The 144,179-nt window shown below is 39.4% G+C and overlaps 4 protein-coding genes and 2 long non-coding RNA genes across 16 annotated transcripts; 5 read left to right on the top strand and 1 right to left on the bottom strand.

Annotated features, from left to right (window-relative positions):
* The first annotated feature begins 11,465 nt into the window (after nt 1-11,465).
* Nucleotides 11,466-16,960, top strand: LOC109149986. 9 transcript variants are annotated; one of them, XM_019297973.1, is made up of 9 exons: nt 11,466-11,578; nt 12,206-12,974; nt 13,182-14,377; nt 14,785-15,070; nt 15,221-15,433; nt 15,555-15,728; nt 15,880-16,101; nt 16,179-16,292; nt 16,396-16,960. In XM_019297973.1, the coding sequence occupies exons 2-9, from the start codon at nt 12,258-12,260 to the stop codon at nt 16,717-16,719; spliced, it is 3,246 nt and encodes a 1,081-aa protein (XP_019153518.1). In that variant the 5' UTR covers nt 11,466-11,578; nt 12,206-12,257; the 3' UTR covers nt 16,720-16,960. The 9 variants fall into 9 exon arrangements, with proteins under 9 accessions (XP_019153518.1, XP_019153512.1, XP_019153516.1 ...); XM_019297967.1 differs by having other exon boundaries at nt 11,489-11,608; XM_019297971.1 differs by having other exon boundaries at nt 11,503-11,608; nt 12,215-12,974.
* An 11,949-nt stretch (nt 16,961-28,909) lies between these two features.
* LOC109149941 (putative calcium-binding protein CML19) lies at nt 28,910-29,414 on the top strand. Its single transcript, XM_019297935.1, has one exon. The coding sequence runs from the start codon at nt 28,941-28,943 to the stop codon at nt 29,346-29,348; it is 408 nt and encodes a 135-aa protein (XP_019153480.1). The 5' UTR covers nt 28,910-28,940; the 3' UTR covers nt 29,349-29,414.
* Nucleotides 29,415-74,427: 45,013 nt separating this feature from the next.
* Nucleotides 74,428-91,180, top strand: LOC109149991 (uncharacterized protein At3g27210-like). Of its 3 annotated transcripts, XM_019297982.1 has the most exons (5): nt 74,429-74,893; nt 76,284-76,364; nt 76,517-76,922; nt 84,683-84,687; nt 91,168-91,180. In XM_019297982.1, exons 1-3 carry the CDS (start codon nt 74,683-74,685, stop codon nt 76,903-76,905), a joined length of 681 nt encoding a protein of 226 aa, XP_019153527.1. In that variant the 5' UTR covers nt 74,429-74,682; the 3' UTR covers nt 76,906-76,922; nt 84,683-84,687; nt 91,168-91,180. The 3 variants fall into 3 exon arrangements, with proteins under 3 accessions (XP_019153528.1, XP_019153527.1, XP_019153526.1); XM_019297983.1 differs by lacking the exons at nt 84,683-84,687; nt 91,168-91,180 and having other exon boundaries at nt 74,428-74,893; nt 76,517-76,560; nt 76,621-77,115; XM_019297981.1 differs by lacking the exons at nt 84,683-84,687; nt 91,168-91,180 and having other exon boundaries at nt 76,517-77,115.
* On the bottom strand, nt 75,760-91,029 carry LOC109149992. The gene is made up of 3 exons (XR_002049066.1): nt 91,019-91,029; nt 89,918-89,920; nt 75,760-75,902 (listed from the first exon to the last, which is right to left on the bottom strand). It is a non-coding gene; the product is annotated as an uncharacterized LOC109149992 (long non-coding RNA).
* A 9,705-nt stretch (nt 91,181-100,885) lies between the features above and the next one.
* LOC109149915 lies at nt 100,886-106,210 on the top strand. Its single transcript, XM_019297906.1, has 6 exons — nt 100,886-101,243; nt 101,558-102,235; nt 102,312-102,614; nt 102,822-102,827; nt 103,518-105,083; nt 105,588-106,210. The coding sequence occupies exons 1-6, from the start codon at nt 100,886-100,888 to the stop codon at nt 106,208-106,210; spliced, it is 3,534 nt and encodes a 1,177-aa protein (XP_019153451.1).
* A 6,358-nt stretch (nt 106,211-112,568) lies between these two features.
* LOC109149951 lies at nt 112,569-113,901 on the top strand. Its single transcript, XR_002049049.1, has 2 exons — nt 112,569-112,729; nt 113,842-113,901. It is a non-coding gene; the product is annotated as an uncharacterized LOC109149951 (long non-coding RNA).
* The last annotated feature ends 30,278 nt before the right edge of the window (nt 113,902-144,179 follow it).

Raw genomic sequence — 144,179 nt, 5'->3', positions numbered from 1 at the left:
CAATTCATAGTACACGAGGTTACCGATCACACACACGGCAACACATGCCTCCCAAGAAATACGTGAACCCGACACACAGGTCACAAACTCCATAATCACGTCATGGCCACCACGAGGACCACTGCCGTACCTTGGTGACTAGTGTCCCATACCACTAATCGTGCAATCCAGGTACAGCCACACACACCATACCACAACAGGAATCAATCAACGGATCACAACGAAGATATGAAACCATACTCAATCAAGGAATGGATCACAGTCCAACAACAACGATGAATAACACAAGTCATCATCAACATTAGGAAGGTACAAACAACACACACGCTAGCATTTAAACACCGGACTAGCATGCTCACCAAACGGGTAAACCAAACGTAGTTCCGAAGAACACACAAGACTCATCACGGTTCAACGAATCACAATGTTGAACACTTAGCACGATTCAAGAAACCAAAACCTACATGGAATCCTACCATATGGTTCTAGACATACGAAACATCAAGAAGACACTCAAATAGTTCCACAAAAGAACATCGGGAAGTCAAAAGACCAAATACCGAGTCAAAAGAATCAAGGGGAACAAATCCCTCAACAACCACATATTGTTCCTCGCGGGTGGGCCCACGGGTAGACCCCCACCCGTGGTTCAGCCCGCGGGTACCACACCCACCGGCCATGTACCCCGCGGGTGGGGCGGCGGGTGGAGCTCCGCCCGCCGTTCCGCCCGCGGGTACATTACCCTGAACCAAAACATCCCTTCGGGGATTTTCACCACCAAGCTAAAATTCAAGTCCAAAACATGCCAAATCTCACCAAATACAACAAAATGACTTGAATCAAAGGAATAGCCAAGCAATGGCATACAAGAACCCTAAACACAAGCTCTAGATATGCATTTACACAAGACAATGCATAAACACTCACATTTCATAGCAAAATCACATGTATAATCCAAGAATCATCAAATAGGTAAGCAAAATAGATTTTGTAGAGCATGGGTTACCTCTTGTAGACAAAAACCTTCACTTAACACTTCACCAAGCTCCTAATAAGGCTCACCTTCCAAACCCACTTCAAGAACACACCAAAAGATCATAAAGATTTCACCTTTAAGAAAAGACACCTTAGAAAACACTAAAAACACAAAAAGAGCTTAGATCTTACCCTCCTAGATGCTCAAAAGTAGGAAAGGTGGAATCTTGAAGACAAACTTGAAAGATCTTGATAACCCTAGATTTAGCCTGGAGAGAAAGCTAACTAGCTATTTAGAGAGAAAGAGGATCTTATGATTTTGGAGAGTGTTTGTGAGAAATGAAATGTGTCTCTTAGGTTAGCTTGAAAGACTATTGCAAGGGAAATGTCTTATTTACCCTTACTAAGATGAAATGTGTAAGGGAACAAGGGAACTTTTCACAAAGCTTTAGGTACAACTCTTGACTTTGGGTTAACTAGTCAATTACTAGTGCCCGACTATTGAGTTTTCAGGAATTTAAGGAATTAAATTATCAATTGGATTAGGATTAATTACTCAATTAATCCCTTAATTGAATTTGGATTACGGGGTGTCACATCCTCTCCCCCTTCAAAGAAGCTTCGTCCCCGAAGCTTGGGTACGACGAATTAGAACAAACGGTGAAATGGAACAATAATGTGACAAGAACGTCAAGAACATCCTTTTTTGGTCAAAACTCAAAGGATTCAAAAGGTATCGAAAGCAAGCAAGAAGTCATATCATTGCAAAGATTGAAAGAATTTAATCAACGAAGATATTGAGCATATCAAACTCTAGACCAACACAACCACCAACTTCTAACCAAAACCAAAGATCTAAACTACTAGCTACTAGCACAAGCCACAAAGCTAACCACTCAACTCAAAAAGCAAGAAAAACGGACACAAGGCAAACAACGAGCAACAAGCAAACGGTAACAACAACTAAAAGATAACAGCAAGCTAAGGAAAGGTGAACGGGATTGCCACAACTCCACCCTAGAAGGACTTGCTCTCCGACTCCTCGGTGTCTTCATCAGACTCTTCGTCAGCTCTTCCTCGGCTAGAACTGGCCTCAAGCTGGTCCAACCTTTGGTTAACTTCGACGGACGACATCTTCATAAAAGCGAAACAACTAAACCAACTACTCAAACTACAAGCTAACAACCACGGCAAACAAAAGAGAACGACTAAAAGCACAACTGAGCAAACAACTACCAACGAACCTACTAACAAAACAAGCAAGGGACGCAACAAGGTTCCACAACGAAAACGGTCGGCTTGCGAAACAGATGACAAAGCTTAAGAGATGGGTTGCAAACGAGGTTTTAAGCAACAAAGGTGTTCGCTGCCAACCAAAGTTAGAGAACCAAAGGTTCAAATTAAGGTGGTGAGATAGATAGGTTTGGTCACAACGAAGTTCAACACCAAAACCGTCGGTTAACAAACGAGAGACAAGACTTAGAGATAGGTTGAGGGTTCACAAAGATAAGACAAGAAAGAAAGATAAGATGATAGATAAAAGATTTACCGGAAAGGAAAGCTAACTTCACACCGAGCCTAACTCCTGCTCAAAACTAGCCAACGATCTACTCAAAATGAGACGGCTCAGCTAAGGAACAAGCCTCAAACAGAAACTGACACCACAGGAACCCTAAACTAGATTACTCGGGATCACAGAACCAGGGTTGCATCTTTAACTGATCTCTGCTGACTTCTTCAACCAAAGGAAGCAAGGTACTCCCACTACTCAACTTGAGCTCGGCATCTGCGTGAACTTGATCCGTCACTTCCAGACAAAGGCTGCAACTGCAAGCTCCAAAACACGAGCAGGATGTCCTTCTCTCTGGCTCTTGGGCTAACTTGATGCAGGCTGCCAACTTAACACTTGCATTAGCACACCACTTCCAACTCTCTACAAAGCAACGCTTGAAACTTCAAAACTTTGGTCCGGATGAAAGGTTCAAAACAGGAACGGTAACAGAGGAGAAAGGTAACTCAGGGGAAAGAAGGCTCACAAGAAGAGATGCGGTTCAATGGTAAGGATTAGAGTGAAGGGTTTAAGGTTTGAAAACTCGAAGATCACATTGGTTAAGAAGAGAAAAAAGTTAAACAGGGTTACAACTCAAGAAGTAAGGAATCAAAATGGGGTTTTAGGGAGTTGAAAAGGATTTCCCCACGGAGGGTATTCGATTTGAGCTCAAGGATAGCGATAATTAGGAAGGGAATCAAGATTTTCAAAGTCATAACTTAGGAAAGATGAGGTCGTAACCTTGAACAGAGTCAAATCAAGAGAGGAACAAGAACAAGGTTTGAAAAGGTAGAAAGGATTTCTCGAGAGGAGGCAAGGAATTCGACGAGAGAAAGAGAAAAAGATCGGCTTCAAGAGGTAAAAGGGTTCACGACTTCTGGCGAAGCTTCGGCTTGACGATGATCACTACGCTTGTTGAACTGAAGGCTCTCTACCTCAACTCAAACACGGCTTAACTCTTAGACCTTGCCAGATTCCTTCATAAGCAGAAGTCACTGCCGCCTTGCACAAGATGGTTCGGAAAGAAAACAAGAACAAGGTTTGGAAGAAAAAGGATCACTTGGCAAAAGGGTGATTGGGTTGACTAGGGAAAGAAAAGATTAACGGGGATCAAGGGTAACACTCAAACAAGCTAACGCCCGAAGCTAATACGCAGGATAGGCACAAAGACGAAGGAAGGTGCAACAAAAGGGTACATGAGCTTACTTCAACGATTCCCACTTGTATATGTCGCACGATTGTGCACTTGCCTTGCCGAGGTTGTTGTTGAGTCCGTTGAAGTCTTCTTCTTAGCCCTGCACTCAAAGGACCGGTGACCTTTCTTGCCACAAGCAAAGCACTCTATCGGTTTCCCATGACAGTCAACGCCGGGGTGGTCACTTCCACACTTCTTGCAAACGGAGCGCCGTCCCTTAGCCTTGATCTTTCGGATTGGTTTGAGAGCCTTACCTCTTTTAGAGTCGTCTCTTTGCAGGCTTCTTGTTGATCCAACACTAGTAGCCATCAAACTCCTAACCACAGGTGAAACACTTTCGTCAAGCTTCTTCTTACGGTTTTCCCGGATTCCTTTTTGAACTTGCTGAACTCGGTAGGGGTCGGCTGCACAAAGGTAAGCTTCCTTGACACGAGCAGGATAGAACCGTTCATGTAACTTAACCTTCAGGTCCTCCCAACTGAACTCCGGATCTTGTCTACAAGTTGGCCCTTCAAGCATCCTCCACGAGTCCGCTTCTTGCCGAAGGTAGAACGTAGCCAACTTCACCTTGCGATCCTCCGGGCAAACCACCGCTTCGAAGATCTTGTCAAACATCCGGATCCACTCGTCCAGCACTGCAGGATCTTTTCCACCAGCGAAGATCGGGGGACGGAGACTTGTGACTCGGCGTACTACGTCACGGTTCCCATTCTGAAGAGGGTGGTTGTTGAGGAGGGTGTTGCTTAGCGTCTGAGTGATCTGCGTCAGTTGATGAAGGCATTGAGCTAACTGTTCACTGGTGACTGCTTCTGAAGACCTTGCACGACGACTCGATGGTGCCATCCTCAACTTCTACAGCCACAGCACGACAATGGGAGGAAACTTAGGACCCACACCTTTACCTGGTGCCTTAACTAAAGAGAACCAAAGCTAAAAGGAGAACAAGCACAGAAAGCACAACAGAAAACGGTAAAAAGAACTCACAACCTCACCGCGCGTCCTAAGAGTCCTAAGCCTAAACACTTAGATTCTTACGGTCATCTTAGGGTCTCAAATCACACTTAGCCACTTAGAAGTCTAGACTCTATCATCCTAGGCTCAAACCTAGGTTTTGATACCAACTGTAACAACCCCTTTTTCCATGCTGAATTGAGCCTTAAACACGCAGATAACTAACAAAAATATCAAACAAAGCGGAAGACTGAACAAGGATTATATAACCGGAAATGAAAAGGGTGCTATGCCACGCTCACCCAGAGGTGAATGCACAGGCTAAACATCTGCATAATCCACAATCAAAGATCCATACATAACAAAAGTACTAATGTCTATCCTTGGCACACAGGCCATACAACTCAAACATAGGGATCTACACTAACAGGTTCTAGACCGCGCTCTCATCTACACATCACCTGAAAGAAACACATAAAAGATGGGACGACTTCCGGTCAACGAATAATACTGGTAACCCACCAATACCTGTTAAGTATCATACATAGATAGGGTATATATATATATATATATATATATATATATATATATATATATATATATATATATATATATATATATATATATATATATATATATATATAAGTTCAAAACCAAGAGCAGAAGTCAACACAAGACTCAAAGCACTCACAACAAAAGCACGGGATCACATCCCAAGACTACAAGAAGTACAACGACTCACAAGAACGTCTCAAGGCATAATCTACCATCACACAGTAGATTAACACCCGGCATGCATAACAAGAGAGAATAAGGACACAACCAATGACAACACATGCCTTTGTGACTACACACGTCACAAATAGAGAAATACACAAAAACGGCTACACAAGCCTTCGTGACATCACCCATCACGAATTGATATGTCTTCCTTATGCCTGGTTCCAACCTTATGGCTACCCCCAACCTTATATCTAGTTCCAACCGTTACCTCCAGGACCCCTGTACAACCAAGTCCAACCTTTTCCCTCCTGGGACCGTCGTCCCCCACCAACGACCACCAACAAGACCACCAATTCATAGTACACGAGGGTACCGATCACACACACGGCAACACATGCCTCCCAAGAAATAACTGAACCCGACACACATGTCACAAACTCCATAATCACGTCATGGCCACCACGAGGACCACTGCCGTACCTTGGTGACTAGTGTCCCATACCACTAATCGTGCAATCCAGGTACAACCACACACACCATACCACAACAGGAATCAATCAACGGATCACAACGAAGATATGAAACCATACTCAATCAAGGAATGGACACAGTCCAACAACAACGATGAATAACACAAGTCATCATCAACATTAGGAAGGTACAAACAACACACACGCTAGCATTTAAACACCGAACTAGCATGCTCACCAAACGGGTAAACCAAACGTAGTTCCGAAGAACACACAAGACTCATCACGGTTCAACGAATCACAATGTTGAACACTTAGCACGATTCAAGACACCAAAACCTACATGGAATCCTTCCATATAGTTCTAGACATACGAAACATCAAGAAGACACTCAAATAATTCCACAAAAGAACATCGGGAAGTCAAAAGACCAAATACCGAGTCAAAAGAATCACGGGGAACAAATCCCTCAACAACCACATATTGTTCCCCGCGGGTGGGCCCACGGGTAGACCCCCACCCGTGGTTCCGCCCGCGGGTACCACACCTACCGGCCATGTACCCCGCGGGTGGGGCGGCGGGTGGAGCTCCGCCCGCGGGTACACTACCCTAAACCAAAACATCCATTCGGGGATTTTCAACACCAAGCTCAAATTCAAGTCCAAAACATGCCAAATCTCACCAAATACAACAAAATGACTTGAATCAAAGGAATAGCCAAGCAATGGCATACAAGAACCCTAAACACAAGCTCTAGATATGCATTTTCACATGACAATTCATAAACATTCACATTTCATTGCAAAATCACACGTAGAATCCAAGAATCATCAAATAGGTAAGCAAAATAGATTTTGTAGAGCATGGGTTACCTCTTGTAGACAAAAACCTTCACTTAACACTTCACCAAGCTCCTAATAAGGCTCACCTTCCAAACCCACTTCAAGAACACACCAAAAGATCATAAAGATTTCACCTTTAAGAAAAGACACCTTAGAAAACACTAAAAACACAAAAAGAGCTTAGATCTTACCCTCCTAGATGCTCAAAAGTAGGAAAGGTGGAATCTTGAAGACAAACTTGAAAGATCTTGATAACCCTAGATTTAGCTTGGAGAGAAAGCTAACTAGCTATTTAGAGAGAAGGAGGATCTTATGATTTTGGAGAGTGTTTGTGAGAAATGAAATGTGTCTCTTAGGTTAGCTTGAAAGACTATTGCAAGGGAAATGTCTTATTTACCCTTACTAAGATGAAATGTGTAAGGGAACAAAGGAACTTTTCACAAAGCTTTAGGTACAACTCTTGACTTTGGGTTGACTAGTCAATTACTAGTCCCCGACTATTGAGTTTTCAGGAATTTAGGGAATTAAATTATCAATTGGATTAGGATTAATTACTCAATTAATCCCTTAATTGAATTTGGATTACGGGGTGTCACACTAAGATCACAATCATATATACAGCAAGGCAAATCTAAAACTTCCTACACCATAATCTCATTCCATGATGCTGCCTTCTATGCTACCACTAGTAACCCAATTGCACATGACACATTATCAATAAAAAAGAAGAGGACAAGTACTGAATATGAAGACAATGACAATGCTATCCAAAAGATAATTAAGAAGATTTAGAGAAATTTAAACCAAACGTAGTATTTATTTAGACTATCGTTTTGAGACTAAGTATTTTGACTAACGTTATTACAAAGTTGCAAACATTTGTTTTAGTTACAATTATAATCAATCTCTCATATATTATCTTGTATTTATATACTTTGAATTACTGATTTAAATAAACAAATTCAACATTCAATTACCTATGCATGAACATCTCCTATAAAATCTTGCATCATTTATATACTTTGAAGTACTTATTTAAAAATAATCATATATTTATCATAATATTTATTCTATATGTTTATAATCTTAAACCTAGCTTAATGCACACAAATATTAAACTACAAGTACGTCATATTTATTGTCATTAATCATGTAATAAATTAATATGTTCATAATGTTTAATTTATTCTTATGTTTATAAATTTAAAGTTGAATATAATATACATAAACATTATACTACATGTGCATACTGCATGTCTAATAACGTTTATCATGTACTATGTTCGTAATATTTGTTTTATAGGATCATAAATCTAAACTTTAATTGATATATTAACACTAAACTACAAATACATCATAATTATTTTTATTCACCATGTAATATGTTTATAATGTTTCTTCTATGGCCCTGTTTGGTAAAAAATTGGCCTATAGGCCAATTTTGGCTTATTTGACCACTATTAATTGTTTGATTTAGTTAAAATATCAATATAAATGTTTGGTTAATTAGTTTTTTGCAACTCCAAAAGGCTAAAATTCAAAAAGCTACTCCAAACAACTTTTTTAATTAGCTTTTTGAGAAAAGAAATTATACCAAACAGCTATCAGCTAACAGCTAATTTACCAAACACTTTTCTACAATCAGCTAATGTTATCATCTATTTATACCTTCTAATTAACACAATCAGCTAACAACCATTTTACCAAACAGGGCCTATATATTCTTGATGGTTTTGGGTCCACCATAAACTGGGTATATAGGTACAGAACGTACGGTAGGAAAATAGTAACTTTATTACCCGGGGCGCTAGGCCCAAAATAGTACGTACAAAGCCCGAGATATTGGCCCAAAATGGCGGCCCAAAGAATACATAAATGCGTATCGATAGGAGAGAGAAGACTCAAACCACTCAGCCAGAAGGGAGGTTGTGAACCAAGAGATGGTTTTTAAGGGAAGGGAAGTACCCTATTTATATTGTTGAATGACTCACGGATGGTTGAAAAATGGACGACATCGGACAACCTTCATTCTTAGCCACACACGTGTCTCCCCACTACTTTGCTTTCGGCGCACTCCCATGCATTCTTGGAACTCATGTTGTTATACTTGAGGTTGTGGGTTTGAGCCTCATCATGTCTAAAATGAACTCCTTAGAGTTCCATGTCCTCATCTTTATTCTTATAGAATAAAGTTTAATGCACATAAACATTACACTGTATACATAATATTTGATTTGTGTGATATACAGAAAAGCTTTGTGTGACATTATATTTATTTATTTATTTATTTTATTATTATTATTATTATTATTATTATTATTATTATTATTATTATTATTTGTTTTAAAGGGATGTGTTACTAATCATACCGAGAAGTTTTGCGAAGAATGTTGGGTAATATGGTTTAAAATCCCAAAAATAATAATAATCCTACGGAAAGATTAATATTATATGGGAAAACAGAAAATTGGGAAGGAAAAGGTTGAGTGTTTGGGTATAGGTTTAGCACGAGTTCGAACACGAAGTTCTTTTCCTTAAAACCTTATTTGCTACCTCCCACAAGTGCTAGGAGCGTTGTAGCCTAGGTTTCCCAGGATAAAACGTGCTACGATTCCTTGTTTAAGCACCTAAACAAGGAACCCGGCAAACAAAGCAAAGTAGAGAACACTAGTTGGTAAAGAAGAGAGTAGAAGCAGAGTTTTGGGAAGCTGAAAGCTACTGGAATTCCTTTCGTTTTTGTACTGTGTAAAATGCTACTGCTTCTACCTCTCTTTATATAGGGATGTTGGAGTGATAGCATTCAACATGGCCATTAAATTGGTGTTAAAACCAATTGTGTAACACCTGTAACGGTCACCACTAAGTAGGATTAAACTCAGAATTTAAAAATTGAAATTAAAACAGTATTAATTCCGTAACAGTTTAAAAATTGGAATTAAAACAGTATTAATTCCGTAACAGATAACGAGAGTTCACACTCTCGTGCTGTGGTGCACCACGAGAGTACACCTCTCGTGTTCACCGTTACCGAAGTTAGGCATAACTCTCGTGCTGTGGTGCACCACGAGAGTACACCTCTCGTGTTCACCGTTACCGAAGTTAGGCATAACTTAGCCCGCAAGGCCAGCCCATTTCCGGACGACATCCGTGCCCGCAGGTGCCGGCGCACGCGAGCTCGGGCTTGATTTCAAGCCTTTTTGATGTCCTCTAGTTGGATTTTGATTTGCACCCCCCCCCCCCCACCCGCGCGCGCGAGAGAGCCTCTATGCTATACAATTCTACAAGCTTGAAAAGAGCTCATGTATATAAGGGGGGCAAATCTTGTTTCCAAACCAATGTGGGACAAAGTCCTACATTTTCCCTTCATTTCCCAACTTAAATGGGTCTACTTTGAGAATCAATATCTCATTCACCCATTATCCGTTTTGAGCGTACAATATATCAATCTCTTCGTCTTACTACGAAGAATCCGAATCCACTTTGACCCGACCCAAATCGGAAGTGGACCCCACTGATAATTGTACCACAAAATAGCCACTTAATATGCCATTTTATGCCATTTTAAGCTAATTTTTCCAACAAAGAATACGAATGAGAAAAAGGTAGCATTTTAGACAAAAGTTTATAATATAAATATTTAAAGAAAACTATAAGAGAAATATGTAACATTATTTTATAAGTTGCATTCCTTCAAATAAGAATTTCATAGTGATAGAGATAACATTGCTCAAGCAAGTATTACATTTTTAAAAATCAAATGACATTTTAATACCTATGCTACTAGAGTTATATAATATAACCCGTATAGAATAAAAAATCTCTTTAGAATTTTAGCACAAATTTTCCTCATATACGACACTGACATGTCATAAAGTGACAACTACCGCACCAACATGAATATTTTTAGTATGCAAACATTAAATTAAATAAAAAAGTATTTTAAAAAAATTTGATTGATAAGGAAACACGCAATTATCCTCAATAACTCTTCTTGCATAATGAATCGTAAACTACACATAAAAGGTAAATCGCACTAGGAAGACCCTATTCAATATAATTGATCAAAAAAGTATTGATAAAAATTGAACTCATGACATTTTAGTAAAATAATCATGCTTTATCTACTGGGTCAGCATTTTCGAGACAAATAAAAAGAATTATTCTCAAATTTCAAGTACTACTGTATAATTTTTGTTTTTAAATATTAGGACATTTATTAAAGAAAAAAAAAACAAGAAAATGAGTCAAGTGTATGGATAAGATGATATGAGTTCAAATTTTAAGAATACAAATAAAATTAACCTTAATATATAGTCCTAGTTGATTGATTGAAAAAAATTGTAAAAGAAAAAGAAAAATAACAAAAACTATTCATATTCCATAATAATGCTTATGTCACTTGTTGGCTCTTAGTGTTGGGCAAATTATTTTGTGGACTCAGGGTCACCTTGCAAGGTGGATTTGGATTTAAAGATACACAATTTACATATTAAATATTCACAATTTATAATGACTATATGTATTCAAATTGTCAAAACTTAAAAACACAATTTATATTCTATAAATTTATAATTCTAATACTAAAAATACACAGTGGACCTTTATCCATGGTGTATAACTGTTTGTGTTGTTGTTTTTGTTTTTTTTTTTGGTTGGGTGGGGTGGGGTGGAGGTGGGACTGTGGTCTGTGGGAGGAATAAATTAGAGTAAAAAAAAATGAGAATCTAAAATGTGTGTTTTGAAATAATTAAAGAAACCATAATTTCCCCTTAGTTACAGATTTGCAGAGTGAACTGAAAAGGACATTATGAACGCACTCACAGAGTCACAGCCTCAGAAAGGAGACAATACCATCTCATATTTCACTAAAAAGCAAGTCTCCTGAAACTATACCTTCCTTTTGTAAGTATTTTGAGTACGAAGTTGTATGTTTTTTTCTCTGTTTTTGAGTTCAATGTTCCATTTTTCCCACGTTTGGTGAGTGTGTGTTTGCAATAATTATTGCTGCATTGTGATGTACTTTGTTAATCGCAACATCCTGCCTGCCGCTTTCTGAATCTCTACTCTGTTGTTGTTTTTTTTAGTTTCTTGTTTTCTTAACTGCTAAAGCTCAGTTTTTTTTTTTTTTTTTTTTTTTTTTTTTTTTTTGGTCTAGAGTGAGGCCCTGTGGGCTTCTTTCTTGTCAAGTTCTTAATGTCTTGAAACAGATTGCTTTTGTGGTTATTTCTTCAGTTTAACAAGTATTGGATTATGTATTGCTCAACAGTGGGTACTGAAAGTGTAATAATTTTGGCAGAAGAAGAAATAGGGGGTTGGGGCATGTGTAACAATGATTATTGGGAAATGACTTCACTTTCTCTGCAAATCAGACCAATCTTACATAATTTACTTGCAAAAATAGTTAAACCCTTGCAATAAAGATGTGATCTCTGTGTGTATCAGTGTGTGTTTGTATATATACAAAGAGAACTGTTTTAATTGTTTTTTTTTGCATATCAGTTTGCTCAGATTTGTGCATTAAAGTGAAGATTATTGTGGAGTACTTGCAGCAATGGTTTTGGGACCAAGTGGCAAGACTAGGGGAGTCCCCTCGGTTCAGGGTGAATATCTAATTAACATTGTGGAGATAAAGCCTTGGCCTCCTTCTCAATCACTGAAGACGCTTAAAGCTGTTGTTATTCAATGGGAACACGGAGACAAGAATTCGGGTTCCACTACTCAAGTTGCCCCAATGCTCGAGACCGAGTCTGGTGTTGGTAATGGAAGAATTGAATTCAACGAGTCTTTTAGGGTTCCAATTACACTATTGAGGGAAATTTCCAGTAAAAGTGTGAATGGGGATACTTTCCAAAAGAATTGCATTGAGTTCAACTTGTATGAGCCACGGAGAGACACGACTGTGAAGGGTCAACTGTTAGGAACTGCGGTTATAGATTTCGCCAATTATGGGGTTGTTAAAGAGGGTTTAAATGTGAGTGTTCCTATTAACTGCAAGCGGAGTTATAGGAACACTGTGCAGCCTCTTCTCTGCTTGAAAATTCAGACAGTAGGAAAGGGTCGAATGAAGTCCTTGGTGAGGAACAACGTGAGGAGAGAGTCATCAATGGACAGCAGCGCTGGTGAGTCTGTTTCTGCATTGATGAATGAAGAATACACCGAGGAAGCTGAGACTGCTTCGTACACTGATGACGATGTTTCCTCACACTCATCGTTGGTTAACTCTTCTTCAGCTGTTGAGTCAAACTGCAGTTCACCACACCAAAAAGAGGTATATTGCTTGCATGATTTATGCTCCTCTATTTATTTTTGCCCGTGGGACTTCTTAGCTCTTTAAAATTTTTCCTTTAATAGTGTGTTTGGATGGGTAGGAAGAAAATCGGGTGAAATTTTTTTATTCATGTTTCAATCATCTTGGTTCTCCAACATCTTTAAATAGTTGTTGATAATGTGATAGCAATATGGAAAATTCTTGCAGAATGGATCTGAAGGAGGGAAAAATAGGCGTGCAGAAGCTGAAAACAATCATGTATTAGGTTCAGAGCAAAAGATTAAAAATTTAGACAAAAAGCTTGTAAGTGAACCAGTTTTGAGTTTGAATGCGAGTTCTTCTTCCTCCCCATCCACAGCTTTGTCATCGGATCTTGATTGGATCTCGAAGAAAATTGGTGCCCGTAACAATATTAAATCCTCAACTTCGTTTGAGAAGGATAGCAGAATGGAGTGCACCCCGAACACTAATGTCAAAACCAACACTGGAGAACAAGCAGAAGGTGTTGACAGTGTAGTGATAAATTGTGAAAATGGCAGCCAAAATCATAGCCAACAAAGAACCGAGGAAAGTATATGTGATGGTTCACTTGTAAACATTGATGATAATAGGAACTCTAATAACTCTGTTGGTCATATAATTAAGGCAGATATTGACGAGAGCTTTTCAACCCTCTCAAATGGTATTCAAGAGGATGCAAGAACTGGTGTGAGTGATAATGGTTTAGCTGAGGGTGAAAATACGGAGGGCCATCAAGGAAACACTCAAGAACTAGTCACAGAAAGAGACAAGCACCAAGAAACTGGAGAAGGGAAAGAATTGATTATAGAGAAAGGGCAGTGCTCAGAAGGTGAGCCTGTGAATAGTTGTCTGCAAGACAATACTACTAAACAACACTTGGAAGGTAATAGTGCAATTATCGCTGGCAGAGAAAGCGTTGGAGCAAAGACTACCTGCGATGAGAGATTAAACCATGTGAGTTCTGTTCACACCTTGGGGGAATCAAATAGGGCTAATGGATCTGTCAGAAGTAATCAGTTTGTCTTGAGAGACAAACGGAATAGCATCGAAGGTATCACAAGCAATGACTGGAAGGACACTAAGGTGCGCTCCAAAGAAACTTCAAATGTGGTTCTGGAAAGAAAATGCCAAGAGTTGGAGCAAAAGATACAAATGCTTGAAGGAGAATTGAGAGAAGCTGCTGCCGTTGAGATTGGTCTTTTCTCTGTGGTTGCTGAACATGGAAGTTCTACAAATAAGGTCCATGCTCCTGCTCGACGCCTCTCTAGGCTTTATTTTCATGCCTGTAAAGAAAATTCTGTATTAAGGAGACTAAGTGCAGCTAGAAGTGTGGTCTCTGGATTGATTTTGGTTGCAAAAGCATGTGGAAATGATGTCCCCAGGTCTGTTCTGATTATACCACTTCCTTTTCATTCTCTGCCCAGCTCTAGTCTCTTGTCAATGAACATAGCATATTAACAACTTGTAGACAATATAGTGATTGATTCATTGATTGCCTACTAATTATGGGAAATAATACTGAATGAGTAAGAAATATGCTTATAAGGAAACCATATGATGATTTTCTTTTTAAATGAATGGGTTTATCTGGGTGCCATTGCACATTCAATATGCAAGGGGGGAGTGTGTGTGTGGGTGCGGGGATCGCGTTCTTGATCTATTAAAATTGAACTACTACTTTTCATTCTGAAGCCTTGTGAATATGAAATTATTCAAACTGATGCACAGGAAAGATGGTTTTCTCATATTGATCCCTAATGATCTCCTTTTTCTCCTTCCCTAATGGCAGATTGACTTTCTGGTTGTCAAATTGTGTTTTGCTGAGAGCAGCTATTTGCAAATTCAGTGAAAAGCAACAATTACCGCTTTCTTCTGAATATAGTAAAAATGCGGTGGTCAAGAATGAAAGGAAGGCATCTCCGCTCAAGTGGCAGTCCTTTCCCCACAAGAAGAGTGTTGGAAATGATCTTCCTGGGACATTTGAAGATTGGGAAAACCCTCTTGGATTTACAAAAGCACTTGAGAAGGTTGAAGCTTGGATCTTCTCTCGAATCATAGAATCTATTTGGTGGCAGGTCTCTCTCTCTCTCTCTCACTCTATAATAAGTATTGCGTAGATCTTTGTTAATGTAAAAATGCTTTAAGGTATGGTAAACATGTTTTTTGTTTGAACTGTAAGTAATACTATTCGAGTATTAAAATTAATGGCCATTGCATTCTTCCAGACTTTCACTCCGCATATGCAGTCTGGTGCTGCCACAAGCTTGGATTCCGAAATAAACAAAATCTATCAAAGAACTTCTAGTTCATGTAGTGAAGAGCCCGAAAATTTTTCTTTGGAACTTTGGAAGAAGGCCTTCAGGGATGCATATGAAAGGATTTGCCCTGTTCGAGCTGGAGGACATGAGTGTGGATGTCTACACCTGCTCTCTAAACTGGTAATATGTGACATTTGGTAGATGGTTGATAATATTTTTCATATTTAAACGGTGTTTCCTTAACTTATTTCAATCATGAACCTAGTTGACGCTTGGATGATGAATTCCCTTTAATGACCAGATCATGCAGCAATGCGTGGCTAGGTTGGATGTTGCTATGTTCAATGCAATCCTTCGAGAGTCTGCTGATGATATTCCAACAGATCCGGTATCTGACCCCATCAGCAATCCCGAGGTTCTTCCTATTCCAGCCGGAAAAGCGAGCTTTGCAGCTGGTGCACAACTGAAAAATGCGGTGAGAATCATTAATGCTGAAGTGGGTGGAAGTTAGAATTGTCCATATAAACAACTCATACTCTAAGCTAAGCTCTCCGTTATTGACACTAAGTTCTTGAATAAATTAAAATTGGTCTTAGACAAAAAATGTTGTTTCATTTGGATCCCAGATTGGAAATTGGTCGAGATGGCTGGCTGATCTCTTTGGTATTGATGATGACGACGAAGACGACGACTTGGTTGAGGATGATGAAAATAAGGCAGATAATAGTAATGGGCATGAGAGAAAAGCACAAGATGCGTGCTCAAAGCCTTTCTATCTTCTTAATGCAATGAGTGACCTTATGATGCTTCCAAAGGATATGCTACTAAGTAGGACAGTAAGAAAAGAGGTTTGATTCAGAATCTTGAAACTCTTTAAAGTAGATAATATTAGTCTATCAGCTCTAACTCCTCGATTTCTCTTCAGGTATGCCCCACGTTTGGACTCTCACTGATAACAAGGGTTCTTAATGTCTTCATCCCAGACGAATTCTGCCCCGACCCAATTCCTAATGTCGTACTTGAAGCCCTTAATTCAGAGGTGACTTTGCTTCGCGTTTTTTGGTTCTCATGGAACGGGACAATAATAACTCACATATTAACAAGAAAGAAATTAAGTTTTGTTGTGCTTGTGTGCGTTACAGGACCACATGGAAGTGGAGGAAGAAAGCGTGGTAAATTTCCCGTGCTCAGCAGCTCCCATTGTGTACGCACCACCCTCAGCAGCTGCACTAGACGGGATCTTAGGTGACATCAGTAGCAGCAGTTCTCAGCTGACGAGGAGCAGATCTTCAGTGCTCAAGAAATCATACACGAGCGACGATGAGCTGGATGAATTGGATTCGCCGCTAAATTTGATCAAAATGGAGAACAGTGAGGTGACAAAACCTGGGGGTGGGAGTGGGAATGGGAATGGGAATGGTGTCAGATATCAACTCCTGAGGGAGGTGTGGATGAGCAGTGAGTAATGCTCTACTTTGTTTGGAAGGTGAATAGTGTTACTGTATATGTACATATATATAATGTGACTATTATTAATTATTATGGGCGGGAACAATGTTGACCCATCAAACTTGAGTTGAGGTTTAGCACTTTAGTCACATTTTCGAGAGGTATGGTGCTTTATTTTCAGTTGTACAAAAGGTTATGGTTAAGCTTTGAACTGAACGGACTATGGTTATGGTTAAGGCTCTTTATTTTGGTGAACCATGAATAGCTGGTTACAGTTTGAATTGGATGGTTCACGGTTATGAACCATTAGTTAAACAAAAATGTTCAACTATATGTGAAAATGTAATTGGATCATCCATTTCAAGAAATTACAATTGGATCTCTAAACAATTTAAACTTATGTAATTAAATCAAAATTGACATGTTCATTTAGTTATAGTAGCGTGGTGGTCATTCAATTAAAATTTCACCCTTCTCTCGATTTTCGTCTCTTTCGGAGAGGAAGAAATGGCCTTTGTCTCTAGCCTAGAGACAAAAAGGTTTCTTCGTCTCTGGTCGGAGACAAAGAAATGACATTCGTCTCTGGCTTGGAGAGAAGATGTGGAGGGGTGAATTTTTTGTTTTTGCTTTTTTTTTTTTTTGTTGTTTTTTTTTAAAAAAAAATTTTTGCAAGGTAATTTAATTTTATTTAAAATTATTAAAATAAATTTAAAAATAATTTTTTAATAAGGTGATCGGAAGAACATGTCAATTTTGATCTAATTGCATAATTTAAGATCATTTAGGGACTCAATTATTATTATTTTTTTTTGAGTTAAGACTGATAAGTGCCAATGATGCATTTTTATGAGGGTCATTTTGATGTTGTCTTGTGCTTAATTGGAGTCCTTTTGTGCTTGATTTGTGAAGAAATGCTTTTATTGTGTTACAAGGACTTATGACATGTGTGCTTTAGTGTTTTGAAGGATTTTGGACCAAAGTGATAGCATATGGGTATGATTTGAGCATTTTTGGAGGAGCGTTGCAGCAGCTAGGCACCAAGGAGGCTACATGATCGTGGAAGAGCTCGTAGTTTAACTTCTATAACTTGCACGATCACTGCACGATTGTGGCAGCATTCCTAGGAGCGTCACGAAAGGCTGCACTATGGTGCACGACTTCGTGATCGTGGCGGAGGGCGCGACTTCTATTTAAAGCCCGAAGTGTTGACTTTTTGAGGGAGCTGAGTTAGTTAGTTAGATGATATTTTTCCAAGTTTAGTCATCTAAAAAACTCTCCCAATCTAGAGAGAGAAAGTAATCCTAGGTCTAGTAACTTGATAACCTACTTTGATCTTGGAGCAAATATCTTGATTGATTGAAGAATTTGTTGATTGATTGTTATAATTGAGTTGAAGCTAGGTAATCTCTACATTTTTTCCATTTCAATTTCATCTACATCTCCTCTCATCTACTTCAATTCAATGTGCCTTCAATTTGAGAACATGAGTGACTAGAACTCACTAGGGATTGGATTAGCATTTACTTGTATGGTGCTAGTGTGGATATGAATTGTTGAATTGGATTTGTATTTGTGTTTATTGCTTGAATTGGATAGGTATAACATTGTCACTTGGATGCTCTATTACACCATGATAGGCCTAAAGACCTAAAATGGCTATGACAATAGTACACGCCTCTCTTGAAGTCCAATAAACACAAGCATGCAAATCCTACTTTTGGCACTAGACCACTACAAGGAAAAGCTCATCCATACCCCATTCATTCTCTATTGTTTAGTTTATTTGCTTGAACACTTGTTTACTTTTGTTATTTGCACACTTTGCTCTTGAAAATCTCCACAATGTTCACACGTACTCCGGATCTTGCTTTTGAAGGGCTTTAGTTTGTCTTTTGCATTACTACATATCATCACTTCCAAATTTGTCATCCGTTGAGAATGACATGCGGGGAAATCTTCATTCTCTACCCTACTTTCAATCCACTGCTAAACTCACAAACTTTGTCATAGCCTAACTATATTTTTGTGTGTAATTTAGTGACCTATTTGAGCATTATTCTAAAAACAAAAAGTGATAACAAGCTAAAATTATGAGTTGACAATTCAGTTCAGTATTTCAAAATTTCAATTAGTTTTGGTAAAACTAATTACAAACCCTTCAACTTTAAAAAAAAAAAAAAAAAAAAAAAATTGCAACACTTTAAAAATTAAAACTTAAAATACAAAAATTTAAAATATGAAGATTGTACAATGCTTGAGATAACTATCCAAATAATAAATCTATTGTCCAAGTAATGGACTAGAAATAATAATGTTGCTGTTAAGAATTAAACTCCGGTGCTCCTTTTGGAGAAAGGACCATAAGCCACTGGATTAGGATGAGTATAGTAAACTAAGAGATCATGCCTAAAGGGAGACATGAGACCCCTTATATAGTGCAAAGGACCCTCCATATGCTTGACAAGTGTGCGACTTTGGTTATCCTCCATTATTGGCCATACATGTGTTCCCCCAATACTTGCCACATCGCCCTTCATATGAATATTTGTAAATCGTCGTACCTTTTTATTTAAGGATTGAGTAGCTTGATTGGTAGGGACTTGTATTGGTATTTAATGGGTCATAGGTTTGAACCTTGGGACAAAATTCCATTCCTCATCTATGTATTGGAAATGGCTTTCCTCCCATTGAGCGGTTGGTTGATCTTTCTCGTAGCTTCTTAGTTTTTGTTCCTTTATCAGTATCTTTGTAGCTTTGGTTTACTTGGTTTATGCATCGAATGTTAGATATACAATAGTCTAACTATAATAAATCATAGTATACGAGAAACCTGACCTCGTATGATAGCGGAAGCGTAGCCATGTAGATCTCCAGCCATAGTTGATGTTCCTGTTGTGTTGCCTCTCAACGGTAGACCGTTAGCCATGTTTTGCCTCAAACCTGACTCAGAACCCTAGATGGTATATTGGTATCTACTGAGCAGTCTGAGTACCGTAACTGAATGTGCTAACATCCAACATCCTGTATCCCATCAATCCAGGATTATATTAGGCACAGAGTTTGGTTGACTAACAACTACTAGTTATTAAGTCCAACCAGACCACTTAATAAGCCTAGTCAACTTGCACCACTTAATTAAGGCCCTAATATATAATATATATAATATATATTATTAGGGAAAATCTTACATTCTCCCACTTGGTGCAAGTACTAGCACAACCATCATCAAAGAACAAAACACACGAATCGTAGTGATATGTCCTCTATTTAATCAGAGTAGTATCCATTATGGTCACATGCATTTTAATTCTCCAACTTAGGTCCTTAATGAACAAACCCTATGTTTATTCTCGGTACCTTAAGGGATGTTTATCAAAATATATTATGTGCACAACTGAAGGAGAAAACGCATCCAAATTGTACAAAAGAGTACACTGTATGATCTCTAAAACTTTATAAGCATGCCTTAAGTAGAGATCTCTTAATGTTAGCATAATGCTAATTATATTCCATGACTTCTTTATAAGTTAACTTTAAGTACTATTTCTAATGGCTAAGAGCTTGGAGTTGACACGTCTGTCACTCCCACTCATCAAAAATAGCCAAAAGATAGTCAAGTCACAGAAGCATTCCAATAACTTAGACAATAAACCAAATGTCCAAGTCCATAAATTTGGAATCTTAAACATACACCATAACTTCCCAAATAACTTCAATGTTCACTTTAAATGAACTGAACATAATGAGTCTTACTTTTATGTCCCACAAAATTGTTTTGAGCCTTACAAACCAAAATGGCCCAGGATCAATTTTGAAGAAACTAAAGACTTTATTAATCACTGAAGAATTTACTAAATTACAGTGCACCACAAGTTAAATGCTTGTGTTCTAATAAATTCCTTAATATTGTTGCAACATTTTCATAAATATGTTGTACAACAAAATGTTCAATAATTTGAACTTATGAATTTATATGAACAAATACAAAATTGATATTTGTGGAATCTTTTGGACTTATTGTTTGACATACAACCCAATTTGGAATGTATGAATACAATAATTAAGTCTAAAATCTTTAGTGGAGTAACTTAATGATCTTTTTCTAAATGATCACTCCCACTGATTAAAATATTCTTCAGCGAAATTAATAAAGTGAACTTAATAATATACATACTGATAATTGATTTATTGACCAACTAACAAATGAAGACATAATTCCCCACCATTAGTTGGACATACTAAATAATCAATTTTTGGTTCCAATTAAAGTCCAACGAAATAATGAAGATATATTTCCCCACCATAGTTGGACATACTAAAAAAAACAAAATACATCTTTCAAAACCAAGTTAGAATTTGGCTCAGAAGATACATTTTAACATTATTGGAATCCAAGAGGTATGTCAAATCACGTAACTTACTACAGTTAGTCCGAAGAACCGAGCAAGATCCGTGGATCAATTAATAAAAGTTGCTAAATTTTGAGAAGTGACTGAATACATGTTTTGCCAATGCAAACCATGAAACTTAGAATTATAATTGAACTGAATTTATAACTCTAAGAAATTGTGATAAAATCATTATCTAATGGGTGGTGGGATTTATTGACATAAAACTTGCCTGTGGGCTAAAGTTTAATTCTATTAAATCCAATTAAGAAACCCTTATGATAATATTGTTCACAATTGCTAAAGAGCCAGAAGAATCTAGTGACAAAAAACTTGCCTGTGGGCTAAAGTTTTACTCAATTAGATCCAACTGAAAATTTTATTTATGATGAAACCATTATCAAATGAGTTGAAGAATCAAATGACATAAAACTTGCCTGTAGGCTAAAGTTTTAGTCAATAAGATTCATTGCTATCATTATGATAAAAAACTTAAGAAATCGTGTTCCCTTTCTTAATCCCTGTGGGCAAATTAAGAAATATGATCTAAAGTTACATCATAAACCTAAACTTCATGATAGAATTGGAAATTATTTACAAATAACCATAAAGTAAATGAATTGATTTATTTTTATCGTCACTGATAAAACTACTAAATTACATTCTGATACATAATTGCCTGTGGGCTAAATTATGACCGTAGTCCAGTACTTCATCCTGATTAATTATACAAATATAACAAAATTGCCTGTGGGCTAAATTTCATCATATTACATACAATTAATCACAAATGATATGTCTAAAACTTTATGTGATCAAAATAAACCGCTTAATATATAATTTTAACAGATTAAGGATGTTGTGGCTACTCCCAAACCAAATTAAAATTATAAGATCACTAGACAATTATCAAATTCTTGCCTAAACTTTATGTGATAAAACTTAATAATCTTAGGTAGCTGAATATGCTGTAGCTATTCCTTAATTAACCAAGATTGAAAACTTAAGAGACTTCAGTAAATTAAAGATGTTTTGGCTATTCTTTAATGAACCGAAACCAAATCACACTGGCAAGGAATACTTAAAATTTTGACAAACAGATTATATCAGATTGTGATGGGAAAATCTAAATATACTCCAAGGAAAGGTGGTTAGAGACTAAGTCTCACTGAAAACCAATTCCTTAAATAGAGTATCAATTTAAGGAGACTAGTGGCACAAGATGTTCTTAAGTCGTGGCCATTAAAACCAATATGTCTCCCCGATTCATATATACTTAATGTATAACTGTTTGGGGTATAAACCAGTAAACTGTATGGTTCACCTACGATTAAAGCTTAAATGGTGAACTAAATTAACGGACTAAATGTGCTTAAATTCAGGCACTACCGCAACTAAAGTTTATGCATAAGTCCAACTTAATAAGGAACTACTATAATTCCATCCCAAACTATGCATTGCTAAAGGCATAATAAAATTGCATAATTTAAAAACATAATATTATGCGGTGGACAAATATGCATAAAATTAAACATTAAACTCATATACTCCAAAGAAATTGCATAACTTAAAGCAATTTATAATATGAGATTTTAAAGTATAAACTTAATATTCAAACACCGATGAGTCCAAACCAAAAGAGACCCAACATTTTGAATAATAATGTACTGAATATATACTTTTAAAAAATTGTTTAAACTGTAAGCCCATGGGAAAATGTTTTAATGCATAAAGATCAAATTTATAAGAAATAACTGAATTTACAAATTCAAACAATATCAAACCAAAAAGATATCCTATAATTTGTAAATCAAAATCTCACAAACCTAATTGCATAATTAAACTTAATATTATGCACTTAATGTGATCGAATGCGTAAAACAATCTAAAGAATATGAACCAACTAAAGGATATGAATTTAAACAAAATATTCATTTATTCATACTTAATCAAACATGGGCAATCAGAACTAAAATCATAATTCCAAGAAATAAATGAATTATGGAATTAATGGCAAAAGTCAATTGCCTAGAAAATATGTTTTTCCAAGATTACTAAATTGATTCAAAATCACTCTCCATAACCCAGTTGATAATATTATTATTATTAATGGCAAAATTGCAAATAACCAAAAATAGCAATAAATAGCCATAATAATATTATCACATTAAGTAGGAGACTAAATATGAAAAAACAATGGTCAAAACCACTAACACTTATAAATGTTTTCGGATAAAATTTTGAAAACTTAATAAAATTTGAAGTCCGAAAAATATTAATGTCCAGAAAATTATTTTCTGAACTTGAGTATTGTCACATAAATTTATTTGGAAATAGTTCAAGGTGCATAACTGAATACCATAACAATATTAATGTCATCATTAATTAATTAATTATTAATAGCAATAAGTAACATTATAATCACTATTAACATTAATAATAACGACAAACTAAAGTATGGTAATGCACTTTTTAATGTTTCCATTTTTCTAAAAAAATAAAATATGTGACTAGTCCAAAATAGCGGTTAAGTGTAACTATAGCACTAATTATCAATAATAATCATAAAAGATAATTAATGGCTAACCTTAATGATGCAAACCGCATCTACCCATTGCGCTAACAACGATGATGATCCACGAGAGAAGAAAAACTCTAGAATTCTCCCATCTTCACTGTCGGTGCCAGTAGCCTCGATGCAGCGTCCAATGGTACATTTAAAAAATTTATTGGTAGGACTTAATTACCAACATTAATAGTCATGTAAAATGAAGTGGTAATCATGCCAATGTACCAAATATAGCAGATTACCATTAAATGATAATTATTATGAAAAGTAATAAAATGAGATTAGCCCCTAAACTTAATAACAATAATTAATAATGCCGAATTTAGCTTAATAAGTAGCAAAACTGTAATTAAGGAATGCCAAATACTAATCTCAATTCCACCACATAATAATTAATCATGACTATTATGATACTTAGGGAGACTGAAGTTAAGGTAATAACCAAATTACCATTATATAGACAATATACCAACTATATTGCTTTTGCCATAAAATTAAAGACTTAATATTATTATTAAGGCCCTGAAAAACTATTGATAGATTAAAAAGTTAATTAACTTAAACAATAGTTATAGTTCTTAATGGCCAAAATAACAATTAAATCCTTAATGTCTCTAAACAGGCCAAAGCAATAATTATAGCACTTAATCACTCAAATTAGGCACATAAACCTCAATGACCCAAGTGAATTATAACATGAATAAAAAAATGGTCTAATACTGAAGTAGACCCAAAACTTAATATTATTACCAACGATGAATACCAAAATATGGTAGTTAGTAATAATTAAAACTTAATAAACATGTTATAATAAAAAAGAGCTATAATTATCATTAAAATATCAATCAAAATGGTGAGATCCATAATGACCCAAGTTAGGTCCCAAATAGCTTATTCAAAATAGGTTCTAAAGTTCCTGAGACACATAAAACTAAAATGTACTCAAAATTAAGGGGAAACCAAACAAGCTACTTAACAGGCCACAATGCTTAAAATTGGCCAAAGGATCTAAAATTGAATGATATTTAATAATGAATTTATGAGTTACTAATATGTTAAATCCAACCTTAATGCATGCTATTATGAATGTATAATTATAACAATAATTTATGAATATACGTAGCATGCTTGAATTTGCATATTAATATATTATTAACCCATATATCTTAAATAAATTGCAATACTACTTTAGGCAATTAAATGTAAACCTCAATATTAAATTAAAATTCAAATAGCAAATTAAAACTTAATATTTGCCCAAATTGAATGATAGTTTAATAATGAATTCAATGCCAAAATTAAGAGGAAACTAAAGGGCATCATCCAAGAACAAGCAATTACCATACATTTATTATTAACCAAAATAATATAAAATATTAAATTAGGTAATATAAATATGGTAATAATAAACTAAATAATTACCATTTACCATAATTAATATGTTATATTAACTAAAGCAAATATTATATGGTAAATAAATATAAATGATATTGGTAATTGGTAATAATTACTTAATGACACAAACATATCTTAATGCACCTTTCCTCTTTTCTGAAATAAGGAGTGCAGATTACCAGTCTGCCAGATTGCCCTCATTGATTAGTGCGGCGCCGAGAAATTAGAAGCAGCATCGGTTGAGCACCACCGCCGTCCGTCCTCTATAGTCGCAATGCGAACGCCTGACTTAATGGCGTGACAACAACGGCTTCGGAGAGGAAATCGGAAAGCGACGGAAACGAACCGGTAAAACTTAAGCGCATCTCGTTCCATGGAAACCGACGAACAACAGGCTGAAGATTCCCACCGGATGAACATAGCGGCAGTAGGTATGCAATGCTTGAAAGTTGTAATTAGCCATCCAAATAAATAACAAAAAATCCACCGAACTTGCCGACAAACGATGAACATAATATTTCGAAATCCAAATGAAATATGAAAAACTGTGCTTCATGTTGAAATTGAATATTTAAAAAAAACAACCACAGTTAATTCATTCTCTAAACATACAAGCATAATTACGTAATTATGCTTGTATAATGATTTCGAAATATTAATATAAAACATATATGAAAACTATGATGTATATGAAAGAAATTGATGTTGATCGTAGGTAACCCAATCAACCAGGCAGAGATTATAAAGGCTCTGAAACCAAATGATAGTATACGAGAAACCTGATCTCGTATGATAGCAGAAGCGTAGCCATGTAGATCTCCAGCCATAGTTGATGTTCCTGTTGTGTTGCCTCTCAACGGTAGACCGTTAGCCATGTACGGTAGACCGTTAGCCATGTTTTGCCTCAGAACCCTAGATGGTGTATTGGTATCTACTGAGCAGTCGTAACTGAATGTGCTAACATCCAACATCATGTATCCCATCAATCCAGGATTATATTAGGCACAGAGTTTGGTTGACTAACAACTACTAGTTATTAAGTCCAACCAGACTACTTAATAAGCCTAGTCAACTTGCACCACTTAATTAAGGCCCTAATATATAATATATAATATATAATATATATTATTAGGAAAAATCTTACATCGATTGTATACTTCTTGTATTTCCCATTGTGGACCGGGGTATGCTCCGTGAATTTGTACATTCCTTTGGATATATATATATATATATATATATATGTGTGTGTGTGTGTGTGTGTGTGTGTGTGTGTGTGTGTGTGTGTGTGTGTGTGTGTGTGCGCGCGTATTTACCCTAGGGAAGGAGCAAACAAGGTGGCTGAAGAAACGAGATGAAGTGATCATATATGATCAGTTTTCCCACCCTTTATATTTTCAAAAAAATAAATAAAAGAAGACTTTGGGTATGGAGCAGCTTTAAATCTCCTGTTAAGTCAATTGTCGTATCTATTGGAGATGCTTACAATTCAACGATGAAATAATCATTATATTCTACGATAAAAAGTTGGGAAACATCCAAAAAAAAAAAATGCTCAGCTCTCTCCCCATGGAAAAAGTATGAGGCTATGAGCATTGCTCCTTTCAAAAAAAAAAAAAAATTTGTATGAGCATTGCTATTTTTCCTTCTAAGTGAGATCTTGACGGGCTTGGAAAATTAAATGCACATTAAATACATATTTGACATTGGGGGAGAAAACGTAATTACAAAAAAAAAAAACGTATGGAGTAAAGTTGTGGGTTTTTGACAAAAATGGACTGATTTAAACTTGAAAGAAAAAGGTAAAATTGTTTCTCTAAGAGCTCGTTTGGTTCGCTGGAAAATATTTGAAGGGAAATGGAATTGAAATTCCATGGAAAATAAATTTCAAGAAAACAGATTCCATTGTTTGGTTGGTGGAAAAGAAATTACTGGGAATATGAATTCCATTGTTTGGTTGAGTTTGGAAGGGTAAGGAATAATGAGTATAATGACAAATATAACCCTACACAATAATAATAATATAATAATAATAAGAGTAATTAATAAAGAATGGTGAGGGTAAAATTGTCATATTAGTTTTCCATGGAAAACAAAATACTTAGCATAAGCTAGGAATTTGTTTTCCTTGTTCTTAAGGAAAACTTTTTCCAATGGAAAAAGTTTTCCATCCAACCAAACAACATAAAACATCATTTTCCTTCACTTTTAGGAAAACATTTTTCATGGAAAATGTTTTCCATCCAACCAAACACCCCCTAAATACATTTCAAACAATTATATCTCTAAAAAGTAAAAAAATACATTTCAAGGGAAAATGAGATTTTTTTCCATGAGTTATATACTTATAGCACTTTTTCTTTCTGAATTATTCAAGTGGCTGTTTTTGTCACTGAAATATTAAATGGACATATTTACCCTTAAAATAAATATTTAATTTATTTTTTTTTTCTCCAACAAATTATGACCACAATTTGGTTCAAATCAAACAGACACTATAGCAACCAAACCGAAATATTCTAATTACAATTTAGAATCGAAACCTAATATTTAGACTTTATTAAAATCGCGAATCGGAACGGCCGGTTCATGTTCCGAACTGGAAAAAAAATACATTTATTGTTGAATTTAGACTATTTTAAAATAAAAAATAAAATTTGAAAATAATAACGGTTCAAAATTGCGAACCGGATCCGGAACCGCCGGTTCACGGTTCAAGATCCATTTTTTCGATTCATAATTTTAATAAACTGAAATCCAAATATTGGGTTCTGGATTTGAATCATAACTGGAAACTTTTAATTCGATTGCTATAGTGTCCGGTTCAATTCGAATCGAACCGTGGTCATCCCTACGTATACGCAATAATTTATTGGAGAAGAAAAATAAATAAAATGTTTACTTTAAGGGTAGAAATGTCAATTTAATATATCAAGGGGAAAAATGCTATAAGTATATAACTCAGGGGAAAATGTGGCGTTTTGCTTTCTTTTTTTTTTTAATCAAAATAAATTCTATATTTTGTCAATTTTTGTTTGGACCACCTAGAAAATACTTATTTCTGTCCAAACCTCATAAAATTTCAAGTTCGTGTACTTTTTAGTTTTGATCCCATGACCTGATGACCATTAAAACACTTCTAATTGTTTAACCATCTTACAAGGGTATTTTTGCATTTCTAAATATATTTTTTTAAAAAAACGACTTTGATTATATTTGGACCGAAGTATCACCAAAAGGATCCATTTTATAATAATAATAATAATAATAATAATAATAATAATAATATAAAGATTAGTTAACAAGGGCAAAGTTGGAATAATTCAAGGTAATCTAAGATTACCTAAAAAAAATGGGGGTAATCACATTACCTTGAAACATTACCGCCACATCAACTTTCAGGTAATATAACATTACCTGGTAATCTCATAACTTGAACCAAACAATGTAATATAACATTACCCGACTCAGATGACCTAGGTAATCTAAGATGACCTGAACCAAACGCCCCCTTAAAGTTGTATCTAATCTCCATTTGTACCGGGTCATTCCAATTAAGAGGTAAAGTGTGGTCAGATTGATTTTTTCATACCAGAGGAGATGTATATTGGATTTAGTGCGCATGCGTTGTTTCCATGTAAATTAAAAGCAGTATCTGTTACCCTTCTCAGGGGAATTCAAACTTCCCTTTTCCAGTCTGACGCGCAAAATTAATTAAAAATTGAAAATTATATTCCTTTCCGTATATCTTTTCTTTTTCGTAACGTCTCCCTTCAATATTCCGTTTCCCGATTGCATTCCTATTTCCTATAAATCCGCTGAACAACAATTCATACTTTCTTCATAATCTCTTCTATCTGTGTGTCGTCGTATAATTTTTACTATATACATGATGATGATGGATGATAAGTACCGGCAGTACCAACGTGTGTTCGAGTACTTTGACGAGAACGGCGACGGGAAGGTGTCGGCGGCGGAGGTCCAGCAGCGAATGGGCGGCGCTGTGTGGTTAGAGGAAGAGGAAGCGGAAGAGGGGTTGAGCTTTGAGGAGTTTGTGAGGATTGTGGAGGAAGAAGGGAGCGAGGAAGAGAAGGATAAGGAGTTGAAGGAGGCGTTTAGGATGTACGAGATGGAGGGGTGCGGCGCCATAACGGCGGAGAGTTTGCAGAGAATGCTGGGGAAATTGGGGGAGGAGAGGTCCATTCATGAATGCAAGAAGATGATTGCTTGCTACGATCTCAATGGGGATGGGCTCCTCTGTTTCGATGAGTTTAAGGTTATGATGATCACCACTTGATTCTACCTACTTTAATTAGTTTGTGTAGTCTTTCTTGGCCATGTTAATTGGATTCTATACCCTTTATTTATTCAGTTGTTAATTATTATTTTTTTAAATGATATTCTTATTATTTTTGTGCAATTAAATTACTAATGTTTAACTCTTTTTTTTTTTTCTCACCATATTTCCCTCATGATTGGCATTAGTAAATAGGAGGAGAAATTCGGGAAGGGTAATTAAGAAGCATTTTCTAAACTTAAAAGTGTGCAATTGAATCATCAAATAAGTAAAATATATGTAATTTGGACTTCTTCTTCTTCTTTTTTTTTTTTTTTTTTTTTTTTTTTTTTAAAAAAAATTTTTTTAATAAGTAAAATATATGTAGAATGTGATTATATTGATTACATTTTTATATGCTAGTCATTTCCTCCCTCATACTAGCTGTTATGAAAGATTAAAACATTCTCAACTCAAATTGCATTAAAAGAAATTAGAATAATGTTTCAATTACACATATTTTACTTAATGGTTTGATATCACATATTTAGTAACTCAGTTGCACAAAAGCGATTTAGTGACTCAATTGTACAAAAACTTTAAGTTTAGTGACTTATTTATAAGTGTCAAATAGGTCATTGAACTTGTACCTTTTGTCAAAGTAAGTCATTGAACTTTAAAAAAAAAAAGTGTGCAATTGGATCATCAAAATATATGCACTTAGGACATTTTTATAATTTATTTTAATGCAATTTAAGTTGAAACATTTCAATCTTTCATCACTACTAGTATGACTAAGAAATTGCAATTCTTAATATATACGATGTAATTAATATGATCGGATTCTACCGAGAAAGAATAGAAAAATGTCCAAATTACATATATTTTACTTGTTTAATGATTTAATTGCACACTTTTAAAGTTTAATAACTCAATTACACAAAAGTGATAATTTAGTAATTTATTTGACACTTTTTCCGCCTAAATATTATACCCATGCCTTTTGTAGGACCATATTAAGATGAGATTTGAAACTTCTACTTAGACGAAAGTACGAACTCGATTTGTTTTTATGTTTCAATACTCCACATTTATATATGGTAGGGAATATCCCGACCGACATAGCTTCACCACGACCGAGATGCCTTTGTCCTTTTCTCTTTGTCTTTGCAGGTAGCAGGTCGGGCTCCTTGTGAAGAACCCGGTCGGGGTCCGACCGGGAGTTGCCCGAACGATGATGTCGACCACCGAGCGGTAGCCCTTTGGCGAGAGAGCTGACGAAGGACAGGTGGCGGTTCTCTACATCGACAGGCAGGGCACCCGGGAGGATGACACGTGGTGGCTACGTGGAGGACATGCCGAACGGCTGGAATCCTGTCCCCGGCATAGCGGCTATAAATACCCACAGTAGCTACAGTGTGAGGGACTTTTGGACGATCGATAGGTTGTTGTTAGAGAATCCCGACCGCAGTCAATCGGTACTCAGAGCAACCAAGTAGATTGTACTTAGGGCCTTTACCGTGATCAATAAAGACATTTACTTGCTTTGCTTGGTCTCGAGTTATTTCATATTGCTTACGTATAATTAGCAGTATCATTTTGGCGCCGTCCGTGGGGAGCCGTGCAAGAAACCAACGTCTTGACGAGCACCCGGTCTCTATATCAACATGTATCCGTGGGCACACAACAACTTTGCCGACGACCAGGCGGATGCGGCGAGCTCCTCCGACCACTATGCTACCCAACAGCAGGGTCAGACGATGGACCTCAACCTCAACCTCTCACCACCGCATCCATCAACTGCATACCCGGCCGTCCAACAGCCGGTGAATTACATACAACCGGGATACCCAACACCCGGTTTGCCATATCAGCAGCAGCCGATGATGTATCCCGCCCAGTATCCGTACCCGGTCCCACCTCCGTCGTATGGGTATTGGCCAGGCCAACCGATGTGCTACACTCCCCCAGTTGGTTATCCACCATATACGCCTGCTTATACAGCTCCAGCCGCCGCCCCTCCAGTACAACCGACCGCACAGGTAGAGCCGCAGCGTCAGTCCGCATCCCGGGCTCGACGCTCGGCTCATTCGCGGTTGGGGTCGGGGGGTGCTGATGCGATGGAGGCACCAGCTCAGGCCGTCCAAGCGGAGGACCCTGAAGAAGTTGCCCGAGCGGTAGCTTTTGATCGTCTTCGACCGGAGATGCGCCAGCGTTTGGGACCCCAAGACCCGAACCGCGGGCAAGAAGACGTACAGATGCAGGAGGCTAGTCAGGAGGCCTCATCTGGGTATAGCGGGTCGAGATCTCACCGACGGCGACGCGCTCGGGATACAGCCCAAGCCGCTCAAGCCGCCGAGCTCAACGAAACCCGAGGATTACTATATAACCTCCAGGAGGAAGTTGCGCAGCTCAGGAGTGCGTACCCTGCAACACCCCCGGTCAACCAATCGACCCTGCACCAGACGCCTTTCACGGCAGCGGTAATGGCCCAGCCTTACCCGCTTGACTTGAAGGTCTCTGGAGAGAAGAGTTATGACGGACGGGCAGATCCTGAGGCCCACGTGAATGATTTTTTCAGCAACATGATGTTGAAGGGCGTTTCGGACGCCGTGATGTGCAGGGCCTTCTACTCGACCCTCACCGGTCGGGCGGCAGAGTGGTTCCGTACCCTGCAACCGGGGTCGATCGATAAATTTGAGACCCTGGCGATCAAATTTGTGAGGAAGTTCATCACTTCCAAAGTGGTGAGGAAGTCCTACATGTATCTCGAGAAGGCCAAGCAATTAGAAGGGGAAAGTTTGACCGATTTCCTCATCAAGTGGAAGGCAGCAGTCGGGGAGGTCGAGCCTATGGATGATGCGACCGCCACCCATATGCTTCACATATCTCTCCGGGCGGGACATTTGTATCAAGACTTCATCCTACACCCCCCGACCAGTTACGAGGAGGCCCTTCGGAGGGTCACAGACTATGCCAACGCCGGCGAGGCGAACGCCGTAAAGCGCTTGCAGGAGGTCGGCTCTTCGTCCCGTAAACCGGCCGGCCGGGCGGAACATCGATCGGGAGATGACAATCCCCGATCCCGCACCAGGCCTGGCGAGTTTACGGCCTTGAACCGATCCGCAGCGGAGGCCATGCAGTACGCCCAGTCCTGCAATCTCATCAAACTCCCTCATCCCGATCGAGACGGCCCTGACAAGAGTAAGCACTGTGCTTACCATCGATGCGCCGGGCATGACACCGAGGAGTGTACCCACTTACGCCAATTGTTGGAAGATCTGCTCAACCTGGGAAAATTGGACAAGTGTGTGGGAAAGAGAGAGGACAACAAGAAGAATACCGATCGGAGGGATCACAGGCGTTCTCGTCACCGCTCCGATCGGTCAGGTCAGGACCGAAGAGACGATCGAAGAGACGATCGTCATGATGACCGACGGGACCCTGACCCTCCGTCTGGTAGCCGCCCATCCGGAAAGCCTACCATCCACGTCATTTTTGGTGGACTGGAAGATGCTTCCCGACCGCGTACTAATTGCCCGGTCGCTATAGTGGATTCCCGAGAGACCGGGAAGAGGCAGAAGATGGAACCCATAACCTTCACCCTCGAGGACCAACCTACCAGCAGTGACCACGGCATGGAGGCGCTCGTGGTCACGATTGATGTTAAGGGGACGGACGTCCAAAGGGTTATGGTGGATACGGGCAGCAGCGTGAACGTCCTTTACTTGGACGTCTTCGAGAAGCTTGGCCTCGACAGGAAGGAGCTGACTCCGGTCGGTGTACCACTGTCAGGATTTACCGGGGCTCTCATTTACCCCGAGGGAAAGATAACGCTCCCGGTCGAGATCGGCACCCCTCCAAAGTCGATCAAAACGGAGCTGGAATTTGTTGTGGTCAACCTCCATTGCGTCCACAACATTATCTTGGGCCGACCCGCCATCATGAAGATCGGTGGGATAATTTCTATGCCCCACTTGTGCATGAAATTCCCCACCCCTAATGGGGTCGGCGTGGTCCGCGGCGATGTCCAATCTGCCCGAAAGTGTTACACCCGAGCGGTCAACAGACGTGACTCCGGTCCATCTTCCCGGGTGAACACCATAGCCAAAGAGGAGGCTAAGGAACGGAAGGAGCAGCCTGAGCCTTCCGAAGAAATAGAAGAAGTTCCCCTCTCCGAGGACCGCCCGGATAGGAAGATCAAGATTGGCCGAGCCCTCACCCCCGAGCTTCGAGCGGAAGTTTTGGCCATACTCCGGGAGTATGCTGATATCTTTGCGTGGGGGCCTGAAGACATGCCCGGGATCGATCGATCGGTCATCTGTCACAAATTGGCCGTCGATCCCTCAGCCAAGCCGATCGTGCAGAAGACACGACACCTTTCCTCCGATCGCCGCGAATTTGTCAGAGAAGAAGTCAAAAAGATGGCGGCGATCGAGCACATCCGTCCGGTGGTCTATCCCGAGTGGGTGGCAAATATCGTTCTTGTTCCTAAGCCCCCAGCATGGAGGATGTGCATCGATTTTACGGACCTCAACAAGGCCTGTCCGCTCGACCCGTATCCTCTACCGAGCATTCACCAGATGGTCGACGAGACGGCCGGGGCCGAATTAATGAGCTTCATGGATGCCTTCAAGGGGTACCATGAGATCATGATGCACCATGAAGACGAGAGCAAGACAGCCTTCGTGACCCCGGACGGGCTGTATTGTTACCGAGTGATGCCCTTCGGCCTCCGGAACGCAGGAGCGACCTACCAGAGGATGGTCAACATGCTCTTTGCCGATCTATTGGGCCGAACGATGGAAGCTTACATCGATGACATGCTGGTCAAGAGTCGGGACCGGTCCGACCACACTCGGGACCTCCGGGAGTGCTTCCAGATCATGAGGAAGTACCAGTTGCGGTTGAACCCGACCAAGTGCACATTCGCGGTTCAGACCGGCAAGTTCCTCGGCTATATGATGACCAAGAGAGGAATCGAGCCTAACCCGGCCAAAGTAAAAGCGATTCTGGACATGCAACCACCTTCCACCGTTCGGGAAGTCCAGCAATTGACCGGTCGGTTGGCAGCCCTCAGCCGGTTCCTCTCCAAGCTAGCCGAGCGCGCTTTACCTTTCTTCAAGGTATTGCGGAAGGTTAATGGATTCGTCTGGGACGAAGAGTGCCGAGCGGCTTTTGATGAGCTGAAGGAATATCTCATGTCACCAATCGTGCTCTCAAAGCCTGAGCTCGGAGAAGAGCTAGACGTGTACCTCGCCGTGTCCGATCGCGCAGTAAGCGCAGTGTTGTGCCGAACCGATCCGGAAGGGGTCCAGCGACCGGTGTACTATGTAAGCCACGCGCTACATGGTCCCGAGCTCCGGTACTCCCGGCTAGAGAAGGTCGTCTATGCCTTATACATTGCCGCGAAGAAGTTGGCTCCTTACTTCCAAGGTCGAGCAATTCGCGTGTTGACCGATCAGCCGATCGGGCCAGTCCTCCGAACCGCTTCATCATCCTGCCGCCTAGTCAAGTGGGCGTTAATGTTGACCCAGTACGCGATCGAATACCGACCGAGACCGGCTATTAAAGGTCAAGCTCTTGCGGACTTCTTGGTCGAGTGCACCGCCCGAGATACCCGGCCTCCTGAGGTTGCGGATCCCGAGGCTGAGTGGTGGTCGATGGCTACTGATGGGTCAAGTAGCAAGAAAGGGGCAGGAGGAGGAGTGGTGGTCACAAGCCCGGAAGGATTCAAGGTCTATTTTGCTCTCATGTACCAGTTCCACCCGACCAACAACGAAGCCGAGTACGAAGCGTTCATTAACGGCTTACAGTGCGCTCGGGACTTGGGGGCTGAATACATCCGAGCTCAGACAGATTCCGCGCTCGTGGTCGGGCAAGTTCTCGGAGATTATGAAGTCAATGGTGAGCGTTTGCAATTATACCGAGACCTTGCCATGGAGAAGCTTGCTCAGTTCCGGGGGTATACCGTCCGACACATACCCCGATTGGATAATGCCGACGCAGATATTTTATCTAAACTGGCTCAAGATGCCCCGGAACACATGTCGAAGATAGCTCGGATTTTGGTGATCCTGAGACACAGCATTCACCGTCTACCGGTCAATCCCATCCAACCGGTAGAAGACAATTGGATCGCCGATCTGAAGGAGTATCTCGAGCACGGTCGCCTCCCAAACGACCCACAGCGTGCTCGGAAGGCCAAGCTTAGAGCCCCAAGGTTCCAAGTTTTGGACGGTCGTCTCTACAGGCGATCGTATGGTGGCCCTCTGATGCGTTGCTTGACCGCATTTGAGGCCGATATAGTCATGAAGGAACTGCACTCGGGAATTTGCTCTTCACATCAAGGAGGCCGATCCCTGGCCCGTCGTATCATGCTGATCGGGTACTATTGGCCGTCCCTCCAGCTGGACTGTGAAAAGTTAGCTCGGGAATGTGAGACGTGCCAACTGTTCGCCCGGATGCCTGGACGACCGGCAACCTTCTATCAGCCAGTCACGACCGCAATTCCTTTCGCTAGGTGGGGGGTAGACATATTGGGCCCCTTCCCTCAGCTTTCCGGTCGGAGAAAATTTGTGATCGTCGCCATCGATTACTTCTCCAAGTGGATAGAAGCCGAGCCTTTAGCCACGATCACCTCTCAGCAATGTGCTCGTTTCCTTTGGCGAAATGTAATTTCCCGCTTTGGTGTGCCCGTGCATCTCATCAGCGACAATGGCCGCCAATTCGTAAGCCAATATTTCCAGAACTTCTTGGCCACGATCGGGACGACTCACGTCCGGTCGTCGGTGGCTTACCCGCAGGGAAACGGTCAAGTGGAGAACGCGAACCGGACGATTTTGGAAGGTCTGAAAAAGAAGTTACACTCGGCTGGTCGTAGTTGGGCCGATGAGTTGCCATATGTCTTATGGACTTATCGGACGACCCCGAGGGAAGCTACTTTGGAGACCCCTTTCGCCCTGGTTTATGGAGCTGAAGCCCGACTCCCGATCGAGGCTTGGATCCCGACCGATCGAGAGAGAACCTACAATGCGGAGGAAAACGAACATGCGATGGCTGTGGATCTCGATGCGGTCGAGGAAAAACGAGAGCTAGCCGCTCGGCGCATGGCCGAATACCAGAAGCGTGTGAAGAGTTCGAAGGACGTTCGGGTCAACCCTCGTTATTTTCAGGTTGGAGATTACGTTCTACGACGGAGGGAGGCTAGTCAACCTTTAGAGGGCGGAAAGCTAGCTCAGAACTGGGAAGGGCCGTATATCGTTAGCGCGGTCATACGGCCGGGTACGTACCGGCTGGAGACGACAACCGGTCGGGTAGTCGAGGGGACTTGGAATTCCGAGCACCTCGTTATGTTTAGGCATTAAGCCTATTTTTTGTAATCTTTTGACGAAGTGGGGGCTTGACCTGCGAGTAGGTCCCGGTTGTCGTTTGTAATTAAGCTTTATGGTTGTAAATATTTGTTAAACCGCCTGCGAGCGGGAAGGTTTTAATGTATATACGATCGGTGATTGTTCGACCGCTTGCATGCGGCGGCCCGGTCGGTTATTTTCTTTACCTTCAGTGCACGCAGATCAATTTATCAAGCTACACCGACCGGGCGAATTTATCGACCGGTCAGATGCGCTCCACATCGGCGGACATTCGAGTCACGCCACCGGTCGGGGAAGCCAGGAGCACACAGCATAATTCCCCGATCTGATCACTTCTTGTCCACTATTGCACTCACTCGTGCCATGAGAGCACAATAGTGTGGGGGCTGGGATGAAGGAAGTGTTTACAGGCCCGTCGTTCGGAAGTATCCCGACCGTAGAGGCTTACTTATTTTCTAGAATTTTGACAAGGCCTGGAGACCGGGTAAACCCGATCAGGTTGGCCAGTTTGATGTCGAAATCTCGGATGCACGATCGGGCCATAAGGCCATAAGGTCGGGCGTCGAACGGATCGAGTAGTGCAGGGCCGGGCCAAAAGGCCATGAGGTCGGGCATTAAGGGTCGGCATGTGCATGACTAAAAGGAGAAAAGCAGAAAGAAAAACGAATGATGCAACTTCGCAAAAAAGGAAATTTATTAATCACAAAAAGAGTGCCCGGTACAATTTCGGGACCGGGCTCCCGATCAGTGTCTTTTACAAAAATAGAAGAAGCCTATTTCTACTTCTTCAATTCCCGAGCTCCGGCAGCTGCCTCCTTCCCGCTCGAAGTGGCCGCCGACGATGCCCCAGGCTCGGCCACCTTTTCCTTGGGAGCGAAGGGGGAGGGGCCGGGGTCGGCTAGGTCCGGGGGTAAAGCCGACAGGACCAGCTGAAGATCCTCTCCGTCGAGAGCTTGCTCCAACCGGGTACGGGCCCGTTCCAGCATTTTGTGTTGCCCGGACTTGAACGCCCATCGGCCGAAGGAGACGATCAGGTCCTCTCCGACCTTAGTTCCCCGGGCCGCCGTGAGAAACGCTGAGCCCGACTCGCTGTCCTTGAAGACAATCTGCACCAGCTCGCTCGGGTTATCGAGCCGGGCCTTCAGCTCTTTCGCCTCCCCGATCGCCCGTTGGGCGACTTTCTCTGCGAGGGCCCGGTCTTCCTCGCTCTTCTTCAAGGCCTTCTGGACTTTCTCCAGCTCGGCCTGAACGTCCTTCACCTCCTGAAGACGCCGGGCAGCCATCTTCTTGTGCCGGTCGGCTTCCTCGGCCAGCATTGCCCGGCCTTGGAGAAGCTAGGCCGCACGGGAAATCTGCAAAGGAAGGATGTCAGTCAGTTCGGTTAAAAGCACTTGGAAAATGTTTCAGAAAGGAAAAGTGCTTACCTCGGCCAGGTCGTGGCCGATCCGCTCAGCCACTTGTGTGGGGGTCATCTTCCCCAGATCTTCTTTGGCCCGCCCCGCATTGCCGATCCGGGCCAGTATGGACGAAGCGTCCCTTTCTCGCCCGACCGAAGGGCTCGGGCTGCGTTGTTCGCGGCGGCGTTTCATGCCGCCCACCTCGGTCACGCCTCGGTCGGGGACCTTCTCCTTGCCCTGGGCGACTTCCACCCGGGTGATCAGGACGTCGGAGGGCTCGATGATAAAGCCCTCGCCCGTCGTCACGGTCGAGGTACTTAGTGGTCGGGTCGAGGGGATCTCCTTTTCCCCGGCGGGCTTCGCCTTCGCCTTCTTCTTGCCGCCAAGGGAGATCTTGGCGGGCGGGGGAAGGGGGGCATCTTCGTCACCGAACTCCGCCATAGCTGCAAACAAAGAAACCAAGTTAGTGTGATCGAGGCATAAAGTTAAGTCGGGAGGATTAGCTCGAGTTAAAACCTTTCGTCCTTCGCCTCGACGGTTTGGCGACCGTCACGCCCATCGGCACGGGCAGATATTTCTCCCGTAGTTCGTATGTAGGGGGCGGGAGCTTAGCCGCCTCAAGACTCTCGGCCGTTCGGAAGATTGTATACTCGTGCATTTCGCTCGAGATCCGACTGACCGTCTCCTTGAGCGCTTGCGTCTCGTCCGGCACCACTTGTTTCCGAAAGTGGGTGCTCCAAGCGCGGTCAACCGGGAGAATCCAGGGGTCGTATTTGATGGAGAAAATCCTATTCTTCCACCCCTTGTTGTTCCCGGGCAGGCCTCTGATTGCACACATGTCGGCTCGGGACTGTAACATCAAGAACCCGCCCCCGTAGCTGCCCGGGAGAACTTTGACCTGGTAGATGTAGTTGAACAACTCCATCGTACTGGCGGCCTCATGCCGAGCGCATATCTGCGGAAAGCAGGCGATGATCCGGTGCGAGTTGGGGCAAATCTGGGCCGGGACGACCCGGTAGTAGGCCAAGAAGGCGTTCAGGAGGGGGGTAAAGGGAATGGCGATCGGAGCCATCAGGGAGTCGTAATGCATCCCGATCCATTTGCCCCGATGCCGATCGATGACGTTCCCTAACTTCCGGCTCGTGTGGAATTCCACCCGACCTCTGAGCCTTTCAGCAATCCTAGCCGCTTCGCCTTTGGTCAATCGGCTCATTTGTTGTTCGACATTCTCGCTGTTCAAGAATTCGAACTCCGTTGCTGCTGGTGCGCTTGGCCCAGCTGTGTCTTCCTTGGCCGGCTCGGGAGTATTTTCCCGGTCACCTCGTCGAGGAGCAGTAGTTTCCGGGTGGTCCCCAACCACCCGAGTAGGCGTTTCCCTAACGCCTTCGGGCGGGGAGCCCTGTCTGCCTGATGAGGCTCCTTCTTCTTCCTCTTCGCCGGAACTCCCCGATCCGCTTGAGCTGGAGCTCGATGACCCAGAGGAGCTTGACGCGTTGTCTTGTTCGGAAGCCCGCTCGGGGGCTGGCGCCGGTCGGTGAGTGACCTCGGGAGAGTAGGACATGATGTCCACCTCCTCGTCGCTGAGGTACTCGACCTATTCGTCATAGTCCGCAATTGAGGCGTTCTGGCTGTCAGAATCCGTCATTTCGATCTACCTAAAGGTCGGTCGGGGTTAGTAAGGGACTTGAGACGTCCGGGACAGTTAGTTGGCCTATCAGTTCTACTTATAAATGAAAGCGCAGAGTAAAGGGAGGGGTTGAGAACTTACCGAATGGAGGAACTTTGCGGTTGAAAGCTTGAAGGTTTCCTTGCTCGACTGCCTTGTTAAGGTGCTCTGCTCGGGATTCTCTGAGGGTACCGACTGAAGCAAAAGAGTGAGGAAAGTTCAAATGGAGGCCTCAAGGGCCTATTTATAGGAGAGCATTTAGGCGGGAAACCAATCCACTTGCATGACACGACCCGCACTGATTCCGAGGCCGGCCGTGGCCGACACGTGGCGAGGAGGGGAATGACAGCTGGCCGGTCGGTTTAGTGGCCGACGGTTGGGCTTCTTCATCCCGTCCCGTTTTTTCCCGGACGATCAAAAAGGCCCGGGCTGGGGGGCTCTTGGTAGGGAATATCCCGACCGACATAGCTTCACCACGACCGAGATGCCTTTGTCCTTTTCTCTTTGTCTTTGCAGGTAGCAGGTCGGGCTCCTTGTGAAGAACCCGGTCGGGGTCCGACCGGGAGTTGCCCGAACGATGATGTCGACCATCGAGCGGTAGCCCTTTGGCGAGAGAGCTGACGAAGGACACGTGGCGGTTCTCTACATCGACAGGCAGGGCACCCGGGAGGATGACACGTGGTGGCTACGTGGAGGACATGCCGAACGGCTGGAATCCTGTCCCCGGCATAGCGGCTATAAATACCCACAGTAGCTACAGTGTGAGGGACTTTTGGACGATCGATAGGTTGTTGTTAGAGAATCCCGACCGCAGTCAGTCGGTACTCAGAGTAACCAAGTAGATTGTACTTAGGGCCTTTACCGTGATCAATAAAGACATTTACTTGCTTTGCTTGGTCTCGAGTTATTTCATATTGCTTACGTATAATTAGCAGTATCAATATATATACAACCATCTATACTATATATAATAACAAAATCCTGAAATTTTAACTTCCGGCCCAATTTCTAACAAATCTCTCTTCCTAATAAAATATATTGATTTCTACTTTCCCATTCGTACAATAATTCTGCATTTAAATTCAATTTTAATATTATAAAATAGTGTAATACAATTCTTATTCTAATCTATCAATCTATACTATCTATACTAATATATATAATAACAAAATCCTGAAATTTTAACTTCGCGCCCAATTCCTAAAAAATCTCTCTTCCTAATAAAATATATTGATTTCTACTTTCCCATTCGTACAATAATTCTGCGTTAAAATTCAATTCTAATATTATAAAATAGTGTAATACAATTCCTATTGTAATCTATCAAGGGAAAATTGTAATTTATGCTCCTCACAAATATGTCAATTATCAATGTCACCCTTGAATTATTAGTGGTGTAAATGTTGTCCCTCAATTTTCAAAACGTGACATATATTGCCCCTCCCCTAATATGAAGAAGGAGAAAAATTGTTGTCGACGGAAGGAGAACAAGCAAAGAAAGAAAAATTGAGGAAAAAAACGTGGTCTTCGAACAAGAAAGACAACGGGTAACCACATTTATATCACTAATAATTCAAGGGAGGGGCAATATATGTCACGTTTTTAAAATTGAGGGGCAACATTGACACCACTAATAATTCAGGGGTAACATTGATAATTGGCATATTTGTGAGGGGCATAAATTACAATTTTCTCATCTATCAATCTATATTATTATATATAATAACAAAATCCTGAAATTTTAACTTCCGCCCAATTCCTAAAAAATCTCTCTTCCTAATAAATATATTGATTTCTACTTTCCCATGCGTATAATAATTCTGCGTTAAAATTCTATTATAATATTTTAAAATAGTGAAATACAATTCCTATTCTAATCTATCAATCTATACTATATCTACTATCTACTATACTAATAAGAGCCCAAGAGAGTTAGGTCTATAATGGGTAGAAAAAATGGCGGTCACAGATTTTAATCAAATGAATGACTCAGATTGATTAAAAGATTGATAAGATTTAAATTTTACACTAAAATTTCCTAAAATACTTACACACCATTACTAATTCCGTTAAAATTTTAAGAATTGTCATTAGTTCACCGTTAACTTACTCATTGATTTCAATAAAAAAAAAAAAGGTCTTAGGTTCGAACCTCATCCCAATCAAAATTGGCATAATTAGTACTCTATTTTACTCTTATTAAATTATATAAATAATAATTTAGTAGCTACAACAAAAAATTAAAGATATGCATTTCTTTAATTTAGAATTATGTGTCCACAATGCCTTTATTCAAAAAAAATTATTCATTATCAATAAATTAAATAAGAGAAATAATTGTATTAGTTATATTGTCTTTATTTTTCTACAATATAAAAATTCTTTATATTCAAATTTATTAATTGATTATATTCGCTACATTGTCCTTACAATGTCTTAATTCAGTAAAAAATAAAATTATTCATTATCAATAAATTAATTAAGAGAAAAAAAAATTATTCATTATCAATAAATTAATTAAGAGAAATATTTTCATTAGTTATATTGTCTTTATTTTTCTCAAATGTAAAAATTTTTACATTCAAATTCATCAATTGATTATATTCACTACATTGTCTATTATCTTTTTTGTGCACTATTTTTCTAATTAAATATCAAAGTTATAATACAAAATAATGCTATATATTTATTTACCAAGTATTTTATTAATACCATGAAAAAATTAAAAAAATATATAATTAATAAAGCCAACCATATTAACTACTTGAGAGATTTTGTGTGTAAAATTTCCTAAAATACCTACACATCGTTACTAATTCCGTTAAAATTTTAAGAATTGCCGTTAGTTCACCGTTAACTTACTCATTGATTTCAATAAAAAAAAAAAAAAAAAAAAAAAAGGTCTTAGGTTCGAACCTCATCCCAATCAAAGTTGGCGTAATTAGTACTCTATTTTACTCTTATTAAATTATATAAATAATAATTTAGTAGCTACAACAAAAAATTATAGATATGCATTTCTGTAATTTAGAATTATGTGTCCACAATGCCTTTATTCAAAAAAAATTATTCATTATCAATAAATTAAATAAGAGAAATAATTGTATTAGTTATATTGTCTTTATTTTTCTACAATATAAAAATTCTTTATATTCAAATTTATTAATTGATTATATTCGCTACATTGTCCTTACAATGTCTTAATTCAGTAAAAAAAAAAAATTATTCATTATCAATAAATTAATTAAGAGAAAAAAAATTATTCATTATCAATAAATTAATTAAGAGAAATATTTTCATTAGTTATATTGTCTTTATTTTTCTTAAATGTAAAAATTGTTACATTCAAATTCATCAATTGATTATATTCACTACATTGTCTATTATCTTTTTTGTGCACTATTTTTCTAATTAAATATCAAAGTTATAATACAAAATAATGCTATATATTTATTTACCAAGTATTTTATTAATACCATGAAAAAATTAAAAAAATATATAATTAATAAAGCCAACCATATTAACTACTTAAGAAATTTTGTGTGTAAAATTTCCTAAAATACCCACACACCGTTACTAATTCCGTTAAAATTTTAAGAATTGTCGTTAGTTCCCCGTTAACTTACTCATTGATTTCAATAAAAAAAAAAAAAAAAAAAAAAAAGGTCTTAGGTTCGAACTAGGGGTGTAAACGAGCCGAGCCGAGCCCGAGCCTGGGTAGGCTCATGCTCGTGCTCATTAATGATACCACTGCTCGAGCTCGAGCTCGAGCTCGTTCAAGCTCGTGAATTGATGCTCGAGCTCGAGCTCGTGAATTGATGCTCGAGCTCGAGCTCGACAATTGTTGAGCTGCTCGAGCTCAAGCTCGAACAGCTCGATTGTTCGAGCTCGAGTTCGAGTTCAGACTCGAATTCGAGCTCGAGTTTAGGCTCGAATTTGAGCTCAATTTTGATCTCGAATTTGATCTGTTTGATTTAAAATTTAAACTACTTTATTTTATGATTTTTATCCATACATAATTATTAAAGTATTTTAATTTCCCTCCCCTAATTATTATTTTTATATACTAAATATAATATAATTATATTATATATTATATAATATATTATAAGGCTCGCGAGCGGCTCGTCGAGCCGCGAGCCTACAATACCTAAGCTTGGCTCGTGCTCGTTTAATCCACGAGCTACTCGAGCTCGAGCCGAGCTCGATTTTGACCGAGTTCGAGCCAAGCGTTGACCGAACCGCTCACAAGCGACTCGCGAGCCGCTTGGCTCATTTACACCCCTAGTTCGAACCTCATCCCAATCAAAGTTGACATAATTAGTACTCTATTTTACTCTTATCTACTATACTAATAAGAGCCCAAGAGAGTTAGGCCTGTAATGGGTAGAAAAAATGACGGTCACAGATTTTAATCAAATGAATGGCTCAGATTAATTAAAAGATTGATCAGATTTAAATTTTATACTAAAATTTCCTAAAATACCCACACACCGTTATTAATTCCGTTAAAATTTTAAGAATTGCCGTTAGTTCACCGTTAACTTACTCATTGATTTCAATAAAAAAAAAGGTCTTAGGTTCGAAATACATATGCATTTCTTTAATTTAGAATTATGTGTCCACTATGCCTTTATTCAAAAAAAATTATTCATTATCAATCAATTAAATAAGAGAAATAATTTTATTAGTTATATTGTCTTTATTTTTCTTCAATATAAAAATTCTTTATATTCAAATTTATTAACTGATTATATTCGCTACATTATCCTTACAATGTCTTTATTCAGTGAAAAAAAATTTATTAATTATCAATAAATTAATTAAAAGAAATATTTTCATTAGTTATATTGTCTTTATTTTTCTCAAATGTAAAAATTTTTTACATTCAAATTCATCAATGGATTATATTCACTACATTATCTATTATCTTTTTTGTGCACTATTTTTCTAATTAAATATCAAAGTTATAATACAAAATAATGCTATATATTTATTTACCAAGTATTTTATTAATACCATGAAAAAATTTAAAAAATATAATTAATAAAGTCAACCATATTAACTACTTGAGAGATTTTGTGACAACGAGAGTATTCAAATCACACAACAAATTGAAGTGAGAACTACCTCGCAATGTCCTTGTTTGACAATCAGCAGTTAGCGGTTAACGTTAGCGGATTTGACCAGCGAATTTATTTAATTATTAACATTGGGTAGAAAAAATGACCGCCAAATTATTAAATCAAATGAATGGTTCATATTGTTCAGGTTTTAATTTTTTCTTTTAAGATTTTCTAATTTATCCTTAATTATATGATTATCCATTTAACTTTTCCGTTAATTCACCGTTAGTCTAATTCTAATATTAAAGTCTAATATAGAATTATAAGTACACCATTAATCTAATTCTAATATTAAAGTCTTAATAGAACTTAACCACAAATCCTAATGTCGGAATCTCCTCAAACAATATTAGTATATATTTAATATTTTATGTCCTAATTTTTATTTGTTCTCCCTTATGTCCCGTATTTGGTTTCAACGATACCTATACAATTATTTTATTGACAATTATAATCAATCTTGACTATATTATCTTGCATTTGTAAACTTAGAATTACCTATTTAACCCGCACGGGCTTAGCTCAATGGTTTAGTGGGTAGTATTTGGGAGAAGAGACGAAGGTTTGAACCTCGGCGGCGGCAGTGCGGGAATTATGTCCAAAGTGGGCAGATTCCTTGTGCGTATCAGCATTTGGCCCTGTCTGCTGAACCATTGAGTCACCGTGATTTACAACTTCCCACAATGCTCTGTCGGGTCGGAGTGTGGAGGGCCCTTGGGGTTGGGACTCAACCTTTGGGAGAAGAATTACCTATTCAATTATCTATGCATGAACAATTTCAATATAATCCTGTCTTAATATACTTTAAAGTACTTATTTAAAAAAAAAACATTGGGCATTATCTCAATCGCGCAATGCGCGTAAAAAACTAGTATAGTAATAAAATCCTGAAATTTTAACTTTCCTGACCAATTCCTAAAACATCTCTCTTCCTAATAAAATATATTGATTTCTACTTTCCCATTCAAACAATAATTCTGCGTTAAAATTCAATTCTAATATTATAAAATAGTGTAATACAATTCCTATTCTAATCTATCAATCTATACTGTATATAATAACAAAATCCTGAAATTTTAACTTCCCGCCCAATTCCTAAAAAAATCTCGCTTCCTAATAAAATATATTGATTTCTACTTTCCCATTCGTACAATAATTCTGCGTTAAAATTCTATTCTAATATTATAAAATAGTGCAATACAATTCCTATTCTAATCCATCAATCTATCTATACTTCTATACTATATATAATAACAAAATCCAGAAATTTTAACTTCCCGCCCAATTCCTAAAAAATCTCTCTTCCTAATAAAATATATTGATTTCTACTTTCCCATTCGTACAATAATTCTGCGTTAAAATTCAATTCTAATATTATAAAATAGTGTAATACAATTCCTATTCTAATCTATCAATCTATACTATATTCTATTCTATACTATATATAATAACAAAATCCTGAAATTTTAACTTCCCGCCCAATTCCTAAAAAAATCACTCTTCCTAATAAAATATATTGATTTCTACTTTCTCATTCGTACAATAATTCTGCGTTAAAATTCAATTCTAATATTATAAAATAGTGTAATACAATTCCTATTCTAATCTATCAATCTATACTATATTCTATTCTATACTATATATAATAACAAAATCCTGAAATTTTAACTTCCCGCCCAATTCCTAAAAAAATCACTCTTCCTAATAAAATATATTGATTTCTACTTTCTCGTTCGTACAATAATTCTGCGTTAAAATTCAATTCTAATATTATAAAATAGTGTAATACAATTCATATTCTAATCTATCAATCTATATATACTATATATATAATAACAAAATCCTGAAATTTTAACTTCCTGCCCAATTCTTTAAAAAATCTCTCTTCCTAATAAAATATATTGATTTCTACTTTCCCACTCGTATAATAATTCTGCGTTAAAATTCTATTCAAATATTATAAAATAGTGTAATACAATTTCTATTCTAATCTATCAATCTATACTATATATAATAACAAAATCTTGAAATTTTAACTTCCCGCACAATTCCTAAAAAATATCTCTTCCTAATAAAATATATTGATTTCTACTTTCCTATTCGTACAATAATTCTGCGTTAAAATTCTATTCTAATATTATAAAATAGTGTAATACAATTCCTATTCTAATCTATACTATATATAAAAACAAAATCCTGAACTTTAACTTCCCGCCCAATTCCTAAAAAATCTTTCTTCCTAATAATATATATTGATTTCTGCTTTTCCATTTGTACAATAATTCTAAGTTAAAATTCTATTCTAATATTATAAAAGTGTGTAATACTATTCATATTCTAATCTATACTATATATGAAAACAAAATCCTGAACATTAACTTCCCGCCCAATTCTTAAAAAATCTCTCTTTCTAATAAAATATATTGATTTTTACTTTTCTATTCTTACAATAATTCGGGGTTAAAATTCTATTCTAATATTATAAAATAGTTGATACTGCTAATTCTACGTAAGCAATATAAAATAAACCCGAGACCAATTAAAGCAAGTAATATCTTTATTGATCACGGTGAAGGCCCTAAGTACAATCTACTTGGTTGCTCTGAGTGCCGACTGACTGCGGTCGGGATTCTCTAGTAACAACCTATCGATCGTCCAAAAGTCCTCTACACTGTAGCTACTGTGGGTATTTATAGCCGCTGTGCCGGGGACAAGGATCCGGCCGTTCGGCATGTTCTCCACGTAGCCACCATGCGTCATCCCCCCGGGTGCCCTGTCTGTCGTCGTAAAGAGCCGCCACGTGTCCCTTGTCAGCTCTCTCGCCAAAGGGCTACCGCTCGGTGGTCGACACTACTGCTCGGGCAACTCCCGGTCAGACCCCGACCGGGTTCTTCACATGAAGCCCGACCTGTTACCTGCAAAACAAAGAGAGAAAAACAAAGGCAAATCGGTCGGGGTAAAGCTTATGTCGGTCGGGATATTCCCTACCAAAAGCCCCCCAGCCCGGGCCTTTTTGACCGTCCGGGAAAAAACGGGACGGGATGAAGAAGCCCAAACGTTGGCCATAAAACCGTCCGGCCAGCTGTCATTCCTTCACTCGCCACGTGTCGGCCACTGCCGGCCTCGACGACTGCAACGGTCACCTCGGAATCAGTGCGGGTCGTGTCACGCAAGTGGACTCGTTTTCCCGCCTAAATGCTCTCCTATAAATAGGCCCTTGAGGCCTTCAAATGAACTTTCTCCAATCTATCGCTTCGATCGGTATCCTCAGAGAATCCCGAGCGGAGCATCTTAGCAAGGCAGCCAAGCAACAACTTCAAGAGTCTTCACAAAGCACCTCCAACCGGTAAGCTCTCCTCTCCTTATCTTTTGCTTTATTCTTAGCTTTGCATAAGAGTAGGGTATGACTAACTCCGATCTAACTTCCCGACCCCTGTACTAACTTCGACCGACCTTTAGGTAGAAAAAACATGTCGGACTCGGATAGCCAGAACGTCTCCGTCGCAGACTACGACAACACGGTCGAACAGAGCAGCGAAGAGGTGGACATCATGTCCTATTCTCCGGAGGTCGAGCAACGACCACAACAAATCCCCGACCGAGCCCCCGAGCCAGAAGGGTCATCAAGTTCTTCGGGGACATCGGGGTCGAGCTCCAGCGGGTCGGGGAGCGACGACATGTCCACGAGCGGACGAATCTCCCCGGACGAAGGCGTTAGGGAAACGCCTACGAGGGTAATAGGGGATTACCCTCAGGTCGAGTCCGAGGAAGGACACCGGGGCAACGAAACCGAAGCGGATGAGGAAGACCCGGCCGGGCCGGCATCGCCGAACGGGAACGGGTTTGAATTCCTCAACAGCGAGAGCGTCGAAGGCCAGAGGAGCTTGCTGACGAAAGGAGAAGCAAGCAGAATCGCGGCAACTCTCGCTGGTCGGGTCGAGTTCGACACCAGCAGGCAGCTCGGAAATATCATCGAGCGGCATCAGGGGAAGTGGATCGGGATGCATTACGATTCGTTAATGGCCCCGATCACGTTCCCCTTCTCCAGCCTCCTTACCGCATTCCTGAGCTACTACCAGGTTATGCCCGGGCAGATTTGCCCGAACGCGCATCGTATGATCGCGTGTTTCCCCCAGATCTGCAGTCGGCACAACTTAGCCTGCACCATGGAGCTCTTCAACTTCGTCTACCAAGTGAAGCTGGCGGCTGCGTACGGGGGTGGATTTTTGATGACCCAGTCCCGAGCGGATAAATGCTCGATCGAGGGGCTGCCCGGGAACAACCGGGGGTGGAAAAACCGGATCTTTTCTGTGAAGTACGATCCTTGGATCCTCCCGGTCGAGAGGGTCTGGAGTCAACGCTTTCGAAAGCAAGTCATCCCAATCGAGACTCCGGCCCTTATAGATGCCGTCACCAGGATCTCGAGCGAGATTTACGAATACCGCATCTTCAAATCGCCCGAGAGCTACGAAGCGGCCCGGCTGCCAGATCCGGTCTACGATCTGACCGAAAAGTATAAACCCGAGCCGGCGGGTGTGACAATTGCAAGGATGCCCACTCGGGGCAAGAGGAAGGGTAAAAGCTCGAGGCTAACCATTTTCCCCGACCCTTAACATTCCAATTGCTTCTTACTTTCCCGACCTAACTGCTTATTTTTCATTTTGCAGAGATGGCCGAGTTCGGAGATGACGATGCTCCTCTTCCCCCACCCGCCAAGATCTCCCTTGGCGGAAAGAAGAAGCCGAAGACGAAACCGGCTGGGGAGAAGGAGGTCCCTACAGCCCGACCCCTTGGGACCTCGACCATCACGACGGCCGAGGGTTTCGTCGTTGAGCCGACCGACGTCCTTGTTACCCGGGTGGAAGTCGCCCGAGGCAAAGAAAAAGTGCCCGACCGGGTCGTGACTGAGGTGGGCGGCATCAAACGCCGTCGAGAACAACGCAGCCCGAGCCCTTCGACCGGGCGAAACAGGGACGAGCCGTCCATCTTAGCCCGTATCGGCAACGCCGGGCCGATCAGAGAGGATCTGGGGAAGATGACCCCGACCCAAGTGGCTGAGAAGATCGGCCACGACCTGGCCGAGGTAAGCTTCCTCCAACTAATTTCTCCCTTTTATGCAAGTGTTCCTAACCGGGCTGACTTTGAGTATCTTTTGCATTGCAGATTTCCCGAGCAGCCCAGCTTTTGCAAGGTCGGGCCATGCTGGCCGAAGAAGCCGACCGCCACAAGAAGGCCGCCGCTCGACGCCTTCAAGAGGTCCGGGACATCCAGGCCGAGCTGGAGAAGGTCCAAAAGGACCTGAGGAAGAGCGAGGAAGATCGGGTCCTGGCGGAGAAGGTCGCCCAACGGGCGATCGGGGACGCCAAAGAGCTGAAAGCCCGACTTGACAACCCGAACGAACTGGTCCAGTCGATCTTCAAAGATAGCGAGACGGGCTCAGCTTTCCTCACGGCCGCTCGGGGAACGAAGGTCGGGGAGGATCTTATCCTATCCTTCGGCCGGTGGGCTTTCAAGGCTGGGCAAAGAAAAATGCTCGAGCGGGCCCGGAAACGACTGGAGCAGGCCCTTGAGGGAGACGACCTCCAGCTGGTTCTTTCTGCACTCCCTCCAGATCTCGCCGACCCCGGTCCCTCCCCGTTCACCCCAAAGGACAGAACGGCCGAACCGAGCGGGTCTACGGCGGCCACCTCGGGCGGGAAGGAGCCTTCCAAGAAGAGTGAAGCCGAGCCAGCGAAGAAGTAGGCATAGGTTGTACTTCTTCTTCTTTCTTTAAGTGATGCTAATCGGGAGCCCGGTCCCGAGTTGTACCGGGCACGTCTTTTGATTAATAAAAAATTTTTTGTCTAACTTGTGTCACTCGTTTATTTTCCTCGCACTTTTATTTTTAACCATTCATATGCCGACCCTTAATGCTCGACCTCATGGCCTTTTGGCCCGGTCCTGCACTTCTTGACCCGTTTGACAGCCGACCTTATGGCCTTATGGCCTGGTCGTGGATCCAAGATTTCGACATCACATTGGCCTAACCGACCGAGTTTACCCGATCCACAGACCTTGTCGAAACTTAGAGAGTAGGTAGGCCTCCACGTTCGGGATATCCCCGAACGACAGACTTATGTCAACGTCATACTGGCCAACCTGATCAGGTTTACCCGATCTTCTGGCCTTGACGAAATTTTGAAAATGGTAAGCCCCCACGGTCGAGTTTTTCCCGAGCGACGGGCCTACAGACACTTCCTTATCCCAGCCCCCACACTATTGTGCTCTCGAGGCACGAGTGAGTGCGATAGTGGAAAGAAGTTGAATAGGTCGGGGAATTATGCTAAACGCTCCTGGCTTCCCCGATCAAATGGCGTGACCCGAATGTCCGCCGAATAGGAGCGTATTTGACCGGTCGATAAACTCGCTCGGTCGATGTAACTTGATCTGCATGCACTAAAGGTATAGAAAATAACCGACCGGGCCGCCGTATGCAAACGGTCGAGCAATCACCGATCGTATATACATTAAACCTTCCCGCTCGCAGGCAGTTAACAAGTATTTACAATAGTAAATTTAATTACAAATGACGACCGGGACCAACTCGCAGGTCGAGCCCCCATTTCGTCCAAAGATTACAAAAAATAGGCTAGTGCCTAAACATAACGAGGTGCTCGGAATTCCAAGTCCCCTCGATTATCCGACCGGTTGTTGTCTCCAGTCGATATGTCCCCGGCCGTATGATAGCACTGATGATCTACGGTCCTTCCCAATTCTGAGCTAGCTTCCCTCCTTCCAAAGGTTGACTGGCCTCCCTTCGTCGTAGAACGTAGTGTCCTACCTGAAAGTAACGAGGGTTGACCCGGACATCCTTTGAACTCTTGATTCGCTTCTGGTACTCGGCCATACGCCGAGCGGCTAGCTCTCTCTTCTCTTCGACCCCATCAAGATCTACGACCATCGCATGTTCGTTCTCATCTGCATTATAAGTTCTCTCTCGATCGGTCGGGATCCAAGCCTCAATCGGTAGTCGGGCTTCTGCTCCATAAACCAGGGCGAAAGGGGTCTCCAAAGTAGCCTCTCTCGGGGTCGTCCGATAAGTCCACAGTACATATCGAGTGTAGCTTCTTGTTTAGACCTTCCAAAATCGTCCGGTTAACGTTTTCCACTTGTCCGTTTCCCTGCGGGTAAGCCACCGACGACCGGACGTGGGTCGTCCCGATCGTGGCCAAGAAATTTTGAAAATATTGGCTTACAAATTGGCGGCCGTTGTCGCTGATGAGATGCACGGGCACGCCAAAGCGGGAAATCACATTGCGCCAAAGGAAGCGAGCACACTGCTGTGAAGTGATCGTGGCTAAGGGCTCGGCTTCTATCCACTTGGAAAAGTAATCAATAGCAACAATCACAAACTTTCTCCGACCGAAGAGCTGAGGGAAGGGGCCCAAGATGTCTACCCCCCACCTAGCGAAGGGAATTGCAGTCGTGACCGGCTGATAGAAAGTTGCCGGTCGTCCAGGCATCCGGGCAAACAGTTGGCACGTCTCGCATTCCCGAGCTAACTTTTCACAGTCTAGCTGGAGGGACGGCCAATAGTACCCGATCAGTAGGTGTGGAAATGGGCCAGGCCAGGCCAGGCTTTTAAAAATTAGGCCTAGGCCTGTTAGGAAAAGCTAAAACCTAGGCCTGGGCCTGGGCCTGTATGTAGGCTTTTTTCTAGGCTCAAGCCTGAGCCTGCAGTAGGCCTGGCCTGGCCTGAAGCCTTTTTAAAAGCCTATTTACTAAATAGGCTTATAAAAAGGCTTCAAAGTAGGTTCTAAATAGGCTTTGAGACTATTTAAATAGGCTCAAAGCCTATTTAAAGTCTACATTTTAAAAACTTTTAATATACACCTATAAAAATAATAATATGATTAAATTACAATTAAATGACAAAACCAAATTCATATTTTATAATAAAATGTCCAACAACACAAGTTTAATAAGTAGGAGTTCATAACACAAAATTCATACAAGTTTGATAACTTCAAGTTTACAAGTCCATAATACAAAAGTTCATCACAAGTTACTTAACAACAACAGACATCATAAGTCCACAATACAAACATGAAACATTAAACATTAAACATAATAACAACAATAGTATTCAAACATAAAATTAAACAAGTCATGGCTTCATCTCCTCTTGTCCAGAATTCTCCTACACAATGAAAAAAAATTGAGCAGAATCACTTAGATTAATTTATTAACAAGTATTAAATAATAAACTAAATAGAGCAGAATCACTTAGATTATACTAAATAGGCAGAATCACTTAGATGTAACTAAATAAACATTTGAAGATGTAAAGATTACACTAAATAGGCAGAATCAGTACTAAATAAACTAAATGGAGCAGAACCACTTAGATTTATTACTAAAGATTAATTTTTTATTAAGTATTAAATAATAAACTAAATAGAGCATAAACTAAACAATAAACAGTAAAAAGCAAAAAAAAAAAATTTGTAAGAAGCACGGAGGCAGTATGTATATTAAACAGTAAAAAGCAAAAAAAAAATTGTTTTGTACTTTTCCTGATTTCTCAGATTTCTTGACTTCATATTAAACAGTGAAAAGCAAAAAAAAAAAAAAAAACAGTATATTAAGAAACTTTACTAACCTCGCCGGTCGCCTGAAGGTTCCAACTTGCAGTCGCGAGTCGTCCTCTCCGCTTGCCGTGTCGCCTCTCCGCTCGAACCCTCGCCGCGCCGTTCCTCCGCTCTAAGCCTCGCAACGCTGCCTCGCCGGAGTCACCGCGTCTGGTTTATTGTGGTCTTCGGCGATTTCGAATTTTGGAGAAGAAAACGAGTCAAACGATGAAACGAGTACACAAAAGGTCGACAGCCACAAATGCAGTTAGGGTTATCACTTATCAGATCTTATTGGCTTTATCGTTTTATATATATATATATATATATATATATATATATATATACTGAGTTATATTATAATTATTACAAAATACTAGTTATAAAATATAATATAATATAAAATAATTAAATATTAAATATATATTTTATATATATTATATATATATATAAACAGGCCAGGCCTGCAGGCTCGTAGGCCAGGCTTTCACAAATAGGCCTGGGCCTATTTAACTAAATAGGCTATTAAATAGGTCTAGGCCTGGCCTTTTAACTAAACAGGCCAGGCCAAGTCAGGCCATAAACAGGCCAGGCCATAGGCCTCTGTGTAGGGGCCTGGCCTATTCCCACCCCTACCGATCAGCATGATACGACGGGCTAACGATCGGCCTCCTTGATGTGAAGAACAAATTCCCGAATGCAATTCCTTCATGACCAGATCAGCCTCAAATGCGGTCAGGCACCGCATAAGAGGTCCTCCGTACGATCGCCTGTATAGACGACTGTCCAAGACTTGGAACCTTGGGGCTCTAAGCTTAGCCTTCCGAGCACGCTGTGGGTCGTCTGGGAGTCGACCGTGCTCGAGGAACTCCTTTAGGTCGGTGATCCAACTGTCTTCTACCGGTTGGATTGGATTGACCGGTAGGCGATGTATGCTATGTCTCGGATGTCCGCGTCGGCATTATCCTCGACATATGTTCCGGGGCGTCTTGCGCTAACTTTGACAAGATGTCCGCGTCGGCATTATCCAATCGGGGTATGTGCCGGACGATATACCCCCGGAACTGAGCAAGCTTCTCCATGGCTAAGTCTCGGTATAGCTGTAGACGCTCGCCATTAACTTCATAATCTCCGAGAACCTGCCCGACCACGAGTGCGGAATCTGTTTGAGCCCGAATATATTCAGCCCCCAAGTCCCGAGCGCACTGTAAGCCATTAACAAAGGCTTCGTACTCGGCTTCATTATTGGTCGGATGGAACTGATACATGAGAGCAAAATAGACTTTGAATCCTTCCGGGCTCGTAACCACCACTCCTCCTCCTGCTCCTTTCTTGCTACTCGACCCGTCAGTAGCTAACGACTACCACTTAGCCTCAGGATCCGCAACCTCGGGGGGTCGGGTATCCCGGGCGGTGCACTCGACCAAGAAATCAGCGAGGGCCTAACCTTTGATAGCTGGTCTCGGTCGGTATTCGATCGCGTACTGGGTCAACATCAGCGCCCACTTGACTAGGCGACCAGACGATGAAGCAGCTCGGAGGACTGGCCCGATCGGCTGATCGGTTAGCACGCGAATTGCTCGCCCCTGGAAGTAGGGAGCTAACTTCTTCGCGGCAATGTATAAGGCGTAGACGACCTTCTCTAACCGGGAGTACCGGAGCTCAGGACCATGTAGCGCATGGCTTACATAGTACACCGGTCGCTGGACCCCTTCCGGATTGGTTCGGCACAATACTGCGCTCACCGCACGATCAGAGACGGCGAGGTATTACGTCTAACTCCTCTCCGAGCTCGGGCTTTGAGAGCACGATTGGTGACATGAGATATTCCTTCAGCTCATCAAAAGCCGCCCGGCATTCTTCGTCCCAGACGAATCCATTAACCTTTCGCAATACCTTGATGAAAGGCAAAGCGCGCTCGGCTAACTTGGAGAGGAATCGGCTGAGGGCTGCCAACCGACCGGTCAATTGCTGGACTTCCCGAACGGTAGAAGGTGGTTGCATGTCCAGAATCGCTTTTACTTTGGCCGGGTTGGGCTCAATTCCTCTCTTAGTCATCATATAGCCGAGGAACTTGCCGGTCTGAACCGCAAATGTACATTTGGTCGGGTTCAGCCGCAACTGGTACTTCCTCATGATCTGGAAGCATTCCCGGAGATCCCCGAGTGTGGTCGGATCGGTCCCGACTCTTGACCAGCATGTCATCAATATAAGCTTCCATTGTTCGGCCCAGCAGATCAGCAAAAAGCATATTAACCATTCTCTGATAGGTCGCTCCCGCGTTCCGGAGACCGAACGACATCACTCGGTAGCAATACAGCCCGTCCGGGGTCACGAAGGCTGTCTTGCTCTCATCTTCATGGTGCATCATGATTTGATGATAACCCTTGAATGCATCCATGAAGCTCATTAACTCGGCCCCGGCCGTCTCGTCGACCATCTGGTGGATACTCGGTAGAGGATACGGGTCGAGCGGACAGGCTTTGTTGAGGTAGGTAAAATCAATGCACATCCTCCAAGCTGGGGGCTTAGGAACAAGGACTATATTGGCCACCCACTCGGGATAGATCACTGGTCGGATGTGCTCGATCGCCGCCATCTTCTTGACTTCTTCTCTAACAAACTCGCGGCGATCGGAAGAAAGGTGCCGGGTTTTTTGCACGACCAGCTTTGCTGCGGGATCGACGGCTAACTTGTGGCAGATTACCGATCGGTCGATCCCGGGCATGTCTTCGGGTCCCCAAGCAAAGATATCGGCATACTCCCGGAGTATAGCCAAAATTTCTGTTCGGAGCTCGGGGGTAAGGGCCCGACCAATCTTAATCTTCCTATCCGGTCGGTCCTCGGATAGGGGAACTTCTTCTATCTCCTCGGAAGGCTCAGGCTGTTCCTTCCGATCTTTAGCCTCCTCTTTGGCTATGGTGTTCACCCGGGAAGACGAACCGGAGTCGCGTCTGTTGACCGCTCGGGTGTAACACTTCCGGGCGGATTGAACGTCGCCTCGGACTACACCGACCCCATTAGGGGTGGGGAATTTCATGCACAGGTGGGGCATTGAAATTATCCCACCGATCTTCATAATGTCGGGTCGGCCCAAGATAATGTTGTGGACGCAGTGGAGGTTGACCACAACGAATTTCAGCTCCGTCTTGATCGACTTCGGAGATGTGCCGATCTCAACTGGGAGCGTTATCTTTCCCTCGGGGTAAATAAGAGCCCCGGTAAAGCCAGACAGTGGTACACCGACCGGAGTCAGCTCCTTCCTATCTAGTCCAAGCTTTTCAAACACGTCCAAATAAAGGACGTTCACACTGCTACCAGTGTCGACCATAACCCTCTGGACATCCATCCCTTTCACATCAATTGTGACCACGAGCGCCTCCATGCCGTGGTCGCCGCTGCTGGGTTGGTCTTCCAGGGTGAAGGTTATGGGCTCCATCCTTTGCCTCTTCCCGGTCTCCCGAGAATCCACTACGGCGACCGGGCAATTACTCCGCGGTCGGGAAGCGTCTTCCAATCCACCGAAAATAATGTGGATGGTCGGCTTTCCTGCTGGTCGGCTGCTAGATGGAGGGTCAGGGTCCCGTCGGTCATCGCGACGATCATCTCTTCGATCGTCTCTTCGGTCCTGACCTGACCGACCAGAGCGGTGATGGGAGCGCCGTTGATCTCTCCGATCGGTATTCCTCTTGGGGTCTTCTCTCCTCCCCACACACTTGTCCAACTTTCCAAGATTGAGCAAATCCTCCAATAGTTGGCGCAAGTGGGTACATTCTTCAGTGTCATGCCCAGCGCATCTGTGGTAAGCGCAATGCTTACTCTTGTCAGGACCATCTCGATCGGGATGGGGAAGCTTGATGAGATTGCAAGACTGGGCATACTGCATGGCCTCCGCTGTGGATCGGTTCAAGGCCGTAAACTCGCCAGGCCTGGTGCGGGATCGGGGATGGTCATCACCCGATCGGTGTTCCGCCCGGCCGGCCGGTTTACGGGACGAAGTCCCGACTTCCTGCGAGCGTTTTACGGCATTCGCCTCGCCGGCGTTGGCATAATCTGTGACCCTTCGAAGGGCCTCCTCATACGTGGCCGGGGGGTGTAAAATGAAATCTTGATATAAATACCCCGCCCGGAGAGAAATGTGTAACATGTTAGTGGCGGTCGCATCATCCATGGGCTCAACCTCCCCGACCGCCGCCTTCCACTTGATGAGGAAATCGGTCAAGCTCTCTCCTTCAAGTTGCTTGGCCTTCTCCAGATACATATAGGGCTTCCTCACCACTTTGGAAGTGATGAACTTTCTCACAAACTTGATCGCCAAGGTGTCAAACTTGTCGATCGAACCCGGCTGCAAAGTTCGGAACCATTCCGCCGCCCGACCAGTAAGCGTGGAATAGAAAGCCCTGCACATTACGGCGTCTGACACGCCCTTCAGCGTCATATTGCTGTAGAAGTCGTTAACGTGAGCCTCGGGGTCTGTCCGACCATCATAACTTTTCTCTCCAGAGACCTTTAAATCAAGCGGTTAAGGCTGAGCCATCACCGCCGCTGTGAAAGGCGTCTGGTGTAGGGTCGGTTGATCGGTCGGGGGTGCTGCAGGGTGCGCGTTTCTGAATTGCGCAAACTCCGCCTGGAGGTTGTAGAGTAATCCTCGGGTCTCGTTGAGCTCGGCGGCTTGAGCAGCCTGGGCTGTATCCCGAGCGCGTCGGCGTCGGTGAGATCTCGACCCGCTATACCCAGATGAAGCCTCCTGGCTGGCCTCCTGCATCTGTACGTCTTCTTGTTGGCGGTTCGGGTCTTGGGGTCCCAAACGCTGACGCATCTCCGGTCGAAGACGATCAAAAGCCGCCGCTCGGGCAACTTCTTCGGGGTCCTCCGCTTGGACGGGAACCTCGGCCGCTTGCTGGGCCTGCCCTGGTGCCCCCATCGCATCAGCGCGGACTGACGCTGCGGCTCTACCTGTGCGGTCGGGTAAATTGGAGGGGCGGCGGCTGGAGCCGTGTAGGCAGGAGTGTATGGTGGATAACCAACCGGGGGAGTGTAGTACATCGGTTGGCCAGGCCAATACCCGTACGGCGGAGGTGGGACCGGGTATGGATATTGGCCGGGATACATCACCGGCTGTTGCTGATAAGGCTGACCGGGTGTTGGGTATCCCGGTTGAATGTAGTTCACCGGCTGTTGAGCAACCGGGTATGTGTTGGACGGATGCGGTGGTGAGAGATTAAGATTCAGTTCCACTGTCTGACCTTGCTATTGGGTAGCATGGTGGTCAGATGAACTCGCTGCATCCGCCTGGTCGTCGGCGAAGTTGTTGTAAGCCCACGGATACATTGTTGCAAAGAGACCGAGTGCTCGTCAAGACGTTGCTTTCTTGCACGGATCCCCACAGACGGCGCCAAAATGATACTGCTAATTCTACGTAAGCAATATAAAATAAACCCGAGACCAATTAAAGCAAGTAATATCTTTATTGATCACGGTGAAGGCCCTAAGTACAATCTACTTGGTTGCTCTGAGTGCCGACTGACTGCGGTCGGGATTCTCTAGTAACAACCTATCGATCGTCCAAAAGTCCTCTACACTGTAGCTACTGTGGGTATTTATAGCCGCTGTGCCGAGGACAAGGATCCGGCTGTTCGGCATGTTCTCCACATAGCCACCACGCGTCATCCCCCCGGGTGCCCTGTCTGTCGTCGTAAAGAGCCGCCACGTGTCCCTTGTCAGCTCTCTCGCCAAAGGGCTACCGCTCGGTGGTCGACACTACTGCTCGGGCAACTCCCGGTCAGACCCCGACCGGGTTCTTCACATGAAGCCCGACCTGTTACCTGCAAAACAAAGAGAGAAAAACAAAGGCAAATCGGTCGGGGTAAAGCTTATGTCGGTCGGGATATTCCCTACCAATAGTGTAATACAATTCCTATTCTAATCCATACTATATATAAAAACAAAATCCTGAACTTTAACTTACCGTCCAATTCCTAAAAAACTCTCTTCCTAATAAAATATATTGATTTCTACTTTTCCATTCTTTCTCCTGCGGCATGGAAGGCTGAAATCGGCCTCCTCCGCGGCCGTCTAGCCGGCTGAACCGTCGATTAATTTTTATTTTTTTTTAAGTTGTAATGTGTCAAAACTTCGGCAAGGCATAACTTTTGACTCAGTTGTCCGTTTTGGACAGATTTTTTTTTGAAATCGCATATTTTTTTGAGGTCTATCCACCTCAAACTGCCGTAGGCGGTTTGGCCCACCAAGTTCTCAAAAAATACTTCATTAAATAGTTTCTAAGAAAAAACTATGAGAACCTTATGTTTTATTAATGAATTTTTAAAATTTTTAATTAAAAAATTGTCCCGTGCATTATTTAATAATCTTTCTTTTTAATTGGTCAAATTATTTAATTATGATAAATTATGGAATATTAATGATGGTAATAATAATCCTAGAAGAATATAGAATAGAATAATATTTAATTATTGTTATATTATTATTGTGACTCACGGAATACAATACAAGAATATTTAATTATGCTTATATTATTATTGTGCCTCACGGTCATTATATACTAACAGAACTTGGAAACTAATAATAATAATATAAGTGGCAATAATAATATCTAAAAGTAATTAAGTGTTAATAATAATAGTAAGCATATTAACGACGTAAGAATTATAACATAGAATAAAACGTAATAATTAATAACTATAGTCTGGGACTAAATTTGAAATTGTCAGGAAAGATAAGCGACATCTGGTGAAATTAACTCTTAAATAATTATATATCGATTTAAATACTTTTAATATATTGCAACAATATTTCGTGCATCGCACGGGTGAAAATACTAGTTTGGCATAATAACAATAAGGGTGTCGCTGCTCTGTAAGGGATGTCCAAGTAGATAGAGTATAATTTTTGTCATTCTTTAAATTGAGCCTGACACACAGGGTCTTTCTAATGTAGTGTGTGATTTACCTTTCTTGTATGATAGTGATTTTACCCGGTGCACACTAATAATAGATGCGAGTTTTTTCGCGTCACTGAAAAAAAATAAGGATGTGTCTAGATCAACAATCATTATTGTATAGACCATGGACCACATAATTGTGTGGACCATAAATAAAAAGTACATTTTTAATATACTAAGGGTACATTATTTTTTACTTTTTAAGCAAAGAAACGTTTTATTAATGGCGAACAGCCCGGTGAGAAGCAAAGCCTCTAAGATCATACATACATCATAGCTAATTTGGCCTTGGCCGGCAAGAGATCAAAATTACTGAAAATTTTAGGAGAATTGGTGACAAGGCCCTCCTCAGCCAGCGTATTTGCCACCTGGTTCGCCTCCCGAAAGACATGTCGGATTGTGGAGCCCCATTCCAAGAGGCAAGCCCGAATGTGGAGTACAGGTTCACGAATCTTCCATGGGATCATCACCTTTGTTGAGGACACGCATCTGGCTAGTGTAAGAGAGTCAACCTAGATCATAAGAGGTTGTGTCACAGTCACCTCGCACCACGTGATGGCATTTTGCAAAGCTAAAGCCTCCGCTTCAAGCACTAAGGATGCATCGAGACGGTAGCACAAACCCACAACAAGCTGACCTCGTGAATCTCTTAGGCAGACACCACTGGTTACGCCAGTTGATGAGAAGGAGGCATCCGTGTTTAGCTTTAACCTCCCCGACGGCGGAGCCACCCGCTTTACCCAAACTGTAGTTCGTCTTGGTGGAGAGTATAAGTGTGCAATCAGGCCCTCAGCGAGAAGAAGCGTATCCGCTGCCCCCCCCCCCCCCCCCCCCCCCCCCGTCGTTTTATTTTTTATTTAATTTGTTTTTCAATTTTTTTTAAAATTATTAAAAATGTCAACTCAGCTACCACGTAAACAGGTAACCTGCTAAAATTGATGGTAACCTGCTATCTGGTAAAATTGCATACATTTGGAGTGTTCAATGACCTAATTGCACGTTCTTTTAGTGTTCAGTAACCTAATTGCACTTTTTTTTCGTTCAGTGGCCCGATTGCATTTTCAAGTTACGTTCAGTGGCCCGATTGCATTTTCAAGTTACGTTCAGTAACCAATTTGAAACTTATTCCTTTTACTTATAAATACACGCATACTTGACCTCTGATCTTCTTCAGCATAGCCTACAAGCGTGCGTACGTAATATATATATACATAATACATTTGATTGAAACAGAATATGTACTTGAATATGGCGATGTCAACGCACATCCCAACATATATAGGAAGCTATAGACAATTAGACAAACTATCCTCTTACCAAGATTGTGAGTCCAACATGAAATTATCATTAACCTTTGTTTGGGCTTTAATTTAGTCTATCCAAAACATCTAAATTCATCTTGGTCCCACCCATCAATTCCACTATATATTGAGTGACTTGTTAATGCTAGCTTACTCACCATTTTACTCCCAACTCCAAAAATTCTGCCCTACCAAACAAAGCATCACCCAATCAGGGAATCGTGCCCTTCCAAATGAGTATTTATCCTTCAAACTTTGATTGGATAGCGGTTAATAATCTAGCTAGGATCTATACCCTAATAATATAATATTATTGATTGTAGTAATAAGTTAAGTACAATTTCAAATTAAAATTGAGTTCCTGAGGTTCTAACTAGGTCTGAGAGTCTACTTAAGTCTTTGAAATCAAGTCCCCTTCAATATAGAGTTGGGGCAAGGAACATATGTTGAAAATCTAGATTAATGTGACAAGTATCTACGAGTGTCTTAGGTTAGTTACGTTGTGATATGTGTTGAGCAATGATGTGACCTTTAAGACAGTGACAACATATGAAAATCCAGTTACAACAAGTGGCATGGAACATATATGTTGAAAACCTGTTGACAAGATTAATGTGATAAACATTTATGAGTGGCTCAGGTTAATTGTGATATGTGTCGAGCAATGATGTGACCTTCAAGACAGTGACAACATATGTGACACGTACTTTTGCAATTGAAAACTGACTCCAGGAGCTAGCTTCTTGGTATGGGGGGTTGGAAAGTCTTCAAAACTAGTTGGGCTCGAGCCATCATTACAACATATGCTTCGTATATTTCCATTAGCACCCATAACTTTTTTAGCCATAGTAGTTTCATTAGGATATTAGAGTTAGATATGTAGTCTAAGTACCAATTTAAATTTTTAAATATGTCTACTCACTATTTGTGAGTTGTGACTCGTTAAAAAGTATTCGAATCGTACACATGATTCAACTATCAACCATGGTAGATACTATACGTACTTTGCGCGTGGGAGTTATTGGATTGAAATGTGTAGATATATATATATATATATATATATATATGAGTTGTGATATTTTGTTATGAGAAAGCCCAATCATCCTTAGCTTGTTTGGAAGTGTTAGGCTAGGTGTTAGGTGGTTCATGGGTGGTGGAGCAGGGTCCACGCCACGCCACATGTAAAATGAAAACAAGACAAAAGTGGTCAATTATTGTTGTAATTAGACTTGATTTTCGTCAAATCGTCAAAATGGTATTTGTCAGCATTTAATCCACTTTATTAGTGATGTCGCCATTAGAATCATCACAATATTGTCTTCTTCATGAACCCCAACTCCACCCCCACCCCAATTAAATTATTCCCTTTGCCTGTTCAACCACGGTATAGTAGACGGAGACTAGCTTAGCTAGCAACACCCTCATATTGTTAAATGGTTTAGTCCACAATTAACTCATATCAAACATTAATAATTGTTGGAAAAAGGATTAAGAGATTAATAACAGAAAACAAAAACAAATAAGACGAATTTATATTATGTGATTGGATTAAAAACTTTTTTTATAAAAGCAAAATAGATCTTTTATATATTAATTGTGATGATCAAATATTTAAAGTTATAAGTATCATATTTATATATAGACAATTTAATGATATTTATAAAATTACTCATGTACTGTATTGCAGACCCTTAATCCTATCAACAAACCTGATTTAAATTTGAATCATAGAAACAACTGATATCATTCCATTCCACTCCATTTCGTTATGTTCATACACATCAATTATGTCGAATACAGTCGTCTAGGTTATTAGGATAGATGCATGTTAAATTTTTTATTTAACTCTAAAACAGTTTTTATTTATTTATTATTTAAGAGTTTTATTGTTTATCCTAGTTTTTTACGCGCATTGCGCGATTGGGATAATGCCCAATGCTTTTTTTTTAAATAAGTACTTTAAAGTATATTAAGGCAAGATTATATTGAAATTGTTCATGCATAGATAATTGAAGGTTGAATTTTCGTATTCAAATAGGTAATTCTTCTCCCAAAGGTTGAGTCCCCAACCCCAAGGGCCCCCCACACTCCGACCCGATAGAGCATTGTGGGAAGTTGTAAATCACGGTGACTCAATGGTTCAGCAGACAGGGCCAAATGCTAATACGCACAAGGAATCTGCCCACTTTGGACATAATTCCCGCATTGCCGCCGCCGAGGTTCAAACCTTGGTCTCTTCTCCCAAATACTACCCACTAAACCATTAATTTAAACCTGTGCGGGTTAAATAGGTAATTCTAATTAAGGTTACAAATGCAAGATAATATAGTCAATATTGATTATAATTGTCAATAAAATAATTGTATAGGTATGGTTGAAACCAAATACGGGACATAAGGGAGAACAAATAAAAATTAGGGCATAAAATATTAAATATATACTAATATTGTTTGAGGAGATTCCAACATTAGGATTTGTGGTTAAGTTCTATTAAGACTTTAATATTAGAATTAGATTAATGATGTAGACATAATTCTATATTAGACTTTAATATTAGAATTAGACTAACGGTGAATTAACGGAAAAGTTAAATGGATAATCATATAATTAAGGATAAATTAGAAAATCTTAAAAGAAAAAAATTAAAACCTGGACAATATGAACCATTCATTTGATTTAATAATTTGGCGGTCATTTTTTCTACCCAATGTTAATAATTAAATAAATTCGCTGGTCAAATCCGCTAGTATAATTCGCTAACTGCTGATTGTCGAACAAGGATATTGCGAGGTAGTTCTCACTTCAATTTGTTGTGTGATTTGAATACTCTCTTTGTCACAAAATCTCTCAAGTAGTTAATATGGTTGGCTTTATTAATTATATTTTTTTTAATTTTTTCATGGTATTAATAAAATACTTGGTAAATAAATATATAGCATTACTTTACGTTATAACTTTGATATTTAATTAGAAAAATAGTGCACAAAAAAGATAATAGATAATGTAGTGAATATAATCAATTGATGAATTTGAATGTAAAAATTTTTACATTTGAGAAAAATAAAGACAATATAACTAATGAAAATATTTCTTTTAATTAATTTATTGATAACTAATAATTTTTTTCACTGAATAAAGACATTGTAAGGACAATGTAGCGAATATAATCAATTAATAAATATGAATATAAAGAATTTTTATATTGAAGAAAAATAAAGACAATATAACTAATAAAATTATTTATCTTATTTAATTTATTGATAATGAATAATTTTTTTTTTTTGAATAAAGACATTGTGGACACATAATTCTAAATTAAAGAAATGCATATGTATTATTTTTTGTTGTAACTACTAAATTATTATTTATATAATTTAATAAGAGTAAAACAGAGTACTAATTATGCCAACTTTGATTGGTATGAGGTTCGAACCTAAGACCTTTTTTTTTATTGAAATCAATGAGTAAGTTAACGATGAACTAACGGCAATTCTTAAAATTTTAACGGAATTAGTAACGGTGTGTGGGTATTTTAGGAAATTTTAGTGTAAAATTTAAATCTGATCAATCTTTTAACCAATCTGAGCCATTAATTTGATTAAAATCTGTGACCGCCATTTTTTCTACCCATTATAGGCCTAACTCTCTTGGGCTCTTATTAGTATAGTAGATTATTGATAACTAATAATTTTTTTTCACTGAATAAAGACATTGTAAGGACAATGTAGCGAATATAATCAATTAATAAATATGAATATAAAGAATCTTTATATTGAAGAAAAATAAAGACAATATAACTAATAAAATTATTTATCTTATTTAATTTATTGATAATGAATAATTTTATTTTTTTTTGAATAAAGACATTGTGGACACATAATTCTAAATTAAAGAAATGCATATGTATTATTTTTTGTTGTAACTACTAAATTATTATTTATATAATTTAATAAGAGTAAAACAGGGTACTAATTATGCCAACTTTGATTGGTATGAGGTTAAGAGTAAAACAGAGTACTAATTATGCCAACTTTGATTGGTATGAGGTTCGAACCTAAGACTTTTTTTATTGAAATCAATGAGTAAGTTAACGGTGAACTAACGGTAATTCTTAAAATTTTAACGGAATTAGTTACGGTGTGTGGGTATTTTAAGAAATTTTAGTGTAAAATTTAAATCTGATCAATCTTTTAATCAATCTGAGCCATTAATTTGATTAAAATCTGTGACCGCCATTTTTTCTACCCATTATAGGCCTAACTCTCTTGGGCTCTTATTAGTATAGTAGATAGTAGATAGTAGATAGATTTATAAATACATGATTCTTTTTCGTACCATAATATCATTATTTGATCGAGAATACTACTATTTTAATTTAATTTTTTTTCTTTAATATATTGTTTTCATATTTCGTGTTTTTGCCTTTTTAATGGCCATGACAGGTTGTCACTCATTAATTATTATTATTATTTTTTTTTTGTAACACATTAAAAGAGAAAAAAAAAATCATCACATAATAGTAAAGTTTATTATTTAAAGTAATATAATAATGTACTACTAGAATCGTTCAATTAATATATATATATTTTTTTGTATATAAGGGAAAAGGAGAAAACGATCATACACCAAATATGATCAAAAAATGCATATATTAAATCCGCCAAAAGCACGTGATGAAGCCTTTGGCCGGAAAATTAAAGCACAACATAACTAAATTGATCATTCAAGTGTCTACATATATTGTTTGCTTCTCGATAAATATGTATAACCTAGCAAACTTATGCACTCTCTCTATCATCTTTTGAATAGCGTTGATCAAGAACATAGTTAATGTGAACCTATAAAATCGTACCTCAAAATGAAATCCACGAAACTAACTTTTATATACCTACATTATATTACCCTAAAAAAATACAGCCTGCCGCAATAATATATATACATAGTTACCCTTTGACGCTTTCAACGACTTGCTGGCTCGAATTCACAGGCCAATCAGCATATAACAACAACTTATAAATAGTAATAGTTTAAATAACACGGTTAGATATTTCATATACAGAAGTTAACCAACTAGCCTAAAATGGAGAGAATATATATAAAAATAATAATAATCGGACAGGGACGTTGATATCAGTTGATTATATATTGGCCCCAGCTAGGCCACTGTCGACTTCTAAAATAATAATTGTAATTACAGACTTCTCTGGTTACGGACATGATCGAGTGGATTTGGTCATATGTAATATGTTTATCATGGGACCACATCCTTCCTCGGTGGTGTCTGCATGTTTAGGGCGTGAAATCAATGTCACCAATTAATTATTTTTTTATTATCATTCTAGTCACCACGATAATTAACATACTTGCTTTGGTAGTTCACATAATTAATTCCTCTTGCCATGCAGTTTTGCACTACCTAGCTTGATTTTATAAAGGAGGCTATTATTACCCCAAAAAAAGGTAATCGGATATATGAAGTAATAAAGTATAATTCTCATATTAAAATATTACGAGTTCAATTATTTTCATTCAACATTCTCTCGATCGAACTCTTCGTATATGATATTTTTAGTGCAGTTTATCTTTCATGTGTGGTGAGTGAATTTACATAATAATGCACGTGTTTTGGTATTAGTTATAAGTTTTTCCTCATTTCAAAAAATGAAGTGATGGTTAGATATGTTGATTTTTTAATCACGTAAAGTTTAAAAAGAAAACAATCAAATGAAATTATTAAATAAAAAAGTAAAAGATAATATTCAAAAAATCAATAAACGATTATGTCATAATTTCTAATTTAGTTATCAACTATCAATTCATCTAACTAGGATCAACAGAATTCTTAAGGATGATCCGTTGGGCATTCTTTGTGTGCGAAGAATGTAACGTTTTATCCGTTACTAATATTATAACATTAGGATAAGTTATGATAATATTCAGTATTTGATATGTGGTACAACACTAATAACCTAATACCTAGACTACCATTATGATTAGGAGTCTAGTTAGGGTTTAGGAGACCTAAAGACATACAACCACAATGATGGCCAGTGGTTATATAAGGTCACTAGCTCCTCTCTCACTGCTCACACTACATACCTCATACACCATATAGAGAGAGCTGAGTAAAGTGAGAGACAAAATACTCGTTATCTCTGCAGCAGTCCAGATCGCTCAACCGTCTCAAGAACTATGGTTGGAGATTAATCGGTCCTGTTATCACATATTATATGATGCATGTGATATATTTAGTCTAACAGAGAATTCAATATGAGAACTATTTTAACTTTTTCAGATTTACCATCCCTTATATCCCAAAAAAAAAAAAAAAAAAAAAGGAATTAAACATTATTATTATTATTATTATTATTATTATTATTATTAGTGATTTTGTTGTTATTATCAATTAACTAATAAATACACTCAATTTCATAGGCTCAATGTCTCAATTAGTTCATACTTATACAACCCTGGCTTAATTTAAATTAATCTAATTAATATGAACTAAATACAATATTTTGAACAAATAAAATTAATAATACTTATGAAGTACTACTAGTTAGAGCAACCCCAATAGGGAATCTTGAATAATTTTTGGTACAGTAAAAAAAAACTAGGGGGCCGTTTATTAACTGGAAATTTATGGCCCTGTTTGGTAAAAAATTGGCCTATAGGTCAATTTTGACTTATTTGACCACTACTAATTATTTGATTTAGTTAAAATATCAATATAAATATTTGGTTAATTAACTTTTTGCAACTCCAAAAGGCTAAAATTCAAAAGACTACTCCAAGCAACTTTTTCAATTAGCTTTTTGAGAAAAAAAATTATATCAAACAGCTATAGCTAACATCTAATTTACCAAACACTTTTCTACAATCAGCTAATGTTATAAACTATTTATACCCTCTAATTAACACAATCAGCTATCAGCTAACAGCCAACAGCCCTTTTACCAAACAAGGCCAATCATTTATCATCTATTTAGTTATATGTCACTATAACCACGTTACTATGATTTCATTATCATCTTATTGTACTTATCACTATCTTCTATGTGTTTTTTTTTTTCTTTTCTACTTATTTTACTTATTTAAACGTAACTTATTTGTTTACACTTTAAAGTTAGACATTATTTACATTATCAAAATTAAGAATTAAACTATATATAATGTTTTAGATTTTGATTGAACTCAATAGATTATTAGTTTGAATATTTTTACTTATGTTACATTGTAATACAAGTTCGATCCCGATATTGGGTATTAAAATCTCACATATATTATAATTCAAAGTAAAAGTTATATATTCATATACATGTCATTCAAATGAATATATCTAAAAAAATATTTTAAATATTAGCTCAAAAAATATTAATATTATCTAAACTAAATGTTAGATGAACTTAGTAGGTTATTGATTCGGATATATTTTTTTTAGTTATTTTGTTATATACAGATATAATTTTTTTCAGTTATCAAATGAAAAAATCTTACATATATTAGACTTAAAAGTAAAAAAAAAAAAAAAATTAAATTAAATTTATTCCATTTAAACCAAACATATGTAAAAATATTTTAAATATAAGATCTAAAAATCACTCGAAATTAAACTTGTGTTTTAATTTTATAACGTTAATCTATAAAAAAAAAAAAAAAAAGTGTTAGTAAACAAGTTTTCTAAACAGAAAATGAAAACTGAAATATTAGAAAATAGAAAACAGAGAACAGTTTTCTAGTAAACGGACTCCTAGTATCTTCAGGGGTGGATTCAGAAATCTTCTTCAGTGGGGGTAAAAAAAATAAAAAATGAAACACTTAGAAGCCGAGTCATAAGTATTGTTGACTAGGAACAAAAAAAATAAAAATTCATTAAAACGCAATAAAAAATATTCAAAACAAAAACATAGTTCAAATAAAAATTACATTATAAATCACGCATCTCACTCACTATTAATATTTAAAAGAAAGCCCCAATGTTATATATAAAGAATCCAATTAGAATTAAAAATTAATCTCATAAATCACAATTATAATCTAACTATTAATATTTAAAAAGGCCAAAAAATAGAATTTATAAAATCAATGTACTAAGTTTCAAACCTATGACAATTCACAAACCTAGACACGTTTAATCTGTATATATAAGGGGCCTATACATACAATATATATAAATGAGATGGTGATGGGGATGGGGGAGGGGGACAGGTGCCCCCACTGTCCCCATTGTGGCTCCGCCCTTGAGTATTTTGATTTTAACTAATGTGGAGGCTGGTTTTTTGTTGAATTTTTCTCTGCAAGTGAAGGGTTTTTGTTAGAGAAAAAAAAAAACAGACGCTTGAGCGCATAGTTGCCCCAACAGGCAGTGTGTCTGCTTCAGAGTGGTCACTCTGAAATGAAGTTTCTTCTATTTTTTTAAGCTAGTCGTTGCAACGAAAATGCTTTTTTTTTTTTTTTTTTTAAGCTGGCCATTGCAATGGCCAGTTTCTTTTTATTTTTAAAAAGTTTTTCTTGTTTAGTTTTGTTGTTAAATTTTTAAAATTTGAACAAAAATTTATGCAATATAAATGTAGTATATAATTTTGATACTATATTATTAGAATTAAAATTTTAAAATTATAAATTTATTTTAATTTTGACATGTTTAATTTAAATAATAAAAAATAATAATTGTAATTATAATTTTTATAATGATAATAAATAAAGAAATAATTAAAATACAGTGGAATAAAATGGTGATTCCATAAAAAACTGAGAAAAAAATCTAAAATTAATGGGGAGAAGGGTTTTTGTGATTGAGTGAGATAGTGAGTACTGATGAGGTTGATGTTGGGGCCCATAAAAAAACTGGGGAAGAAAACTCCAATTGATGAGGATGCTCTTACAAACACACAACACGAGATAAAAAATGGTGATCAATGAATTGAGGATGAAATTATATAATCAAAATAAATCTGTGAGCTTAATTCTTGTCAACACTTTATCGGTTGAGATTGTACGTCACATTGAGTATTTCTAATGCACTTTATATCTTCTGTGTGATTTGTAGAATATTAAAAAAAGTGAAATTTTCTTATTGAACACCATTGGATAGTTGTTGCGAGTTTCCTTTGTCACCCAAAAAATAATAATAAATGTAAAAGTACATGAACTTAGAGCATCACCACCGGCCAGCGCACCATAGGGGTTATTTGGGAGATAATGTCAGCAAAAGTACGAGAGAGAGTGTAGGAGAGAGAGTGGGAGGGTTCTTCTACAAGGACCTGGATCTTGGAACAATATATAACTATGTGCTCTGTTGAAGAAAAAAAGGAAAAAAGGAAACGATGTGCGTGTTTCGCGCAAAGCTTGGCCAAAGCTAGTGCACGCGCCAGATAGTGTAGTTTAAATATATATATATTTTTTTTAAATCAGTTTTTTTTTTTTTCATTTTTCTCTCCCTTCCCACGTTCTGTTTCCTAATCACACTTACAAAAACTGCAACAGAGATCAACTACTAAGGATGCTCTTATGACTATTATGGGGAAAATAGAATAAAGAGAAAAAAAATATATATAATGCAAATAGTTAATGCATTATGTATCTAAGAAACTAATTAAAATTGGACAAAATTTAGTGAGAAAAGAATAATTATAATATACAAATTATTTTTAGTGGCATTAACAACTCAAGTGAATTAGAAAAAAGAATAAGAACAAAATTAGATGTATTAATTAATACTACATCTAATTATACCACCGCATTTTTTATTCTTATTAAAACTCTATTATGATTGAGTTGTATATAATTTTATAAGAAAATTGACCTTATCATTATTATTTATGTTTTTTATGCGATATGAACCACTGACCATTTGGAAATTTGGTTAATGCCTGTGGCGTTAAGTAATGTATATGCACGCTACACTGTTTGCATGTTACTTGTTTTACTTACCGTGCAACTATGCAAGTATAAATTTTAAATTATTTTAGTTTAAAAAATTCAAAATTTTAGCCTCCCATAATTTACATTTTCTTTTTTTCTTTGTTCTAGATAGAATCACAAAATGGTGAAAAACCCTTCTTTATAAGTTTTAAGGTAATTTTATTTTAAGGTAATTTTATTTTCAGGCTTGAACTCAAGAACCATGGTTAAGTTGAAAGAGATCAACGCCATCATTCACATCCCATGTGTATGGTAATTTAGATTTGATAATGTTAGGATCGAAACGGGTTCACAACACCAAATTTACAATAGCAACTTGAACTGGAAATATTGAGAATAAATTCTAGTGTAAGATTTAAAATAAATCATACACGGAACAATGCAATTTGAAGAAGAATTTTCTGTATTGTCAAAAAGGATAATACAATAAGAATTACAAATATAACTCTCTATTTTTTCTCTACCGAATTTTGCTATACTCTTTGCATATTTTGAATGAGATGGGATGGGATGATCTAATGAATGAAGGATGTTGCCTTATTTATAGCAATCCATGAGTCTAGAATTTTCCAAGCTAGAACCCATGTGCCTAGAGATAATGCTATTTCTTTCCCTGCAAGTTTTCTCCGAAACATATGCCCAGAACGAGCCCTTTAGGAAAACCTCCTCCCAAGTTCATAGGAAAACCTCCTCTCAAAATCATCCTAGGCAAAACTTCTACACATTCCACATTCTGACTTTAATATTTATAGATAAACCCAATCATATTTACCTTAACAATAAAAATAATAATAATAAGGGAAAATGACACTTTTTCCCCCTGAGTTATATACTTATAGTCATTTTTCCCCCTCAATTATTTAGGTAAGCACATTAGCTCCCTCAATTATTCTAAAAGTGGTGGTTTTTTCCCCTGATATATTAAATTGACATTTCTACCCTTAAAGTGAAAATTTTATTTATTTTACTTCTCCAATAAATTATCGCGTATACGTAGGGATGACCACGGTGCAGATCAAACTGAACCGGACACTATAGCAATTGAATAAAAAGTTTGCGGTTATGATTCAGATCTAGAACCTAATATTTGGATTTCAATTTATTAAAATTATGAATTAAAAAAATTGGATCTTGAACCATGAATCGGCCGTTCTGGATCCGGTTCACGATTTTGAACCGTCTTTATTTTAAAATTTTATTTTTTATTTTAAATAGTCTAAATTCAACAATAAATGTATTTTATTTTTTTAGTTCAGAACATGAATCGTCCGTTCCGGTTCGCGATTTTAATAAACTCTAAATATCGAGTTTCGATTCTAAATTGCAATTGGAATATTTCAGTTTGGTTGCTATAGTGTTTGTTTGGTTTGAACCAAATTATTGTCATAATTTGTTGGAGAAGGAAAATAAATGAAATATTTATTTTAAGGCTAAATATGTCCATTTAACATTTCAGGGGGAAAAACAGCCACTTGAATAATTCAGGGGGAGAAAGTGCTATAAGTATATAACTTAGGGGGAAGAAGTGCCATTTTCCCTAATAATAATAATAATAGAGTTAATACTCAAAATCGTCATCGACTATAGTGGTTTTTCTCAATTTTGTCCTAAACGACTTTGGTGACCTAATATCGTCCCAGACTTTTGTGTTTCGCTCAATTTAGTCCTCCATTTGTTATTCCGTCAAATTGGTGTTAAATAAAGGGACAATTCAGTAATGTCAATATTGATCTCTCTTTACTTTCAACTTGTAAAGTGCGAAATTCCTCTTTCTTGTACGAATTACACCCAGAATTACTCCCGGACCTGCAAATCAAATTTTATATTTGCAGTTTTAGGAGTAATTCTGGGAGTAATTCGTAAAAAAAAAAAAAGATTTCGCAGTTCACATGTCTATGAGTAAAGAGATGTTAATATTAAAATTACTGAATTGTCTATTTATTTAACACCAAATGGACAGAATAACAAATGAGGGACTAAATTGAGCAAAAACACAAAAGTCTGAGACTAAATTGAGCGAAACACAACAGTCTGGGACGATATTAGGTCACCAAAGTCGTTTAGGACAAAATTGAGAAAAACCACTATAATCGAGAATGATTTTAGGTATTAACTCAATAATAATAATAATAATAATAATAATAATAATAATAATAATAATAAGCAATACAAATTGATAGATAAGTATGGTATAGAATTCAATGTAATCCAACTACTATTTTCGAAATTGTAATTATATTAGAAGTTAGAACGATAAATAAAGAAATCGCCTAAAATTATGGACTTGAAAAATATGTGATGCATTAAAAATGGAAAATTGTGGTGTCTCCTGATAATCTATTGTTAATTATTCATTTTAATTGGTGAAATCGAGTCTTTTTTTTTTTTTTTTTTATAACGATAAAAACTTGCTATTTTTATGCAACGATGTGCATTTACATACAAATACAAAATACTTGATTGACAAAAAATGTTCCTAGAAATTTTATGAGAGAATTATGCATCATATTATTGATAGGTAATTGAATATGAACCGTTATAATTTTGTTAATGAGCAGTATTTAATTAAAATTTTATTTTGTCTCTAATATATGTCCAAATGATATATAAATAAAGGTAGCTATAAACAGTGCAAAAAATTCCAACTTTTTCACAGGCGGGTCCCACGCCTTCTGTCCTTCCCTGTGTTCATACACATAAACTTCGCTTTCAAGCCCCCAGAAAGAAAGAAGAAATTAATCCCATTCCCCTTCTCAGTTCTCCGCCCCGCCCCGCCTCACTCTTCGGGAGACCTCTCCTTTCACCTCTGATCTCTCCTTTATACGTAACGCTTAAACACTGTGTACTTTGCTTTTTTCTTCTTTCTCCCTCTTTCTACTTTTCTCACTTCTACTTCACCCCCTCTCTCTCTCTCTAGAAAGTTTCATTTTCCTTTTTCTTCTCTTCTTCTTTCTGGGACGATTGAGGTTCAAGAATAATCAAGGTTGTGTTTTGAGGAATGGGTTTGTGTGTTTCGGTGCACAAAGATGCGGAGACGCCCATGAAGCTCCGTGTTGTGGTTGGGTCCAAGAATAGCATGGCCGTGAATCCGTCGCCGGTCAAACATGAACGGAGTACTGTTAATGGAGTTGACTGTAAGCTCGCTGACCATCACCCACCTATATCGCATCCTTCGCCTTCTCGCCTTGCAACTGCTTCTCTTGACTTTGGTATCTATCGTTCTTTGATCCTGCTTCCCTGAAGTCTCTGTGTGTTTTTGAATTAAGAAATGCTAAAGTTTTTTTTTTTTTTTTTCAAAAGATAAGATATTGTTTCCTCAAAAAGTTGTGATCTTTCCGACCATGCTAACATATGAAGTCTGTGTTTTTTTACTCAAAAGTTGTGTCTTGAAATGGTAATCATGGTGGCCTGGAACGTAGCTTTCAATTGCCTGATAAAGGGTGTTCTTACTTTATAAAAGTTTTCCAACCAAAAAAAATTTGCTCTGAAAGAGTTTGTGAAGTCCAGAATAGGAGTGGATATATATCTTTTATTTGTGTGTCATCTGAAGCACATGATGTTGTGGGCATGAAAGAATTTAATGTTCCTCAGATTACTGCAATCTTGGCATGTCTATTTAAAGAAATGGGTCCAATAGATAATGCAAAACATCCAGATGGAGTGAGTAGCAACAGGGTGGTATTAATTTAAGGAATCTGCAGTGGCAGGAATAATTTATGTTGTCTTGTGATGCTAATTGTGCTGTTCCATTTTCAACTTTCTTCTTGTATGCTTTCATATGGTAGCCATTTTCCAGTGGTGCTCACAATCTTCCACAACCACTGCCATTCTTGGTGTGGAGAAGTAATTTTTGTCTAAAATTATTATTCACCTGCACTGTGCCTTAACCCCAAGAGTTGTTTGTGCTGATGATTACTGTCTATGTGTCAATGATCCTCAGCTGTCAAACTGTGTATCTACCATTGTGCTATTGCTAAATGATAATTGCAAATTTGGAATTGGTGGTTGAGTGATGAAATAGAATGTCTGGCACCCTTTTCGTGCAAGCTCTGTATTATACTCATCAATGCCCTTTTGGTCCCCAACATTGATATATATTGCTGTTGCAGGTTCTTGTTTCCTTTACCATCTATGGAGAAATTAAAGTGCTTAGCTTTTTGATGTGATGCTTAAGTTAACAGTGAGCATATGTTTAGGCTTTCATGGTATGAATATATGCTCGTGATCTAGTCAGGCTGTCAGAGTATAACAATTTTGGTCTCATTATTGAAAATTCCATATAAAGAAAGCACTCATTTATTACAACAAGAAATCTATAATGGCACCTGTTTTCAGTCTCTTTATCTAAGATAAGATAGATCACGGATGGCCTTATATCTCAAAGTATGTGGGGTTAATGGTATAGTTTGGATTCTACTGAATCCCGTAAATGTGAACAACTCCAGGATAGCTAGCTAGCTAGCTCAAATTGAATGGAATTAAAGAATTGTTTTCAGAATATTTTGACTTGCATAAGCATGTGGATGGACTTGTATATTGTTTGTGTTGGATATTGCCTCAGCATTTTTATTTTATACATTTTCTGGATATTCCTTATAGGTAGCAAGGAGGAGACATTCTTTGATTCCCAGATTTACTTGGAGTCCGATTGTGAGGATGACTTCTATAGCGTTAAAGGAGGTGAGTTTCATTTCATACATTTTAGTTTAAACCTCCTCCTAATCTATATATGCATACAACCAAGAATAGAATTTTTATCTTTGAAGAAACATCATTTGTTATCCTGGGACAAGTAGATCGAGCAACTGTTCTGAATTAAACTGCAAATGCAGATTTTACTCCATCTCGAGGGAATACGCCTGTCCATCAGACCATATCTGCGGGTGCTCTTAAAGTTAATGGAAGCCCTTTTGTGGAGAGGGCTGCAGCAGCCACTTCTGTACCTCAAACTCAAATATCCCCGACAGAAAAGAAGAAGAGACTCGCTGAACTTTTCAAAGAAAGTTTAGGCGGCGATCAGGAGTTTAATGCTTTGGGTGCTGCCAAATCCACACTTGGAACGCCTTATTCCTCTGCCTGCAGCAACACGAGTCCCAGTCAAGAGCTCAAACATGCCCCGAAATCAGCAAAGACAGGACAATGTTGCCTCCCGAAGTTGCTCTCCAGGCGCAGCTTTAACGAGAGAAACAAAGTAACTAGTCCTGCTCACAGCGCAGGGTAAAGAAACCCTCTTCCATGTTACTTGAGATACAGAACGCCCTCCTTGGTCTTAACTTGACATCCATGAGACCTGAGAGTTCTGTAAATATATATATGTGTAAATGAATAAACAAATGTAAAATCGTATGAATGATATCTGCTTATTAATATGCAGCAGTACAGATGAAAATTTTGGTTTGAATTCTATTTATGGAACTGTGTTTTAGGATTTGATGGTGTGGATGTTTTTAGTTCTGAGATGAAATAAAAAACAATTGGATCACTTCTTATGTATTGTGTTTGCAGACAGACAGAAAGATACACATTTTGGTTCTTGCACTATAATATAATATTCTTGTGTTTGCTAAAGCTGTGAATAATTTGTATGCAACATGCCCCTCCATTATTTATGATGCTCTAAAATATTAATTTTTGTATTTTTAGTTTTAACTAATTTTTTTTTAACTCAAGTTGTGATGTGTGAATTTATGAATAATTAATAAACTAAAGCGATAACCCAAGCTAGGGAGTTGGAAAGGCTGATTAGCCCGGATAGTTATGCTGTGCATCCGTATGCACCATGCATGATGCATACAAATGCAAAAACGACGTCGTTTTATTAAAAACACGCGTTCCCCCTTAAAAAAAATTCAGGTTCGATTCCCAGCAACAGCATTATGTTGTTCATTCATTCTGAAATTTTAGTTCATAGATTATGGAATTTTAGTTCATTGATTCTGGAATTATAGTTCATCGATTCTGGAATTGTAGTTCATCGATTCTGAAATTTTAGTTCATAGATTCTGGAATTTTAGTTCATTCATTCTGGAATTTTTAGTTCATAGATTAGATTCTGGAATTTTAGTTCATAGATTCTGGAATTATAGTTCATCGATTCTGGAATTATAGTTCATCGATTCTGGAATTATAGTTCATCGATTTTGGAATTATAGTTCATATGTTGTTGCTGGGAATCGAACCTGATTTTTTTTTTTTAAGGGGAGACGCGCGTTTTTAATAAAACGACGTCGTTTTTGCATCCGTATGCACCATGCATGGTGCATACGGATGCACAGCATAATTTGCCGATTAGTCCGCCAAGAGCAGTGACCAAGCATGTTTGGGCCGATGTCGTTGGTCAGATTCACAGTAGGGTGATCCCGGCAATTTATATCATGCACCAGGGTGCGCATTGCACTATGCGCCCTGATGCAAAACGACGTCGTTTCAAGTTTTTTTTTTTTTTTTTTTTTTTTTTTTTTTGCCTTGTGTTGGCGGTTAATTTTCTTTTAAAAAAAAATCTCATGTTAAAAAATGTATATAATTTTATACTAGAATACACATAATTGTATACATTAATGTACATAATTGTATAACAAAATACACATACTCTTTTTTAAAAGATAATAAACATAATCTAGCATAATACATAATAAACAAACTTTTAACATAATACACATCAACTCTTAACATAATACATAAAAATTTTCTGATTCGGATGTACATAATTGTATAAAAAAAAATGTACATAATAGTATAAAAAATGTACATAATAAAAAATACACATAATTGTATAAACAAATACACATAATCACGTCAACTCCCTACCGCGCCTCCAAAACGGCTTCGTTTTGTGTACGCACGCCGTGGTGCAGGGTATAACGATTGGGTGATCCCTGTTCGGAATCAATTGTTATATTGTGCACCAGGGCTCACAATGCATTGTGGATCCTAAAAATTCTTTGTTTTGAATATAAATAATTGTAGAGTATAATATACATAAACTATTAACATAATACACACAATCTTTAACATAATACACATAAACTCTTAACATAATACACATGAACTCTTAACATCTACCATACTAATAAGAGCCCAAAAGAGTTAGGCCTATAATGGGTAGAAAAAATGGCGGTCAAATTTTTTAATCAAATGAACGGCTCAGATTGATAAGATTTTAATTTTCCCTTAAGATTTCCTAATTTATCCTTAATGAATATGATTATCTGTTAACTTTTCCGTTAATTTCTGTTAGCTCACCGTTAACTTACTCATTGATTTCAATAAAAAGATCTTAGCTTCAAACAACATCCCAATCAAAGTTGGCATAATTAGTACTCTATTTTACTTTTATTAAATTAAAATAATAATTTAGTATCTACAACAAAAAATAATACATATGCATTTCTTTAATTTAGAATTATATGTCTACAATGTCTTTATTAAAAAAAATTATTCATTATCAATAAAATTAAATAAGAGAAATAATTTCATTAGATATATTGTCTTTATTTTTCTCCAATATAACAATTCTTTACATTCAAATTCATCAATTGATTATATTCGTTACATTGTCCCTACAATGTCTTTATTAAAAAAAAGTATTCATTATCAATAAATTAATTAAGAGAAATAATTTTATTAGTTATATTGTCTTTATATTTCTCCAATTTAAAAATTTTTTACATTCAAATTCATCAATTGATTATATTCACTACATTGTCTATTATCTTTTTTTGTGCACTATTTTTTTAATTAAATATCAAAGTTGTATACAAATAATGCCATATATTTATTTACCAAGTATTTTAGTAATACCATGAAAAAAATAAAAAAAAATAAAATTAATAAAGCCAGTCATATTAACTACTTGAGAAATTTGTTGACAAAAACAGTATTCAAATCACACAAATAATTGAAGTGAGAACTACCTCGCAATGTCCTTGTTTGACAATCAGCAGTTAGTGGTTAGCGTTAGCGGATTTGACCAACGAATTATATCAACAGTGTTAAAAAGATATTCAAAAAAATTAGCTGTTTAGATTAACATGTAAATGACCTAAGGGGATACATAATAATAATAATAATAATAATAATAATAATAATAATAATAATAATTAATAATAATAATAATAATAATAATAATAATAATAATAATAATAATAATAATAATAATTAATAATAATAATAATAATAATAATAATAATAATAATAATAATAATAATAATAATAATAATAATAATAATAAATAATAATAATAATAATAATAATAATAATAATAATAATAATAATAATAATAATAATAATAATAATAATAATAATAATAATAATAATAATAATAATAATAATAATAATAATAATAATAATAATAATAATAATAATAATAATAATAATAATAATAATAATAATAATAATAATAATAATAATAATAATAATAATAATAATAATAATAATAATAATAATAATAATAATAATAATAATAATAATAATAATAATAATAATAATAATAATAATAATAATAATAATAATAATAATAATAATAATAATAATAATAATAATAATAATAATAATAATAATAATAATAATAATAATAATAATAATAATAATAATAATAATAATAATAATAATAATAATAATAATAATAATAATAATAATAATAATAATAATAATAATAATAATAATAATAATAATAATAATAATAATAATAATAATAATAATAATAATAATAATAATAATAATAATAATAATAATAATAATAATAATAATAATAATAATAATAATAATAATAATAATAATAATAATAATAATAATAATAATAATAATAATAATAATAATAATAATAATAATAATAATAATAATAATAATAATAATAATAATAATAATAATAATAATAATAATAATAATAATAATAATAATAATAATAATAATAATAATAATAATAATAATAATAATAATAATAATAATAATAATAATAATAATAATAATAATAATAATAATAATAATAATAATAATAATAATAATAATAATAATAATAATAATAATAATAATAATAATAATAATAATAATAATAATAATAATAATAATAATAATAATAATAATAATAATAATAATAATAATAATAATAATAATAATAATAATAATAATAATAATAATAATAATAATAATAATAATAATAATAATAATAATAATAATAATAATAATAATAATAATAATAATAATAATAATAATAATAATAATAATAATAATAATAATAATAATAATAATAATAATAATAATAATAATAATAATAATAATAATAATAATAATAATAATAATAATAATAATAATAATTGATAGTACTAATTCCACGTGTTAAGCAGTCAAGGTATTTAATACGATCAAGTCAAAGCAAATAAAATCTTTTATTGATCAAGAAGGACCTAATACAATCTAAGTGATTATCCCGAGGGCCGACTGACTGCAGTCGGGCAGCTCTGTAGATAATCTATCGATCGTTCAAAAGTCCCCCACACTGTAGCCGCCGTGGGTACTTATAGCCGCTAGGCCGGAGACACAGCTCCGGCCGGCCGGCATGTAACCCACGTAGCATCCACGCGTCACCATCCCGCGAGCCCTCTCTGTCAACGTGTAGCATTGCCACGTGCCTCTTTTCGAGATCCTTGACAAGGGTAACTAATCGGGTGACAAAGGCAGTCGGTCGGGAAGTCTACTGGTCGGGTCCGACCGTCTTCTTTAAGAATAGCCGACCTGTCAAACCTGCACAAAGAACAAGAAAAACCGAACTGTGTCGGTCGGGATATATCCTACCAAAAGCCCCCCAGCCCAGGCCTTTTTGACCACTCGGGGAAAAAACGGGACGGGATGAAAAGGTCTAATCACTCGGCCTGCGATCCTGACCAGACAGCTGTCGCTTGTCGTGCCACGTGTCAGCCTCTGCGCGCCTCGGAGTCTGTAACGGTCAAATCGCGCAAGTGGGTCATTTTCCCGCCCAAACTTTTCCTATAAATAGGTGCTTCTGAGGTTCATTTGAACTTTTACCAATCTGCGAGAGTCAATCGGAGCATCCCGAGCGAACAACCTGCGCATCGATCGAGCAAGCAGCTTCCAACTTTCTCAACAACATCACCCAATCGGTAAGTTCCTCTTGTCCCTCTTACTTCTCTTTAACTCTTCTCTTCACTTTTCTTGTAATGACCGACCTCCGTAACTTACTAACCCCGACCGAAATAAACGACCCCAAACGCTGAAACGACCGTCTCCTTTATGAAGGGGACATGTCAGACTCGACAGCCAAAACATCTCGGGAGCGGACTATGATGACGTGGTCGAACAACTTAGCGAGGAGACAATGATCGAGACATCCTCGCCTGAAATCGTCGAAGACATTCAACGACCGAGCAAGGTCCCCGAGCGCCAAAGCTCCTCTAGCTCGGAGAGCTCCTCGGGGTCGAGTGGTTCAGACAGCTCGAGTAGCGGCAGCGAGAGCAGCAGCGGTACCTCGACAAGTGGCCGCGGAACCCCAGTCGATGACGTTCGGGAAACGCCCACACAGACAATAGGAGCTGACCTTGGGGCTTCTACTTCTGCCACCGATCGGGAGGCCACACCAGAGCCGATGGAGGAAGAGCCGACCGCACCGGTCGTCGGACCGGAGCTCATCTTCCTTTACAGCGAAAGCGTCGAGCAGCAAGAGTGCCTGCTGACGACCGGCAAAGCGGCGAGGATTGCCGAAAGGCTAAGTGGTCGGGTTCAATTCGACACCCGACGGTCTTTAGGGAACATTAAGGAACGCCATCAAGGAAAGTGGATCGGGATGCACTATGATTCTCTGCTGGCCCTGATCACTTTTCCTTTCTCCGCCCTCTTAACCGCGTTCCTGGGCTATTACCGGGTATTACCCGCTCCAATATGCCCGAACGCACACCGAATCCTAGCATGTTTCCCCCAGATATGCGCTCGGCAGGATGTCGCATGCTCGATGGAGCTCTTCAACTTCATCTACCAGGTCAAGCCTTTGGCGGCGAAGTATGGAGGCGGCTTCTTGGTGATCCAGTCCCGAGCCGATTTATGCGCGATCGACAACTTGCCCGGGAACAACCGCGGATGGAAAAACCGCATCTTCTCGGTCAAATATGACCCCTGGATTCTCCCGGTTGACCGGACGTGGGGAACGCATTATACGAAGCAAGTGCAGCCGGTCGAGACCCAGGCCCTTCGTGATGCAACCTCTCGGATCTCCAGCGAGATCCACAAATATAAGATATTCCGGCCGAGGGAAAGCTACGACGCCGCCCGGTTGCCGCCACCTCGATAAGACCTAGAAGAGAAGTACAAACCCCAACCAATGGGCCTCAGTAGCGGCTCCTCGGGCTAAACCGACCAAGAAAGGTCTAATACTAACTTAACCTTCCCGACTGGAGCTCTTCCCGATCACAATTTGACTCATTATCTTAACCATATGGTTTTGTTTGCAGAGATGGGTCCTCCACGCAGCTTCCCGACGGGTAGCGCATCCCGAGCCCCCCGAGCTAAAATAACGCTCGGGAAGAAGAAGTCTGATGCCGGGTCGGCCGGTGATAAAGAGACCGAGGTTGGCCCTATCCCGAGCGGGCGACCACTGGGCGCTTCTACAATAACTACGGCTGAAGGGGCTGTGGTCGTGGAGATGTCCGATGCGCTGGCTTCTCAAACGGCCGGCCGGAAGGGCAAGGACAAACTGACCGTGAAAGACACGGAAGAAGAAGGCGCACTTAAGCGCCGGAGGAAGCAAAACAGCCCCCCGAGCGGGGTTGTCATGGGCGACGATTCCATCCTCGCTCGTATAGGCAGCCTCCGGCCAATCAAGAAGGACATTAGCAAGCTGACGCCTGCGCAAGTGGCCGAGCGAAGCGGACAGGAGCTGGTCGAGGTAAGATTCTATTACTCTGTTATTTTGCGTCAACTGTAATTGGTCGAGCTAACACGTTTTGATCTTGCAGCTATCCCGATCGATCCAACACCTCCAGCGCCAAGCGATGTTGGCCAATGAGGCCGACGCTCTGAGGAAGATAGCTGAGCGGCGTGGAAAAGATAATACCGAGCTCCGGGATAAACTGAAATCAACCGAGGGCACTCTGGCTATTGCCGAAAAAGCCGCTCGGGAATCGCTGGCAGAGGCGAACGAGCTTAAGTCCCGTTTGGGCAACCTTGAAGGCTTGGCCCGATTCCTTTGCCGAGATGAGGCTTCGGCTGAGAGGTTCTTCAAGGAGCTGATGAAGAACAAACTCGAGGAAGACATGATTTGGCAATTCGGGCACTGGGCCTTTAAGTCCGGTCAACGGACCATGCGGGAGGAGACCCGATCCATCATGGAAGAGGTTTTCGAGGACGACGATTTGAAGTTCGTTCTCTCGACTCTTCCCGACGAGGTTGCTGATCCCGGCCCGGCGCCTTTTACCGACCCGTCTGCCCCCGAGGACACGGCCGAGCCCAGCGGTGCTACGAAGAGTGTAGATAAGGTCGTGTAGTTGCCGACCGTGTAATAACTTTATTTTTGTGTTTTCCTCAGTCGGGAGCCCGGTCCCGTTTTGTACCGGGCATTTTCCTTTATTAAATATATTAACTTTCGTTAAATTTTGCTTTGATTTTGCTTTGCGCGACTTTTGCAACCCTACTTGATCGTTTTGGTCGTTTGTTTATCCAGCCTATTGGCCTACTGGCCTTCCTCTTACCTGTTGGCCTTTTTAACCGGGCCTTTGCCCGACCCATAGGCCCCTTTCCCCTAGCCCCCACACTGCCGTGCTCATGAGGCACGAGTGAGTGCGATAGTGGAAAGAAGTAATGCTAATAGGGTATGTATCTTGAAGCTCTGATTTCCCCGATCGATGGCGTGACCCGAGTGTCCGCCGAAGATGAGCGTTATTAGCCAAGCGTTGTTAGTTGTCCGGCTAAAATGTAAATGACCTTTTAAAGCCAATTAGGTGTATACCCCTATCGGTCAGGACCGAGGGAGAGGTGTGTACCTTTATCAGTTGTAACTGAACTTAGGCCCCGGTATATTCAGGCAAGTTTAATCGACATTGTGGTCGTGGGGCTTACGCCCCTCTTCGATTGTTGATGCTGAGTCTCGGTCGGGCGAAGCACGTGCAAGACCAACTTCTGAAGTAGATCTAACCAAAACTACTTAACATTTAACTGATGCGCAAATCGATCGGGCCGCTGTGTATAAACGGTCAAGCAATCACCGATCGATATTACATTATTAATTCCCATACGTAGACGGTCAAATATTTACAAACTTAACAAAGGCAACTAACGATTAACGATGGACGTGCCCACTCGCAGGTTGAGCTCCCACTCCATCTACAATTATGTAATTGCATTAATGTCTAAACAGTACAAGGTTCTCCGAGTTCCATGTGTCCTCGATCACTCTCCCGGTCGTTCTCTCCAACCGGTAGGTACCCGGGCGGACTACGGTTGTGATAACATAGGGACCTTCCCAATTTTGGGCCAATTTGCCTCCTTCTAACGGTTGGCTCGCTTCCCAACGTCGTAATATGTAGTCCCCGACCTGAAAATAGTGGGGATTGACCCGGACGTCTTTCGTGCTTTTGACCCTCTTCTGGTACTCGACCATACGCTGAGCCGCGATCTCTCTCTTTTCTTTAACGCCGTCTAGGTCCACGGCCATGGAGTGTTCATTTTCCTCCGCGTTGTAAGAGCGTTCCCTGGCGGTCGGGATCCATGCTTCGATCGGTAGCCGAGCTTCAGCGCCATAGACTAAAGCAAACGACGTTTCCAACGTTGCCTCCCTCGGGGTTGTGCGATAGGTCCAAAGTACATACGGTAGTTCATCAGCCCAACTGCGACCGGCCGAGTGCAACTTCTTCTTCAACCCCTCCAAAATTGTACGGTTAGCATTTTCAACTTGACCATTGCCCTGGGGGTAGGCCACCGAGGGCCGATTGACTGCGGTCGGGCAGCTCTGTAGATAATCTATCGATCGTTCAAAAGTCCCCCACACTGTAGCCGTCGTGGGTACTTATAGCCGCTAGGCCGAAGACACAGCTCTGGCCAGCCGGCGTGTAACCCACGTAGCATCCACGCGTCACCATCCCGCGAGCCCTCTCTGTCAACGTGTAGCATTGCCACGTGCCTCTTTTCGAGATCCTTGACAAGGGTAACTAATCGGGTGACAAAGGCGGTCGGTCGGGAAGTCTACCGGTCGGGTCCGACCGTCTTCTTTAAGAATAGCCGACCTGTCCAACCTGCACAAAGAACAAGAAAAATCGAGCTATGTCGGTCAGGATATATCCTAACAACAACAACAACAACAACAACAATAATAATAATTTTTAAAAAAAAAATAAAAAAAATATATAATTAAGCCAATCAGAACCCCTTTGTTGATTCTGTCCAGGTAACTAACGACCACAATATGTTAGTATCGGATTTGATTGATACAAACACCGGGAATTGGAATCATGATTATTTGCATAAGCTTTTTAATGCACGCGACGCAGGTTTGATCTTGCAGCTGCCTGTGAGTACGGACTATGAAGATATGTGGTATTGGGAAGGGGATATAAGGGGTTGCTATTCGGTAAAGGATGGCTATAGGCGGTTGGGTGTTTTGAATTCACAACCATCTTCTGTGTGGAATAATGTTTGGAAGTTGCAGGTCCCCTCCAAATGGAAGGTGTTCTTATGGAGAGCCCTTCTGAATATTCTGCCCACACTTGATAATTTGATAATTAGGAGGGTTGTCACTGTTAATTCTTGTCCGTCATGTGGCTTAGATGAGGAATGTGTTATGCATATATTTTGTTCTTGCCCATATGCTATTAATGTTTGGCAACTTTCTTAAATTCAAATCCCCCCTATTGCCAACAGGAACTTTGTGCAGTGGACGGAGGATTGGCTCGGTGGAACAACAGGGTACTCTAGTGAGTTGCAAGGCCAAATATGTGGTTTACTCCATTGTATTTGGACTGCTAGAAACACTGCTGTGTGGGAATCAGCACTGCTGGCTCCAAACATCTTGCACAGGCGGCTTGTGGCGCAATGGACTGCTTCGACGGACAGTGAACACCGGCGGGTTGCGGCGTCTGGTAGGCTTCCCGTGACATCTCCTGCGCAGCCCTCCCCAAGTGCGCCGGCTTCATTTCTCTTGTTTTGTAGATGCTGGATTTCACGGTCCACAACGAACTCCCGCTTTTGGATTTGTGATTTTCGGTGGAGACTATTCCTTTGTGGTAGCGGCAAACGGTCCATTGGCATGTCCGTATGACCCCCTCCTAGTAGAAGCAATGGCATTGTGTGAAGCCCTCTCTTGGTTGAAGGAGAACGGGTACTCAGGTGGCTCAATCTACACGGATTCATCAGTTTTGGTCTCAAGTCTTAGTTATGTTAGTTCGTTTCGCAATTATTTTGGTTATACGCTTTTGACATGTAAGCACTTAATTAATGCGTTGCCTGGTACTGTAGTTTGCTTCATTAATAGGGAGGCCAATCAAGTGGTGCACTCCTTATCTAAACATGTAGCTGCTATAGCAGAACGTTCTGTCTGGAGGGATGTACCTCCTTCGTTTATTGAGCCCATGCTGGCTAATACTATCTGATTCTTTTGGCTTTCAAAAAAAAAAAAAAAACTACTTGAGGTATTTATAGACAAAAAGAGTATCCAAATCACACAACAAATTGGAGTGCGAAACTACATCACAATGTCATTTTTTGGCAATCAGTAGTGATGGGGTGAGAACCCCGACCCAAGAAGGATTGGCCCAAGAAGGGGATCCAAGATAAAAAACGTGGGCTAGCAGTGAAAGAAGCCCAGTAGGGAACTTGGGCCGAGTCCAGGAGTCGGCCTAGGCCCAAGTCCACGAAGGGACGGCTCAGAGCCGTTAGGCGAGCGTCGAGAGGCCTCATTTAAGAAGACCCGGCCCCGGAGCCGTTGGAGGCATTCAAGGCAGGACTCGGTCAGACCGTTATGGATCCAAGGAGCCGTTGACCAATCCGGTAACGGCGCCCAACGGCTCGTCGATTGTAATTAGCCTTGAAGTCTGTCATTAATGGCCTTCAAGTCGGTAGGAGAGGAGCCTGCTATATAAAGGCTCCTCCACCCTTGTAATCCAGACAAGTTAATCCCAAGAGAAAGGGGAGACACACTGAAAGCTATTACGAGTACTGTCATTTCTTTGCAATTCCGTGTGAAAGGTGAATCCACCAACTAAGGTTGTGTTGGACCTCCCTGGGCCTGAAAACCCAAAAACCAACACTGGCGCCGTCTGTGGGGATCGATACAAGGAGCTACGTGACTCTCTAAGCTAGGCGAGTCTTGAAGTCGCTAGGCGAGTCCCGAAGTCGGACAAAAAAAAAAAGCGTCACGAACATGTCAGAAAGACGAGACCAAGCAAACAACCGGAACAACGGGATAGAGGCAGATCTAAGAGACCAGTTGAACCAACGAAATGCTCAGAGCCAAGGAAATGAAACGGCACCGGTGAACCGGCAGCCGCCTATGATACCCCTAACCCCGGAACAACTCCACGCGATCGGACGAGCCTTCGCCGATGCGAGTCGAGGAGTAAGGGAACAGTCGGTTTCTCGGCCGATGCCCCGCCATCCGCAACTGTCCCAGAGGCCGGAAGACGGACAGGAAAATCGAAGGGCGGAAAGCCAGCCAGTACGATCAGTCCACTCAAGGCTGGGTCCGAATGCTGGGCGGCAGCCTGCGCAAGAACGACTAGGAGAAAGGGAGCCCAGTCGCGCACCAGCAGGGCCCCGAGATCGGGAAACCGGTCGAGAAAGAGCTCGCACCAGGAAAACTAAGACTCGGACAAGAGGCACCGAGCGAGTAATGCGCAACGATGATCGATCGGCCCAATCTGAGGTCGGCGAAAGTACGGAATCCACAGGAAACCACACTCACAATGAAGGCGACGTGGCCCAATTGGCCCGAGAAGTACGAGATCTGAAAGAACGAATGGGGGGGAAGACCAAATCTCCTGGGCAGACGTTGCTCACAGCTTTGCCGTTCTCTTCCGAGATCATGTCCTACAAAGTACCCGGCGACTTTAAATTTCTGGAACAAGCCACCTTCGACGGATCCGGAGACCCATGCGAACATCTGCTTAGCTATCAAGCCAAAATGCAGGTCTTGGAGTGTGAGACCCGGTGATGTGTCGTGCCTTTTTTCCCACGCTGAAAGGCTCAGCACAAAGATGGTTAGTGGCGCTGCCTTCCAAGTCGATCCATAGTTTCGAAGAATTGGCCGACCGCTTCATGAGCCACTACGCGGCCAACATCAAGCCTCAGAAGGACCTGACTCACATGGGAGACGTTCACCAAGAGGAAGGCTAATCTCTGAAAACCTATCTAGCCCGCTGGCAGAAGGAAATTCAGTCTATAGAGGAGGTCGAAGATCAGACTGCGCTCACCTTTTTCATCGAGTCCTTACGATCCGGGCAATTGTACCGGGATCTGCGAGACAACCGCTCGGCCACCTATGCGGAAGCCATACATATGGCCAACAAGAGGGCCAACACGGAGCAAGCCATGAAGCACAAACGACAACGCGAGGTCGGAGGATCCGCCGGCGGGAAGAGGACACAAGCCGAAACGAAGGAAAGGCGTCCGGAAGTGACCCGGCGACCAGATGTCAGACGACCATACGACAAACCCGTCGCACACCCTTACCGGCCGGTTCCCGAACGGCCAGTACATGAGATACAAGCAGTCGCTCCTCCCCCGCCTCCGCCGACTGACGACCACGCGATAAGCGATGAGGCAGGTAAGACCTCTAAATACTGTCGTTACCACAAGTCTTATACTCACAGCACAGAAGAGTGCTTCTATTTGAAGAAGATCATGGAAGGTATCATCCAGCAAGGGACCCCGCCTCCTAATCAGTGGAGGCGGAGGTCGGTTACTCGGGGAGACGGGGATCCCACTGCCGCCGTAGAGAGCAGCCGGCTTCTGAAGAGGACGAAGCCCAGTGGCGTCAAAAGCCAGTTATTAACATGATAGTCGGCGGGCCCGAGGGCGGCGACTCAGTGAATACCAGAATGGCCTGGGCTCGACAGCTATACGTCGGGACGATATACGGGCGTGAAGAAAGCTCGAAGAAAGCGTGCCGAGAACCGATCACGTTCACTGACAAAGATCTACCCGCGGGAGAGACACCGCATCGGGACGCATTGGTTATAGCGATGGATGTGAACGGAGTGGTTGTTCGGCGAATCCTGGTCGACACCGGAAGCAGCGTCAACGTGCTTTACCTCGACACTTTCACCAAAATCGGATTGACCCAAGAACAGCTGAACCCCGTCAAAACTCCACTCGCCGGTTTCACAGGGGACTCGGTGGAGGCAGAAGGATCCATCACTCTACCAGTCGAGATTGGCAGTTATCTCGACGTACAGAAACTCAGTATGAAGTTCATTGTGGTGAATATGGCCTGTTCGCATAATGCTATACTCGGCCGACCAGGTCTGGAGGATCTAGGAGCCCTGATTTCTATCGAGCACCTTTGCTTGAAGTTCCGCACGCCCAATGGGATAGGGACGGTGCGTTGCGACAGGAGAGTCGCCCGCGACTGTTACCTACAAGCCTGTAGAGGAATGGGCAAGCGTGAGATGCAGGTCCATGAGATCACGGAAAGACCCCCAAAGAAGACGACGATACCTCGCCCTGAGCCGGCGGTGGAATTGGAAGAAGTCGAGATCGATCCCGAACAGCCGGACAGGCGGGTCCGAATTGGAGTCGGCCTCCTTGAGGAAGTACGAGAAGAGGTCATTAGAGTGCTCCGAGAGCACCGGCTGGTTTTTGCCTGGGGTCCGGAGGACATGCCTGGTGTCGACCGATCCATCATTGCTCATCGACTCGCCGTAGATCCCGGCCATCGGCCGATTGTGCAGAAAAAGCGATATCTCGCCAATGATCGGAGGGAGTTTGTGAAGAAAGAGGTGAGCACGCTGTTGGCTGCGGGCCACATTCGAGAGGTTAAATATCCAGAATGGTTGGAAAATGTAGTTCTCGTACCTAAGCCCCCGGCTTGGCGGATGTGAGTTGATTACACCGACCTCAACAAGGCCTGCCCGAAGGATCCGTTTCCCTTGCCTCGGATTGATCAGCTAGTCGACGAAACCGCCGGGTCAGCCCTGTTAAGCTTCATGGACGCCTTCAGAGGGTACCATCAAATTTTCATGCACCCGGCAGATGAGGAAAAGACCGCACTTTTGACACCGGACGAAGTGTATTATTATCGAGTCATGCCCTTTGGACTTATGAATGCCGGAGCTACTTATACCCGGATGGTGGTCCGGCTGTTCCAAGATCGGTTAGGGAAATCCATGGCCGCGTATGTGGACGACATGCTCGTCAAGAGCCAAGAAGAGAGCGAGCATGCGAGAGATCTGACCAATTGCTTCCAAGTAATGATAAGGTATAATCTCCGACTGAACCCTAAGAAATGTGCCTTTGCAGTGCAAGGCGGAAAGTTCTTAGGATATATGGTTACTAAACGAGGCATTGAGCCTAACCCCGAGAAGGTCCAAGCTATCATCGACATGCAGCCTCCCAGTACCGTCAAAGACCTACAGCGGTTAACTGGCCGAGTGGCTGCCCTTAGTCGCTTCTTGAGCAAGGCGGCGGACAAAACTACACCCTTCTTCGAAGCCATGAAGAAGAAGGAAGGCTTCGCTTGGACAGCCGAGTGCCAGCGGTCGTTCGAGGAATTGAAGCAATACCTTTCTACGCCTCCCGTATTGTCCACCCCCCAGGCGGGTGAACCTCTGTATTTATACTTGGCCGCCTCCCAGAAGGCGGTGAGCTCTGTGCTGGTCCGAGAAGAAGAACGTGCACAGCACCCAGTGTATTATGTGAGCCGCTCCTTGAAAGCCGCCGAGACCTGGTACACGGCCTTAGAGAAGATAGTTTATGCGCTGGTGATCACCGTGCGCAAGTTAGCGCCTTATTTCCAGGCCCACACTGTCCGTGTGCTGACTGATCAACCTTTGGGGAGCGTCTTGCGGAACCCCTCGTCGTCCGGTCGCCTGGTGAAGTGGGCTGTGGAATTAACCCAGTACGGGATCGAGTATCAGCCACGACCTTCCATAAAAGGCCAAGCCTTGGCCGACTTCTTGGTCGGATGCACAGCAAGTGAAGAAGAGAAGGTACGCACTTCGGAAGATGACCCCGGCGAATGGTGGGAGATGCACGCGGATGGAGCCGCCAGTCGACAGCATTGCGGGGGTGGAGTCATGCTAATCACTCCAGAAGGATTCCGACTGTATTACGCCCTGAGCTATTTGTTCCCAACGTCCAACACCGAGGCCGAATATGAGGCAGTGCTGAATGGTCTTCGACTCGTCAAGGCACTGGGAGTCAAACGATTGCGGATCAAAACCGACTCTAAATTAGTAGTTGGGCAGATCTCCGGCACGTGTGAGGCTAGGAACGCCCGGATGACCCTTTACAAAGAAAAGGCGGTGGAGATGCTAAAAGAGTTCAGGGCCTACGAAATAGAATATATCTCTCGGACAGACAACGTGGAAGCCGACATACTGTCCAAGATCGCATTGGAAGGAGTGCCGGACCACCTCGTTAAGATTTGCCAGAAGGAAGAGCTTAGTCGGCCGAGTATCGAGGAGACGCCGTTGGAGGTCCAGCAGGTGACCCGCGCTGAATGGGATCGGGAAAAGAACCCCGAGATGTTTTGGATCGAAGATATCCGACGGTTTAAAGAAACAGGCGAATTACCCAAAGACCCAGGAGTCGCCGCTAAGGTTCGACGGAAGGCCCCTTCTTTCCAAATCCTCGATGGACAGCTATACAAGCAGTCATTCGGAGGTCCTCTTTTGAAATGTCTGCTCAGACCCGAGGCCGAGAGGATAATGGACGAAGCCCATAGATGCATCTGCGCCGCCCACCAGGGTGCCCACACACTCGCCCGAAAACTAGTCGTCCAAAGATACTACTGGCCGACCATGATGCGGGATTGCATCGAGTGGATAGCGAAGTGTGGCGTGTGCCAAGCCTTCGCCAGGAAGGACACGTGGCCAGCGACCTTTTACACCCCGGTCACCACGGCCATCCCTTTTGCTAAATGGGGAATCGACCTGTTGGGACCATTGCCCGTCGCCCCGGGAAGCTTGAGGTTTTGCGTGGTGGCTATCGATTACTTCACCAAATGGATCGAGACCGAGCCGCTAGCCACCATCACCGAATATCAATGTCGACGCTTCCTATGGAAGAAGGTGATTTGCCGTTTTGGCCAGCCCGAGCATATTGTTAGCGACAACGGTCGACAGTTCGACTGTCAAGCGTTCGCCGACTTTTGTCGCTGACACGACATCCGTCACACCAAGGTATCCGTGACATATCCCCAGGCCAACGGACAAGTCGAGAACGCGAATCGGACCATAGTGGATGGGATCCGAAAGAAGTTAGAGGACATCGGATGGAATTGGGCGGATGAGCTTGACCGAGTCCTATGGGCTTATCGCACTACGCAACGACGAGCGACCAGCAAGAGCCCGTTCTCCCTGGCATATGGATTCGAGGCCAAAGTTCCGATAGAAGTTGTAGAGCCCACTCATCGAGTCCGTAATTACTCCGATGAAGAGAACAAAGAGAACCTTCGAATTGAGAAGAATTTCCTAGAAGAAAGAAGGGAAGTCGCGGGTGCCCGGATGGTTGAATACCAGCAAGCTGTGAAAAGGTATCGAGATCGAAGGATCCGCCCACGAACCTTCCAAGTCGGAGATCTCGTGCTACGAGACCGGCAGGCGAGTCAACCCACGGAGGGGGGCAAATTCGCAGTCAAATGGGAGGGACCGTACCGTAGTGCTGCGGTGGTCCAAGCCGGCACTTACAAGCTTGAAACCTTGGAGGGCAAGCCCGTAGACCGGATCTGGAACGTCATCCATTTGAAGAAATTCTACCAGTAGAAAGAGTTTAGCCATGTACACGCACCTAAGTTTCGAAACTTGAATAAAAAGAGCACGAATTATGGCCAAATTCCGCTTGGACTCGGCAAGTATATAAAGAAACAACGGGGCACTGACCCTTAACTGTTTCTAAGTGAAGAAAAAGCCTAAAGAGTCGCCTCGGATGAGGGACTCGGCGAGAGAGCTAGGGAACAAGGGCCCAGACCCTTAGTCGTTTCCGTGAAAAAGCCAAAAGGAGTCGCCTCGACTGAGGGACTCGGCGAGTATATAAAGAAACAACGGGGCACTGACCCTTAACTGTTTCTAAGTGAAGAAAAAGCCTAAAGAGTTGCCTCGGCTGAGGGACTCGGCGAGAGAGCTAGGGAACAAGGGCCCAGACCCTTAGTCGTTTCCGTGGAAAAGCCAAAAGGAGTCGCCTCGACTGAGGGACTCGGCGAGTATATGAAGAAACAACGGGGCACTGACCCTTAACTGTTTCTAAGTGAATAAAAAGCCTAAAGAGTCGCCTCGGCTGAGGGACTCGGCGAGAGAGCTAGGGAACCCAGTCGCCTCGACTGAGGGACTCGACGAGTATATAAAGAAACAACGGGGCACTGACCCTTAACTGTTTCTAAGTGAAGAAAAAGCCTAAAGAGTCGCCTCGGCTGAGGGACTCGGCGAGAGAGCTATGGAACAAGGGCCCAGACCCTTAGTCGTTTCCGTGGAAAAGCCAAAAGGAGTCGCCTCGACTGAGGGACTCGGCGAGTATATAAAGAAACAGCGGGGCACCGACCCTTAACTGTTTCTAAGTGAAGAAAAAGCCTAAAGAGTCGCCTCGACTGAGGGACTCGGCGAGTATATAAAGAAACAGTGGGGCACCGACCCTTAACTGTTTCAAAGTGAAGAAAAAGCCTAAAGTGTCGCCTCGACTGAGGGACTCGGCGAGTATATAAAGAAACAGCGGGGCACCGACCCTTAACTGTTTCTAAGTGAAGAAAAAGCCTAAAGAGTCGCCTCGACTGAGGGACTCGGCGAGTACATAAAGAAACAACGGGGCACTGACCCTTAACTGTTTCTAGAAGAGGAAGAAGATAGAGGAGTCGCCTCATGGGAAGGACTCGGCAAGATATAATCATTAACTAAGACAGTCCGAAAAAATGAGGAAGCCCGAGGCCTTAAATTATTTCAAGAAAGTTCAAAAGCAGAAAAAAAAAAAAAGATAAAGGCAATCAAAGGGAACAAAGGAAAATTTTATTAATAATAAAGGCCCGAGAAGGAGGCCAGCCTATACAAAAAAGGCTATCTAAAAAAGACTAGCCCTAAGCTGCTGGGGGGGGGGGGAGTGTCGACGTCGACCCTCTCAACTTGCTCCCCTGTCGTTGGTCCAGCTGGAGGGAGGAGTGAGGAGTCTTCCGCCTGAGGAGGCGGCTCCGCAAGCTCTGAAGGCTCCGCCATCGGGAGAGCTGCCGGATCTGCGGACTCCACCACAGGGGGAGTAGCCGGATCCACAGTCGATGCAGGTTGATCAGTTTCCGGAAGGAGGTCCAGTAGTGGCTTGAGGCCCCAGCTCTCGGGAGTGAAGGCAGAATCACGAGCCAGCAGAGCGGCATAAGTCTCCGACTGAGCTTCACGAAAACCAAGGCGATAGTCACGCTCGCCCAGATCTAGGAGGTAGTCATCCCCCTCCGGTGTCGCCAGCCACTCCCGGGCGATCTCCTTCTGTCGAGCTGCCACCACCGCCTTCACGTCCGCCTCGAAGGCCGCTGACTTCTTGTAGTCTTCCACCGAAGTCGCCGCGATAGTTGCGACCTTGTCCCGCTCCTCCTCCCACTGGCGGGTAACCCTTAGCATCTCGGCGGTGTGCACCTCCACCGACTTGGCATGCTTAGCCTGCTCTACCAGGAAAGCCTCCTCAGTTTGGCGCACCCGAAGGGCCAGAGACTGCCGCCCGTTCATGTACTCCCTCAGTCGTCTACGCATTTCCATCTGGAAAGTGAGGTTCTGCAAAGCGACAGGAATTCAGATAACGAGAGGAAAGAGAGCTGAAAAAATGGCCGGTCGGAAATACTTACGCGGTAGGATTGGCGAAGAGAGGCCTCGATGATGTACTCGTCCGGCATGGCGCCAGTCGCCTCCACGTCCTTAGGAAGGAGAACGTGTTCAGCCCAGGTGCGGACGGAGGAAGTGCCTTTACAGATCTGGGCATCCTCGTCCACCTCGTGACTCAACCGAATCCTCTTCGGAGCCGGCGCGTCCGATTGCTCGACCGACCGCTTGGAGCTCGGACTTTCGGACGGAGGAGGAGGCAGCTGTCGAGTAGGCGAGACGACAGGCGATGACGTCAAGTCAACCACGGTACGTGGTGGTGGAGGATTCGACCTTAGAGCTGGCGACGGTTGGGAGGAAGGGGCAGCAACAGCGCCGGCGGCGCGTTGAGTCAGTCGACGTCTTATCTTTTCAGCTCTGTCCGCCATCTCTGGAGTCGGAGCGGCAGCCTCGTCGGAGCTGGTGGAGTCGAAGTCGTAAGGACCTGTAATGAAGAGAGATTAGTGTTAACAGTCGGACAAGAATAGAAAGGAAAAAGAAAGGTATGGGAGAACTACCTAAGGTGGCCGCGCCGTCTGGCAGCAAGCCTCGTTTGGCCATAGCTCGGACCCGAGACCAGTACTTGACAGAATACGGCCCAAAGCCCCTCAAGAACTCGCCACCCTGGATCGCATCTTGAGAGAAGACGGCGCGCCGAGAGCAGGGCTTGAATAAAGCAGCCGGCCACAAGGTCGGAAAGGTGAAGGAAGAAAGAGTGGGGCGAACGAAGAAGTAGAGGGGCTTCCAGTCCTTGATGGAGTCGGACAACCCCTCGAAAAGCTGTCGCCCCGGACGAGCGGCAACCTGAACAAAGCCCGGCGAGTGCGAGCCAACCTTGTTCACGGTAAAGAGATACTGAGGTCGGAAAGGCAGAGGACTCGGCTCAGGCTCCGACACCTCGTCCAGATACACAGCCGGCTTCCCATCATCGACCATTTGCAGGGGCCTTTCTAGGGCGCTCGGAGACATAGCCACCCCAAAAAGCGGAGGAACCTCCCACACTTCTTCCTCCTCTGGAACTGGGTCGTCCATCACTAGTTCCATTTCCGCGACGGCAGGCTCCTTGCACATCAGGTCCAGCAGGTCCGGGGGCACCACAATGGGGTCTGAGGCCGAGTCGCCCACCAGACGACCTCCATTAGCTAGCCTCTTTTGCTTCAGCTTCTCCAGTCGAGCATGCTCCGCGTTACGAACGGACCAGCGGCGACCACCGTCTCTGTAGCTCATAGCTCCGTGCTTTCGAAAATGAGATGAATTGTGATTTGCACGAACCATAAATGGTCCTTATATAGCACAATGAAAGCGAATACCTAGGCGAGAATCATAGAGGAAATTGTAACTGACATAACTGAGCCAGATTGGACGGAAGGTGCGAATCTCTGTCAGAGATTAGTTCCATCAAATCCGCTCGGGAAGAGCAAGATTCGCACGCCGTGCAGAAAAGATTAGATTCACCTAAGATATGGGGAATCTTGCAGATGTCAGACTGAAAAAAGGCCTGACGATGTGGCCGACTCCTCAACCAGTCAGCCGGAGGGAGACACGACACGAGATATAAGATAGGACAGAACAATAGCAGTTTATTGAAAAGAAGGGGATACAATGGGTCGGGAGCTTATTACAACAAAGATAACTAAAATGCTCCTAAGTAAGCCCCTCGGAAACATGAAGCCAACACTGGTCAAGGTGATCACTCGCCGGGTGAGGAGGAGTCGCTCCCAAAGAACCTTCCCCCCGATGGCCCAGGGGGAGAGGGGCAGAATGAATCCCAGAAGGAGGGCATGAGCGGCAGATCCACAGTCTCCTCGTCATCAGGATACGCCTCCAAGTAACGAGCATAGTCCCCATCGTCCATCAGACCCGTGACTGGCCTGTCGGGGTCATCCAGGGGAATAGAGAAAGTCATGCGGAAAGTCAGTTGTTCGGGGACGGCCACTTCCACGAAGGATCCATCTTGAGAAGTCACCCTGACGGTTGTTGGAGTCGGCGGACGAAGCAAGGGCGGCACGACCTCTCGCTGAGGCGGGGTCGGCGGCTGAGAAACTGAGGAGGTAGCACCAGCGGGAGATCTCCGAGGAGCCGGATGGGAAGCTTTTTTCTTGCTTTCCCTCTCAGGTCGAGTCCGCTTCGAAGGAAGGGGACGACGAGGAGAGCCGAAATCGATCCGCTTCCCTTTCAGAGGTGAGTGACCCATGGTGGATCAGTGGATAAGACGAGGAGAATAAGAGACCATTTATAGGAGCCTTGATGAGCATATTTTATACCTTGATTTAAATAAGATTTTATAGGTTAATTTTATTATTTATATTTTATATTTTATCAATTTAGTATATTTTGATTATATTAGGATTAGAGAACTTAGTTAATAAAATTAAGTTTAATTAAGCTTTATTAGTTACGGAGTATTATAACTTATATAAATAAGTTAGGTTGGTCCCACTTGTTATTTAGTTAACAAAAGCTAAAATTACATTCTTTGAGTAATATTCTGTTTCTTTTTCTTGTTCACGTACGCAGGCAGTAGAGGAGCGAGACGGAGAAGGCGCAGGAACGACGACTTTCTACTGGTTTCAGCGCGAAATTCGTGAGAAAATTAAGCAATCTTTTGAATTTGTTGGAGGAATTAGCTATTGATGCGGTAAGAGCCTGAATTTTAGGGAAGATTGTTGATTTGGAACCCTATAAAAGGAGAGCTATTCTGATGTATTTTGGGCAGATTGTTCCTTTCATATTTTTAGTATTTTAGAATAGTTTGCTTTATGTCTGGCTAATTATCTCAATTCTGATTCAAGGGATTGAAGTTCTAGTTGTGATCTTAGGGAGGTTTTATTTTAGAGTAAATACCACCTATGGTCCCTCGAGTTTGGTCGCATCGCCATCAATGGTCCCTAACTTCCGTAATTACCATCCGTCATCCTCCGAGTTGTCAAAAGTTACCTTCTAGCGTCCTTCCGTTACTTCCTCCCGTCTCAGCTGTCAAAATGGAGGGTAATATTGTCATTTGACTTATACAAAAACAGTTAATACCAGCCAAGGTCCCTCGAGTTTGGTGGTTTGGCCATCTTTAGTCCCAAGTTTCCATATTCCATTATTTTCCTTCTTTCATATTCTCTTCTTCAAATGTATTATTATTACTATTATTTATAGTTATTATTAAATTCTTATTATTATTACTATTATTTAAAGTTATTATTAAATTATTATTATTATTATTATTATTATTATTATTATTATTATAATATTCATATTCATATTCATATTATTATTATTATTATTATTATTATTATTATTATTATTATTATTATTATTATTATTATTATTATTATTATTATTATTATTATTATTATTATTATTATTATTGTTATTGTTATTATTAAATTATTATTATTATTATTATTATTATTATTATTATTATTATTATTATTATTATTATTATTATTATTATTATTATTGGTGGTTTGGTCATCTTTAGTCCCAAACTTGGCCAAACAATATTAAAGAAAGTTGGTGGTTTCTCAACTTCCAACTCGAACTCCCTCTTCTCCTATACAATATTAAAGAAAATTTACAAATGTATAGGGGTCGTTTACTTCATTTATCTGTTTTTCCATTTTCAGTTTTTCATTTCTCCATTTCTCCAGTTTTCTTTCTCCATTTTTCCAGATATCCTTCTCCATTTTTTCATTTCTCCAGATTTTTATTTCTCTAATTTTTTGATTTTATTAAATACACTCATCCTATATAGCATTTGCACATTTCTACAACAACAACAACAATAATAATAATTTAATAATAATAATAATAACAATAAATAATAGTAATAATAATAAGAATTTAATAATAATAATAATAATAACAATAACAATAATAATAATAATAATAATTTAATAATAACAATAACAATAACAATAATAATAATAATAATAATAATAATAATAATAATAATAATAATAATATGAATATGAATATAATAATAATAATAATAATAATAATAATAATAATAATAATAATAATAATAATAATAATAATTTAATGCTAATAATATAATAAAAAAATAACAATAATAATAATAATTTAATAATAACAATAATAACTTTAAATAATAGTAATAATAATAAGAATTTAATAATAACTATAAATAATAGTAATAATAATACATTTGAAGAAGAGAATATGAAAGAAGGAAAATAATGGAATATGAAAACTTGGGACTAAAGATGGCCAAACCACCAAACTCGAGGGACCTTGTCTGGTATTAACTCTTTTCGTATAAGTCAAATGACAATATTACCCTCCATTTTGACGGCTGAGACGGAAGGAAGTAACGGAAGGACGCTAGAAGGTAACTTTTGACAACTCGGAGGATGACGGATGGTAATTACGGAAGTTTGGGACCGTTGATGGCGATGCCACCAAACTCGAGGGACCATAGGTGGTATTTACTCTTTTATTTTAATTAAATTGCTAGATTCTTGTATTTTCTGTTCTTTTGAAGTTAAAATTCCCAGGGAATGTTGATAATGAATTAAATTGACAACTTAGCTTGTTATTGATTTTCCTACTACTATCTATGAATTTATGATCCGTAATTGTCATAAACAATTAGACCCAGTAGCTTATAAAGGACATGAAGACTAAGTTGCAGGTTGTAGCTATCTCAATCTGTGATTTAGGCTTAGTTATTTTCCATTAAAGTGTAATGACGTTATTGGCTGAATATGGAACGCTATCGTTCCCAGTTCATTCAATAATAGTAGTTGGTTCGAATGCTTGGTTTGAATCAGTTAATTCAGGGAGATCAAAGGCTAGTTATGGCTATCCTAATTAGTCTTTGGCTAAGTACTTGAATCTAACTTTAATTTTTAAGAGCCGATGATCTGAGTCACATCTTTAACATTCCTTTTACCTTGAATCAGAACTCAATATCCTTGAACTTGTTTACAATTATTATTGATTTTATTTATTTCTCGCGAATCACTTTAATTTCCCTGCTTTGAGTCATTTTAATTTAAGAAACAAACTCATTAGTTCTCTTGGGATTCGACCTGGTCTTGCCACTACTACAAATTAGTGGAGTGAGCCAGTATTAAATTTGTAGGGCTTCGACAACCCTGCCAAATTTTGGCGCCGTTGCCGGGGAACTAATATCGTTTCTTGAATTTGTTATTTTTTGTCTTTCTTTCTTTCTTTCTTTGTGATTGTTTCTGTTGTCCTTAGTGTTGCATGACTCGTTCCTCTCATTCAGGAGAATTACAATATATCCCTGAGATTGAGAAAATCGCAAGGCAACTATGGAAAGAAACAAAGCAAAGAAATAGCTCCTCGAGTTCTGAAGAGGTAAATTCAACCTGTGATCCAGTAAACGAGGAGGTTGTAAGTAAAATGGCTGAACCAAATAATAGAACACTTAGGGAGTTAGCTGCACCGGATCTAAACCAACAACCTCTATGCATAACAATACCAAATCTTGAGGTTGATTTTGCTTTAAAATCTGGTTTAATCCATTTACTCCCTATTTTTCGAGGTTTGGCTGGTGAAGACCCACATAAACACTTGAAAGAGTTTCAAGTAGTTTGTGCAGGTATGAAACCACGTGGGGTGACTGATGAGCATATAAGTCTTAGAGCATTTTCATTTTCATTAAAAGATAAAGCAAAAGATTGGCTCTATAATCTTTCCCCTAATTCAGTTAACACGTGGAATGATGTGAAAAAAATATTTCTAGAAAAATTCTTCCCTGCATCTAGGGCAACTAATATTAGGAAGGAATATATGGGATAAGGCAATGTACAGGTGAAACATTGTATGAGTATTGGGAAAGATTCAAGGAGTTGTGTTCTAGCTGTCCACACCATTAAATCTCAGACCAACACTTGATACAATACTTTTATGAAGGGCTGTTACCTACAGATAGAAGTATGGTAGATGCAGCTGGTGGTGGTTCTTTGGCTGACAAGACACCCACGGATGCTAGACAATTAATATCAACCATGGCAGAAAATTCTCAACAATATGGGACACGTGTGGATGGATCTATTCGTAGAGTTAACGAGGTAAGTACTTCTCAACTTGAAAATAAAATTTCAGATTTGACTACTCTTGTGCGTCAAATGGCTGTAGGACAAATGCAATCTACAGGAGCATGTGGAATATGTTCATTTGTTGGGCATCCCATAGACATGTGCCCAACATTGCAAAATCCAAATCAAGAGTTGAATGCAATTGGTGGATTTCCTGGTCAACCCAACCGAAAATATGATCCCTTTTCAAACCAGTATAATCCCGGATGGAGAGATCATCCAAACTTGAGCTATGGGAATCAAGGAGCGCAACCAAGGTTTCAAAATCAGAATTTTAGACAATTCCAAACACCTCAGCAATCTCAACCCCAAGCTTCAAATTCAGGTATGTCTTTAGATGAAATTGTTAAAGCACTTGCTAATAACACTCAACAGTTTCAACGAGAAACAAGGGCAAGTATTCAACAATTGGGCAATCAAATTTCCCAATTAGCCACATCTGTTAGCAAGTTAGAAGCCCAAGCTTCGGGGAAAACTACCATCACAAACGGAGGTAAACCCTAAAGAAAATGTAAATGCAATCACATTGAGAAGTGGTAAGCAACTTCAGCCTGAATCTCCATTATCAGTGGAAGAGGAAAAAGAGGAAAAATCAAAGGAGGAAAGTGAGTCTACGGCTAATGAAAAATCCAAGGTAAGTTCTGAATCTTCTTTTGGTCAATATGATTCATCTCTACCCCCTTTTCCTTCAAGGTTAGCAAAATCAAAAGAAGAAGAAGAACATGAAAATCAGATTTTGGAAACCTTTAGAAAGGTAGAAATCAACATCCCCTTACTAGAAGCCATAAAGCAAATTCCTAAGTATGCAAAGTTTCTAAAGGAACTTTGTACCAATAAGAGGAAGTTGAAGAGTAAGGAGACCATCATATTGGGTAAGCATGTTTCAGCCATGATAAGTAATGATCTACCTAAAAAGTGCAAGGATCCAGGTATGTTCACCCTACCCTGTATAATTGGTAATAAAGAGATTAAGCGTGCCATGTTAGATTTGGGTGTATCAATAAATGTCATGTCATTTTCCATTTATCAAGCTTTAAATATAAATTCTTTGCAAGAAACTAAAATAGTTGTTCAATTAGCTGATCGTTCTTGTGTGCATCCAGTTGGAGTCGTAGAGGATGTTTTAGTGCAAGTTAATGGACTGGTTTTTCCTGTTGATTTTTATGTTTTGAAAATGAATGATGATGCAATAGATCAATCAACTCCAATTCTGTTAGGTAGACCATTTATGAAAACTGCTAAAACAAAGATAGATGTTGATAAGGGTATTCTTTCTGTTGAGTTTAATGGAGAAATTGCTGAATTTAATATTTCTGATGCAATGAAGTATCCTGATGATTATCATTCTCTTTATCATGTGGATGTAATTGATTCAATAGTGCAAGATGTTTTTGAAGATAGTTTTGCTGAAAATTTGTTTGATTTAGAAGCTGAATTTGATTTAGATGAGTTTATTGATTCTTCTTGTGAAATTTTATCAGCTGTAATATCTGGTTTAAATTCTGCAAATGCTGATTTTTCTTTAACTCATGAGAAAATGTTGCCATCTGTGTTGCGGGCTCCAACTTTAGAGTTGGAAACTCTGCCTGATCACCTCAAGTATGTATACTTAGGTGAGGGAGAGACATTACCCGTCATTATCTCAAATAAGTTGTTACAGGAACAAGAAGATAAGTTGGTTTCACTGTTGAAAGAACACAAAACTGCAATGGGTTGGACTTTAGCTGATATAAAAGGTATAAGTCCAGCTGTTTGTGTGCATAGAATCCATTTAGAAGAAGATGCCAGACCAGTAAGGGAGCCACAGAGAAGACTCAACCCAACATTGAAGGATGTGGTATTTAAAGAAATTCTTAAACTTTTGGATGCAGGTATAATTTACCCGATTTCTGATAGTGAATGGGTAAGTCCAGTGCATGTGGTTCCAAAGAAAACTGGTATAACGGTGGTAAGAAATCAAAAGAATGAATTGGTACCCATGAGAGTACAAAATGGTTGGAGAATGTGCATAGATTTTAGAAAACTGAACTTAGCTACAAGAAAGGATCATTTTCCTTTACCTTTTGTTGATCAAATGTTAGAAAGGTTAGCTGGAAAATCTTGTTTTTGCTTTTTGGATGGATTTTCAGGTTACTATCAGATAGCCATTGCTCAAGAAGACCAAGAAAAAACTACTTTTACTTGCCCATTTGGAACATTTGCGTTCAGGCGGATGCCGTTTGGCTTATGTAATGCACCAGGAACATTCCAAAGGTGCATGATGAGTATTTTTTCTGAATTTATTGAGAGTTGCATAGAAGTGTTTATGGATGACTTTACTGTTTATGGTGATTCCTTTGAAGTGTGTTTAAATAATTTGTCTAAAGTTTTAAAAAGATGTATTGATGCGAATTTAGTTCTGAATTATGAAAAATGTCATTTTATGGTTAGTCAAGGAATTGTGTTAGGGCATGTAATTTTAGCTAAGGGGATAGAAGTTGATAAAGCTAAAGTAGATTTGATTGTGAACTTACCCTACCCTACTAATGTTAGGGAAGTTCGTTCTTTTCTTGGACATGCAGGATTTTATCGCAGGTTTATTAAGGATTTCTCAAGGATTGCTGTCCTCTTGTCTAAACTATTGCAAAAGGATGTTACTTTTGAGTTCGGAAAGGAATGTCAAGAAGCTTTTGACAAGCTTAAGGCACTGCTGACAAGTGCTCCTGTTATTCAACCTCCAAACTGGGAACTCCCCTTTGAGATTATGTGCGATGCCAGCAACTATGCAGTTGGAGCTGTTTTGGGCCAAAGAGTTGGGAAGCAAAGTCATGTCATATACTATGCTTCGAGAACATTGAATGCTGCACAATGCAGTTACTCCACAACTGAAAAAGAACTTTTAGCTGTTATTTTTGCTTTAGATAAATTTAGATCTTATTTGCTTGGTTCTAAAGTCATAGTTTTTTCTGACCATGCGGCATTGAAGTATCTTTTGGGAAAAAAAGAATCTAAGCCCAGGCTGATAAGATGGGTTTTATTACTTCAGGAGTTTGATTTGACAATAAAGGATCGAAAGGGAGCTGAAAATCCGGTAGCGGATCATCTAAGTAGATTGGTAAGAGATGAGGATATGCTTCCTATTTCTGAAAATTTTCCTGATGAGCAATTATTCCAGTTGTCAGGTATGGTTCCTTGGTATGCTGATCTTGTTAATTACTTAGTGACTGGAGTTTTACCTGGTTACATTAGTAAGTCTAGGAAAGAAAAAATAAGAAGTGAAGCTAAATATTATGTTTGGGATGAACCATATCTGTGGAAGTTTTGTGCTGACCAAGTAATAAGACGATGTGTGCCTGAAAATGAACAGCAGTCAGTTTTAGCTTTTTGTCATAATTATGCATGTGGTGGTCATTTTAGTCCTAAACGAACTGCGAGAAAAGTGTTGGATAGTGGTTTGTATTGGGAGAATTTGTTTAAAGATGCATACTTGTGCTGTAAAACTTGTGAAAAATGTCAGAAAACTGGTTCATTATCTCGTAGGAATGAAATGCCTCAAATTCCTATTTTGATTGTGGAAATATTTGATGTGTGGGGAATTGATTTCATGGGACCTTTTCCATCATCTTGTGGCTTTCAATATATTCTGTTAGCGGTTGATTATGTGTCAAAATGGGTGGAAGCGAAAGCCACCAAAACTGATGATTCTTCCGTAGTTGCAGGTTTTATGAAATCTAACATCTTTAACAAATTTGGAGTTCCGCGTGCTGTTATAAGTGATCAAGGGAGTCATTTTTGCAATAAAGTAATTGAAGCATTGTTCAAGAAGTATGGAGTGCATCACAGAACAGCTACAACGTACCATCCCCAAACCAATGGGCAAGCTGAAGTGTCCAACAGAGAGGTAAAATCCATTTTGGAAAAGACTGTGAACACAGGTAGAAAAGATTGGAGCTTACGCTTAGATGATGCGCTATGGGCTTATCGGACAGCTTACAAAACTCCGATTGGGATGTCCCCTTATCGGTTGGTTTTTGGAAAAGCTTGTCATTTGCCAGTAGAAATTGCACATAAAGCCTATTGGGCAGTACAACGTTGTAATATGGGAATGAAGAAAACTGGTGAAGAAAGGAAATTGCAGTTACAGGAATTAGAAGAGTTGAGGTTAGATGCTTACGAAAATTCTAGAATATACAAGGAGAAAACAAAGATGTTCCATGACAACATGATTTTGAGAAAGAATTTTGAGGTAGGCCAAAAGGTTTTATTATACAACTCTCGTTTGAAGCTTATGCCTGGTAAGTTACGTACTCGTTGGATTGGACCTTTTGTTATTTTTAATATTTTTCCTTATGGTGCAGTAGAGATTAAAAGCATTGATACAGGAAAACTTTTTAAAGTTAATGGTCACAGGTTGAAACCATTTCATGAGGGAATGGCAGTTTTGAGTTTGGAAGATGTTGATTTAGCCCTTCCGGAGTACTTTAATTGATAAAAACACATTCAGGGATGCGTCGGGCATAACGACGTTAAACGAATGCGCTCTTGGGAGGCAACCCAATTCAATAATCTGTCTTTTTCTTTATTTGTTTACTTATTTTTATTTTTCAAATAAGTAATCTTAGAATATGCTCAAATTCTTTGTGAATATGTGAAGTTTTTATGTGTGCATACATTGAGGTCAATGCATGAATTAAGTGTGGGGGAGAGTGTTGCACACTGATAATGGGTAAACAATGGTAGTATTGAACTTGATGACTTGTTTTGATTACTTTCTTGTTATTTAGGGATATGTCTTAAGTTAGGATATATTTTTGGTTTAGAGTTTTAACACATGAGAGAAGCAAGCATGACTTTATTTTTCTTTTATACAAAAAAAAATTATATTTTAAAAATTCTTGTTAGATTTATTGAATGAAAATGAGCAAGACTTGATGCAATTTGACCCTTTTTGTGAGTTTTTGAGCCTAAAGAGCAACACTTTGCTCGATTTTCTTTGTTGTGTGATATCAAGCATGGCTTGTGTATGCTAGAACTTGCTTTTAAATACATTTTAAGACCACATTCAAGTGGGTTAGAACATGAGGATGAAGATGGCACTTAGGTTGAGTCACTTTTAGCCAAAAAAGCCTACCTTACATTTTAACTCTTAGTGAGCCACTTTGAGCTTTTAGCCTTTCTTTTCTTTTAATTACCACATTACAAGCCATTTTTCCCTTTCTTTGTTAATTTCCACCAATGAATTTTGAACACTTGAATTGAAGGAATCATATTGGTCTATCTACACAAAGTTTTGCTTGTTCTTATGGGCAATAAATTGTTTACTGTGGGTTCAGGATGCAATTGGAAACTGAAATTATAGCTCTTGTTATTGGGAGTTGAATTAATTTATCCAAGTGATGATTCTTTTTATGTGAAGTAATGTTCCTTCTTTGAGAAATAAAGTTGGGAAGTTTGCAGAAGGGAAAGAATGAGGAGGATTGAAAAAAGTGTTAAGGAGAAAAAAAAAACAAAAAAAGAAGAAGAGAAAAGAAGAGTTTGAATAAAGCTGTATACTAGAGGCAGCAAAATGGTTTGAATGATGAAAGAAGTAAAAAAAAACATGAAAATGAAATGGGAAGGCGATGGAGGAATGAAGGTTTGTTCAGAGCTTTGAAATTTGCTTAGGGAGAAATTTTGTGTTAAAGGCTTATGTGATTCCTTCAACTTGATAAGCCTAAAAATTCATTTTACCATATCCCTTGTCCCTAGCCAAGTTACAACCTGCAATAAAGACCCTTTGATTCATGGTTTAACTCATGTTTGTTAGTGGTGGAGATTTGATTTACTTGCAAGCTTATGGGATTACTTGCTATGTTTTGATTGGAGAGTTTGATACACTACACCTTAAACACTATGAGTGCAATGAGTGAATTTTGAATCCTTGTGAGGGTGTTAAGTCTTGTTCATTGACTTTTGATAAAACTAGTGAGTTACTTTATTTTATTATTATTAAGTATTATCAATAAACCATGTTTGTTCTCTTGAGTGTGTTTCACTTCTAACCCCTAAATATATAATAATTTTTGAGATATTTCTAGGTGGCTTCGAAAGGAGTGAGAGAAGTTTATGTTAGAAGGATGAGGTTATGCTTGAGGGCAAGCATAGTTTTAGTGTGGGGGAATTTTGATGAGCATATTTTATACCTTGATTTAAATAAGATTTTATAGGTTAATTTTATTATTTATATTTTATATTTTATCAATTTAGTATATTTTGATTATATTAGGATTAGAGAACTTAGTTAATAAAATTAAGTTTAATTAAGCTTTATTAGTTACGGAGTATTATAACTTATATAAATAAGTTAGGTTGGTCCCACTTGTTATTTAGTTAACAAAAGCTAAAATTACATTCTTTGAGTAATATTCTGTTTCTTTTTCTTGTTCACGTACGCAGGCAGTAGAGGAGCGAGACGGAGAAGGCGCAGGAACGACGACTTTCTACTGGTTTCAGCGCGAAATTCGTGAGAAAATTAAGCAATCTTTTGAATTTGTTGGAGGAATTAGCTATTGATGCGGTAAGAGCCTGAATTTTAGGGAAGATTGTTGATTTGGAACCCTATAAAAGGAGAGCTATTCTGATGTATTTTGGGCAGATTGTTCATTTCATATTTTTAGTATTTTAGAATAGTTTGCTTTATGTCTGGCTAATTATCTCAATTCTGATTCAAGGGATTGAAGTTCTAGTTGTGATCTTAGGGAGGTTTTATTTTAATTAAATTGCTAGATTCTTGTATTTTCTGTTCTTTTGAAGTTAAAATTCCCAGGGAATGTTGATAATGAATTAAATTGACAACTTAGCTTGTTATTGATTTTCCTACTACTATCTATGAATTTATGATCCGTAATTGTCATAAACAATTAGACCCAGTAGCTTATAAAGGACATGAAGACTAAGTTGCAGGTTGTAGCTATCTCAATCTGTGATTTAGGCTTAGTTATTTTCCATTAAAGTGTAATGACGTTATTGGCTAAATATGGAACGCTATCGTTCCCAGTTCATTCAATAATAGTAGTTGGTTCGAATGCTTGGTTTGAATCAGTTAATTCAGGGAGATCAAAGGCTAGTTATGGCTATCCTAATTAGTCTTTGGCTAAGTACTTGAATCTAACTTTAATTTTTAAGAGCCGATGATCTGAGTCACATCTTTAACATTCCTTTTACCTTGAATCAGAACTCAATATCCTTGAACTTGTTTACAATTATTATTGATTTTATTTATTTCTCGCGAATCACTTTAATTTCCCTGCTTTGAGTCATTTTAATTTAAGAAACAAACTCATTAGTTCTCTTGGGATTCGACCTGGTCTTGCCACTACTACAAATTAGTGGAGTGAGCCAGTATTAAATTTGTAGGGCTTCGACAACCCTGCCAAGCCTCACGGAGCTAGGAGAATCGAAACGGTTCCGATGAATCCGGAAAAATAGGTAGAAAATTCGGGCGTCATAAAGGATATTCAAAACATGGATTCGGAGATTGAGAAAGATGATCGATTACTACTTTTCCAAATCCGGATTAGCGGACCGGACGTGGAAAAGTGAGGGACTAGTTGATGGGGTGAGAACCCCGGCCCAAGAAGGATTGGCCCAAGAAGGGGATCCAAGATAAAAAAACGTGGGCTAGCAGTGAATAAAATAAATATAGTTCTTACATAAATAATCTTTTTCAAATTAATAAATTTTTGGTAAAGATTTTTGACAAATATCGCCAATTATTTTATTTACAAGTTTTATTTAAATATGTTAGTTATATAATTAAAGTAGTTATTTCAATTTCAAATTATTTTCAAAAAAAAATTATAATAATACAAGTAACAATAACCTTTAAAATCAAGATAATAATAGCATAATTAAACTTTTAAAAATATTAAATATACATTGTATAGTTATATTTACATTTTTAATCAAACTAATTCTGAGCTCAAGAACTCAAGTGCATTTTTCTGTTTCAACAATCATTACTTTCTTTGCTAATTCAGAGGATCTCAAAAATTTAATTGAGAAATTTGTTAAATTAATAATAGTTCGTGCATAGCACGAGACAATTATTAGTGATGCACGAACTATTATTAGTCAAAATGAAATAGTAAAATGAAAAGTATATTAAAATTTATTGTATATTAAAATTAAAATTAAAAATTTACACAATCTTTTATTAAGATAAACAAGATGTTTACAAAATATCATAATAAATAGGATATTAAATTTTAAATAATACTCCGTAACAAATAAAATGAAGAAAAGTAAATGGGTCGGAGTTTGCTGGGTTCCTGTGGCTGTATCTGAGTCACTCGAAGCAAGAAATGAGTAAAAAGAAGCAACTACTACGCCGCCTTATTACCAAAGGAAATATTTTCTTAATCTTTGGCGGAAGAAAATAAATTCTGAATTTGAAAACCGCCGCGTCATGGCTTCCATTAACGGCTACTTCTCCTACGCCGCCTTAGTCCCACCGGAATTAGGGCTCCGTTGTGGCGTTATAAGTAGGCGGCTCCGCCCTCACTCACAACCCACAACCCACAACCCACAACCATCATCTTCTTCACTTTCCTTTGTTTATGCGGCGCTTCTCTGTTGAGTGCAGCACTGCAGTGGAACAAACATGGAGGATCACTCTGTTTCCACCGTCCTCTGCCTCACTCTACACCCATCTCCGGGAACTTCTCGTTCCCAGCCAAGGAAGCCGTCGGCCGTTGATCTCTGTCCCTCTGTTTGGTGTTTCAAGGCCGATCAAATATCTCCGCTTAATTCTTCCCTACCCAATCTCCAACACTTCACCTTTATGCTCTTGTCTCCATCAACTATTTCAAATCCCCACTTTCCGGTTTCTGCGACATTTGAGGATTTCTTGGAGGACAAGATTCCCTCCATGAAACGCAAAAGGGAGAAAATTGGAGATTCCGGAACCCCCCATAAATCCGAATCAGATGAGGGAGGGGCGGAGAAACACAAGGGGGAAGGGGACGGGCAATGGATAAAGAAGAGGCTAAGTTTGAGCGATGTGAACGATTCGTCCAGGTTGTTGCTGGATAAGGAGTATGTGAGGAAATATGTCTGCCATTGATGGATGATGAGAGGCGGGCGGCTTGTCAAAGCACGGCAGGATTGAGAGTCAAAGTTTGGGATTTGGACACCATTTCGGAACATGAGCTAAGGCTAAAGCAATGGAAGACAGGGAGCTTTCTGCTAACCAGCAATTGGCGTATGGAGTTCGTGAAGAGAAGAAATTTGGAGGAAGGTGATAGCATTGGGTTGATGTGGGACTTTGAAAAACTAGGCTTTTTCTTCCATAAGTTCAATGCCCAATCTTAGTTAGTTGTTATTGTTCACTGATTAGCTTAGCTTAGCTTAGCTTAGCTGACTTCTAAGAGGATTCTCTGTGCTGTTTTCAATGCCCAAATCTTAGTTAGTTGTTATGTGCAGATTAGCTTAGCTTAGCTGATTCTTTGTGCTGTTTCCACTGACATAATATGATAGATATGACTAGTAAATAATATTGGCTTTTCTCATTGATATATGTTTTTTTTTTTTGTTTTGTTTCAGTTGGTTACAGTTACAGCCTTCCGGTGTTCATATTTTTCCTTTATAAACCAAAAACAATAGATTCCATAATTTTTGCAAAAATTAAATTTGAAGACGGTTTTTTGTTCATTAGATATTTCAATGAACATATCAAATGGTTATAGAGTTTTTGTGATTATCATTAGGTATAAAATCTTGAATTTACTTTGGTATTGATTCATGTATGCTCTGTTTTTCTTTTTAAATATATATATATATAAAGGAACTACATTCCCCTTTTTTTCCCAATATTAATAATATAGAACAGAAACAAATGTTAAAGTTTGAATGAGTTAATCTATGTAAATTGAAGCAAGTAGAGGCATAACTTGAAATCAGTGTGTTCAACATGCTAGATACGTCCTACGTTACTGTTGCAATTAAGTTCAACATGCTACATACCGTCTTTATTGCCTTTATATGTTTGTTAGGGACTTCTGAAAAAGATAGCTCCAACATGGATGAATGTTTCTTTGGCAATGAAGAAAGACCATGAAGCTGATAAAGCTTTTGGCTGATGTAATCTACCTCTCATCATCATACCAAAATTATTTCATTCCCCCTTGTGGTGGAATGGGAAGAAAAACTAACCTTTAACCTTGGTATATCTTCTTATCTTTTTTATATGCAGGTACGCATATGCTGTTTCATCTGCATTGCATAATGTCAGCAACATCTTATACAAAGAATTCATGATTCAGGTATAACTATTTGCACTCTACTTCTAAGACCGCATATTTATTGGAGACTGTATATTTTCATACAATCACCATATGATGATTATTATAATTTATAATATCTCTGCTTCTAACATTCCCAACTGGGGTTCCTAGGAAGCGTTATCGTCAAAGCTCCTCTCTACACTATTGGAAGGTATAGTTGTGTACATCAACAATTCAGTTCCTCACACAAAGCTCATTCTATTTAATTAACCATTGGCAAGTGCAGATTTTAAAAAATATATACTTGCTTGAAAGGAAGGAAGAAACTAGAGAGAGAGAAGTAGAAATGGATTGTGCCAATCTGTTCTTCACTGTGGTGATAGTCTTCTCACTTCTCAGCAGCATTTATCACCTACAACATCCTCATCTCAATCAATGCCTCTCTTAACCACGATTTCCCAAGCTTCTTCAAGTTTCGGATTCAGGAAAAATCTCCCCAATTCCAAGGGACCCAGTCATCAAAATGCCGGTGGAGAGGGCAGCCAAGACCCAAGAAGAAGAGGTTGTTCCACACGGCAGTCACTGCTTCTGACTCGGTCATGTATTACTGGTTCAAGAAGTTCAAGGATGGGCCGAATTCTGAGATGGGTGGTTTTACCAGGATCTTGCACTCTGGCAAGCCGGATAGGTTCATGGATGAGATACCTACTTTTGTTGCTCAGCCGCTTCCTTCTGGGATGGATCAGGTATTTCACCATTCCCTTTCCCGGGGAGGCTTAAATGCTTTTATTTTTTCTTGTCAATTTGATTAATGATTTGTTAAGTTAGCTGGAATTTGGTAGTGCTATTAGATCGAGTAGTTTTCCTAATTCAGGTAGTGTGCCTAATTGGGTATATTAGATTTGAGTATGAATTCTTTGGAATTAGAAAGTAATTTTTAGCCTCTGGGAGCGAACTGAGTGGACCTGGATCGTTAAACGGACAGAGAAAGACTCAGACCACAATGTGGTTTACACCAAAAAAAAAAAAAAAAAGTAATTTTCAGAGTAGAGTAGGGGACACGTAGGTAAGGATCAATTTCAGGCTATTGCCTTGCCAAGATATGCCTTTTAAAGATGAAATGGGCCCACACGCCTAGCTCAATTGGTTTCTAGGTGTCACATTGTGTGCCGCTGTGTGGGAGTTTCAGCGGGGGTGGCTCCTTGTGGGCACCAAAAAACTGGTCTTCCTCGTTGAGTGATCATTTATCCCTCTACAATCTTGTCGAGGCTGGGTGTGGCTAGGGATTTTGCCTTTTGTGGGCAAGATGAAATGGGTGTAGGTTAAAACAGGATTTTCGTGAACATTGTAAAATTGTGCATTAAGAATTAAGGAGTTGGAAAAAATGGTAGTAGACTAACAGGAATATCGTCTGAAAATGTTGCTAGTTGTTACCGTCTCTAATACTTTGACATCTCTGACAGTTTGGCCTTTTAACCGCTTGTTGTCCCTTAATCATTCAAAATTAACTAACTATTATTAATCCTCTGTTACTTACACCTTTAATTCCTTAATAGGACTAAAAGTTGCTAATTTAGCAGCATTAATAATGGAGGGATAAATGGTGGCTAACTTGTATAAGTGCAGGACTAAAGGCAGCACCTTTATAGTTATGGGGTCAAATATTCGATAGAATAAAAAATAGGGACCGAAAAGGGAATATATCCTTCTTTTGTAATATGCCTGGCTTCATCAACAACGAACTTAGAAGTTGCATGAGTGTGGAGTGAGATACATTAGACAAGCAGATAAATGTTTTGACCTGAGTACTACTTAACATGCTACTGAGAAGTAATTTTTTTGTGATTGTGCATTTCAGGGTTACATAGTCCTTAACAGACCTTGGGCATTTGTACAATGGCTTCAACAAGCAGATATTGAACTATAGATGTGCATCTTTATTGGAGCTTCATCTTAATTGTATGCATTATGATTTATGCATTGAGTGCCTTACCTTCCCCTTTGGTTTATGTAGGTACGTACTAATGGCAGAGCCAGATGATGTTATTGTCAAGCCCATACCAAACTTATCTAAGAATGGCCTTGGACCTGCATTCCCTTTCTTTTACATTGAACCAAAAAAATTATGATTCAGGTATAACTATTTGCACTCTACTTCTAAGACCGCATATTTTCATTTGATGATTATTATAATATCTGCTTCTTTTTAGTATTAAAGACAACACCATTCAATGTATTGGGTTAATTATAAGCTTAATTGGGCTGGAAGAAATGAAAGTGGTCCAGGACAGAATCGCAATGCCATTCTCATTTTATTACTTTTTACACTTCTCAAGGGTTCCTATTCAATTTGGTTTTAGTTTTAGTTTTTTAGCTTACTGGCTTTATCATCTCCATGGGTTTTCATCCTCAGCTGCAGTAGCGACTTTTATTTGGCACCAAAGTTAGCCTCACATTTTTTTTCTTCTTCTTATGTTATCTATAAGCTTTTTTTATTTTATTGCATACCAGCCTCCTTTTGACACAGATTGAAATTCGCAAGGCATACATAATTCATTACACTTATGGATGTGATTATGATATGAAGCTATCTCTTTAAACTCCACATTCATATTAATACAAATATCAAAGTTCCATGATACAATTTGATGAGAAGAGCATGCTTACATTCATTCATATCACTGCCACCACCTGGTGTTCCAGAGACTGTGGTATCGACCTTATAATTCTTTCTTTTTGCTTTATTTACTATACACTGATACTAGGAAAATATTACAATTATTTATGTCTTCATAATTCCTACAATCTGGGAAATTTTTAAGAGCGATTTATCCAAGATTGTTTGTTTGGAACTTAATAACCATTTTGTCTCTTGTTAATGTACAGTATATGATTTTGATTCTTATCGGTCTCCTGCTAATCTAGAAAACAAACACTGACCCTACAAGTTAGACTGTAAAATATGCAGATGAACTTGACTTGACTTAATACTCAAAATGGACCAGAATATCTTGAACTTGACTTAATACTCAAAATGGTTATCGACTATAGTGATTTTTTTCAATTTCGTCCTAAACAACTTTAGTGACCTAATATAGTCTCAGACTTTTGTGTTTCGCTCAATTTAGTCCTCCGATTGTTATTTCGTCAAATTGGTGCTAAATAAATGGGCAATTCAATAATATCAATATTGACCTCTCTTTACTTTCAACCTGCGAAGTGAAAAATTCCTCTTTCTTGTACGAATTATACCCAGAATTACTCCTAGACCTACGGATCAAATTTTATATTCGCAAGTTTAGGAGTGATTCTGAGAGTAATTCGTAAAAAAAAAAGGATTTCGCATTTCACATGTCTATGAGTAAAGAGATGTCAATATTAAAATTACTGAATTGTCTATTTATTTAACAACAAATGGATGGAATAACAAATGGAGGACTAAATTGAGCAAAAACACAAAAGTTTGGGACTAAATTGAGTAAAAACACAAAACTTTAGAACTACATTAAGTCACCAAAATCGTTTAGGACAAAATTAAAAAAAATCATTATAGTCGAGGACCATTTTTGGTATTAACTCTCTTGAACTTCCGGTACTAAGCTGATGTTCAATATTGTCCTTCTTGTAGTTTTCTCTGTACCACAGACGGCATAATTTTCATGTGCCCAGATATACTTTGTCATAGTATATCGTCAAAGTCACAAAGAACAATTAAGACTAAAATTGCATTTTCCCCTTTTATTAAATAGTGTTCCTAGGTTTTGCAATATTCTACTTCTTTAATTTACTATTTCTGTAACATGTTCACTTAAAAAAAAAAATTGAATCGATAATATTCTAAAGAGTTAATAACCAAAATGGTCCCTCGACTATGTCGTAATTATCAATTTAGTCCTCGACTATTATTCTTACTCAATTAAGTCATCAACTATACAATATTTACCTACTTTAGTCCTTGTTGGAAAAAATAGCTTAAAATAGCATAAAATGACATGTTAAGTAGCTATTTTGTGGTACAATTATCAGTGGGGTCCACTTCCGATTTGGATCGGGTCAAAGTGGATTCGGGTTCTTCGTAGTGAGACGAAGAGATTGATATATTGTACGCTCAAAACGGATAATGGGTGAATGAGATATTGATTCTCAAAGTAGACCCATTTGAGTTAGAAAATGAAGGGAAAAAGCTTTTGTCCCATATTGCTTTGGAATGAAGATTTCCCCCCCTTATATACAAGAGTTCTTTTGAAGCTTGTAGAATTGTATAGCATAGAGGCTCTCTCGCGCGCGCGCGCGGGGGGAGGGGGGGGGGGTGTGCAAATCAAATTCCAACTAGCAGAGATTGAAAAAAGCTTGATTCAAGCCCGAGCTCGTGTGCCCCGCCTTGCGGGCATAAATTATGCCAAACCAAGGCCGAGACTGTATAAGGGGGGAAGTTTCGGCCTGTACTACTTTCTGTGATCGTTGGGTGTTCAATTCTTACTGTTACGGAATTAATTCCAATCTTAAATTTTGAATTGAAACCCATGGTAATGGTTGCTGTTACCAGGTGTAGTGGGGGTGCCCTTAAGTGCCTAATTAAAAGCTATTTAAGTCCTCCACCCCTATAAAAAGAGGAGTTGGGCAGTAGAGATTTTACACACAGAAATATAGAACACGAAATATCAATTTTTAGCCTCAAAACCTCTCTGCTTCTACTCCTTCTTTAGCCTCCTGTGTTCATAGCCGTGTCTTGCTCGCCGGATTCCTTGTTTGAGTGCTCAAACATTGAATCACTAGCAAGTTTTATCCTGGGAAGCCTAGGCCACAACGCTCCTAGCATTTTTGGGAGGTGGCAAATAAGGTTTTAAGGAAAGAGTGCTCACTTGACTCTTGCAAAAACCCAACACCAAACACTAGCCAAATTTCTTCATCTTTTCTTCCCTTCTTTCCAGAAAATAATAGTCAATTTTATTTGATTATTATTTATTTTCCTACCAACGGTTCCAACAGTCTTAAAACCTTAAATCTTCGTTTTCCCGTTGGTGGTCTTCTCTGAATTTCCTTGAAGAAAAATGGAGCATCCCGTACTGCCAATCAATGGGGAGGATAATGTTGTTGCGGACAACAATGGAAGAAACGGCAACAATAACGTTGTTGCGGATACAGTGGAGGAAACGGCAACAATGTTGCTAATTCCCAAGCTACACCAGTGAACGTTGGTTCACAGGATGGTGGGAGCACTGAGGGATATATTCCCATGTCTCGGGTACCTTCGGTACCGAGTGGTTCGGCTGAAAAGCGGAAGAAGTTCACCGGTGTTGGTTCGAACTTCAAGAGGTGGCAACATAAAATGTTGTTCTACCTAGCAATTCTCGGCTTGGCAAGGTTCTTGTCCGAGAAGGTTCCCGAGTTGAAGGAACAAGATGCACAATCCGTGATGGCAGTTGGCTATTGGAAGGATTCGGACTTCCTTTGCCGAAACTACATCCTGAATGGATTGTGTGACACGCTATACGATGTATATCGAAAGATAAGCACATCAAAAGCGTTGTGGGATGCTTTGGATCATAAATACCGAAGTGAGGATGCCGGCTCAAAGAAATTTGTGGTTGGCCGATTCCTCGACTTCAAAATGGTTGATTCAAAAACTGTGCTAAGTCAGGTGGAAGATTTGCAATTAATCTTCGATGAGATCCGTGACGAGGGCATGGTGCTAAGTGAAGCCTTCCAAGTGGGATTTGTGATCCATTTGTTGCCTCCAGGTTGGAAGGACTTTAAGAACTACCTTAAGCATAAGCGAAAGGAAATGAATCTAGAGGACCTGATCCAACGACTCAGGATTGAGGAAGGGAACAGGACGAATGATAGGAAAGTTCCTATCGTTGTTGGCGCTAAGGCCAACGTTGTGGAGCACGGTAAAAGCTCCAAGAGGAACCAGAAGGACAAGCGAAAGCTAGGTCCGAAAGGTGGCGTTACCAAGAACAAGTTTCCTGGTGAATGCTACAATTGTGGCAAGCATGGCCACAGAGCATCTGAATGCAAGGCTCCAAGGAAGAAGAACAAGAGTTCTGAAGCCAATGTTGTTGGAGATAGCAGTCAGAAGGAGGTTGAGATTAGCCTTTCGGCTATGGTGACCGAGGTGAACCTCGTGGGCTCAAACCCTCGTGAATGGTTCATTGATACCGGTGCAACCAGGCACTTGTGTTGCAACCGAGAGATATTCAACACCTTTGAGACCGTTGAGGGTGAAAAGGTGTGGATGGGAAACTCTGCTCAGTCTGCTGTGGAAGGCATGGGCAAGGTGGTTCTGAAGATGACTTCCGGGAAGGAACTGACGTTGAACAACGTGCTGTATGTTCTTGAGCTGAGGAAGAATCTTGTGTCTGACTCACTGTTGAACAAACATGGCTTTCGCATGGTGTTCGAGTCAGACAAAGTAGTTTTGTCCAAGTTAGGGATGTTTGTTGGTAAAGGATATGTAACTGATGGGCTGTTTAAGCTCAGTGTAATTCCTGTTATCAATAAAAGCAAAGTTAATTCTGTTTACTTGCTTGAGTCTTCCAATTTGTGGCATGGTAGACTAGGTCATGTTAATTTTAATTCTATGCGTAGATTAATTAGCATGGACCATATTCCTAACTTTCAAATTGACACAAATAACAAGTGTGAAATTTGTGTTGAGGCAAAACTAACGAAAGTACCTTTCAAATCGGTTGAAAGGGAAACTGAACCACTAGAATTAATCCATAGTGATTTGTGCGATTTTAGATCGATACAAACGAGATGTGGTAATAAGTATTTTATCACATTTATCGACGATAGCACACGATACTGCTATGTATATTTGCTTAAGAGCAAAGATGAAGCCGTTGATAAATTCGTTCTTTATAAGAATGAAGTGGAAAACCAACTTAATCGGAGAATTAAGAAGGTTAGAAGCGATCGAGGTGGTGAGTACGAAGCACCGATTGGTGACTTCTGTGCAAGTGTAGGTATCATACACGAGCGTACGACACCTTACTCACCTCAATCGAACGGTGTTGCCGAACGAAAGAATCGTACATTGAAATATATGATGAATGCGATGCTTATAAGTTCGGGCCTACCTCAAGATGCGTGGGGTGAGGCAATTTTGACAAGTAATTACCTTTTAAATAAGGTACCCCGCAAGAAGCTCGATAAGACTCCTTATGAGCTATGGAACGGTAGGAAACCTTCCTACCAGTACCTGAAAGTGTGGGGGTGTCTTGCCAAAGTATTGGTGCCAACACCTAAGAAAGTAAAGATAGGTCCTAAAACGGTGGACTGTATCTTTATTGGCTATGCACATAATAATAGTGCTTATCGGTTCTTAGTACACGAGTCCCATAATCCGGACGTACATGAAAACACGATAATAGAATCAAGGAATGCATATTTCTTCGAAAATATATTTCCTTGTAGGTCCAACGAGGGACCAAGTACGTCAAAACGAACATTTGACGAAACTATGGATAATGATAGTGGGGAATCTGAGAAAGAACCTGAGCTCGAGCCGAGACGCAGTAAGCGGGCGAGAGTTGGAAAATCATTCGGTCCTGATTTTCTAACTTACTTGTTAGAGTACGATTCGAGTACTCTAACTTGTTTATTAGAAAATGAACCCGATTTTCTATCTTGTTTGATAGAGAATGAGCCTCGAACGTATGTAGAAGCTGTGACTTCTAGAGAAGGACCAATGTGGAAAGAGGCTATAAAAAGTGAAGTGGATTCTATCCTACATAATCACACTTGGGAACTTGTTAATCTTCCTCCGGGTAGTAAACCCTTAGGATCCAAGTGGGTCTTTAAAAGGAAGATGAAACCGGACGATTCCATCGAGAAGTATAAGGCTAGGCTTGTAATCAAGGGTTACAGGCAACGCGAGGGCCTCGATTACTTCGACACGTATTCTCCCGTGACGAGAATAAACTCCATTAGGATGATACTTGCCATAGCCGCGTTGCGGAACTTGGAAGTTCATCAAATGGATGTGAAAATCGCTTTCTTAAATGACGAATTAGATGAGGAAATCTATATGGAACAACCCGAAGGGTTCGTGGTTCCGGGCCAAGAAAGGAAAGTGTGTAAGTTGGTTAAATCGCTCTATGGTTTGAAACAAGCGCCTAAGCAGTGGCACGAGAAGTTTGACCATGCGATGTTAACTAACGGGTTTAAAATAAACGAAAGTGACAAATGTGTCTACGTTAAGGAAACGATAGACGGCTACGTCATTCTTTGTTTATATGTCGATGATATTCTCATCGTTGGTAGTAATGATCGGATGATCAAGTCTACCAAGAACATGTTAAATGCGAGATTTGACATGAAGGATATGGGTTTGGCTGATTTAATCCTAGGGATTAGAATCATTAGAAGACCTGATGGTCTCTTGTTGAGCCAATCTCATTATATTGACAAAATCTTTGAGAAATTTAACAAGGATGATAGTCAAGTGGCTAGGACACCATTTGATACAAATATTCATCTGATCAAGAACCACGGAGAAGGTATTTCACAAGTGGAATATGCTCGGGTTATTGGTAGTTTGATGTATCTTATGAGCTGTACTAGGCCGGATATTTCCTATGCGGTTAGTAAACTCAGTAGATATACGAGTAACCCCGGTGCTATGCACTGGAAGGGAATAGTAAAGGTTATGAGATACTTGAGGTATACTCGTGATCTTGGACCGCACTACGGGAGATATCCTGTTGTACTTGAAGGGTATAGTGACGCGAACTGGATATATGATATTAAGGACTCTAAGTCCACGAGTGGCTACGTGTTTACACTAGCCGGTGCAGCCGTTGCATGGAAATCTTCTAAGCAAACTGTGATAGCTAGATCCACGATGGAATCTGAGCTGATAGCCTTGGACAAAGGTTGTGAAGAGGCTGAATAGCTACGCCATTTTATAGAGGATATTCCTAATTGGGAAAGACCGGTACCTCCAATATGTGTGCATTGCGATAGTCAAGCCACAATTGGGAGAGTACAGAGTCATATGTATAATGGTAAGTCTAGACATGTGCGTCGTAGACATAACACCATTAGACAACTACTCACAACTGGTGTTGTCTCGATTGACTACGTAAAGTCAAAAGACAATATAGCGGATCCGCTGACCAAAGGGTTAGGCAAAGAAGTTGTGGACACGAGGAATGGGTCTAATGCCCTTGGACTAAAAAGTTCTATAGTGGATACCCAACCTAGCTGGCACCTAGGTTCAATGGGACAACTAAATTATGGAACGGAGCGCGTCACTGTGGGGTCTCGGACTTCCTACCACTCCTCGTTAAAACAGTGACTCCCGCAAGAGGCTAGCATGTTAATGCTTTAATGATTCTTGAGTATGCAGGAAACTCGAGAAAGAATCACCTATGTTAGAGAGAAGTGAGGGTCGCTTCAAAGGAGAATTGTTGGGCACAATTCTTTAGAAACTCTCGCAGAACCAGGAATGGTGACCCACGACCAAAACGGGCACACTCATGAGAGCAAGAGCATGGTTGGGAGATTCCTGTGTGAGATATGTCATCGTCTACACAAACGGCAGTCGGTTCAAAGACATCGCGTTCTACCGTACAGCCAGTAGAGTAAACATATCTTCACAAGGGAAGGTTCAAAGGGTATAGTGACTCCCTACCTATCCTATGCAGGGATCGACCGTTTGAACACAGTTGTTTCCGATTTCAAAATACCCCGAAAATCAATTTTTCATTCATGTGGGGGATTGTTGGAAAAAATAGCTTAAAATGGCATGTTAAGTGGCTATTTTGTGGTACAATTATCAGTGGGGTCCACTTCCGATTTGGGTCGGGTCAAAGTGGATTCGGGTTCTTTGTAGTGAGACGAAGAGATTGATATATTGTACGCTCAAAACGGATAATGGGTGAATGAGATATTGATTCTCAAAGTAGACCCATTTGAGTTGGAAAATGAAGGGGAAAAGTGAGCTTTTGTCCCACATTGCTTTGGAATGAAGATTTCCCCCCCTTATATACAAGAGTTCTTTTGAAGCTTGTAGAATTGTATAGCATAGAGGCGCTCTCGCGCGAGGGGGGGGGGGGGGGGGGGGAGTGTGCAAATCAAATTCCAACTAGTAGAGATTGAAAAAGGCTTGATTCAAGCCCGAGCTCGTGTGCGCCGGCACCTGCGGGCATGAATGTCGTCCGGAAATTGGCGGGCTAAGTTATGCCAAACTTCGGAATCATTTTCCAACACACGCCACTGGATGTGGCCGAAACCACACCAAGCTGCCTAGATGGTTTCGGCCTTGTGGCCGAAACCTGTAGGTTCGGCCTTGGACAGGCCGAAACCTATGTCTCGGCCTTGCGGGCCGAGACTGTATAAGGGCCATGGCCGAAACTTCCATGTTTCGGCCTGATGGTCGAAACTGGAAGTTTCGGCCTGCACGAACCTGTACTGCTTTCTGTGACCGTTGGGTGTTCAATTCTTACTGTTACGGAATTAATTCTTTGAATTAATTCCAATCTTAAATTTTGAATTGAAACTCATGGTAATGGTTGCTGTTACCTGGTGTAGTGGGGGTGCCCTTAAGTGCCTAATTAAAAGCTATTTAAGTCCTCCACCCCTATAAAAAGAGGAGTTGGGCAGTAGAGATTTTACACACAGAAATATAGAACACGAAAGTTCAATTTTTAGCCTCAAAACCTCTCTGCTTCTACTCCTTCTTTAGCCTCCTGTGTTCATAGCCGTGTCTTGCTCGCCGGATTCCTTGTTTAAGTGCTCAAACATTGAATCACTAGCAAGTTTTATCTTGGGAAGCCTAGGCCACAACGCTCCTAGCATCTTTGGGAAGTGGCAAATAAGGTTTTAAGGAAAGAGTGCTCACTTGACTCTTGCAAAAACCCAACACCAAACACTAGCCAAATTTCTTCATCTTTTCTTCCCTTCTTTCCAGAAAATAATAGTCAATTTTATTTGATTATTATTTGTTTTCCTACCAACGGTTCCAACAGTCCTCTGTTGATATATCTGTTAGTGGACTGTCAATAATGAGGGTAAAACTGTCAATTTACCACTTTATTCTATCTCCTTCCTCACACCACTTTCTTTTATTTCCTTCCGGTTTGCCAGCCGGGTTACCGACAGATCAACTAAGATAAGAGATGTTTAAATTCCTCCTCAAGCTTGGAAATAGCTTTGGCAAGTAAAGTATTTGAATGGCTGAGCACTCCATCACTACTCTTAAAGCTTTTGTTGTTGCTGAAAAATTTAACATTACTTCTTAACTGTTCGATAGCCTTAAGATAGCTTTCCAGATCTTCATGTGGCCCTAAGCTCTGAACGTTGAGATTTACGTACGACGGCGAGGAAGAGGATCCTAGAAACAGACGAAGAAACTGAACGCCGCCAAAATCAAACGATGTTGAGCGTACCTGAATACTATACGAGACGAGGAGAAACTAAAATCCAACAAACGATATGAACGTACGTACATGAATACGGCACCCACGTACCGTCGCGTCTGATCGATCTTCTTCAATTCTGATCTGCCTGGTATCACCGCCGGCGAGCCTTCATGCGTTATCGAACAAGAATCAAGAGTGCAGCTTTAATGAAGTCGGACTCGCTCCGACGAGAGGAAGGGTTCTTGTATTCCTTGAGAGGCCACCCTAAGTTCCTAACTATCATTCACTTCTGCTCCACTGACACCAAAGGCGCAGCCCGTTGACCATCTCCGTTCCAGGCCAGACTCTGGTGTTAATGAAGAAGCGAATGAAGTTAAGCCGTGGGTGGACTCTCAAGAAAACAAGAGTACCCTTCCACTCGTCGGTCCAAGTGTGCGAATCAGAGTTCTTTAAAGCTGGCACTCTCCAATCTTAACAGGAACGCATTTCATAATTCAACGCAGATCAATAGTGGTGTGAGGGGAAGATGGAAGAAAGTGGTAAAATGACAGTTTTACCCTCATTATTGACAATTCACTAACAGCTTAATTAACAGAGGACTAAATTAAGTAGATTTTGTATAGTTGAGGACTTAATTGGATAAGAATGATAGTCAATTTATAGGCATATTTTACACTCATATTTTAGGTACATTTTTATAATATTTTTGCATTAGTTATTTAATATTATCTAATAATTAGTTCTTTTTATATATAATATATAATATATAATATATAGAATACATATTTATATATATATATATATATATATATATATATATATATATATATATATTACATACGTACTAGTGTATATGTATATGCTTTATTTAATTAATTACGTAAATCAAATTTTTAGCATGCATGAAAACAAATTGCTTAATCCCTTAATTCTTTGTCTTTTGTTTGTACAGGTGTGGCGTGGAGACATATTCAAACGCGACAAAGAAGGAAAAGGCGTGCAGTGTCTGAAGACTCCATTCCTACGGCGCAAAAATAAGAAAAATAAATGGCGGAGAATTATTCTAGCATATTTTAAAAGTAGTATAAATAATAAAGTTTCCTTTTGTAAAATGTTCATTCTTCCCCTCTCGATTATTCTGTAAAGCTGTTATCAATGTCCATTCATTGCTAATTTCTTTAGCTTGGTTTAGTGAATTGAAGCCCCGGAATTGATTATGCTGTAAGATTATTTATTTATTTGTATTATATAATTTTTATGCATTTGGGTATTAAATATTCTTCTAAGTTATTTGAATAGTTGTATCATTTAATTGCTAGGGAGGCCTACTAGTTATTTACTTGATATAATTATTTGTTATATTAGATAATGTTGTGCTACAAATTATTCTAATATTCAGTAGCAACGGGGTTAATTATTGACGGCTTAGTGATAATTGGACTCGGGTAGAATATTTTCCTAAGTTAAATGCAACAGCTTGTGCTTGTGTTATTTAGTTTGTCGGTTTTCCTAGTTCCTATTGCTGCTATTAAATTAAATCTATAGCGCTTGTCTTAGGTTATTTAGTAGTTAGGGGGAATTAAACCGCGTGTTTTTTTTTTTTTTTTTTGAATGCTAAACCGCGTGTGCTTTAGTTACCTATAACTAAGGGAAAATGGAAATGAAATAATTTCACGACAAATATTCAATTGCATATTAATTACTTTACTAATCAATGATCAGTGTTAAATTCCGGTGGTGGATCTTTACTAACCAAGGTTTTCTATTATAAGTGCTTTCAATATATTAGTTTCATTGCTTTATTCGTTCAATTAAATTTCTTGTTTATTTAAATTCTCTTTTCTTTTATCTTTATTCTCGATATATTCCAAACCCTCCTACCTTTAATTTGAGCACAAAAGTTAAACTAGTTACTCCTCGTGGGATCGACCCTTACTCACGCTACTACGTTTGTAAGGTTTTAATTTGGGAGCCTACGACAGCTCACCAAATTTTGGCGCCGTTGCCGGGGAGATTTTCTTGTTTATTTTGTGTTTATTTAATTATTTATTTTTTTATTTGTTTTTCTCGTTAATTTGTCCCATAAAAATTTTTTTTTAAAAAAATCTTTTCTTTCGTTACTTTTACATAATTGCTGCAATATATTTTCTTTTTTGTTTATGCATATAACTCGATCTGCTAACAAAGAAGTCCTGTCATACAATTCGGAAATTGAAAGAACTGTACGCAGGTGGAGGAAACAAGCTTTGAGCAAATTGGAGTTTAGTGATCTGGCTACCGATTCTACCAATTCTAATTTAGAAGAGGAACCCATGGCTCAGAATCGAACTTTAAAAGAGCTTGGAGCACCAAATTTAGATCACCAACCTTTATGCATTACTTTCCCTGCTCTGGATGCTAATGTCCAATTTGAATTAAAATCTGGATTAATTCATCTTTTGCCTTCTTTTCATGGACTTGCAGGTGAAGACCCTCACAAGCACTTGATGGAATTCCATGTGGTGTGTTCAAGTATGAAACCCACAGGGGTTACTGAAGAACAAATCAAGTTGAGAGCCTTCCCATTTTCTTTGAAAGATTCAGCGAAAGATTGGTTATATTATTTACCTTCCGGAAGCATCACCACATGGAATAACTTAAAGACACTATTCCTTGAAAAATATTTCCCAGCTTCAAGGGCGGCCAACATTAGAAAGGAAATCTGTGGTATAAGGCAAAACAATGGAGAGTCATTATATGAATATTGGGAGCGTTTCAAAATGCTTTGTGCAAGCTTCCCACACCATCAAATTAGTGAACAATTACTCATTCAGTACTTTTATGAAGGACTTTTTCCAATGGATAGAAGCATGATTGATGCTGCAAGCGATGGTGCTTTAGTTGACAAGACACCAGACGCTGCAAGAACTCTAATTGCGAACATGGCTGCAAATTCTCAACAGTTTGGCAATAGAATAGTCCAACCGTCTAAGCATGTGAATGAGGTAAATATTTCTGCTCTTGAACAACAAATTTCTGGTTTAACTACTCTTGTCCGTCTATTAGCAGTAGGCAATATGCAAACTGTAAAAGCATGTGGAATTTGCTCGGTAGTTGGGCATCAAACTGATGCCTGCCCAACTCTTCAAGAAGAACCTATTGAACAAGTTAACATGGCTGGAGGTTTTCCTGGACAACCTCAAGGTAAGTATGATCCGTTCTCCAATACATATAATCCTGGATGGAGGGATCACCCAAACCTTAGCTATGGGAACTCACAAGGGAACCAGTTTGTTCAGAATCGTTCTAATTTTCAATAGTATAGACAACCATTTCCTTCAAGACAACAACCGACCCAAAACTTTAGCTCAGGTACGAATCTAGAAGATATTGTTAAATCTCTTGCTACTAACACTTTGCAGTTTCAACAAGAAACACAACCATTCCAACAAGAGACAAGAGCTAGTATTCAAGAAACAAAGGCTAGTATTCAAAACTTGGAAAGACAAATGGGCCAACTTGCAACTACGGTTAGTCGGTTGGAAGCACAGAGTTCTGGCAAACTACCCTCTCAAACAGTTGTTAATCCTAAAGAGAATGTAAGTGCAATTAATGTTGAAAGTATGTCGCTGGAAAAGAATGTTGATATGAATAAAGAAATAAGTGCAGGAATCATTGCCAACAATAAGGAGAAGTCCCAAGGTAAGCTTTCTTCTTTTTCTGATTATGAACCAGTACCCCCATTTCCTCAAGCTCTTTTAGAACCAATAAAAGGAAAATCGAATAATGATATGTATGAAACATTTCGTGAATGTGAGGCTAATAAACCACTTTTAGATTCTATGAAAAAAAGTACCTCGCTATGAAAATTTTCTAAAAGAGTTATGCACTTTGAAAAATAAACAAAATAAAGGAGTTGAGGAAGTGAAAGTGCATGAAAATGTCTCTATGGCTAGTCAAGGCAATCTTCCTGAAAAGTGTAAAGATCCAGGTATGTTTACTATCCCATGCATGATAAGTGGTGTTAAACTTGAAAATGCTATGTTAGATTTAGGAGCTTCTATTAATGTGATGCCATATCCTGTGTATGCTTCTTTAAATCTTGGACCCCTGAATAAATCTAGTATAGTAATTCAATTGGCTGATGGATCTACTACATATCCTAGGGGTGTGGTTGAGGATTTGCTTGTTGAAGTTAATAACTTGGTTTTTCCTGCTGATTTTTATGTGCTTGATATGAAAAATAATAATCATATTTTGTTAGGAAGGCCATTCTTAAAAACTGCAAAAACAAAAATTGATATTCATAGTGGTATGCTTACTATGGAGTCTAATGGTAAACTTGTGACTTTTAATATTTATGATGCCATGAAATCTCCTAGTGATGATAATTTTGCAATTTTTGTTGATTCTTTGAAGCTTGTTAATTTGTTGAAATTGCGTCTAATGAAAGAAAAGAAGGAAAAAATAATAATTCATCTTTGAGTACTAATCTGCATGAAGGGACTGTTTCTTTGAATATTCATAATCATCGAAGGTACTCAAAAAGACGATGAAAATTTAAAGAAATATCATAAGTCGAGCCAACGACGATAAACAAAGGCGCTGCTTGGGAGGCAACCTAAGGTGTATTTGTTCCATTCTTTTTCTTTTATTCCCGTTTCTCATTCAATAACCCTTTTTCTGTGCTTTTTTTTGTTCAACATTGGGGACAATGTTGATAATAAGTGTGGGGGAGGGAATTTAGTTTTATTATTTGTTTGCATATGTCAAAATTTTCACAAATATTTTACTAGTATTTTATGCAAAATAAGTATTATTTTGAAAAGAAAAAAATTCCTTTCCTGAAATTCATAATGTGATTGAATAAATAGTTTGGCAAATTGTGATTAGTTTGTTAGCATTTCTTGTTTGATATGTAGTGGCTATATTAAGTAAGCAATAAACCTGTGAGTGTTTTGAGCTATTGACTGGCACTTCGGTCTTATTTTCTTTCTATTGTGCGATTTCTTCCATAATTTTGTTTCTCTAGAACTTGCCTTGATTCTCTTTTAAAGCTAATTAGACCATGCATGATTCAAGTGTGATTAAGGCCATTATTTGATCTTGAGCCTCACTAGCCAAATAACCGGTTTGTCCTATGATTTATTTCCCCTTGGTAACCACTTTGAGCTTTATGACCATTCTTTTTTTTTTTTTTTTTGAACCACATTACAAGCCTTTTATATCTAAAAAATAATGCCTTCACCCAGCTGAATAACTAGTGGAGCAAATTTTGAATTATTCGTGTAATCTACGTGAGGTTGTGAGGAAGAAGTGTGGGGGAGGTCACTTTCTTGTGTTAATATGATGGAGAATGAGGTGGGTTGTATCTTCATTGCCGATTTGTCACTGGTCTTCTATGAAAAAAGAAAACGAAGACAATTCATGATTCCAAAAAAATATGGAAATTGAAAAATTGAAAAAATGAAAAAATGGAAAAATGGAGAATATATGTTTGAAAAAGAAAAATATTGCTGAAAATTTATGAGAAAATGAGAAAGAATCAGCAATTGATTTTGAGTTGAAGTTACTTCTAAATAAATGAAGGGGAAATTCTGGTAATACTGAGGAAGCATTCTATACTTGGTGTTGAGCAAGTATCTTGGATTATTTGTATTTATTTGCTCCTCTAGTTTGAAAGCTTTTGTTTAAACTACTTTCCTAAATATTCCCTACCTTAACCCTAGCCCCATTACAACCTGTGGAAAGTCCTTATGATTTGTGTCATGCATGACTCTTGTAGTGGTGATTGAGAAGATATGCAAGCCTATGGTAGAGCAATTTTATAGGAATGAACTAGAGTGAAATTTATACCCATCAAACACTTGAGTGATGAGTGATATTCCTGTGAGGGCTTACTTATTTAGTTCTCTCAATTTTCAGACAGGGGTGCTACCTTATTAATTGCAGTGTGCTTCGGATTGTTATTCATGATATGTTATGAGTTTTGGGAATTTCATTTTAATTTACTTCGCAAATAATATTTTTGCTTGGGGACAAGCAAACGTTTTAGTGTGGGGGAATTTGATAGACATATTTTACACTCATATTTTAGGTACATTTTTATAATATTTTTGCATTAGTTATTTAATATTATCTAATAATTAGTTCTTTTTATATATAATATATAATATATAATATATAGAATACATATTAATATATATATATATATATATATATATATATATATATATATATATATATATTACGTACGTACTAGTGTATATGTATATGCTTTATTTAATTAATTACGTAAATCAAATTTTTAGCATGCATGAAAACAAATTGCTTAATCCCTTAATTCTTTGTCTTTTGTTTGTACAGGTGTGGCGTGGAGACATATTCAAACGCGACAAAGAAGGAAAAGGCGTGCAGTGTCTGAAGACTCCATTCCTACGGCGCAAAAATAAGAAAAATAAATGGCGGAGAATTATTCTAGCATATTTTAAAAGTAGTATAAATAATAAAGTTTCCTTTTGTAAAATGTTCATTCTTCCCCTCTCGATTATTCTGTAAAGCTGTTATCAATGTCCATTCATTGCTAATTTCTTTAGCTTGGTTTAGTGAATTGAAGCCCCGGAATTGATTATGCTGTAAGATTATTTATTTATTTTTATTATATAAATTTTATACATTTGGGTATTAAATATTCTTCTAAGTTATTTGAATAGTTGTATCATTTAATTGCTAGGGAGGCCTACTAGTTATTTACTTGATATAATTATTTGCTATATTAGATAATGTTGTGCTACAAATTATTCTAATATTCAGTAGCAACTGGGTTAATTATTGACGGCTTAGTGATAATTGGACTCGGGTAGAATATTTTCCTAAGTTAAATGCAACCGCTTGTGCTTGTGTTATTTAGTTTGTCGGTTTTCCTAGTTCCTATTGCTGCTATTAAATTAAATCTATAGCGCTTGTCTTAGGTTATTTAGTAGTTAGGGGTAATTAAACCGCGTGTGCTTTAGTTACCTATAACTAAGGGAAAACGGAAATGAAATAATTTCACGACAAATATTCAATTGCATATTAATTACTTTACTAATCAATGATCAGTGTTAAATTCCGGTGGTGGATCTTTACTAACCAAGGTTTTCTATTTTAAGTGCTTTCAATATCTTAGTTTCATTGCTTTATTCGTTCAATTAAATTTCTTGTTTATTTAAATTCTCTTTTATTTTATCTTTATTCTCGATATATTCCAAATCCCCCTACCTTTAATTTGAGCACAAAAGTTAAACTAGTTACTCCTCGTGGGATCGATCCTTACTCCCGCTACTACGTTTGTAAGGTTTTAATTTGGGAGCCTACGACAGCTCACCATCGATGACTAAATTGATAATTACGGCATAGTCAAGGGACTATTTTGGTTATTAACTCTATTCTAAAATATTATGTTATTAGATGCTTAGGTAGTTTAGTTGGTTAAACTGTAAAACTTGGTAATATAATTCATGGATTCAAACCTCACTAACAACACTTTCTTTATTTTAGCATTTTCTACTCCTTCATAAGTGGGGAGAAGCTTTATACTAGATTTTTTACCTAAGGGTGGGCGTTTCGGGTTTCGGTTCAGTTTTTTTCGGTTTTAAAAAAGTTAAACCATTCGGTTTAACATTAGGGTTCGGTTTCGGTTTCGGTTTGAAACGGTTCGGATTTAATTCGGTTCGGTTTAAGATCCCCAAATTTCAACATTTCCTTATTTTTCGAACATACTACCAAACAATACATATTCACATAATACAAATTCAAACTCTAAACATTATATAACAAAATAGCAATCCAAAGTTCAAACACAATACTAAGTACTAATTACCAAACATCAGTTAACGTTTTTGCACAACCGACTCTTCAGTTGGTTCAGTTGGAATATTTTTATTGATAAGATGAATAATCATCTATCTGTATAGTTGATATTAAAAGAACAAGTGTCAATTACTATATAGTTAATTTTTAGACACAATCTGTCATTGCTAGTGCACTCGAAATATATTCCAGTACTAGAAAATAATTATAGTGCACTGGAAATTAAAATTAAAATGACTGTAAAGCACATTAAATTTATAGAAAAACATGAAACTAAGAAAACATACCGAATATTGTAAATATAACTCAAGTTAGATATAATTGTGAGGTAAAGAACAATTGTGACAAACAACAAAAGTGCAATGTAGAAAATAAGCTATAAAGAAATCAAATAAAAAATTTAAGGTTCGGTAACGGTAAGAATGAGAACTGAACGACGGAGCAGGCATCAAGGAACTTGGATTTACTTATTTATTATTATTATTATTATTATTATTATTATTAATTTATTATTATTATTATTTATTAAAAAATTATATAGCATTCGGTTCGGTTCGGTTTTTGTCAAACCGTTCGGTTTCGGTTAGGTTCGGTACTAAACCGTTCGGGTTACAAAATCCCGAACCGTTCAGTTTTCTATTACTAGTTCGGTTCGGTTCGGTTCGGATAAACCGAACCGAAGTGCCCACCCCTATTTTTACCTTTACGTATTTGTGATTCATATCAAAATTTGATATTTTGTCATATTCATTTTTGAAGGTTTTTTATTTATTTATTTATTTTTTTATTTTTTAATTTGAAAACTTGAAGGGACTTTATTCTAGCCTTTTTTACCTTTAATACTGACAGTTCAAGTGGTTCTTGATTACTATAACAAGAGTTAACTGTTTATCTTGATTACGAATACTTGACTTAAATTAGGTTTAATTAGTCTTTAAGAACATAATAAAAAAGGAAATAGGTACAAATAGGCATCTTAGTATACACAAAAAATTCTCTCTCTAGAATTCTAGGGTTTTGCATCCTCTCCTAGGGTTTTGGCTAGGTTTTTTGCTATCCCGTTCATTCTATCCGGCGATCTAGCTGGTTTTCGACGGTGATCTGTTGGGTTACGAAGCTTGATTGGTTCTCTTCTTCGGTGAGGCGTTATGGCAGACAACGAACAGGAGACGCATGTTGCAGACCTCACGCAACGCACGGCTGAAATCGCGATTGATGATGAGGATATTTGTTTCGCACCAGTGGAGGAGGAGGGAGGAACGAGGGTTGCCGAGCAGCCGGTCCAGACTTGGAGTGTTGTCGGCAGATTCCTAACAGCATGCATGATTAAGTTGGAATATATGAGGCAAGTGTTGGCATCCGTTTGGCAGCCGGTGATGGGGCTTACGGTAACGGAGATATATAAGGGCTTGTTTTTATTCATTTTCTTCCATAAAACGGATGTTGAGTATGTTCTGAATGGTGGTCCATGGGCATTCGAGAACAATATTGGTATGCCGGTTGGTGGATGATGGAGTACTACCGATAGATGTTGAGTTGAACGTTGCTGATATGTGGGTGCAGCTTCATGATATCCCTATGGGTTATACGTCTCTACCAATACTTGAGCAGATGGGGAACTTTATTGGAAATTTTGTTAAACATGATGAAAGATTTATGGGGGCGCCTTGGTTAGCATTCTATCGGATCCGTGTATCGATCCCGGTGGATAAGCCTTTACGAAGACGTATGAAATTGTTAAACGGGACAAGACTACTTGTTGGATTAATTTCAGGTATGAACGGTTGCATTCATTCTGTTTCTTTTGTGGGCTCTTGGGGCATACATACAAATTCTGTGTCAAAGCCCGAGTCTCTACAATACCGGTTCATCTTTACCCGTATAGTGCGGAGATGAGAGTTGGGGGAGGCCGTGGACCGAGGGAGGTGGGGGAGAGCTGGTTGGTTCCAGTGGGGGGACTGCCAAGGGTAGCCGAGGGGGTATGGGATGAGGGAGGCCAGAAGGGCGGTGTGGTGGGGGAGGGCATGTCACGGCCGGTTGTGGTAGATGAGGCCGAGGAGGCGGTTGAGGTGGTTTCGAAAAGGAGAAGGGAAGGGGGGTATGAGGGGGAAAGGCGGGGTAATGGTCAGGACATTACCATGGCAGATGTGTCAAAAAACTTGTTTATGGCGGGTGCTGGTTCCCAGGCCCGCCTAGCATCATGAGTACGTTGAGTTGGAACTGTCGTGGCTTGGGTAATCCACGAACAGTTCGAGAGATTGTGGACATGGTGTCCAGTAAGAAGCCCGACTTTGTATTTCTAATGAAAACCATGGTTGCCCAGGATCATGCAGAGCGGCTCCGGGTCAAACTTGGTTTCGATGGTATGTTTAAAGTTGATAGTGTAGGAACAAAAGGAGGATTGGCATTACTATGGAGAACGAATGGTACGGCAAGCCTGTTGAGTTACTCTAAAAATCATGTGGATATTGAGGTAACAATGCCGGGGTTTAATAAGTGGAGGATGACAGGGTATTACGGTTATATGCGCAAAGGGAAAGACGGAATGACTCCTGGGAGTTCATCAAATCCTTATCGCATCGCTCTGAGTTGCCATGGGTTATTATAGGGGATTTTAATGATCTCTTATATCAGTATGAGAAGCGAGGGGGGAATCCCCATCCAGAGCCACTATTACGTGGCTTCGGGGAAACTATCGATGAATGTGGGCTAGCTCAATTACCCATGCAGGGGTACCCGTTTACCTGGGAAAGAGGGGAGGGGACTGTAGACTGGATTGAAGAAAGATTGGATAAGGTGCTGGTCACGCAGGAATGGCGAGATGTGGTGAGAGAGGCAAGTGTCTGAAACATTCTAACCCGACGCTCAGATCATTCTGCTCTTTTCTTTGGGATTCTGAATCTTCGGGAAAGGACAGGTGGTGGGAGAAAAGGGTTCCGTTTTGAGATGGCCTGGCTCCATGATGAAGGTTGTAGGGGAGTGGTTGAAACGACATGGACTGAAGGAAAGGATAGAGGTTTACAAGCCTGTATCGAGTTATGCGGTAATAAATTGTCACGATGGGGAGGTGATAAGTTCCATAGATTTGATGAGAAATTGAGGTGCCTACGTAAGGAGCAGTTGCGGCTACGGGGATGCACAGACCAACATTCATTGGCTGAATATCAGCGTTTGGAGGAACGCCTGGCCCAATTAGAAGCTCAGGAGGATGCTTTTTGGAGACAGGGCGAAACAACATTGGCTGAAGGGGGCAGACGCGAATACAAAATTCTACCACAGGTATGCTTCTCACCGTAAAAAGAAAAACACAATTTCTAAAATTATGAATGATGATGGGGATTGGGTAGAAGGAGATGCCATGAGAACAACTATTTTTTATTATTATCGGAATATTTTCTCGTCAAATCCGTCCCAGATGGATGAAAGTTTTTATGCCAATGTCTTGCCCCGGGTGACACACACACAGAACGAAGCATTATTGCGCCCCTTTGAAAAAGATGAGGTGAGAACGGCCCTGTTTGCTATGTTTCCGGATAAGGCGCCTGGCCCGGATGGAATGAATCCGGGTTTTTATCAGCAGTTCTGGGATGTGGTGGGAGGTGATGTATCGGATTTTATTGTGAACTGTTTGAATACACGGACCTTTCCAGCCAACTTAAATGATACTGATGTGGTTCTAATACCAAAGAAGAAAAATCCAGAACGGGTCTCGGATCTCAGACCTATAGCACTAAGCAATGTGATATATAGGGTCATGGCGAAGATGATTTCAGCCAGGATGAAACCACTCATGGATGATATTATTTCTGATACACAGAGTGCATTCATACCTGACAGATTGATTACAGATAATATTTTGATTGCTGCAGAGGTTGGCCACTTTTTGAATAGAAAACAATGTGGAAAGATGGGATGGGGTGCTTTAAAGCTGGATATGGCAAAAGCATATGACCGTATGGAATAGCCCTTCCTGCGAAGTATGTTAACAGCCTTGGGTTTTAATAATATATGGGTGGATCTTATCATGTTATGTGTGACTTCTGTGTCTTATAATATTAAACTGAATGGAACCCGAGGATTGCCAATCGTTCCGTCTCGCGGACTCAGGCAAGAGACCCGTTATCGCCATATCTGTTTATTATTTGTGCGGAGGGACTCTCTTTGTTGTTACAGCAGGCACAGGTACAAGGAGCAATTCACGGGTGCAGAGTTGCAAGGGGTGCACCCTCTATTTCACACCTATTTTTTGCTGATGACATCCTTTTATTCTTTAAAGCAAATGTGCACGAAGCAAATGCGATTAAGCAGTGTTTGACACGGTATGAAAATTTATCTGGCCAAGTGGTAAATTATCATAAGTCCAGCATATGCTACAGTAAGAATACACAAGATGATGATAGGGATGAAGTGGCGCAGATACTTGGGGTTACTCAAGCACCAAACTTTGGGAAATATTTGGGCCTCCCCTCATTTGTAGGAAGGAATAAGAAGGCAACTTTTTCGTATATTGAAGATAAGATAAGACAGAGAATCCTTTCTTGGAATAAGAAGTTGCTATCGCAAGCTGGTAAGGAAGTCTTGTTGAAAAGTCTGGCTCAGGCAATGCCCACTTTCTCAATGAGTGTCTTTTTACTACCTATGGGGATTTGCACAGCTATTGAGCGAGTCATGAACCGATATTGGTGGGGGGCTGGGAATGAACGTGGAATCCATTGGAAGGCTTGGGACAAATTGTGTATACCAAAGAAATATGGTGGCCTGGGTTTCAAAGAACTGCATGCATTTAATATAGCAATGCTGGGTAAACAGGCGTAGCGATTTCTAACGAAACCTGACTCATTGGTCTCACGAGTTTACAGAGCGAGATATTACCCAAAAGGGACATTTTATGATGCCAAGGTAGGGAATAACCCCAGTTTCTGTTGGCGCAGTATAATGGCAGCTCAGGGCATGATTTGTGGTGGGATCAGGCGCAGAATTGGAAATGGGAAGACAACCCTCATCTGGGATCACCCATGGTTGCAGGATGAACAGGACCCAATGATTCATACTGATAAGCCTCCATATTTAAATAATGCAGCAGTGGTGGGATTAATTGATCATGAGACACAGACCTGGGATCCGGATATATTGGCAGATATTTTTAATCCTATGGATGTGGCTAGGATAAAAAAGATCCCAGTATCACCAGATTATGAAGATATGTGGTATTGGCATGATGATCAGGGAGGTAGTTATGGGTAGTCTCAATGATAGTACAGGCACTCATAATTGGTTGCGCCTGTGGAAGTTAAAAGTCCCCCCCAAATGGAAAACATTCTTATGGAAAGCTTTGAGTGGTATCCTCCCTACTACAACAAACTTGATTATAAAGAGAGTGGAAGTACAACCAACATGTGCTATGTGTGGGATAATGGATGAAGACACAATGCATGCTTTAGTAACATGTGATTATGCAACATCCATTTGGGCTCAATGTCACCTTCCAATCCCCATGATAACAACAAATATTTTTCATGCTTGGTTTAGTGATCTATTGAATATTTTAGACACTAACCAAATTGTTCACGCAGCTGCAATTTTATACCATATTTGGAGAGCCAGAAACGGAGCGGTATGGGATGCATGTCTACCGCGACCACGAAAAGTGTTAGCCTTGGTCGAAGCCACCACACTTGCATGGCAACGGGTCCACCCCACCCACCGCCAAGTGAACCACCAGGCTGCCGTGCAATGCCCTATTACCGCCACTGCCATGGCACGGCAGCAGCAGCAACAAGGCACTGCCGATGCCCATGTGACGGCCGAGGAGGCTGCCCAGGAAGACTTACGGTTGGAAGCTACCGAGCCAATATGCAAATGTTATGTCGATGCCGGATTTATGCCTGCTACAGGAAAGGCTACAGTTGGCGCGATTTTGTTCAACGAGGAAGGGGAATATGTATCGGCATTCAGAGCACCCTTATCAAATTGTCTCTCACCGCTTATGGCTGAGGCAATAGCATGCAAGGAAGCCTTGTCTTGGCTATGGAATCGTGGGGAACGCTCAGTAAGCTTACTTACAGATTGTTTGACCCTACAACAATATTTGACAAATCAAGCTGTCACAATACGGACTTACGTAGGCTATGCCATTGATGCTTGCAGAGCACGCATTATTTCTTTTGATTACTGCTCAGTTAATTTTATTCCTAGATCAGAGAACTATTTAGCTCATAGTTTAGCAACTTCTGCATTTAATTCTTCTACAGTCATGTATTCGGACGATGTCCCTCCAGACTCTATTTCTGATTACTTTTAATATATTCCTCATTGGCCACCTTTCAAAAAAAAAAAAATGTACAAATAGGCCATTGAACTATTTGGGGATAGCAATTAAGCCACCAAATTCAAATAAGCTCCAAATTCATTCATGAACCTGGAAAAAAAAAGTACAATTAGCATTTTTAACAGGTTAACAACATGTTTGGGTTGCTATGTGTATATTTTATTATTTTTATTATCCTACTAAGCATTTGACCTTCTTTCCGGTTGTCATGTTTTCCTGATTTTATTTCTTGACGTGTCGGGTACTGTATTTAAAAATAATTTTTAAAATTTATTTTAATAATTTCAAATAAAGTAATTAAATCCTCCATGGTTGGAAAGAGACGGCAAGGTTTTTTTTTTTTTTTAATTTAAATTTAAATTTTAAAATAATTATTTTATTTATTTTATTTTTTTTGAAAACAATTATATTATTTGAAATTATTAAAATAAATTTAAAAATTTATTTTTAAATACAGAACCCGACACGTCAGGAAATAAAATCAGGAAAATATGACATCCAAGAGTGTCAAATGCTTAATAGGATAATAAAATAATAAAATATACACATGACAACCCAAACATGTTGTTAACCTGCTAAAAATGTTAATTGCACTTTTTTCAGGTTAATGGATAAATTTGGAGCTTATTCGAGTTCGGTGGCTTAATTGTTATCTTCCAAATAGTTCATTGGCTTATTTGTACCTTTTCCATAATAAAAATTTGTGCAACAAACTAATCAAACAGTAAAATGTTCAACGCAATTACAATTTCAACTCTGTGTTCAAATTCTGTTTATCGATTAGCCAATTAATAATTCAGATTATCAATTACGAAGTAAAGATTAATCAAACAGTAAGTAAATGCAACTAAGACAGGAAGATTTGTTCACCCAGTTCAATGTAATCACATCTACATATGGGGATCACCAACGGTGCATCCAAACCACTATCCCAAAGGCTATTCCAACAAAAGGTAAGAGAACGATCTAACTAGTATGCGATATACCCCACACTGTATGTAGGATAATTGTTGAGCTCAAAGATCCACGCTTCAGATATTCAAAAAAATTGGAGAGCCATAGCCTCGTTGTTCGTCTCACAGATTCACCCATCGCTCTACCAGAGCTAATATGGAATACAGTCCCGTAGAAAAGATAAAATCTCTTGTTTCTTTCTCAAGATCTTATCAGCTTCAATCTTCAAAGAATATCTTGAGAAATATTTTCTAGAATATTTCTTGAGTAAATCGCGTAGAGAGATGACTCTTCAAATCAATTTTTGATCTCTAGCATAATCATCATCATTTTCTGTGTCTAAAACAGATTATATATTATGGAATAGATGAAGCTAGTTTCAAGATATTTTCCATGTAAAACAAATTACCCTTTCACAGTTGAGGCATTAATTGAGAGTAAATCCTTATTTCTCGATTAAGGATAAACTTGTCAACACACCTCAAATCAATTATTTGCACTCTAATTGAAAAATAGCTTCTGGGCGATCAGTTGTTGCATGTTTTATTCTTTCATGTTTTTTAGTCAGTCCATAAACCAGCAATACTAAGTCCTAACCTTTTTTTTTTTTTTTTTGGAAAGGAAGTCCTAACCTAGACTATTGGACGGTTGAGACCAATAAAAAACTTTGTCAATTTAAGGTTTTAATAATATGTCAATTACATAATGGAGTTTATACAATAAACACTAACAAATATATTTGTGCTTTATATCAAATTTTGATATTTTGTCATATACATTTTTTAAAGGGCTTTATTCTAACTTTTTTTTTTTTCGTTAATATACTTGATTTATATCAATTTTTAATTTTGTCATAAACACTTTGTAATTCATTTGAAAAATTTCTAGAACTGCCCCCTGATGGTCCTATAAAAATTGAGAATTGGTCTCAACCGTTCATTAGAGTTTAAGATTTTAGTATAAAAAAAATAAAAAAAAAAATAAAAAACTTTGTCAATTTATAATTATTGAAAACTTTCAAATTTTCAATATTTATAAAAAGAGCCTCATTTTTTTTACCTTATTTTCAGTAACCATCAATTGTTGATTAACTTGATTTACCTAGGTTGATGGATCATTTAGTCTTTACCTTTTCTATATATGAGAGCATGTTCTCATGTAATTAAATCATTTCCATATGTGTGTGTGTATGTGTGTGTGAGAGAACAAGCACTTATTTAACCAATCTGAGGGTTAAATTAAATAAAGAAAAATTGTACAATTTTGATAAAATTTAAAAACAATATGGTGATATTTTTGTAATTATTACTAACTTTACCATATAAATTTTAACACTATAGAGTGCACTTCTCTAGATTAAGTAGAAATGCACACATTATATTATTAAAAAGTGAACTCTATAATATCAAAAAATTCACTTTACACAATACAAAAGTGCACTGCATTTAAGATTTAGATTTTAGAATTTATGACTTAGCTTTTTTATTTTGCATTTGATTTAACAGGATGTTTGGTTGGAGAGGGGGAATTACGTGGGAAATGAATTACTGGGAATAAAGTGAGAATTTAAATTCCAGTGTTTGGTTTACCGGAATAGAATTACTGGGAATTTCAATTCCAATGTTTGGTATACATGGGAATTGAAAGGGAATAAGTAATATAAAGTCCAAAATGTCCATTGTTGTTGTCAAGCATTAATTTTATGTTAAAAAAGTGAGGGATAATTTGGCTCATCACTATCTTTTTTTCTTCCTAAAATCCCAAGAATTAAAATACCGGGGGGGAGGGGGAGGGGGGACATGAGATTTTAATTCTATGAAAATGGGGAAATTGCAATTCCATGGAATTACAATTCCTTTCAACCAAACAAGGAAATTTTGTGACCTTTGAAATTAAGTAGGAATTAAGTGGGAAGGGAATTTAAATTCCCTTCAACCAAACGCCCTGTAAGGGTTCACATTTTACTACTTAAAGCAAGGCCATTTGTGTTTTTTTCTCAAGTTTTTGTAGAAAAAAACTAATGGCATGGTTTTTGAACAGATGGGAACATGAGTTTTTTTTTGTTTTTTTTGAAAAAAATACAAATAGGCCATTGAACTATTTGGGGCAACCGAACACGAATAAGCTCCAATTTATCTACAAACCAAAGAAAAAAAATATTTAATATTTTTAGCAGATTAATAACAGATTTTCTGAATTTATGAATGAATTTGGAGTTTATTCGAGTTCAGTGGCAAACCTATTATTCGAGTTTGGTGGCAAACCTAAGGCTAGTGATAAGACAGAAGGTACGGCAATCTCTTCCATGACAAATTGCCAACTGTAGAACAGCAAATAGTAGTATTAGCTTCCATCTATCATCAACTGCATTATTTGTAATGGAAAGCAAAAAACTAAAGAATTACAGTAAAAGAAAAGTTATTTTACATAGGATGCATGATTGCCCATTCAGGCTATAACTTTTCTCTTCAGCTTACCTTTTACTGCTAAATATATAATATTACTTTGTATTATAACTTCGATATTTAATTACAAAATAGTGTAAAAAGAAAACAATAGAAAATATAATGTATATAATTAATTAATGAATTTGAAGACCAATTTTGATTGGAATGATGTTTGAACCTAAAACTTTTCTTATAAAAATCAATGAGTAAGTTAAGAATAATAAATAGTTAACCAAATATTTCAGTATTAAAGTTTATACTAACGGAATGATTGGATATTCAAGAGAATAAAATAATATAATAGAGGGTAAAATATAAAAAATTTTAAAAAAATACTAAAATCAAAATAATCTGAACCTTTCATTTCATAAACGGACATTTTTTAGTTTTCATTATAAACCTAATTTTATTGGTTCTTATTAGTATAGTAAATGTACTAACATTTATAATGCAAATAGAAAAATCGTGAATAGGCAAGTAATGGTTTGGCCAACTGCTCCGCTCCATCTTGTGAATGTATTGAGATCTTCTATTTGTAGTGGATAAAAGGAGAAGCGGTAGAGATTGATAAAGATAACTAATAGCTTAGTATTCAAGAAATCAGAGTGGCGCAGTGGAAACGTGATGAGCCATAACTCACAGGTCCCAGGATTGAAACCTGGCCCTTAGCCTCGTCGACCTTGAAGTTGTCAGCAAGTCCGGGCTATGCTCATGCTTATAAAATGGCTATGGATATCTGGGTTTGTATGTGTGTTTCTAAACCAGATGTCTAAAGTAGTCTATTTCTGCAGCTAAGATCCTCCTGGTGGTGAAAAGGCAGCACCTTTATTCCCATATTCTATCACTAGATAAAGAAGCGACAGTTGAGTTTAAGCCACGTGAACGGATCGTCTAGATAACACGAACCTGGAGGCGAGCGGCTTGTCAAAGCAAGAAAAGGATATAAACATTACAACACCAATAATCAGCTTGACCGATTCTGACGTTACGTGGAGCTAATTTCGGATCATGCAGTAGTGGATATAGATCGTGCAGTAGTGCTTTGTATTATGGTTTATTTTTATTTTCTTTCAGTTAGTTTCTGTAGCCTATATATAGGCCAACTTTCAATGGTACTTATTGTCTGAGATATAATACATTTCATCTTCTTCCTTTCAACTCCTGTGAGTGCTTTTGCTTTGTTCTACCATTCCACTTCTTTATTCTACATTTGGTATCAGAGCCAGGTTAGAAAATTCCACATATTATTTTTTTGTGAGACATTCTACTGTCAACTTGATGGCAGACTTACAAGTTGCTAGTGGTATGAAGAAACTCAACAACAATAATTACAATATGTGGTCCACCTGCATGATGTCATACATGCAAGGGCAAGACCTGTGGGAGGTAGTGAATGGTACAGAAGTGGCTCAACCAGCAGAGGACGCAAATGGCGCCGTACGGAAGTGGAAGATAAAAGCGGGCAAAGCCATGTTTGCTCTTAAGACAACAAATGAAGAGGAGATCTTAGAGCACATTCGAGACGCGGAAACACCGAAAATGGCTTGGGATATACTCACCAAACTGTTCTCGAAGAAAAATGTTTCAAAACTCCAACTTTTAGAAAGTGAGATGCTCTCCATAACACAACGTGACATGTCAATTGCACAGTATTTTCACAAGGTGAAGATGCTATGCCGGGAGATCTCAGAGTTGGATCCAGAAGCGCCGATAAAAGATACGAGGATGAAACGAATCATCGTCCACGGTCTGCGGCCTGAGTTTAGAGGCTTTGTTGCTGCAGTACAAGGGTGGCAAGAGCAGCCGTCGCTTGTAGAGTTTGAGAATTTGCTTGCAAATCAAGAATCGTTAACCAAGCAAATGGGAGTCTCGTTGAAAAAAGAAGAGGAGGCACTCTACGTTAGCAAAGATAGACGAAACTCAAAGCAACATTCGTCTGGTGGATCCGATAGGAATGATGACGAGACTAGAGATCATCAAAATGGAAGGAGCAATCGTGGGAGTGGAGTTTCAAAAAAATCAAAATCGTGGCAAGAGGTTCAATGGACAATGTTTTGTTTGCAACAAGAAGGGGCATATGGCAAAAGATTGTTGGTCTAGGAAGAAGGTCGTGGAGAGTAATGCTGCCACTTCCAAGAAGGTTGAAGAGGAATGGGATGCAGAGGCATCATTTGTTTCAAGTAAAAGCGAACAAGCTTTAACAGCAACAACACTCCAGCAGGTTAACTATGAGAATGATTGGATTGTTGATTCGGGCTGCTCCAATCATATGACGGGTGATGCAGAAAAATTACAGAATTGGCAGAATATAAAGGATGACGTGTAGTAGTAACAGCAAGCTACCGATAGCGCATGTCGGTAATGTGACACTATCTCCTCAAAATGGTAATATAAAGGTGCCACTCCAAAATGTGTATCATGTTCCTGGCATGAAGAAGAATCTTCTCTCGATGTCACAATTGACGTCTTCTGGCCATTTTGTCTTATTTGGACCACAAGATGTGAAAATATATCGAGATCTTGAGATTAAAAAAGAACCAGTGGTGTCGGGGAGAAGATTGGAGTCAATCTATGTAATGTCTGCTGAAACTGCGTTTGTAGGCAAAGCGAGGAAGAACGAGACTGTAGACTTGTGGCACTTGAGGCTTGGTCATGTTGGCTACTCCAAGCTAGATATGATGATGAGGAAGTCAATGCTGAGGGGACTCCCTCAACTTGAAGTGAGGAGTGGTGCTATCTGTGCAGGATGTTAGTATGGCAAAGCACACCAACTGCCTTATGAAGAGTCCAGATACCAAGCAAAGGAGCCGTTAGAGTTGGTTCACTCTGATGTGTTTGGGCCAATCAAGCAATCTTCCATTGGCGGACTGAAGTACATTGTCACTTTCATTGACGATTTTTCCAGATATGTGTGGGTTTATTTTATGAAGGAAAAGTCAGAGGTTTTGTCAAAATTTAAATTTTTTAAAAATGAAGTAGAAATAGAAGTTGGCATATATATAGAAGTTGGAGCTAACATATATATATACACTAAAACTTTAAGTTTATCTAATATATAAACTTGCATTACGACTTAATAACTCCAGTTTTAGGATTTATATTAGTTGTTATACCATATTAGTAATATGATCTTAAGAATTAGTAATAATCACAAAATAATACATAGTAGTAGACTAGTTTCAAATAGTTTTGGATCTCATAAAATAATATAGTTTTGGTTAAAATAATATCTATGTCAAAATAATACATATAAAATAACTGGGTA

Source organism: Ipomoea nil, unplaced genomic scaffold (genome assembly GCF_001879475.1).
Source record: "Ipomoea nil cultivar Tokyo-kokei standard unplaced genomic scaffold, Asagao_1.1 scaffold2165, whole genome shotgun sequence".
Lineage (NCBI taxonomy): Eukaryota > Viridiplantae > Streptophyta > Magnoliopsida > Solanales > Convolvulaceae > Ipomoea > Ipomoea nil.
This window is presented reverse-complemented; position numbering and strand designations above follow the sequence as displayed.

Excerpts from the sequence above, each read along its gene's own strand:
- LOC109149986 (XM_019297973.1), top strand. The coding sequence starts at position 12,258 with ATGGTTTTGGGACCAAGTGGCAAGACTAGGGGAGTCCCCTCGGTTCAG. Across the intron at positions 14,378-14,784 it reads TGTGGAAATGATGTCCCCAG|ATTGACTTTCTGGTTGTCAA; the intron begins GTCTGTTCTGAT and ends CCCTAATGGCAG. Across the intron at positions 16,293-16,395 it reads TTGAAGCCCTTAATTCAGAG|GACCACATGGAAGTGGAGGA; the intron begins GTGACTTTGCTT and ends TGTGCGTTACAG.
- LOC109149941 (XM_019297935.1), top strand. The coding sequence starts at position 28,941 with ATGATGATGATGGATGATAAGTACCGGCAGTACCAACGTGTGTTCGAG.
- LOC109149991 (XM_019297982.1), top strand. The coding sequence starts at position 74,683 with ATGGGTTTGTGTGTTTCGGTGCACAAAGATGCGGAGACGCCCATGAAG. Across the intron at positions 74,894-76,283 it reads AACTGCTTCTCTTGACTTTG|GTAGCAAGGAGGAGACATTC; the intron begins GTATCTATCGTT and ends TATTCCTTATAG. Across the intron at positions 76,365-76,516 it reads CTTCTATAGCGTTAAAGGAG|ATTTTACTCCATCTCGAGGG; the intron begins GTGAGTTTCATT and ends CTGCAAATGCAG.
- LOC109149915 (XM_019297906.1), top strand. The coding sequence starts at position 100,886 with ATGACTCGTTCCTCTCATTCAGGAGAATTACAATATATCCCTGAGATT. Across the intron at positions 101,244-101,557 it reads GTTTCAAGTAGTTTGTGCAG|GGCTGTTACCTACAGATAGA; the intron begins GTATGAAACCAC and ends ACTTTTATGAAG. Across the intron at positions 102,236-102,311 it reads AACTACCATCACAAACGGAG|TGGAAGAGGAAAAAGAGGAA; the intron begins GTAAACCCTAAA and ends CTCCATTATCAG.